Consider the following 144,179-nt stretch of genomic DNA (forward strand, 5'->3'; position numbering starts at 1 on the left):
AAAATGGTTAGTACACTGTTCTGTGTAGTCTCAGCTATCTGGGGGGTTAGTCTAACACTGTCGGAAGGCAGCTCAATCTGTCAAATGTAAATGCCACCATCAGTAACTTCTATTGGGCCCATTCCCCCCATAAGGCACATGCTGTTTTTAAAAAACAAACTAACAGTCACTCTTATCTGCAAGATCTTCTGTCAGTCATTGTCACCCACTCCTACCTTCAGCACTAAGCCTGCACACCATTAGGGCTGCCTAAATCACTCACATCCCCATCTGCAAAAGTGACAACTGTTTCACCTACTTTCATCTCCCTCAATATCTACTTCTCTCATTTTCCAGGAAGAACAACCCACAGTAGGGCAGAAAGTCTCCAGATGGGTGGTAGCTGTCAACATTCAGCTCTCCTCCCATTATGTGGGGAGCCTCTTAACTACCCCGAGTAGCTCTTTGTCAACTGTGCCCAACTCCTGGATTGGCATCAGAGACTACCTTTAACTTACTGTGCTGAGATATGCCAAACAAACACTTGGCTTGATAGAAGTGCACTGATGTTTTGACAAGTTCCCTTCCTTTGTATCTGGTTAAGTGTCAGGGCAAAACAGAAGTAATGCAAGTCTGGTTGGTATCTGTAAAAAAAGGGCAAAATGCAAAAAAAAACACACAAAAAGGATGCTATGAGCTCCCTGATAGGGTCAGAGTGAAATGACAGCAAATTAAGAACAAAAGTACAGCTTAGCTCACTCGAACTGGGAGCATGTCTGTATTAGGTTTGCACTGATTGCTGCACTTCAGGCAGCGACAGAAGCTAAGTGTACTGTAAGTGGATTGGAACGTGCCACAGATTCTTAGAAGGTGGCACGTTGGATGCCAACACCTGTAGATGGGCAGGGGTGGTGGTGGTGGTGAAACATGTGGCTAGTGGCCATGGAGCGTGCCTCGAAATGTTGGCGCTGGTGAATTGGCTACATACCTGACCTGGTTTCTGTCAAGATTTCTTGATCTACAGCTCATTTGGTGCACTTAGCAAGATAGGAAGCTGAATATTTATGACAGGAATCAAGCAAACCAAATGAGTCAAACAAGTAATAATACCCCTTAATTAGCAATTCAACACTGTTTAGCAAAAACTCATTGATGGTCAAAAACCACAAAGCGAGATGCTCCCAATGTAGAGATCAACCTTGGACTTGTTGAATTCTGCCACAAATCTTGCCAGAGCTCACAGTACTCAGATTCAGTCCAATGTATTTTGTTGGTTATGGTAAGATGATTTGGTCCAACACAAGTGCCTTTGGTGACTGATCACAAAATACACTCTGCTTATCCTTTCTTTAGTTCCTTGTATTGCTGTTATCCTTGGGGCTTCAAAAGCCCTCTTGGCAAGTTAGCTGCTGCCACATTTACTGCTGTGTGCGTGTGTGCATGTGCTCATGCAGCACTATTTCCTATTCCCTAGATAATTTAAGATGAATGCATGTTGACAAACAATACCTTGCCCCACTGCCCAGACAGCGGAACTTCAATAAAGCTGCACTCAAAAACAAGGGATATATTGCATTTACTCTGATTGGCATTGATCACTTTGTAGTGAGACACAACAGCAGCATACAACTAATTCTAATTACCTATAAATAAATAATATTGCCAATGTTGCTGCTTCACATCAACACTGAAAACAGAGACAGTGGGAAAGAAACTATAAAAAGGAAAGTGAAACAACAAAATGCAGAAAAACAGTGATTCCAAAAAAATGAAAATTTTACTAACAGATGTGGTCACACCAAGCTCTGCCATGTTCATAGTGTACATGTGTTTATTTAAAAATACAAACGAGCACAGTTCATTGCAGTATGTTAAATTTACAGAAATAATCTGTAAAAAAAAAAACCTGGTACACATCAGTCTGTGAATACTAGCCCATCAGTTAAAGCACATACTAAATAGTATTTTAGGCAAAAGGGGAAAAAAAAAGTAAAATTTCTCCATTACAATTCAGACTGAATAAGCATCTTTTAATATATATTTATATATATATATATATTGGCCAGTTTCACAAGTACATGATAAGTGTGCTACAACAGTTCAACAATGATTCATAGACATGGAACAGGAATACCTAACTGGATAGCTGAAGCACAGGAACGTGCTAGGATTGGCGCCCAAAATAGGTAGTCAACACAGTGGTACACTGTGTAAACACTAAAAAAAAAGGAACTCCAGTTGAAACTGTAAATTAAAAAGCCCGCATTCTTAAACCAAGCAGCTTAATTCACGATTGGCTCAATAACAACTACTGCTAAGACAGATCAGATCAAAACAGCAACCCATCTTTCCATCCCCTCCCTCAATTAGATCTATAAGCTGAGATTTTTAACACTTCATCTCCTATGAGAGGAATATTGTGTTATCACCACTATTTCCTTACCATAATTAGGATTTACATTTTGGGCTGGCACATGAGTGGGAATAAAGGAAAAAGGGCTGATAAAGAATATTGCATCAGTTTTCAGGAGCTTAAAATGGAAGCAGGCAGTCAATGAGATACAGCAGGATGCAGATTAACCCTCAGTTCCATACCTGCAGTCGAGCCATTAGGTAAGAGTCCTAGAGGTTGGTGAAAAGTAGCACAGGCAGAGATTGAAAAGCCGAGAGCAATTTCCTTGTAGGTGCATTCAATTTTGTAAACAATTTTCTAATAATTATGACATGCTCCAATACCTAGTTTGGTCCAACTAGTTCCTTGGCCTCTTGATAGGAGGTGATGTTGATTTAACACAAAGTTCTGCCTCCCATCTACATCAAGTAGACAGTGAAAGAAAAGTGACCAAACCTCCCATAAAGTGGACAATTCATACTTTAGGCTTAAACAATCACTGCTTTAGTTATTATTTAGAGTTCAGTATGGGCCATTGCTCCCAAATGAAAATATGTTAGTGAATAAACTAGATTCAATGCTCCCTGAGTCAAACATAACACAGGTTGCATATGTGGAGTTACAGGCAGTAGAATTTGTTCCCCATGACTGGATAGTAGGGAAAAGGGAAACAAAGGGCGCAAAGAAAAGGCCATCTATAGTTCAATTTAGTTTCAATTTCACTGCTTAGGCTTAGTAGTAATTCAGATTAGAAGATGTTCACGATCTCTCGATAGGTAAATGTATGGCTTTAAAGCACTGGTGCAGACAGTGGTGATGTATGTTAACAAAGCCCACACAATTCCTACTCCTGCATTACAGTTCAAAATGTTGTTGGATTATCTAGAGTCTTGGTCCTGAGCAATTAACACCTCCATCCAGTGTCAGCTTCAAGTATCATTAGTTCACATATAGCACAAACGAAGATGCAAACTACAGCTTTATCTACAGTACTCCAAAATAATTGTGCTTTACCTCAAAACCAAAACATCAGTATGCCCACCCGCATAAAATTATTTTCTCCACACAAGCTATTCTCATGGCCTTTCAGTGAGGTTAGCATTCAGTGCAGAACTAGGAGTCATTTGGTAGCCGAGACTGTATACCCAGCAGGGAGCTGATTCAACCCGTCCCAAGTTTACTTCACGAGGCTCTCAAGATTGAAAACAAACTTTTGTCCCATCAAAATCTGGGATATGTTTGAGCTCAGGTCCAGATAGCCATGATCTTATCCAATGTCAGAGCAGGTTTGAGGGGCTGAGCAGACTTCTCTTGCTCCTAATTCATGAGTTATGTAAAAAAAGCAGTCATCTTAATTGTATGCTTGACCCGTCTGCATCCCTTCTGCCCTAGCTAATTTCTCAGCTCAAAACCTCTTTAAAGCCATCGTGTGTAATTCTGTATAAAAAGCTGACAAACCTGCAGAAATAAAAAGGGCTCAATTAAAGCTTGGCTTGAGAAACAACCAGTATTTTTAAACTGGGCAGAGGAAACGTTTTAAAAAATGTTTTAAAAATTTTTGAAATATGAACATGCCAAAATCCAATACCTCAGGGATGTGTCACCACACCATGCTACTGCAGTCATCAGGAACCCACATTGGTAGAAAGCTCACAAAGTGACCGTGAACATTCGCCAGAGAAAAGGTGTGTGGAGTGAGCTGGATGACCAAATGGAAGAAGTCTACAGAACACGTGGTAGGTGTATAATCAGCTAGTTAGTTTTCTTTTGCATCTGTTGATCTCAAAATTGAACAAGCACCACCTTTTGCAGACATTTTTAAACTTTCTGGCTTTGGCCAATCCTCCCTGCCCAATTGAGGTTACACTGCCAAAATTTCAGTGGAATAAAAATAAATAAAGGACCTCAATTCTGTTTTGGTTACTGGGTCAGCTGTCCAGTTAAGCTACAAATGATGTAGAGTTTTTTAAAAATGGAAAAAGTCACAAATACTGGAATTGTAGGCAAGTTCATTCTGGTACCCTTTCTCTCTCTCTCTCTCGCGCACGCGCACTCTAACCTGAGTTGAAGCATTAAAAAGTTGCATGTCTCATAAAAACAAAAAAAAAAGAAGAAAACCATTCACAGTTAAAAAGAAAAAAAATTCAACTTAAACCAGCGGACACATTTAAATCAAGTCCCCTTACTCTTTGGTGACAGGGCCTCTAAATTCGAGTTAACTTGTCTACTCCTGTTTCCCCAAGTCAAGCTGAAATGTTTTTTTTAAAATTTTATAAATACAACAAAATACATATTCACAGCAATAAAAGGCCTCATAAGATGTCCTTCTCTCAAAATGGTTCCAAAGATCAGATATAATTTAGAGACAAATAGTTACTCAATGGAGTGCAAGGAGCCTTTAAAATGCACAACGAGGAAGAAAGTACTAATTTAACAGCACTTTTTAAATTAATTACAATTGTTAAGTAAATTAAAAACGAGCTGTAGATACTTCCTCATTGACAAAAGGTCTAAAAGAAAATTAAACCTACAGCTTACAACTACATGGGCCCCAATGGGCTCGAAGTTGCTGCTGGATGTTAGTTACTATCCAATAACTCTGTCTAAAAATGATTTCATCTCAGTCTCAGAAAAGGAAACCCAAAGGGTCAAGAAACAAGCACACACCAGACTGGAAAAGGAGTCACTGCTTATCAAATACTCTGGAAGCTAAAATCCAGTACCCCAGCCATTTTGTTTTGACTGCTAGCTACTCTAGCATGGGAGGTGCAGAAAATCACATGACACATCAGTACAGTTTCACAGTTTTCAAGTAGTGCTTTGGGGGAATTCTTGCTTCCCCTCCCTCCCGCAAGAAAGGAATGTTTTTTAAAAATCTTGATGGTCCATTTAAAAACTTCAAAATTTATAGACAGAAAAAAGTTAACATTTTAAAATTGCTTTTCACCAGTTAAATGCTCAAAGACCAAATGGAACCAAGCCAATAGTAGCCATGACATACATCTCTTGCATGCTACATCCCATTAAAATAAATCACATTCAAAAGCTTCCAGAGCAATAACTGGAGATTGAAAGACCATAACTATTCAAAACACATGGCTTGCAAGGCACTAAATCATACAGCAACTGGAGCATTCCCTCCCTCCCACCCTACAAAAGGTTAAAATTAAAAAGGGTCTTTGCATTTCAGCCAATCTTTTGGCTACTGATCCAAAATTTATTTGTGGGAATTCTTGCAGGCCCAGTGAGGAGGGGTTCCTTAATCCCCACCTAATAACATTTTATTTACCTGCAAGTTGTGGGTACCATTCGAAACAAACATTTAAAATTAATTTTAAAAACAATTTCAGCATAGGCATTTAAATAACAAAATCAATTTAAAACAAAATGCATAATCAATTTACAGTGGTGATGGAAAGAATGCAATACACATTCTCAGTGGCAGAGCAAGTTAGGTATGGAAAGGGGTCATCACCATGCTAGGTGTGGCTGAACGCAACCATGGAGGGCAAACTGGGTTCCTCGTCTGACTGACCTACAAATCTGTGCATCTGTTTTGCCTTCACATCAAGCCAAGGCAGCATTCACTAGTTCAAAAGTCATAAGTGCAATGCTTCCTACAGCCCTCAATTTCCTACTGTCTACCTCCAACCTCCACAATATTGTCCCAGGCCCCATAAAGAAGTTAGAGTGTATCACTTAACTAGGGGCAGAAGGGTACAGTTGCCAGCTGAGGGGTCTTCAGCTTCAACTGGTTGAATCAACCCAATTCTGGAATTTAACTCATTTTACCCCAACCCTCAAACGTTTGATGTCAGCTCTGCCACTGCTTCTTTCAAGTGAAAAATATGTATACAAACAATCCTTTAGTTAAAATTTAAAACCTCTCTCATGTTAAATCCATGTATACAATCATCTTGCACAGTTAAAAATCAAACCAAACCATTTGTTCGACCTGGATTCACATTCCAGTTTGGTGATTCAGACCAGAAGTCAGTGACAAATGTTAAAAGATAAAAGCAAAAAAAAACAAAAAAAAACCACCCCTCCAAGAGAAACACAGGGTAGTGAGTATTCAGTCTCGAGTTCAGGCCGAACAGTCACCAGATTCTTCCCCACGGTTCAGTGACCAGTTTTGAAGCAGGTGTACTCTGATTTTATTTTTAAAACAGGACTGCAGTTCTCAATTTAAAAAAAGTTATTGCAAGGTTCTAACAGTATAAATGCACCAATCTAATCAGTGCGAATATATATATATTTGTTTTGCTTTTCTTCCTCTTAAAACAGTAGCTATGGAACCACAGAGTTTTTCCTTTTTCCTCATTAGATAAAAATGTATCTTCTCCAGCTCAGAGTGGCTTAGGCCGGGTTTCACTCAGCTTCAGCCACATCAATAGTTAAAATTCAAAGTCTTCATCAGCCATATCAATGGCCCAGGCAAACTTCTCGCGTTGGGTTTTATTGTAGATCTTCTCAATCGGGATGCCCCATTTCTTACACCTATTTTTAAAACGAAAGGAAGAGGATGGAAAAGCAAAAGATGAATAAACAGAACAGTCAATAAACACCGGAGCAGACGCCCATCAGTTCTAAGTCAATCTATTTCTTTCCTCCCAACTCAAATCAGTCTCACCACCAAATTTTGTCTAATGGTTGGTTATCACTTAATATGATCTGAAGGAATGCTGGAGATCAAATGGAATGAGGGAACAGGTGATGGATATATTAAAGAGTTAATTGGGTTTGAATGGCTTGTATCAACATGGGGTATATATTAGTGGGCTGAGAATTTTAACAATGTGACTAACTGGAATAATGTTCTCACATCAAAGCATGGACTTGAATTCTGTTTAAATGCAGTTATCTTTTGGAATACAATGCACTTTGAACAAAAGCTTTCTAATCTGTGGGTTCTATCCAAGTGGAGTTTTTAAAAAAGTCAATTCCACAGAAGAAGGGTCACTAAGACCCAAAATGTTAACTCTGATTTCTCTCCATAGTTGCTGCCAGACCCAAGTTTTTCCTCAGCAAACCCTGCTTTTGTTCCTGATTTCCAGCACCCGCAGTTCTTTCAGCTTTTTAAAATTCAATTCCTTGTTCTTCTAAACCAAAAAAAGCAAACTAATGCCTTTCAATTTTTGCTTTCTTCAAATCATATGAAACTCAATGCAAAATATATTGCCCATCACCACTTCAGGAGTTCATTCTTGCTCACTAGCTTAAAATAGCTCCAGAAAAACTGTTGACGTTGGTCTGTTTGTCAATCTGGGACCAGCACCCGAACTACTAATCTTCGCTCAAAACTGTCAATTTCATTATTAAATCCCTTCATACACAGTACGAAACTCCAAATCCAAAATTGAGATAACACGGCGTGAAACTGGCTGAACACAGCAGGCCAAGCAGCAGAGGAGCAGGAAAGTTTGACGTTTCGGGTAACGACCCTTCTTCAGCATCGGTAGTTCCTACTATCTCTCCGAATCTAAACTCCTCTTTTTTTATCCATTAGGTTGGAGACCACATCCTCTAGCTGTTCATGACACATACGAACCACCCTTGTGAAAATGTCACCTCTCAGGTTCCTTTTAACTGTTCTCCTCTCACCTTAACCTTATGCCCTCTAGTTTTGGACTTCCCTACCTTAAAAGGTGAATAGCAAAGGCCCTTCCTCTAACAATTAACACTCAATTTCACAGATAAGACAAAGTTACTTGCAGTACAGCTAAAGCCAAGGGAAATAAACAGTTCTGTTTAAATTAGAGAACAGCCTTTTAGTCCTTTTCACCTTCAAAAAGGTCTTTTAGGCTCTTTACCAGCACTTTGTTTCTCAACAAGTTTAGGATTCCATTTACACGTTTCAATTTGGAGCCTATTCTTAAATCATTCAAATTTCCTCATGTGCCTTTGATATTCTGAGGACAGTTATATGGTGTTCTCTGCATATGCCAGCCAACATCTGTCCCTCTTTAAAATTGACGACCTCAAAAGCTTTGTTGCCATTAGCCTAATCAAGTTCCATTCCTTCCCTTCACACCTGTGCTTGTAATCAGTTCCTGACCTAGAACCCAAATTTAAATTCTCACATGGTATAAAAGTCAGGTAATTTAACATCATTGAGGTGGAAACAATTCTGAAGGAAAGCGCAACAGTAGGAATTTCAGGGTCTCAGTCTTAACATAATGACTGGTAGACAAAACGCATACAAGCCTTGGCTGTAAATTTCTGAAAAGAAAGGTTGCAGAAAATTTCACTTGTCTGGATTTTGAGTGCTGTATGACTAGAATCACATGACACCAGGTTATATAGTCCAACATGTTTATTTGCCTATGGGGTGTTGCTTCTTCCTCAGGTGGAGAGGGAGATGAGGTATCAAGACATAGAATGTATAAGTAAAAGATCAAAGGATCATACAACTGATGCAAATGTACTGAATAAACAGACTGCTGACATACTCACCCCTCCAAGCAGCAAATGGGCACTTGCAGATATGTTCTATTTTGTTCAAAAAGCACACAACTTGTAGACAGTCAAATGGGGCATTTTATAAATTCCTGCTTTCGAAATAAAACCAGTCTGACTCCAGGTTAAAACAAGAGACTCTAAACAAAGCCTCACACCTAAAATGCATTGTCTGATCTGAGATGTTACCTCTTGCCTACACTGATTGAAACCTCAGGGCAGTAACTTAAAATGCAAATCCCAGAATTTCTTTCAAGAATCAATTGAAACATGCCGTTTGTTTCTAAATGATTAAGGAAATAACAGGAGTCAGCCAGCTATTTTAGGTTTTTTCAATATATTTGCATCAGTAAAAGACTGAAGGATCATATCACTTATAAATTCTGTCTTGATACCTCCACACACTACACCTAAAGGACATAGCAGCGCTCTGAAAGCTGTTCGGATAAACCCATTGGACCACAACCAGGTGTCATGTGATGTTTAACCTTGTCCAACCCAGTTCAACGCCAGCAACTCCACATCACGCCTTTAGAAAGATTGGGAAATTCTCCTTGGTGGTGGTGGGTGAACAGAAGTTTCAAGAAAAGGCTATTTTGGATATTATACATTTTGTACCTCCAATAAAAGGAACTGCCAATTCCCATTGGGCAACAAGAGATTTCCTTTGGGACTTTTTCCCCCAAGATCACCAGCGAGCGGGAGCTGATTAATACAACTGAGCTTAAAAAGCTTTAGAAAGCCATTTACTCTTTGCTCCGAAAACTCTCCCACCCCCCAGTTGGTTTCACCCGGTACTTTTAACGAGTAGGATCTCGTGTTGCTGTTGTCAGGGAAACTTCAGTAGGGAGAGCCCAACTGAGTCAAATACAAAACAGAGTCTTACTTACCAGGCGATGCTGATCCTAGGATCCAGGTAATTGAGTTTGGAAGTCCCAAGGGCTATCTGCTTATTTTCTTCCCGGTCAGTAGCCTGAACTTCCAATTTCATCAACTGGTCTTCAAGCCGCTGGAGAGCTTTCTTCTTACTTTCTACAGATCTGTGTGGAGAAATAAAACCATATTAGAGTTCTCCAACAAAAAAACTTCACCAGCAATAGTCAACAGAATTTGGTTATTGCTGTTATAACAAGGACCAGAAAGTAACTCATTTTAGGATTCAGCAGTACAGCCTGATGGAACAGATACATCCACCAGTAAATTACAGGCTGCTGTTTTTTCTAAAAAAAAGGTGGGCGTCTCAAAACTGTCAAGCACAGGACAAGAAAGAGTTTGTATTCTCACATTTCATAACTCACCTGATGATTAGTGGACCGTATGGAGTTCAATTTGAAAAAAAAAGATGAAAACAATCTAAACCCATCTGTGGTTTAGTGAAAAGGGTACCCAGAATTTAGTTGCACAAAATTAATTGGGTGTTTAGCAAAATAAAGTTAAAATATCCAAAGATCATGAAAAGCTACTTATAAATACAAGCTTTTTCCTAATCGATTCTGAGCAAACTTGCAAGAAATTATGGATTAAAATTACAGGACAAAAACAGAAGTTTCGATACTTTAAATTGATTATACTTGTCGTAATAGCAGTAAGGCAATAAATGCTTAGATAGCTTATGCTGTAACAAAGTACATTACAGACAACAGATTTCAATGTCAGATATTAGATATTTATACATTTTATTTTTTATTAGCCTTGACGTGTCAAGACAAAATCGAGTGTGTTTGGCAAAGCACATGGAACCTTGGGCCTCACAGGAGTTACTAAATATGGAGGATAAGCTAAAATTATCTAAACTTCAATTAGGCCACCACTACAGTACTGTATTCAGTTCTAGTCAAAGAGGATGAGAGCCCTTGAGTGTGCACGCACAGGAAATTCACCACAGTTGTTCCTGGATCGAGGGATTTGCTACATAAATAGGGTTGGATCAGTTTATATTTGTTGCCCTCACAGCAAAAGGAGGTGAGAGATGTACAAGATTAGGACATATTTAGATAAAATGCATAAAGAAAGTCTCTTCCATTAGCTTGTGGTAGAATGGTCTACGTGACATGGATTTAAGGTTATGGCAGTGATGAAAGAAAGAGCCTTGATACAGTAAGTGGTAATGAAGTGGAATTTTGTGAAAACAGTGGTGGAGGAAAGGACAAAAGAGAAATCGGAGGGACATGCACGAGAAATAAATTTATACTGGGAACGCAATGGGATGGATTAAATTGTTTGAGTGGTGGCATGGGCTCAGTGGGACAAATGGCCTCCTTCTACAGGATTACAACCCTGGCATCAAATGAGCTTCAACCGAGTAACCAGAGTTGCTACTTGACAATGGCAGCTAATTCAACTTCACCGCTTTTGAAAGAAAACAATTAAATAGACTTCTTACTTTCTACATTTTTCATCTTTTCTAACTTTGTAGTCAGCTTTGGCACCTTTCAGCTCTCTCCTGGCTAGTCCAATTTGTTCTTTCTTTGCATCAATCTAAAAAACAGGAAAAAAAAGGAGAAAATATGAACTTGAAAACCAAAAACTGATTTCCAACATAAAATCAAGATCTGACAACAAAAAGGTACTGTTGGAAAAAAAAAGGCGCCACGGTCAAAGTTTTGCATTCTGCACTTATCAGGACAGAAACACAAGAATATCAAGTTTCAAAGGGAATAATAATTCATACTGTATGAGAAGAGGACACAGACTGGTTGGAAAACAGCTTGTACTTGGTAAAGGTATTGCCAGAGAATTAGGTTAATTTCATGAATGGCTTAAAAGCCACTATTTTCAGTCCTGAAAAATGTACACAAATCTAATTCAGATTACCCTGGATACAGCAAGTGAGCCAAGCCCTTTTCAAACAGAGACAACACAGCAGCAACATGAGTAATTTCTCCACTGTTGTGATGCTGCCATCAAGCCAAAAAATCATTCAGCTAATCAGACTAAGTAGTTACAATACAAGTGAATTTTAGCACTGGTGAGATGTCAGGTACATAGGCTACACATCAAGGATCAGTGGATTGTATAAAAAAAAACTCACCACCTGGTCTGTTTGCAAGAAAGAGTACTGAATATACTCCGACTGCTTGAAAAATTCTGAACAGTGTCAAAGAATTGATTGGTAGCTGCAATTGTACATATGTTAAACAATTCCAACTGCAATCAGAATTAGACCAGCAATGACTGTATCAACTGGATGTGTTGTATGGCTCAGCAAAACATACTAGAATCTGTCCAGCTTCTCATGCAGGCCTGATCTTTGCAAAACAGAAAGATGTGCATGCATTGTGCCATTGTCAACGAGAAAAGGGTTCAGTGGACAGATATTCCATGATGGGTTCTCCATGGCAAATTCTTCTACCACAGGCACTTGTCAACCAATCTTTCTCTCATACTACTGTTCTTGCAATTCTGTCCCAAAGAGTACAAGATTAGAAGCTTTGCTAGTATGTTTATTTTCAAGCAACACTCATGTTCTGAGCCAAATGATTTTGTCCAAATTTATCCATGGAGACGGCGTCAGAAGAACAGTTAATAGGCAACCCACCACATTATCTTGGTCTCAAACTTAAATTTGTAGTTTATTTTCTGTCATTTTGATTTCTAAGTAATGAAGTGAAATCTATTTTTTAGTAAGTGTATTCTTTACCGGTTCTCTACAGTATTTTAAACAAGTCAAACATAAATAACTCACAGGAGAAAAGCAAATGCAAGAGTGTGAGCGAGAGAAGTACAGAAAGCAAAGCAACCAGTGCCCCAGGAAAGGCCAAACTTGCAGCCAAGGCAGATAGTCTCTGGTTTATGGTAGCAACATTCACAAAAGTACAGGGAGCCATGTGCAGAACCAGTTTCTGGCATGCCTAAAAACCAAGTATCCCTTTCATGGAGACAGCTGGTGACATTTCATTTCCTTAGTAAGTTAACAAATAAGACTATAAACGCAGTGAAATGATGATCAATGTTTAAATATATTTTTAGGCTTGGAAACCAGGCAGTCACAAGTAACTTTTTTTTTTAAAAAATGTGCCCACACAACTTTCCATCAATATGGCTGAAATTCAAACCTCATTTTGTGGAGATCTGTAGGTGCATATCCATTTCTTCATGCTTTGTATATCTTGTACAATGCCAATTAGAATATGGATAACTGGTAATGTAAAAGATTATATCCTGCAGCACTACAAATAAATCCCAAGATGCACTATGGCAACATTGTCAATACATTAAAAATATGCTACTATGGCAGTGATCAAAATCCCACCACATGGATTGAGTTTGAGTTTAAGAAAAATCTTAAAAAGTAACAAGGCAGATAGGTACTGATGTTTAGAGAGAACTGTAGAGCTTTGATCTAGTAAACCAACAGCATGGCTGCCACAGTGAAATCAATAAAATTGGGATGCACAAGGTGGCCCAAATTGGAACAGTAGGCACTCCAGGAGGTAAGAGAGATAGAAAGGAATGAAATCAAGGCAGGGCTGAAAACTGGGAAGGAATCTAAGTCAATGAGCTCAGGGGTTGAATAAGTCTTAGGAAAATTAAGAGTTTAGTTCTGGAAAGTTCAAATTTGCAAAGGTGGCAAGGTTGGCTTGGATAGTATTGAAGAAATCAAGATTAGAGTTAACAAAATTTTGAATGACAGGTGGATTAATCTTCCAGCCTACATTTCCTTTACAAATTTTCTCCCTTTTGTTGAAATTGCCGAATTTGCCAGGGTACTCATTGCAACCGTGAGTGGGGCACAGACAGGAGCCTTAACCTTTCCAACTGTCCAACAAGTCGGAGGTTCTTTCAGCTTGTATTGGTGAAAGAGCATCTGCATGGTACATAACCTAAAATGGCTGACGCAAGCAAGTAAATGAAACGTAGCAGTAGCAGCAATCAGGGGGTCTGACCCCTTACAAAAGTTAGGGAGATCTGTTCTGAAGATCAATCTCTGCATTATTACCCGAAACACAAGAAGTGGCAAGGGGCAAAAATCAGATTAGTGAAATGAATACACGGTTCAAAGACAGATGAATATAATACTGAGCAAAATGGCAGCTGTTCCACTGACACCACAGCTGAACCACAATGGGACTAGTGTTCTAGTGAGCCACATAACTGGGAAGTAGAGGGGCTTTCACACCAATTACTAGAAACAAAGGGTCAAGTTTGAAAAGATACAGTAAAACAAAGAATACAGAACAATTAAGAAAGGTATTCATATGGGAAAGAAGAACAGACTGACAGGAAGGGAGAGAATATACTCGTAATATTAGAGTGCAAAATAATCTTAATGGGGAAATTGTAGATTCTGAGTGCATGTAGTGTTTTAAAGGAAAACTCATGAAATGAGAATACAAACAGGAATAAACAAGTACAATCTAATAGTCAGAGGTGTAGTTGCAGGATGACATGGTTAGAATCTGAATAGTGAAGGGCACAGGACATTTTGGAAGACAGGAAGCTATGAAAACAAAGTTACAGTTGTTAGTTAAAGATCCTATTTGAATAACTTGAGGGAAATTGACTCAAGTTCAGAAAAAAATCAGCATATAGAAGCAATTTGGTAGAGATGAGAAATTATAGCGGGAATAAAAGCCACTCATGAGTGTGTGGTGGATAAGCCCATTAACTGTATGTTGAAGGAGAAATAGGTACTTTTTAGAAATGTACAGCAATCAGAGATTTTAATATACACAGGAAAGGAATAAAGAAGTCAGATGGACAAAGGTAGCCTAGATAAGAGTTCTCTCAGTTTAGTACTCAATGATTGAATTTTACATTCATTTTGCAGGAGAAAAAGGCAGAACCTTAACTAGTATTTTAAACTTAAATCACCGCGTATATGAAAATGTTAAAGCAAAGCTAGCCAAAATCAACTGAAGTAGATCAAAAAGAGGTCAATAGAACAGCAATGGCACAATTAAAGAGGGATATCTCAGAATATAAATCAGTTAAATTTCAACAGAAAAGGAAAATCCCAAATAAAAAGGAAAAGGATCTATCTTCCATGGTTAACTGAAAATGTTATAATTATGCAAGACTGTGGTAGGTCAGAAGAATTGGCAGGATCTAAAAACAAAGAATAAAAAAGATTAATAAAGGAGAGAAAAAATTAAAATGAGCCATGTCTAGCTACAATAAGAACAGTAACAGTTTCTGTGAACATATTACAAAGTCAGATTAAATATTTGCTTAGTAGGAAGGAAAGAAATTAACAACAGAAATTCAAAGATATGAATTAGACAAGCATTTTTCAATGGTCTTCACCATACAGGATGGAAATAGAATGCAGAGGATTTCAAAAGTACAACTCAACAAACTGTCAGACTGAGGGTATATAGGTAGCGTGAGTGACCGGAGGAAAAGTTGATTCATTAGTTTTCATTTTCCAAAATTCTTTGATTTAAATGCAATTCCACTACAGTTGAATACAGATGTAACACCTTTCTTCAAGAAAAGGAAGACAAAAAGCAGCTACAAGCCAGTTAGCTTAAATATGTTGTAGGGGCAAGTGTTAGAAACTTTGAGACTGTAGCAGGGCACTTTGAAGTAAAAGCAAGGTAAACAGGCAGAGTCCAATATGGTTTTGAAAGTGAAATCATAGTTAACCAACTTATTGCAGTATTGAAAAGTAACATATGGTTGAGATAAAAGGGGAAGAAAAAAAAAAGATGTACCGTACTGGATTGCAAAAAAACATAAAATACTGTGCTACAAAGGCTATTGCAGAAAGTGAACGCTTACAGCGTGCAAGTTACGAAGCAGAATGCCATTGGACAACAATTTGGCAAATATAGTACAATGTGGTAAAATGTGAATGTGTCCATTTTGACAAGAGAATTAAAAATAAGCATAATATGGGTATGTTTGTACATGATGCGCACAAGGTTAGCATACACGTACAGCAACACAAGGAACGTTAATGTGATTATTTACTATGAGTGGCATGGAATACAAAAGTAAGGAGGTTATCTTCTAATCACACAGGGCATTGATGAGACCACATGAGGATTCTGTGTGCAGTACTGGCTTCCTTACTTTAAAAAGGAGGGTAACTGTACTGGAAGCAATTCAAAAAGATATATTATTAGAATAATACCTATCAACAGAAGTTTGGACTGGGCAGGCTTATACCCACTGCAATACATAAGAATAGGTGCGACTTAATTACAACATAATATCCTAAAGATTCACATTGCAAGATGTATCTGCTTGGAGAATCTGCCACACAAGTTTTTCTCTCCCCGAAGGTTAAAGATTTTTGGAACGTTCTTCCTATAAAATGCAGTAGAAATAGAGCCTTTGAATCTGTCGAAAAGGTACAGGCAGATTCTTGACAAGCGAGGGGATGAAAGGTCATCTTGTAGACAGGAATATGGAGTTAATTAATTCAGCCATGAGCTTATTGAATGGCTGAGCAAGACCGAGAACTGAGTGGCCTATTGAGTCTTGGTTTGTGTGTCACTGTTGTTTGGCCACCAACTAACAAGAATCAATTTTCACCAGACACAGACTTGTAATAAGTTACTGGGACACTGGTAAGAGCAAGAACTGTTATCCTCTTTTTGCTCAGCTGGAGAGTCTATTGTGGTATGAAGGGAGATCAGTTAACAGTGCAGCGTGAAACCAAACCTTATGGCATAACAGAATTCCAGGTGGAAAATAAGTTCTTTAAATAGACATTTCATTTTTTGCATGGGGGAAATAAAAGCTCATACTCACTTTGGTTTGCAGGTTTTGCATTGACTTTTCAAATGTTTTGGGTGGTGCCCGCTGATGGTTACAAAGGATAGCGACTGCTCTGTTGGCACGATTATAAGAAAGTATTTTTGCTGCAACATTTTCATCCGCTGTAAACAGATAAGTTGGATATTAGTTGGTGTGCAATCACTACCATGTAGAAGGAAGAATGTTGCTACTACAGTGCAGTATGCTTTCACCTCAGTACAATGCAGTCTAGGTTCCTTTCAACTTCGATTATTATTGTTATAGAAACACATGACAACAACAGAATACTTAACAGAAATACTATGGCAATAGCTCTGACTTGTTTAATTGACTTATGGATAATTTAGGCTGAGGTGCAAAACAAAAAAAATCTGAGAAGTGAGACTTTAAATTATGTAATTTTAACGATATTTATGATCTCTCATGAGATGAAAATGCTTTGGGTCACTTTAACTAGGTGAAATTACTTGATTTCAAGTGGAAGAAGTTAGTTTTCATCTGTGCACAAAACTACTCAATTTCAGCAATTAATGCAGTTAATGTGAACTTAATTTTTTTTACTGCTTGCAAAACAGGACTTCAGTTATGCACATGCAAAGAAAAGCGACAGATTATTACAATGCTTCACAAGACATTATTCAATGCAACACTTAATTCACTGCTACCCGCAATGCCAATTAGGCAATGCTGACTGAGCCAGTGATGCTCACATCCCATGAACTAGTGGATCTGGAGACAGAATCTCCCTTATTCGCCTCCAGGACCCGTTGAAGAGACTGCAAAGGCTGTGGGTGCCGACAATATTCTGCCAAGGATAATGAAAATGCCAAGCTAGTCTGGAGCAGCTGTACCACTGGCATCTACTTGACAATGTGGAAAATTGCCCAGGTGTCCTGTACTCAAAAAGGCAAATTTAACCTGGCCAATTACCACCTGGATCTATTCTGGACCATCAGTAAAGTAATGAAAACATCATTAAGGGATCTTTGCTTAGCAATAGTCCGCTCCCTGACATATAGTCAGGGTTCCACCAGGGCCACATAGCTCTTCAGCTTTGGTTGAAATAGGGACAGAACAGCTTAAATCAAAAGAAAGAGAGGAGAGACTAATTGCCCTCAACATCAAGGCTGCATTTCACAGAATGTGGCATCAAGGAACTCTAGCAAAACTGGAGTCAAGGTGAATCAGGGAGAAAACTCTTCACTGGCTGGAATAAGACCTAGCACAAAAAAGGGAAATGGTTGTGGCTGTGTGGTGTCGGTTTTCTCAGCACCAGGACATGTCTTCACAAGTTTCTCAGGATAAATACTCTTCTGTTCTCTCCTTCCCATTGTAAGGGAGATATTTTCCTTATTAATCTGTTCGAAAATATTTATGCACACTGCTGGAACAGGTGCAAGTTGAAACCAAAATGTCTTGGCTCACAAGTAGGGATCAGAAGAAATTTCCACAATTTGTTCAGATTTTATGACACACTTCTAGAGCAGGTGGGATTGGGATTTGAACCTAGGCCTCCTAGTGCAGAGGCAGGGATGCTATCATTGTCACAAGACTCCCTAGGTCTAACCATTTTCGGCCGTTTCAATGACCTTCCCTTGATGATCGGGCAACGATCAGCACCACTTGCAACTCCTCACATACTGGAACAGTAGAATAGGGCCTCGACAACAGGCTTGGCTGATATGCGATCATAATATCAGCACCACAGAAAAACTCTAGGCCATGGCATTCCCTCATGAGAGAGAATCTAACCAGTTTCTCATGATATCCAACAGCATTACCATTAACCAGAAACTGAAGTGGACCAACCATATCAATAGAAGAGCAGCTCAGCTACCAGGAATCCTATAATGGGTAACTGACCTCCCAACTCCCTGAAGCCTGTCCACAATTTAAAGAGGTACAAGTCAGGTGTGTGATGAAATGTTCCCCACTTGTCTGGATGCGTGCAACTCCTAGACTCAAGTAGTTGGATACCACTGAGGATGAAACAGCCACTTGATTGGCTGCAGCCCTAAACAAAAACACTAAAATCTACTGTTTTTGAAGTACTTTTCAAATATCATTTTGTAGACTCTTTTTACGTGACAACCCAATTCCCTGTATTCCCTGGTGACAGAAGCCTCACTGAAACACACTCCCAGTCACTTGCAGAGCTCTTCTCACCAGCTTCACAACCACTCCTCACAAATCACATCCACCCCACATACTCTGCAGCTCTCGCCATCAACTACACCCACATCGTCATTTGGCATTTTCCCTTCCCTAACCCTCACCTCTCATACTCATGAGATTTTCTACTCAACCACCTCCCCAACACCAAACTCAAACAGCAGACCCTCCTCAACGCCTAGCAAAACCAAACCATGCCAAGACTTGTGCTCCAACCCCCTGTACTGCCCCAGGCTCACTAAACTTCCCCAAGGATTAGGCTCCACTGGTCATTCACCATCCTTCCCTCAATTCCTTTGGTTCCTCCTGTAGTAGAGCCTGCCTTCCTGGTGGAATAGATTACAGTTATATCACAATTGCCACAAAGCTGAGTGACAGATCCCTTGGGAGCACTTTAACAAAGCAGATTGTCCAGGTGGACATCTTACCTCACTCTTCTCAGTGCACTGGAGGCACAGACAGCAAAAGGTCAGGGGTGGGACAGGGGAGCAGCAGAGAAAGGGAGTAAATACCAATATTTGAAATCAGGTGTTCTGTCAAATGGCAGAAATCTCTCATTCATAGAACATAGAACATTACACCACAGTACAGGCCCTTCGGCCCTCGATGTTGTGCCGACCTGTCATACCGATCTCAAGCCCATCTAACCTACACTATTCCGTGTACGTCCATATGCTTATCCAATGACAGCTTAAAATGGACCTAAAGTTGGCGAATCTACTACCATTGCAGGCAAAGCATTCCATTCCCTTACTACTCTGAGTAAAGAAACTACCTCTGACATCTGTCCTATATCTTTCCTCCCTCAATTTAAAGCTATGCCCCCTCATGCTCGCTGTCACCATCCTAGGAAAAAGGCTCTCCCTATCCACCCTATCTAACCCTCTGATTATTTTATATGTTTCAATTAAGTCTCCTCTCAACCTTCTTCTCTCTAATGAAAACAGCCTCAAGTCCCTCAGCCTTTCCTCGTAAGACCTTCCCTCCATACCAGGCAACATACTAGTAAATCTCCTCTGCACCCTTTCCAAAGTTTCCACATCCTTCTTATAATGCAGTGACCAGAACTGTACACAATACTCCAAGTGCGGCCGCACCAGAGTTTTGTACAGCTTCACCATAACCTCTTGGTTCCGGAACTCGATCCCTCTATTAATAAAAGCTAAAACACTGTACGCCTTCTTAACAGCCCTGTCAACCTGGGTGGCAACTTTCAAGGATCTGTGTACACGGTCACTGAGATCTCTCTGCTCATCTACACTACTAAGAATCTTACCATTAGCCCTGTACTTTGCCTTCTGGTTACTCCTACCAAAGTGCATCATCTCACACTTGTCTGCATTAAACTCCATTTGCCACCTCTCAGCCCAGCTCTGCAGCTTATCCATGTCTCTCTGCAAACTACAGTATCCCTCATCACTATCCACAACTCCACCGACCTTCGTGTCGTCTGCAAATTTACTAACCCATCCTTCTACACCCTCATCCAGGTCATTTATAAAAATGACAAACAGCAGTGGACCCAACACCAACCCTTGCAGTACACCACTAGTAACTGGTCTCCAGGATGAACATTTCCCATCAACTACCACCCTCTGTCTTCTTTCAGCAAGCCAATTTCCAATCCAATTCTTGGGTTAAATAGCTAAGCTTTGCTTTTGCAGTTTAGGTAAGCCATTTGATTCCTCTCCAAGATCACTGATCTAGCATCATTATTCTATATTTTAATTCACCACCCACACTTGACAAGACAACATTTGAACCTCGTTTAGTCACTTCAAGATAAAACTAACAGTAAACCTTTTTAAAAAAAAGCCTTCCCTATTCCAACAGCAACATTACTAAAACTGGGTGGAATGGATCAGGAGGTAGTGAGCATCTCTGACCTCTGGCATGGTGTCAGCAGATATGGCAAAGCAATTTGTACTTACGGTTGGTCAATTCCTTCAATTGTTGCTGCAGGGTGACAGAAGCATTGTAGGTACGGAATACTTTAGCTGTAAGTCCATCCATTAGTTCCTGGAGATGCTTATTGAGGATTGAAGTCTATATAAAAAGACAGACAAAGTCAGTACACATAAATAATGGCACATTACTCAGAACTATTTACACAACCCTTAAATGGACTCCAGATTTTGACACTTCCTGCTTCCAAATGCGATTTAAGATTATTTCTAGACTTTTGAGAAACAACAGCTTGGAAACCACATCAACCTGGAAGATATTTAAATCTGTACACTTTGATGAGGAAGATATAGAAAATTGAGCATTTTCATAACATAAAAAGACAAAAACACCTGGATGCATATGCTCAACTTTACCCTAACAAAGACAGCACAAAGCCATCACTGATTGCTGAAAGACCCAAGTGGATCCCACGAGTTTTTGTTTTAAAAAGGGAGATAAGGAAACTGGATATATTTCAAACCACTGCCAGCTGCACCACAAATTTAATTGGACATCACAGAAAGGGAATAAACAACAAATGGATCCCTCTCTCGGCAATGTTTCGATTGTGTTCTTGTGTTATTAAAATGGCTACACCTCAAAAGTAACTCCTTAGCTGTAAAGTGATTTGGAACAGCTTTAAGTGTGAAAAGATGGATTACAAATAGTATTTCGCGTAAACTAGAGCCCACCGACTGCCCCAAAGCTCAGTTTTCTTGACTAGTGCCAATTACTGTTTACACATTCAAATTCCTTCAAATAGATCCAAAGACATTAGATACTTCTTCCTTCATTAAGGTCGACATTACAAAACCTCCGTTCCCAGCAGCTAAATGCAGTACTTCTGCAATTAGAATCTTACAGCACAGAAGAGGCCCTTCAGTCATTGAGCCTGATTGCCAAAGCTACAAAAAAAAATCCTATAGTCTTCAGTGTTCTGACATTTTAAAGTGCTCATTTAAAAAGCTTACAAGGTTACATGCCTGAACTACCTTCCAGGCAGTGTGCTGCAGACCCCCACTGCCTTTGATGAAAATATGTTCCTCAAAATTTCCTCTAAACCTCCTGCCCTTCAACTTAAAGTGCACCCACCTCTTTTTATCCTTCAACCAAGGGCAACAACTGCAAATCGGCCTTGTCCATGCCTTTAAATCAGGACCCACTCAGCCTTCTCTACTCTAAAGAAACAACCCAAACTTATCCAGTCAGGCAACATCCTGGCAAATCTCCTCTGCATCCCTCCCATACAATCATAGCCTTCTTATAGTATGATAACCAGAACAGAACACAGTACCCCTGCAGCAGCCTGACTAAAGTCAGGTACAGCTCCAGTGCAACCGCCCTGTTCTTAATCTGCAAATTGACTGATAAGACAAGCATCCTGGACACCTTAACTATCCTGTTAGCCTCAAGGAGCAAGTCCCTTCTCTGCAGAAAGTGCTCGATTTCTGTCAAGCATCTTCCTAAAAATGCACACCGTAAGAAATTGCACAAGCTAGTAGGATGAAGGAGAAAAGCAAAAACATGAATCCACCAATTTATGACAGTGCTCCTCTTGCAAACCCCACCCATTTCAACAGTATGACTTACATTGAGTCGGTCAAAAAGGTCATCTTCAGGTTGCTTGTTCTCCATAAATAATTGAAGATTCTTGAACACCTAAGGGACATGAAGAATGAGGCATTGCACTTTTCTGCTGAAATTACTTCACTTCAAAAAAAAAAATCTAAAAACCAATTTGGCTCCAAAACCACCCTTTGTTGGCACACTTCCCTTGCAATGTTTTTCTATTTAAACACTTACTTTATAGAATTACGTAAACTTTACTACAGATTCAATAAACTGATATTCTGAGACATGAGCTTGGGATATGGTAGGGTCTTTTTTTTAGGTAATGCAGTTTATAATTCCACACAGTAACAGTAGCCACACAACATGCATCCCAAAAAGTCAACCCCTTAGTTCAAAATTTCAGGAGAAATTCTCACAGAAGTTCATTTCAAGTTATGCAATACCAGCCAAGTGCCACAGCAGAAATTAAGTACAGACTGTACTGTGCACTGCAGCACTGGGTGTACTATCGGGCGCTGGTAAACAGACATGAAAGCCAAACATTCAGAGCTGCAACTTTGCTTAAAAACAGATTGACGCTATTGCAAAGAACAAGCATACATGGTCAGATCAACAACCCTTTTAACTGTCTTTAAAGCTTATATATACACACTTACAAGTATTGTGTGAGAAACATATACACCATATGATGGAACATACAAAACTAAGCCCAAATGTGTTAACGACAAGTATCCGCCAGCCTAAAAAACCAAAGAAAGAAGACTTTGATTTCTCTCTACTGATGCTGCCAGACTGGTTGAACTTTTCCAGCAATTTTTGCCTTTGCTCTGATTTCCAACAGCTACAGTTCTTTTAAAAAAGGAATTTCAGTTTCTGTAAAGAACAGTCTAAAGATCCACTTTGGTTCATATTTACATTTTCAGTGCCAAATTAGTGGCATGAACCATTGTCAGTGATATGATATGGCTAAAGGACAGTTAGAAAATTACTCCATACCAACCTAGCTGATGGAAATATTCCATCCACATGCATATCAGAATGTTTCCCCCCTCAAAACACACTGCAACATTAAAGTCTGAATACCTGCAGATATCAATCATTTTCAAAAATCACAAATTAATTCCTAGGTTGTCTCACCTTGAAACTACTGATGGTGTACAAATCCTTAAATGACAAAGGATGCTTTTTAAAATGGCCCATCTCCTCATCCCCCATGCTGGGGTACACGTGTCATCCCGATGAAAGTGATCAAATAAGATGGTTATGAGTGGCAGTGGGCTGCTTAATTGTAAAAGGCCTCACAACATGTAACCTTATTTCTCACGCAGTATTCCCAAGTTCCAAATAGGGAATGCTGGACAACCATTCGGGGTGGGAGCCTAGCTTTGGCCACCCATACAGCCACCTCACTACAAGTCAGCTAACATTATACAGACTTAGACATAGTGGCTGGATGAACCCTTGACCTGAGTGAATCTGCCTCAGATACAACACAACATCACTGACAATGAACAAATAGTGGAAGCAGACTGGGAAGGATAAATATAACAGCCCTGAATATCTTACCCTTTTTTCCACTGGCACTTTGTTGTAATATCGGATGGAGTCTTTACCCAGGAAGTCAAATTCAACCACGTATTCCTGACCATCAACTTCAGCGTGCAGGTTTATGTGCTCTACTCGAAGTGAACAACAACCCACCGTGTCTGCAGTCTCACCTTCTTCTTTCTCATTTCCAGCTCTCAGAGCTAGCTATGAAGTGAGGGGAAAAAAATAGGGCAAAGCAACAGAATCACAGCTAATTAGTGATGCACACAAAAAAATTCCTACAAAAGAACCCAAACCTCACTTCATCCAGAAAGACCTTGCAATGAGGCATTATGATCAGAAAACATCCAAGGCATTTCATTATGTCAGACAACACTTTGAAAAGGGGGTGTACCATAGCTTTGAAGTTGTGAAACAAATATGGAAATACAACTTTTTACTTTCACCTTCCCAAAAATAGTGAATATAAGCTAATTCTGAGACAGCTTATCACTTCACATATGGAGGCTTTTAAAGGGGAGAAAAGGGCTTAGTATTAGAGACAGTGGAGATGGACAAGATCAGTAAGCTATTGTTGACCATTGAGCAGAGGTGGACTGAACGATGATTACAATGGCAGCCCAAATAAACTTTGCCCCTTCTTCCACTATTTGTAGTAACATCAGATGGAATCTTTAGCCATAAAGTCAAAAACAATGTTTTTCTGACCATGAAACTCAGATGTGCAGGATGATACTGGGTCATTGCTACATGAAAAAGAAATATATGTCTGTTTCAGGGTCTGAGGTTAAGGCACTGGTTTGTGTCTCTCACGTGCCCTTTACCCCTACCACCCAACTCTATCTCCATCAGGGTTGGTCCCATGCACAACAAGAATCTTACTGTTAATTTAATTTAATTATATGCTGTTGGTCAATAACCAAGGGTATATTGTGCTTTTATTAAAAACTGAATAGCAAGGGCATGGTTTAGAGGTCTAGGCTGCTGATGCATAAACTCTTATTTACAGGATACACATGGATCTCTCTCAACTACAACAAAATCCTTAACTCACCTTGTCAATAAAGTAAAGTGCGACAGCACGCTGCCGGATCTTCATCTCTTTTGACTTCCAGTCCTCCCTGTACTGTGCACGTATCTTGTCAACGTGTTTCTTTAACGTCCGAGCAGTCTCATATTTTTGCCAATCCTTCTCACCCTATTTACGCAGAACAGTCAGTTTTTCAAAACTATGGTAACAAATCATGGTTCATTAGCTGGTGACTGATGTCCAACGGCCTAGTGCCAAACTGCTCAAATAATAATTAAATCACATGCTAACTAAACACTAGCAACAGCATGGCTTCAAAACAGTCAATTATTTTTAGTGGAAAAAGTCTTCGACCCAGATTACATACTACCGTTACATGTAACACAAGACAGGAAGCGATTTGGATTAACATTTCGAAATTCAAATAGAACAGATTTATTTTTGAATCCCAGTGTTTTGTTTGCTGGGAATAAATCTTCACACTAAGAAGACAATGTGTTACAAGGAGATATTAAGAGGAGTGTGCCAAAAGTAAAGGCCAACATAAGGCAAAACAAGGTCTCTGCGTTTGCTGTTCATATTTCTACAGGTGTTGTTTGCCCCTCAAATTGCCAACATGCCCACCACCTATCACTGCCGAACTATGAAGTTCGCAAATCTTATTTGCCAGCTATTGGAGATGAAAAAGGTTCAGCTTTATATTATCTCTCTTCCTCTTTATAAGGTGAAGAAATTCTTCCTTTCAGCACTCATGATTTCAGCCTGGTGGAGTGGATAAGCTCTGCAAAAGTATAACTTGAATTCAACACAGTTGGTTATTTCACCCACTTTTGTGCCTGTGGTACCTTTATTCTGGAGCTGGGATTCAACATAATGTATTTGATGGAACCCTGGATGTTCTCAGTCCATGACACTAGCCAAGTCACTTTGTTGTCATGTCGTACCTCCTTCCACTTCTGGCCTGCAGGAGGTGATGGAATCTTGGAGTCCCTGAATATAATAAAAAAGTTGGAAGAGGGGGTTTAAACCACTCAGTTATTTGTCAACAAACAACTGTCATATTTACCCTACCGTATATTAAAAATTATGATCAATGCATGCATTGGAGTGTTTAGTAAAAAATACTGTTAATAAAAACATAAGCAAGGAACTGATACTTTTAGGCTTTTAACTCCTCAATTTAGCCATCAACTTCACCCCATTTAATACTGCAGCAGGGTTGCCTACCTCCTGAAAAGACTTTACTCGCGTATTTCTACGGATTTAAATTCTGGTTCTCCACTTTCAGAGCAGTCTTTCCAAAAATAGTACAAAAAACCTCAAAATTTCATCCAGGATTCAGAACCTTATGTTACTTTCCACTGTATTATCTGTTCTACACCACTGGAGGGAAGCATCAACATTTATATGACAAAGGCTAACGCAAGCAGCAAAAGCTAGTCAGTCAGTCAGTGTCTTACTATAAAGGGAGAATTATGATTGGCATCATATCATAGTCAGGACTACCAACTGAGCTGCTTACTAACAGTCCTCTAAGCAGAATCAGTTCAACAGTCAGTACAAGGGCTGATCAAAAATACCAGGACTAGTCTTTGAAAATACACTACATAACATGCAACATTCAGAAATGAATAGACCATTTCATTAACACAGTCCTCCCTATTCTATAAAAAGGTGATATTTACTTGCAAGTCCTTGAGTGGACAATGTTGGATTTCTGCCCATTAAGCAACCGACTATGCCTTAAAAATGGCTTAATCCTGGATTTATACAGCAAATTCTTGGTGATCATTTCCATAAAAAAAGTACACCAATGTTACCATTAAATAAAGGGCTTGCTTTCTAACAGAAGTGAATTTAGTTTGATTCACATCAAAAAACTCTTAGAGAAATGACTCCTCACAGTTCCATCCTGGACATGTTAAAATTCTTTCACAGTATGAGAGCATCACTGGCATGGCCAGCATTTGTTGTGCATTCCTAGCTGCCCTCAAGACAGTGAATCGCCTTGTTAAAGTCCACCTGATGCAAATACTCCCAAATACTTGCTATTCGGAGGGGAGTTCCAGGATTTTGATCTAGTAATAGTGCCATTCCTTCAATGTAGGTTTGACATGTTTAGAGAAACCCAGCTGTTTAGTTCTACTTTAAAAGAATGACTAAATGTCAGGCGGGAACTACACAAGGCTTTGGACCTCCTCTACCGGCACACTTCCTCTGTAGTCATTTGACATATACAAATTAGAAAGTGGCTGCTGGGGGCGCAACAGACCTTTGTGTTCTCATCCAACATCGATGTTTCACAGCAGCGAGAGGGAAGTTGAATTCATGAATGAAAACACTGGTAGATTCAACCAGTTCCTTAGTCCAGGTAAATGTTGCATCAGTCAAGGATAGCTAACTCAGCACAGAATGGGATATATTAATAAACTCTGTTGATCTGTACAGCGCAGTGTGAACTGGGGTTGAACTTCACCTTTTGGATGAGCAGGCCTGTCAGAATGCTTTTTTTAAAAAAACAAACACAGCACATCTCACTAACATTACCCGCAGAAGGCACGGGCTTCCACTCAGATACTCACTTACTACAGTTGATGATTATGTCCTGTGGTCTAATCCTTCTTTTCAACATGCCCATCTTTGGGTGGTTACCACGGCCACGGAAGAGTCCTGGTGGTTCAATCTTGAAGTTTGCAATCCGCTCTTTGTGGTTGTCCATTATACAAAACCCGTACTCTTGTAGAAGCTTTTCATTTTCTTCTTTTAATTTCTAGAAAAAAAAAGTTAAAAAATGAATTCCAATGCTACATTTCTTTGCTCCAGTCTTATCCTGGCTGGGCAATTCTTTACATTTGAAGATCAAGAGCAATTATCAAGATAGACCCCTTGACAGTACCAGGGTGAAGCCTGAAGTCATTGACACATAAAAGTGCAAGTAGTATACAATTGTAAGTAGGAAGGGAAATCCATGGCATGCATCTCTCCTCCTTACACCAAAGCTGAAAAGAATTACGGCTTTCCTACTAGCATTCCAAGAGATTGAATTCCTTTTGGTGTTAGGCAATCTAGTAGCAAAACACTCAGCAGAACTTATCTCCCCTTACAAACCTGTTTCTCTTCTTTGGACATCTGCTTTCGAGCCTCAGACTGGGCCTTAAAATATTGGTTTATTTCCTCAAAGTTACACTTGTTGAGATCTGTTATGATTGCCTTTTCTTCAGGTTTCATTTCCTAGATCAAAGCAGAAACCTTAAAATGAAAAGCAGCTTGTGGTACAAGCTAAATACAAAGCTTACAAAAAATCAAAATCCATGAAGGAAAATTGATCATGGATTCCAGGTTTACTAAACTGCAGATCTGGAGAGTGCCACAGTGGTAGAAACCAAACAATCTTGCAGCACAAAGTTCAAGCAGGGTCACTGACTAGGTTCCAGTCAAAGCATTTATCGCTACATGTCTTGCCAAACTGTCCCAAACAGGATGTCAATTGGTACACCTTAGGTCATTTCTCCCAACCTTACATGCTCCTCTGATCTTGACCAAAATATTGGTGGGTACCATAGTCATTTAGTGTAGAGCGTCATGTCAGAAGATGATTTCTAAAGTATAATTTTTTTTTAAAATCAGAAAAATAATTCAAACCTCCTCCGCTAAAACTCCTTGCCCAAGCTGGGTGTCAGCTGTAACTGCTGGTAGCAATCAACTGAAATCAGAAGGTTTATCTGTTCAAGCCCCATGCCAGAAACTTGAGCACAAAAAACAAAAGACCAAACTCCAGTGCAGCACTGAGGGGGCTAATGTACTATTTTCAGTTAGCACTGTTAACCTAAAGCCACACCTACAGCTTAGATAAAAGCACAGCCGGACATTAAAATCCAGGATTTAGATACTGAAAGACTGTTTTTAAAATAAACTCCCGTCCAAAATCCAAAGCTAGACTTTTTGACTATACCTTCCGCCAGTCTTTGAAGAAATTCTTCCTAAAGATGTCTTTTGTAGTGTACTCATGATCAAGCATTTTACCAAAAAATGTTGCAACTTCTTCACACTGAGGGCTCAGCTTCATAGGTTTCCCTGAAAAGAAGGTTGAAATTATACACCAAAAAGACAGGAAGGATGCATCCAAACTGACAACATATTTAAACATTCAATCATGCTCAAGCTTGCTATCTTGGAATATATGGTTATGACCACAAAATCAAAATCTCATTCCACAAGAACATTACATTCAGTCTGCACTGAAGCAAAGGATAGCTTTGCAGAGGTGCCCAAAATCAGTTTCATGGACAGTGGTTACAATGAGAACGACCAGGTGCCAATCAAGGATGGTCAGGGCTGTGCCAACATACCCATCCCTCATGCACGAGAGACAGTGCAGTTACTGGACCAACATTTCCCTTTCAATACCAACTGCTGCAGGTCTGTGTAAGCAATGCTCCCAATTAAAATTTTAAAAAGAATTTAGAGCAATCTTTCACATCTCTGCACGGTCTCGACACTGCCGTTATCTTCCTGCCCCTTCATCTCCAAAATGTTTAATCTCTTCTAGTTTACAACCCCAAAAATTAGTTCAGCCCTCTTCCAATGATGGTCCCTCAAGGTCTCTCGAATTTTAGCCACTCTCCCTTCGGCCACTGCCCACAGCTTCCAATTGCTTAAGACCAATTTTAGAACTACCTTCTTAAAACTGTCTGTTTTCACCTTTAACACAGACCTTCAAGCTCACCATTTTGACCAAGCCTCACCGTATCTCCTTGCATCATATGCTGTAAAGATTTAATTTGGTCACATTCACACCATGCATCCAATCAATGCAAGTTGTTGTCAAGATCATGCTCATCCGATCCCAGAAAGAGCTTCATAACCACTGTAATGCTACTGGTTGCTGCTTTGATAGAGGTGAGCAATTGGATGAAGCTTTATTATAAAGACTCTTGCCTGATATGAACAGGATTGTTTACGTCCAAAGCTTGTTTGCTATAGAACTGGACATTCAGCAAAATAACAGGCTCGTACCCCAGCTTGGATTGATAGTTTGAGAGGTTACAAACCCATTATGACACGGAATTTCTCACACATTTGATACACTAAGCCTTCAGATGAGTCAGGGCACAGAATGCCGAAGTTGAACATTTGTAAAATGTACTCTAAAATCAGTACAACCCCTACACAGCACTCACCTTATTCTTCCTGTCAGAGCACAAACACACACGCGCAATGTAAAAAAAAGGGAGGTGAGGAATTACAACAGCATGTCCAGGAATAGACGGGAGAAGAGAAAACAAAAACAAAGGAAAAATGGCCAGCTGCCTTAGAAGCTGCTTTAACATGGCTCACATTGCAGAGCACAGAGCAGCAACGGGGCAATAAAGGACCAGTGTTGAAAGAACTTAGTTTTAAAAAGTAAGAGTCTTTCCTCTGTATTCACCCTATGCTGTCCCTGGAGTGTTTAATGGGGACAGTGTTGAGGGAACTTTCTTTTGAAGTGAAACTAAGGAGTTGAGCCAATAAGGGCAGAGTTTCATGAAATTAAGTTTGTGTTCAAGTGAGAGTGTGAGTGTATCAACTTACATGAACTCAAAAACAAATGGAGGATGCTAATTTTGTCTTAAGCTGTATAAAACCTTTATACCTAGTTGACTCCACTTGTGCACTTTTAGTGCACAGCAGTCACTGGCTTAAATTCACCAAGAGAATATTTATTACAATGTATTACAGCATTTTGAGTTAATGGTATCCAAGTGCATCTGCATATTAAAAGAAAATTTCCCAAAAGCAGAATTGCACTATTTAGCAGAGACAGTAACTGATACATTAGCCCCAGGTCATCAGTATCCCTTGTCCCTCTCAACAGGATCCAAAGCACAGGAGGAGCTACTGCCCTGGGTTTGAAAGAGAATTTTTCTACCCCTCAGTCATGGCCACTCAATGAACTAGGTTTACATGAGTGGGCAAAGCCAAGAGGGGAGCACTGATAATTGTTTCACTATAGTTTAGTAGTTTATTTCTAATCCTATTGGCAATATTTTGCAAATCTGCAGGTCAGACTTTGAGATGCAAGTTGCATGGTGTAGATTTAACATCAGGAATGGAAACATACATAACAGGCAACTAAAGGGTTCCAATTTATGGCACTATACCACCAAAATCAGACAGGTCATGGATTCAAAAATCAGCATGGCAATTGTGCCTGATGAGACTATTAAAGAAAAAAAACAAGCACAAAGATGCAGGTGTTTTAAAAGGCCAAGGAATTCAGAAGGAACCTGCTAACCTGCAGGTTACAAGGAAAGTAACAATCATTCTTTTATTCCACTCCACGATGACGATCCCCTTTTCAGTCTTGGCTCCCAAATGGCCACCTGCGCCTTACCTCTGACCCATGGCGGCACAATGAACAACTCCTGATATGTTCTGTACGTATGTTTTCAGCAAATTGTCATGATACCGTCGCCTACCTCTAGAACACAGGTTTACGTCACAGAGCACAAATTTCTCTAAAGCTTTCATCAGCTCGCCATGTACCCATCTCTACTGGCCCCAGTGAATTCAGTCAGTATTCAAATATGTCCATCAGTAGGCTACCTCAAACTACCCTTAAGTATACACTCCCTTTCTCCCACTGCTCACTAACTCAGTCTATTGTAGGAGGAATTTCAGGTATTCAGCTTATCCACTATAATTCCCTTCATAGAATCCCTGCAATGAGGGGACAGGCCATTGAGCCCAGCCAAGTCCACAGTAACCCTCTGAAGAGCATCCTTCGCTGACCCATCCCTCTACCGTTTCCTTGTAACCTTGCATTTCCCATGACCAACACACCTGATCTATACATACCCAGGCACTATTGGGCAATTTAGCATGGTCAATGCACCTAGCCTGCACATCTTTGGACAGTGGGAGGAAACCACAGCACCTGGCAATAACCTACGCAGACACAGAAGAATGTGTAAACTTGACAGACCATCCCCCAAGGGTGGAATCGAACTGGGTCCCTGGTGCGATGAGGCAGCAGTGCTAACTACTAAGCTGTGCCACCCTTCTTGTGCCAGAGTGAAAGAAACAGGCCATTCAACTGAGAACCCACCGTTCAATTGGGCTACGGATGATTTGAACTTCAACAACATTTATCCACCTTAGTTTCATATCCTTGGATACTCTACTCCATTTTAATTTATTGCTGGAGAAATGTGGACGTCTCCAATAGATCCACCCTTCCAGGACAGATAATTCTATTTTCCAAATTGAATTGTTGTTTCATTGCTATCCCAACCCCTCCTTCTCTTGTCCATTTTAAATCTCACAGGAGTTTTGTTCTTAAGGGCAGCTACTTAAATGAAATTTGTCACATGGATAAAAGCAGACCAACACTATTCAGCAGGTCGGAGTTAAATGTCAGGCAGCTCAGGCCAAGAAGCGGGAACGCACACAAGCAACATATGAAGGAAGGTCGAGTGGTAAGCATTCCCACAAGCAAAACATCAAAATGCACCATCCAACTCCTTCATTTCCCAACTACAGCAGGAAGGCACAAACTGCTATGAATTCACCACATTTTATAGAGATGTTTGAGAATTATGCAGGGTAGTCACTGGAAGAGGGGAGAAAGGGATAAAAGAAATGGAAGAAGGCTTCCTGTTGAATGGTCATGAAATGGTTTAAAATACTGAAAAGTGGGAAAAGCAGACTTCAATATTAGCTCACCAGTTGAAAGTGACACCTTTCAACAAATGAAGGCTGATTCAGACACACTACATTAACTGTCATAGTTCATGTTCATTGAGGGAGTGAATTACTAAATCAGGCCTTACCACCGACATGAAACAATTCAAACAAATTTGTGCGTTCGGAACAAGACAGCCTGACGTAGCGAGGAGTGAATAGGCACAGATGCTGGTGCAATTTCTGACCTCTATTAAATCCGAGCAGTTAGCATTCTGATAACACCAGTCCTCTGCAGAGTTGTCTAACTAATAATATTCTTTCAGGTGACTTGAGGCCAAATCATTTCAAAGTGTCCAGCTGCTACTCAGACTCTTGCCTTTTTGATCAAGATTAGATGAGCGCAACTGGAGGGTTCTATTTAAAATTAGCCAAGATCTTAGGCTAGTTGTTTCCTATTAGAAAGATTAGTACCTGCTCAGGAAGCTATTTTTGCTAACTAAAATAAAAAATCCCTGAACATGAAGCTTCTTCCCCACTCAAGACTATTGACTTCGTTTTTAAAACGTAGATGTGGCTTCTTCATAAAAGACAACAACTTTTAACACCTCTTTCACCCTCCACAGGGATTAGGAGGGAAATGTCAACAGAACCCAGATAATTCACAATATACTTGCCAATCAAGAATAAATATTTCAGCCCAACAGCAGCGTTCCATGTGGTCAGACAGTCAAGCTCATTGCAGCTGTACAGTGACTATCAGGGCTGCAACAGCAGGTAATGAGACAAGAATATGCCTGCAATGTACCAATGTGCCCCATTTTGCTGTTTCTAACTGACCTCAAGTCGCTAGCAACATAAACAAGATGCTGGGAACCAAGTAGCACAAAGAAAATCAGCTAGTGCAGTGACAACTGACCTTAGAACACAAGCATCTTTAAGAATGATTTGTGATGCTGCTAGAACCATACATTGAGCAAGGCATTAAACTAGCCACCTACTGAAAGCAACACTGCTGTCCATTCAAATATTGAGACACTCAAGTTTCTTAGTTCCCTTTGAGCTCAGCCCAACATTTTCATGTAGTTCCACAAGCCAAAACTGTTCATAATGTTTATTAATTCCATTGTAAAAAAATTCTCAATTAGGATCTATGTTATGAGCGGCTAAGGCAAGCCACACGCACAGATCATGAATTCTGAACTGTAAGTAATTGCCATGGTCCACAATACAACGCGTCTGTACTGTCTGACATTAAATAAAACAGGCGGCCTCAACACATACCCTGCTGTCAATCTTAGCAATGCATCTGATGTGCTTCAAGGCTCAGTACATCTACTGAACTAGTTCACTGACAGCAACGGAATAATCAGAAGTGATTGCCTGGTCTTGCAAAAGTGAAACCAAATTACACCTTCAACTAGGTTCTGGCACTAACTTGGTATCCTCATTTGGAATGTGCATCATAATTAAGGGCTAGGAATAATGACGATGCTTAGAACAAAAACAAAAAAAAAATAAGCACCATCATTTCAAAATTGACAAAAAGAAAAGAACTTTGTTTTATACAACTTAAAAAGGTGGCGTTCGTGATGAACACTATCGATAGGAGAGATAACTAACAGACTATGTCACAAGAGGAGGCAAAAATCAACTGTTACCTGCAACGAAACAATGCTCTTTGAAGCTTCAATTACTATCCAGTCATTATTCTAGAAAGAAAGGGCATGGGCATTATTTAGAACTAAAACATAGGGGCGGTTACAACCAAACATTCTGTGAATCGTAGTTTTATTAGTTGATATAGTAGCATGGTTGTAACTTTATCACCAACTGACTCAGTGACACTTCTGCTCAATAAGCTCATTTTATGGTTTCTCAGCCACTCCTTCACCCTCAGACAGAGGTTCCAACATGTACAAAATCGCAAGCTTACCATCGTAATAGAAATGAATATTATCTGGGAGTGGCTCATAGGGTGGAGCAAATACTGGTCCTTTGTGTTCTAGAAATTTCCATTTCACGCCATCTGTATAACGTTCTTCCTCCCACCTGCAAAAGGGAAAGAAAAAAAATAATTGCGCAAGAGATTTCTCCAGAATAGTGGACCCCATTTAGCAGCCTTACATCACACTGCTGGTTAACTGTTGCTATCCAATTCCATTTCAACCACTGAAAAGGTCTATTTAAATATTGTTGTTGGTAAAGAAATTATGGATAACTACCTTTCACAGTCCTACACAATATTCTTCAGCTTTGTGATAAAACACTTAATACAACTTAAATGAGGTCAAAAATGAGACACACAATTCCCCCTTGACCAACAACTGGGATGAATTTTTTCCTCCAATCTTAAGAACCACACAGGGGTGACAATTTAAACAGAAAAGACCTAAAATGCACTGACCGAAATGGTGGTGAAATTCAATAATTTTCAAGGGAAAGGATAAAAGCTACCCATCATTCCGATAGAGGGGCCATCAGATCAACATGTTAGTTGGCTTTCCATAAAAATTGAAACATGTATAAAAATAGCCACACAGATGACAAAAGAAGAATTTTATGCAACTGCATCCATTAAGGTGACAACAGGGCTACTGAGAAAGGCCGGATGGAGGGCTAAATTGGATAGCTCTTCTAAGAGGCCAGTACAGGCATAAGTCAAATAGTCTCTTTCTGGGCTGCATAATTATAGGATTCTAATGTGGTGACTGCTTGTTGCGCTGTCAAGATGTTGTATGTGCAGCCTCCAAAAAAAATAATAATACTAATGACCTTAAGACTGCTTGGAGGAGAAAAACTCTAATGCATCTGTTGAGCATATCTCTGTGCCTGCTTGATGAGAGTCTGTCAAGCGGGGTACTGGCAGAAAACCAACTCAAACCACTGTACAGCAATTAAAAATTCAAAGTTCAAAAGAATCACTTCGATTTCACTTGTATAAAAGTGTAATTTCAAGAAATATTGATGTAATAGCAGTGGTTACATAAGACCACCATAATCTGATGCCACACAGATGGAATTAAGACAGGCTATGAGAAATAGCAACAGGAACAGGCCATTCAACACTGCGAACCCACTCTGCCATTCAATAAGATCGTAACTGATCACTCTTCCCATCCACTTTCTAGCCCTTTCCCCATAAACCAGCTTTAATTATACAAAAAGGACTGTCAGCATAGCTCTCTGCGGCAAGGATTCCTAAGACCCTCAACCTTCAGAAGAAAATCCTCTTAGTCTCAGTTTTACCTTGGTACCCCTTTATTCCGAAATTATTGCTTCTGGTCCTAGACTCTTCCACAAGCAGAAACATCCTGTCAAAAATCCTGTGTTTCAATGAGAACACCTCTTGTTCTTCTAAACTCTAGTCAGTACAGTCACAGCCTGTTACCCTTCAAGATGATCCCTCCATATTGGGGACCATCTAGGGAGTCTTCTTTGAACTACACCCAATGAAATAATATCTTTCCTTAAATATGGGGATCTAAACTGCAAGTAAGACAAGCAAGCCTATATCAATGTGGAGCTGGAGGAACACAGCAGAGCAGGCAGCAGAGGAGCAAGAAAATTGACGTTTCAGTTCAGGATGTTTCTTCAGAAATGGCAGGGGGCGGGGGGAGAAAGAGAAGGAAACTTGTAAATAAAGAGAGAGGGAGGGGCTGGGGAAGTTAGATGGGATGGTGATAAAGGTGAGAGCAGGGATGGAGTGGAAGGGGCTGACAGGTGGGAGAAAAGATATACAGGTTGTGTTAAGTCATGGAGGCAGGATGAGAGGGATGGTTGGTTATGGGATGAGGGTGGGGGTTGGGGAGATTTTGAAACTGGTAAAATCCATACTTAGGTCATTGGGCTGCAGGCTCCCAAGGTGGAATATATGGAGGTGCTGCTCCTGCAGTTTGCAGGTGGCGTCATTGTGACACTGAAGGGTGTCCAGGATGGACACGTCAATCAGGGAGCGATCAAGGGAAAGATAGGAGAAGTGGTTGTGGTGGTGGAGGAATGCATTGTCCTTGAAATAAGACACCATCTGGGATGTTCAGGAGTGGAACGTCCCATCGTAGGAGCGGATGCGAGATCACATTCTTGTGTGAAGGTGGGAGAGAGGTGGTGTAGCCTAGGTAGTTTGAAACAGATGTCAGTTTCGACACCTAATTCCTCTAGAAGGACTGCAAGACACCCCTTCAGTGGTCAAAAACACAACTGCATCTCTCGTGTTTCTCGCATCTGTGCTCTCACATCTCTTCTCCCCAACAAAAAACAAAGACAGAATCCTCCTTGTCCTCACATATCACGCCAATAACCTCTGGATTCAAATATATTGCCACTTCTGCCACCTACAATCAGACTGCACAACCAAAAGAAATATTTCCCTCCCCACCCCTATCTGCCTTCTGTAGGCACCGCGCTCTCCATGACTCCCTCATCCGCTGACACGGACACTGTTTATTGTCTATTCCCAATTTCCCTGGACACAATGGTTTTGAGTCACCTTCAAGACATCCACTGAGCAACTTCTTCTGCTGTTCATAAAGGAGATGAGAACCAACCAAACTGAGGGTCATTCATACAGCACAGACGCAGATCCTTCAGTCAAACAAGTCCATGCAAAACATAAACCCAAACTAAATAGTGCCACCTGCATGCGCATGGCTTATATCCCCGGAACGAAAACACAACCCTTTATTTCTAGGAAAGTGTTTGTTTTTTTTTCCTCCAAAACAACCTTTGTAATGTAAAAAACCTAAGACAGACTTTAATTTCAGAATTAAGAATTAAAAAACCTCAGCAGTTCATTGCAGACCTTTTAAAAGAGAGTGCGTTTGGTTTTTCTTGAATGTCAAATAAAACAAAAAAAAGGAAAAAAATCTTAGTGAATTATAACGACTATAATAATTTAAAAGACTACAATAAATCTTCAAGCCTGCAAACCCAGGAGCAGCTGCAAGATCTACACTCCTCCTCCTCCTCCTCCTCCGGGGCTTTAGGGCATTGGTTCCAAAGTTTCAGACGGAAGAGCAAAAAAAAAAAAATAAGCACAGCCATGAACTGCAGGTGAGGAATGTATGAATTCAGAACTCGGAGATATGTCGAACTATTGAAAGACAATTAGGCAAGGTGATTGCCTAGTGGTATTGTTGCAAGACCATTGTTATTTCAGAGACCCAAGTAATGTCATAGTTGACCCAGGTTTGAATCGTGCCATGAAATGTGGAAATAAGAGTTGAATTCTACCATGACCACATAGGTCCATTATTATGAAGTAAAAACTCATCTGCTTCAGTAATGTCCTTGCCTCGTTTCCCTATAAAAGATCTGCCTACATGTAATTCCAGACCCACAGTGTGGCTGACTCTAAACTACCTTCTGTGCAATAAATGCTGCCAGGCCAGTGACACCCACATCCAATGAATTTAAAGAATGACTAAAATAGAGAGGGATCAGTTAGCAGTTCTTGGTACAATTTAAGACGTACTTTCAAGTTTACAGAATAAATAAAACACTGCAGCAGGGCTGATAGGTGGTGAAACTGCATGGAAGACAAGTGAAAAATTCTCACCACCAACCCAGAAACTAAAGAAGCCCTGATCACTATCGCATCATAGGAAACTTCACTATTTGGGAACTGGTTCCTATTACTCTAGAATTTGAAGGATAACATACTGATCCCAATTATGAGAATAAATTGGACACACCAGACCTTTATTGCAATTTGTTCAATGGGCAATAATTCTTTTGAAGAACAGAATTTCAAGAAGAATCAAAAGTAAGAAAATAACAGAAACAAACTTGAACAAAACACAGGCCCAATCAGTCCCCCTCCACCAAACTCATCCCTGCCCTTCACATCTCCTTCAAATCCTACCACTTTCTACAAACTAAGGGGCAGGGCGATGGGAACCCACATGAGCCCAAGCTAGGCCTGCCTCTTTGCGGGATACATGGAACAATCCCTCTTCCACAGCTAGACTGGCACTGTTCCCCATCACATTGATGACTGTATCAGTGCTGCCTCATGCTCCCACAAGGAGCTTGAACAGTGCATCAACTTCACTAACATCTTTCACGCCAATCTCAAATTCATCTGGGATAATGGGAACTGCAGATGCTGGAGAATCCAAGGTAACAAAGTGTGGAGCTGGATGAACACAGCAAGGTCAATCAGCATCAGAGGAGCAGGAAAGTTGACGTTTTGGGCCGAGACCAGTCATCAGAAATGGGGGGAGGGAAGAGGGTTCTGAAATAAACAGGGAGAGAGGGGGAGGTGGATCAAAGATGGATAGAGAGGAGGCAGACAAGTTAAAGGGGCAGGGATGGAGCCAGTAGAGGTGAATGTAGGTGGTGGGGGTAGGAAGGGGATAGGTCAGTCCAGGGGAGGAATAACAGGTCAAGGGGGTGGGATGATGTTAGTAGGTAGGAAGTGGGGGTGTGGCTTGAGGTGGGAGGAGGGGACAGGTGAAAAGAAGAACAGGCTAGGGAGGCGGGGAGACACGGTCGAGGGCGTCCTCAACCACTGTGGGGGAGGGGGGGGGGGGGTTGCGGTCCTTGAAAAACGAGGATCTGAGATGTACAGAAGCAGATGTGGTGGAGGCGAAGGAAATGGGACTAGGGGATGGAATTATTGTAGGAAGGTGGGGCGGAGGAGGTGTATTCTACAATGATGCTACCCGAAGGTTGCAGGAACAGCAACTCACATTCTGCTTGGGAACCCTGGAGCCCAAATGGTATCAATGTTAATTTCACATGCTTCAAAATCTCCCCTCCCCCTACTGCATCCCAAAACCAGCACAGCTCGTCCCCGCCTCTGACTTGTTCTTCCTCTCTTATCCCCTCGTCTCACCTCAAGGCCCACCACCATTTCCTACCTACTAACCTCATCCCGTCCCCATGACCTGCTCGTCCTCTCCAGACTGACCTATCCCCTCCTTAAACGCTCCCCCCCCCCACCTACACTCACTTCTACTGGATCCATCCCCACCCCTTTAACTTGTCTGTCTCCTCTCCACCTATTTTCTCCTCTATTCATCTTCGAACCGCCTCCCTCGCTCCCTATTTGTTTCAGAACCCTCTCCCCTTCCCCCATTTCTGAAGGGTCGAGGCCCAAAAGGTCAGCTTTTGTGCTCCTAAGATGCTGCTTGACCTGCTATGTTCATCCAGCTCCACACTTTGTTATCTCAAATTCACCTGGACCTTTTCTGATGGCTCTTTCCTTCCTGGACCTGTCTCCATCTCTGGTGACTGCATCAAAACCGACATTAACTTCAAGCCCCACCAACTCCCAAGCTACCTAGACGACACCTCCTCTCAACTACCTTCTATCGAGGTGATTCCTTGCTCCCAATTCCTCCACCACACCTGTGCCCAATATGGGGTGTTCCGCTCAAACATTGCAGGTGTCCTTCTATTTCAAGGACCGCAAGTTGCCCCCCTTTCAGTGGTCGAAAATGCTCTCCAAATCATCACTTGCACTTCCCACCCCTCTGCCCCAACATCCCCTCCCTGCAGTTAAAGAAAAGACAGAATCCCCCTTGTCCTCACACATCACCTCACCAACCTCTGTATTCAACGTATTATTTTCCACCACTTCTGCCAGCTGCAATCCAACTGCACAATTCAAGATATATTTCCCTACCCACCCCCTGTAGGCACCGCTCTCTGCAACACCATCATCCGCGCCACACTCCCCGCTAATCCCACCACCTCCGGCACCTTTCCCTGCAATCACAGGAAGTGCGACACTTGCCCCTACATCTCCTCCCACCCCTCCATCTAAGGCACCAAACAAACCTACCACATTAGATAGAAGTTCACCTGCACATCCATCAACGTGGTCTATTGCATCTGCTGGTCCTGATGTGGTCTCCTCTACATCAATGAGACCAAGTGGAGGCTCAGAGATCGCTTTGTAGAACACCTGCACTGTTCACGACAAATGAAAACACCTTCCAATTGCAAACCATTTCAATCCCCACCCCCACACTCCACCTCCATTCCCACTGGAACACGTCCAGCCTTGGCCTCCTCCAGTGTCACAAAGACACCACCCAGAAACTGGAGGCGCAGCACCCCATGTTCCAGCTTGGGAGCCTACAACCCAATGGCTTAAATGTGGACTTTACCAGTTTCAAAAATCTCTCCACTCCCTGGCCTCATCTCACGACCAACCCTCCCTCATCCCCACCTCCTTGACCTGACACAACTTATGCCATCTTCTCTCCCACCTGTCTGCCCCTCCCATCTCACCAACCAATCCCCATCACTCCCTACCTGCCCTCATCTGTCACTGCCCCACCTACGTTTCCCAGACCGACCCCTCCCCCCTCTCTTTCCGACTCCCTCCCCCATTTCTGAAGGGTGCCGACATGAAACGTCAAACTTTCCTGCTCCTCTGATGCTGTCTGACCTGCTGTGTTCCTCCAGCTCCACACTTCTGACTCCAACACCAGCAGCTCCTACTATCTGAGCTTTTTATGATTCTTACCTCCTTGTAAACAAACATGGCAAGTTATAGGATTCTAGAGCATTTACATAAAACATACATTAGAACTTGGGCACCAACGTTCAGGAATAAAGTAAACATACAAGTTAACTGAAACAGTGGTCATGCGTCACTCCCAAAAACTGCAGTTTCAGATGGACGATGCAGTCTGAACTGATCCCAACCAGACATCAGTGGCAGTGGAGGTAACCAAATCTAATTAAAATGCTCTCCTTTGCAAAGGATTCCAATTCCTCTCAGAATATCCAACCTTGGAAACTCAAAACCACTCTAATTCAGACTGCCTCATCCACTGCTCACATTTTGATAGTTCTATCTTCTCCGAAGCCAGGGCTCCAGAGGCAGCATCTGGCATCCAGTTAGTGTTATAATTTCAGTTTTCAAACAGCTTGCTGCACCAAGCTTTCACTGAATTTTTTCTAAGCTCCAATCTTTCTCATTTGCATCATGCAAACACTGCGGACTACCTTCATCCCATTTCCAGCTGCACTCAATAATCTAATGTGTCCCACATCTCCTTAGCCAAAATATTATTCACATAGCACAGTGCCACCAGTCCCCAGGGCATCTTCTGAGCTTTACTGGCCTGAAGATTGCAACCAGCGGCATTGCACTGCCCAGAGAAAACAAATTGAAGCCACAGTACCCTTTTAACCTCAACCCATCTCCAAATGACAACATAGTGAGCCATCATTAAACCAAAGTTTGGGTTTAGTATCCCTCATTTGCAATAAACTGGTTTGAATCTTTCAGTATTCGCTGAATGCTTTTTAACTGATTTAACTTTTGCTTCGAAAACAAAAACCACTCTCCAGACTGTCTTTGTTGCAAATAGTGTAGATACCACATATCCAACTCTCCAATGCAACTGTTGTGGACTCTACTTTTCTAATTGTTACCTTCTTAAAAGCAAGATGATTGCAACTTAATGTAAACAATTAATTTATGCTATTTAATTCCCAAAGCTAAAAAAGTTTATTCTAATTGAAATAAATGAACTTTACACAACATGAATAACAACAAGTTTCAATACGGAGTTGATGGCTAGCTTTGGATTCCTTTCTTCTCATACTACAGATTTTTAAAAACGAGGCAAAATGAAAACATGCTTCCAATAACTACACACACCACAACAGCTACAAATGTTTGGCTGAAGCAGAGATGATTTCTAGCAATAAAGGAAGGAAAATAGGTTTGGCACCGAATCACTGAAAAGATTAAATTATTATTAATGAAACAGCAATGTAATTTTTCTCCCAAGACGTTCTAGAATTTCCCAGGAAAGCATCCAGTTATAGAAAATACCGGAGTTAGTAGTCATTCATCTGTGTTTGAGTAAGCAGCGATGAGACTAAAAAAGGGATACAACGAGGAAACAAAGTATTCTGGGTAACCTCACCATTTCCATTTGTCCTCCTCCTCTTTCTTCTTCTTCTTCCCCTGTCCAGAACTTTCCACTTTATCTTTAGACTTTTTGTTCTTCATGTCCTACCAGGAAAAATAGAAGCAATTCTGTTGTTGCATAAGACTCCCAGAAACCTACTGTTAATATATCTGCAGAATCATAAAGTTCCAACATATACAACTGTGTCATATGATAAGCAGCCCACCCCACACCAGCACAGTGGAAACTTCAGTACCTGAGGTGGGGGAGCCACAGCCACTTATTACATGACATACTAAAGTTCAAAAGTTCATTGAGATTCTGACAATGACAACCTTTTAACTTACAATGGATTATTTGAATTACAGAAGCTGTTGCTAGGGATAACGCTATTTGCTTCTTCATTGCATTGAACATTATTTCAGTTTTGTAGGATCAGAGGGGGATAAACTTGTAAAAAAGGTGTTTGACAGTGAATGTGCATACACAAATTAGTAATAAGTGTCAGTGAGCTGCAGGCACAAAACAGACACTTCGAATGACGGTACTATGACAAAAGATGTTATCAAAACAAAAATTCCACATTCCTAGTTACAAAAAGTATCAGGAAAATAAGGAAACAGTAAGGCGGGGTGGGGGTGGAAAGAGTTAAGAGTTGCTCATATACTGTCTGGGCATAGGAGAAGAATGATGTACTCAAGTAAAGACAAAATCAATTTGGTTCAATTAATGAACAACACAGGAGGAGCTATTGCAGTGTTAGAAGAATACTATAGATCACCAATAGAAGGAAAAAAGGGATGCAGATTTGCTGGCAAATTTCAGAAAGAAATTTAGGTAGCAATAATTGGGTCCTTCAATTATTTCCAAATACACACTCAAAAACTGTATTAAGGGAAAGTAGAAGGAATTGCTGAAAATGCATTCAGAAGACCTCTTTGAGCAATCAATTTCTAATGAAATAAGGAGGAAGGAAGCATGCACCAAAAAGGACATGGCTCTAAGGAATGATGTGCAACGTATCACCAGCACCAATTATGAAGAGTCATTTCACACTAGAAATGACTAATTGGTCTCAGCACCTGTGGACAGAGTTAATGCTGAATCTGATCTGGCTCTTTTGTGGTTGTTTTCATTGAATCCCTACAGCGTGGAACAGGTCCTATGGTCAAACAAGTCCACACCAACCCAGACCCAACCCCCTATAACCCACCTAATCTACACATCCCTGAACACTTTAGTATGGCCAATCCACTTAGTCTGCACATCTTTGGACTGTGGGAGGAAACGAGAGCACCCGGAAGAAACCCTCAAACATAGTCGCCCAAGGGTGGAATCAAACAGGTCCCTGGGATTGAGGCAGCAGTATGAATCACTGTTTCTCCAGCACTTATTTTTATTTTAGATTTCAAGCACCTGTAGTACTTTGCATTTATTGGAGTCTCAACAGTTTTTTTTGGGGGGGGGGGGGGTAGTGGTGAGAAGACAGGCTTAGATTAGTAGGTGACAGAGAATTAGTCACGACCCTGTTCGATATCAAAAGAATGCCCTCTGGTGGTGGAAGGTGATATGGAGGAAGTTACTAATCAATCCCTTGCACCAGTCTGCCCCACCATTCACTTGAGACTGCACGCACACAGCTGCCTCAAGGTTCCGTGTACTGATGCTGGTCACAGTATTTACTTTCGCGAGGTCCGTGCAGAAAGAATAAAATGTTAAGTAGAGGCCATTCTGGTCTTCACCAGGAAAAGGATTCTGCCAACATCACAGCAAAAGCAAAAATGGAGACTGTAGAGCAAGTTGACAAATCTACAGCAGTACTTAGCACTAATCAGTTGCGAACAACAGTCCTGTGAAGGGATGCAATGCGGTGGTGCAAGGAGGCGGCAGGGATGGAGGAAGAAGAACGGATTTATGGGCATGGTATTAGTGGTGAGAAAATGGAATTGTTTGCTCTTGAGCAGAATTAAGTAGTTTTGCCAGGTGATACTTGGAAAAAATAAGCCACACTTGAAAGATAGGAAGCAAAGAGTCATACCCTTCGGTCCAACTAGTCGGCACTGACCAGATATCCCAATTAGGCCTAGTCCTATTTGCCAGGATTTGGCCCTCATCCCTTTGAATCCTTCCTATTCATATTAAAAGCAGGTATGTATAAAAAGGGAAGTAATAAGGAAGATAAAGTGTGGAGCTGGATGAACACAGCAGGCCAAGCAGCATCTTAGGAGCACAAAAGCTAACGTTTCGGGCCCAGACCCTTCATCAGATGAAGGGTCTGGGCCCAAAACATCAGCTTTTGTGGTCCTAAGATGCTTCTTGGCCTGCTGTGTTCATCCAACTCCACACTTTATCTCGGATTCTCCAACATCTGCAGTTCCCATTATCTCGGATCTCAAGTAATAAAGAAGAACCAGATGACAGAGGAAAAGCTAGCCCAAAAACACATGTGGAATACACTGGAAGAAATGGAGGCGAAGAAATTCAAAAACTAAAAAAAAACTTGGATAATAGAATTGGATAAATACAGGAATTCTGAAGGATTCCAGAAAAAGCACAGGAAGAGGAGACAAAAAGGTTGTACATGCATGAAGGGCCAAATGGGTTTCCTCTGTGTTACACCATTCTGTGCAGAGGTCTCCACAAAGAGTAATGACTTTGGTGAATACTCAAGAGTAGTTGAATGAAACACCTAACAATCAGGTATTCTGATCAATGCCACCGAACATGAATAGTGAAGTCAATAGATAATTCCCTAGAATGTAGGAATTCTTGTGCAATACGGAGAACATTGAGAATCAAACTCAAGTTCGTGCTCAAGTCACGGAACTTGAGTTCAGCATCTCTCAGCCAGTAACCAAACCAAGCGGATTGCATGGCAATATGCTGATTTTCTTTATCCATTCAAAAAAAAATTAAATTTCCAACCAAAGGTATGGAGGACGATGGGCAACATATTCTATTACTTCAAAAAAAAATTGAAGGAAAACATGGATTTGTGTGAGCAAAGAGATCTGCAACAACTGTTTCCTTCAATAAGGCTGCTTGTTTCACTGTGTAGACCATAACACTGGAAATAATTTCTTTCAATTCAAAAGTAATCAAAAAAGAATCCTCCCTTAATACATCCAATTTTATTAAACTTAGCAAAGTATATTAATTTTTAAATTCTCACTTCATTCATTCCTAGAGCTAAATCAAGATTAAGTGAATTTCTCACACACATGCTTATTCCCAATAACTATAACTAATATTACTTCCAAAGATCAGATCCCCAAACTGCTCCTGTTGTCTGAATGATCACTGTAGTAAATTCCTTAAAAATCAATGGGAATCTTCTCCTGCATGAAGTGCCATTAAGGGTGCTGCTTTGTCTGCAGTACAGGCCCAGGTTCAAATCCCAACTGCTCCAGACATGTGAAATAATACTTTTGAACAGGTTGATTGGAAAAGAAAATTATCAAACTTATTTCAGTATTTTTTTCCCCTCACTTCCTTAACCCGAAAACAGGCAAACCAGTAACTTCATATCATTTGGTTTCTCTGTCTCACGTGCAAAAGTTCACCAGAACCTGCAGAAGCTTTCCCAAGCTTTAAAGAAGGAAATGTTATTGCTTCCACCTCCTCTATCTACCTGCCCCTATGCACCCCCATCAAATAAACAAGTTACCTTACCATTTCAGATTTTCTTTTTTTGGCTTTCTTTACGTCTTCTGATTTGATCTTCTTCGGTTTGAAATCAACACTAGGGCAGGCAGACAGACAGATTAAATTTGAGAAACTTTCTTTGCGTTTGCTATTAGTGCCTATAGGTTAGGTTTAAAGAAACTCCAGGTGACAATGCAACAAACTGAAATCTCTATCCTATAATTTATATAAAGTGTTCTATTTTTAGGTAAGGTAAAGCTACCATTCTTGTCCTACTGTGCAGCTTGCATTGTGCTATCGTTGTCCAAAATACTGAGGCAACTTATACACAGCACAACTATTTTAAATACTATCAAAGTTCAGGGTGGACAAAATTCATCTTCAGATGTTTTGCAGTGCATACATGCTGTTTCCTCACACAAATGGAAAACGTAGTTATTCCTCTTTTTTAATGCTATGTACAAAGTGTTCTTCAAGTTTGCATCTATATTCCAGTCATAGCAATCTGCCTGTTACTTGTATTTTTCCAAAACTAGCACCACAGAGGAAATGAGCATCATACCAACTACTTCATTCTATTCCCTCTCTCTCATGACTCCCTTTCCTGACTACCCCCAAGGTAGAATAACCCTTCTAAATTTCCTGAGCAGTACGCAACTCCAATTTCATTGCTGCATCATTGCACATAGTATCAGGAAAGGGAAAGCCCACAAACAATCTATTTAATAACTTGTACAATTGTAAGCTTACTCATCATCTTCACGGGGCCTCTTCATTGGCTTGTTTTCCACCTTAATGGATGGGATATAATCATCATCTGGCTCTTGCTTTATACGAGGAGGGCTAAAGGGAAGGGGGGGGGGGGGGGGGAAGAAAAAACTAAAAACTTTCAGTTCTTGTATAACTGAGTGGTGGATTTTACAGAATATACTGCCTTAACAGCCCACCCTTGAGAAACACAATTGGTGGTTCCTAAAAAAAAGGTCAGATTACTAACTTAGCACAGTGTAATTCAACAACTCCTAAAAGAAGGTTCCAGTACAGGACATTCATTGAGAGCCATATGCACCGTTAAATGGGATAAGGCATTCTTCAACTACACAAAAATCTTTAGGTGAGTGAAATTCAAAAAGTAAAAATTAAATAATGTTGAATGCAATCTCTGATCCTTCACTGATCATCTGCAAATAGTTCCTCTTTTCAATTCACTATTTCAAGAAAGAGTTTCCTAAGAATTCTGCTTTCTTTAAGCAAAGCACATTTAGCTGTGAACATGCATTCCAAAAGGTTCAAGCCAAACATTTTTCACGTGATTAATACCTGACAGATAAGAAGCATCATCATTACCTTGTGAAACCATTCTCCTTCTTTATTCTATCTCCAGAACCACTACTTGAGGAATGGACCTTATCCTTTTAAAAAGAAAGAAAAGCATTACAAGGCGTACAGGTTACTGCTAATTCCTAAAACCAACGCTCTTTCAGAGGTAAATTAAACACGTAATCACCTTTATTTAAAAGGACACAGCTGTGTTGTATTATTGTGAATTAAGCATTACAAGGTGTACAGGTTACTGAAATTTTTAAGAACATATTACTGACAGAATTTAGCCACCGGTAAAGTCATCACTTTACGTCATCCCTTGACGCTAACCAGGAACCTTAGTTCAGCAGTATACACATTGTGTGACGCACGTGTGATGGGGACAGTTTAACGGTGCTGGGATTTAGCTGGTACAAATCACAGAATGGGAGGTCACAAAATAGGAGGAGGTGTTAAACTGCCTTGGCGATAAATCCTGTAGATGATACATACTGCCGCCACTGTATGTTAGTGGTTGAGGGAGTGTAAAAGTAAAATTAGAGGTGGAAGGAGTGTCAAAATCAGGCACACTGCTTTGTCTGTGATTGGGTCAAGCACTGGTGGTGTGGGCACTGCTTGCCATTTGCCTAAATGTTTGCAAGGAAAGCACTGACCCATAGAGATACCCAGCCTCTAATAATCTCAATATTTGCAGCCGGCTCTATCCCGTTTGCATCAATGGCAATCCAAAAGAATTTTGATGGGTGAAATTCAACAATGGCAAATGCCAGGATCGTTGAAGGTTGGCAGAATCTGATTGGAAATGATCAGCTGCTGGTATGTGTTGTGAATGTACTTTGTCATCCTGATTTTGTCCTAAACTTGCTGCATACAGTGCAGACTGCTTTGCTGTTAACATTGTTAATGGTAGTGAACACTTCCTGTTTTTGATTTTTCCACAGAAAGGTGCACCAAGGCGGCAGTTTGGGTCTAGGACACCACCCTGAAGAAGAACTCAAGTAATGGCAACATCTTGGAGGTGGTCACTGGCCTCGAACAAGGACAGCCTTCAATACTTCATGACAGATATCAATTCCTCCAGTTGCAAAGTTCTCTACGCTGATGTGACAAAATTAAACACGGGGTGATAAAAGGTAGGTAACATGCAACTAACCAGAGGTGATGCTTTCCAAAGCAAGGTATCTACCGGTCACCCCTTAAAAATCAAATAGCATTGCCATCATTAATTTCACTTGTTAACTTTGTAACCACTGACTAAAAACTGAACTGGACTGGGCCAGGCCAATCAAACAAACAAAACCATATTACAGATTGCTGAGTCAGTCACCTCTATTTTCCACTTGACTAAGTGACTGGACGGGAACAACAACACTCGATGCTGGATACTAATCATCGACACAGCAGCATCTTTAATTGCCCAAGGGGTAGTTCAGAGTCAACCACCTTGCTGTGGTCTGGAATCACATGCAAGTCAGATCAGGCTATGGGACATGTCCTTCCCAAAAAAGGGGCATTAGCAAACAGCACGGACTTTTACAACAATCAATAGCGCTACGGTCAAAGGGCTAGAATTCAATTTAAAGAAAAAAATCAAGAAAATGTATCATTTTTCACGGTGGGATGTGAACCAGTGTTTCTAGAATGTTAGCTTGAGATTGCAAAGTAAGAACCACTTAAGACTACTGATGACTGCCTTCCAGCACTTGTTTAATAACTGACAGTTGATTGAGCAGTGATTTTCCAGTTGAGGCTTGTTCTTCTTTTTGTGGACTAGAACAAAGGCAAGAGATATGGCTCAGTTGCAGCACAAACCTTTAACGCGCAGCCACAACACTGTCTGCACCCTCCATGCTGACTTGACATCACATGCTCAGAACTGAACTTGAAAGCTAGCTTCTGTGGACAGCTCTGGAGACAGGTCATCCACTCCTTGGGCAATTAAAGACAGACAATAAATGCTAGCCTAGCCAGTGACACCCACATCGCATGAAAAAATAAATTCCAACCAGCATTTTTTTTCTTTGCTTCGTCAAGATGGCCAGCCGCATTACAGCCTTGAGCCATGTGGATGAAAATCCTTTTTAACCAGGCAGCATTTAACAGCATATGATGTCAAGGTGTCCTAGAAAAGCTTTTAAAATCTATTAAATTGGTAAGAAAACTTCACTGGAGGGAATTAATAACTATACATGGCGGATGGAGTGCCAAACCAGTGGACTGGTGCCGAACTTCGCCAAAGGTGGAGGATGTTCACAGGCCCCCACTTTGTTGTTGGTTTTAATTGTTGACTCTTCATGACTACATATGGCAGTACAGCAGAACTCTGATCTGACCCCTCCGCTGTGGGATTGCTGCTTAAAGTAGCTTATAGGAAGTCAGTCTGCATCTATGTACTGTAGCTTCACTAGATTGGCATGTCATTTTTAATGTGGCTGGTGCCATCTTGAAAAGCTCAGACACGCCTCATTAACCTCTGTGATCCTCTAGTTTAAAGTGTGAGGGGGGGTTGTATCAGGTATTTGCCATGTCCTGAGGCTGAAGATTGTTGGAACACAGCAACTGATGACCCACCGCTTCTTACGAATACCCAGATTTAAGCTGCTGGTCTGTTCTCACTATGTGAAAGTATCACATATCCTAACATGAGACTTCACCCAATGAAGGGGCAGACCCTGTAAGCTCCGATTTCAAATAAACCTGATGTGTCTGACTTCTGATTTCGCCCATCCCAGCCAAAACCAGCACCAGGACCTTCCTGCGTTTAATGGTTGAGGGCAGCAAGTGTCAGGCTGTCTCTCCACAATGACACTGCTCCCATTATAATCATGGGCAGATGAATGACAGGAAAACTGAGGAGTTTAGCTCAAAGTTAAAATGGTCCCCAAAAAAAAAGCCATGCAGCTTGAAACAAATGCAATTTCAATACCTTCTCCTCCTTCCTTTTCTCCTTGTCCTTATGTTTGTGTTTGTCAGAGCTCCCATCTTTATGCTTCACTTTGTCTTTTTCCCTTTCCTTATCTTTGTGTTTCTTTTCTGAAGAATCTTTGTGCTCACTGCAAGAGAGAGAAGCCTGTGACAAATAAAAACCTCACGAAATTTTGCATTTGTACAAGGTGCAGTGTTTCAACAAACTTCTCCCCTTTCTCTTCCACTACAGAGTGGATGCACATAGATCAAAAAAGAAGCTATTAGGAACCCGGTGTGTGTCCGAGTTGCACCTGCCTGCTCTGGTGGATGCAAGAAAACCCCTGCCACTATTGAGAGTAAGTGCGAGGGTATTATCCCAAGTTCACCACTCAGATGAGCATCACAAGAGAAACAGCCTCGGGTTCGCAATGGTAAGCAGGTCTCGGCATTGCATTAAGTAATATACTGGCCTTGCACCAGTGAGTCACACAGCTGTACCACCAGGGTTAAAATAATGAGGACTTAAATAAATCATTGCTGTAATTCTTGAAGTTTTAAAAGGATCAGGGCAGTATTAATTGGGGCATTCAAGTAGAACAAATGGAGTGGACAGAGAAATGATTTTTGCTGGTTGGCCTGTCTAGGTTCAAGGGCAGAGTCCAAAGATGAAAGTACAGCTTTCTGGGGTGAAGTTAGGAAAAATCTTCACAGACAGAATGGTAAGTTTGGAATACTATTCTACAACAGCAACTTATGCAATATCAATTTTGTTTTAAAACAGATTAATAGCTTTTCAGTGATCTATCAGAGGGACAAGAGACAAAAGATATGGACTTTGATTGGTGGAAGTGGTGTAACAGGCTAAATAGCCTGTTTCCATCTCTGGCAACCACCTGGAAATCAACATCCATTCAAGCCCACCGACTCCAATAGCCACCTAGAATATGCCTCCTCACACCTACCTTTCTGCATAAATTTCCAAGAGGTGACTTACAGACATACAAGATGATCAGAGGATTAGTTAGGGTGGACAATGAGAGCCTTTTTCCTCAGATGGTGATGGCTAGCACAAGGGGACTAGCTTTAAATTGAGGGGTGATAGATATAGGATGAAGTCAGAGGCAGGTTCTTTACTCAGAGTAGTAAGGGAATGGAACGCTTTGCCTGCAACGGTAGTAGATTCGCCAACTTTAGGTACATTTAAGTTGTCATTGGACAAGCATATGGACGTACACGGAATAGCATAGGGTAGATGGGCTTGAGATCGGTATGACAGGTCGGCACAACATCGAGGGCCGAAGGGCCTGTACTGAACTGTTATGTTCTATGTTCTAGGGGTGTGGAAATACCATCCTTTTGTAAGATGGGAGAGCATTAGGCCATTCGAGCCATCACGGCTGATGTTTCTCTACTCCTTTCTTCTGCGTTCTCCCTGTAACCCTTGATCCCTTCACTAATCAAGAACCTCTTTTCATCTTCAAGACATTCAATGCCTTGGCCTCGCCAGGCTGCTGTAATGATTTTCACAAATTCATGGCCCACTGGCTGATGAAATACATCTCCATCTCAGTTCTAAAAGGATTTTCCCTTCACACTGAGGCTGTGGCCTCGGGTGCTAGTTTCCTCAACAGTGCAAACAGCTTCTCCACATCCACTAGCTAGGCCGCTCAAGGTTGTACAAGTTTCAATGAGACCCACTGAGTACAGACCCAGAGTCTGCAACTATTCCTAATTAGGTTATTCCAAATTTGGTCAAAAATCAAAAGTTCTTCAAATCAGAAATCTGTCATTACGCTACTCAGGACCACGTGATCTGCAGTAATTCAAGCTGAAATATACCTGCTCCAGTAACAAGTACGTAGATGCTGGCTTACTCATGATGTCTACCTCCAAAAAAGAAGAATTAGAATAGAATTAAAAGGTAGCTGCTACACTGGTTAGACAAAAGAGCTAACAACTGTGTAACAGCCCACCCCTTATTAAGAAGTGGATTAGATTGGAGCTCTGGGTTTAGCAGCGAGCAGTGGTCCATAAGGTTCTGTTGGAATCATTGGTGCTAATTTTCATTCAATACAAGAGGTGATTTAATAGATTAGTCGACAGAAATGACAGATCTGACGTATTTAGCAGAGCTTGCTTAGCACTGTTCATGAATGTCTAAAATTGGACACTCATGAACACAGTCGGGGAAAATAAAAACATTAAAATCTCTCTTCAAAATGGACTTTCCACAATTAAAGAGAAAAGGGGAGAGAACTGTTCTGGATGGTGATTTACAGTCTTATAATTATCCAAATATGCGATTCTGCAGCAATTGTAGAATAATACTTAATCTCTTTCGTGAATGATTCAAGTACTGTCCACGCAGCCTACGTGCCTGGGTAGCACTTCACTGTTGAAGTGAAAATCCCATTGTTGAAATGAACATGCAACCAAGTTCATAAGATCAGGGATAACTAAACTATTGGCAGTGGGGTAGAAAAACATGAAAGGGAAGAAAAATAAAACAAAAACATTTTCTCCAGCATTCAATACTCCTTGAACCTTTGTTCTCATCACAATTAAAAAATGGCCTAATTGAAAGTGGCGTGCCTGTCCATCAGCATCATAAAAGACTCTTAGTCAAAATTTGTTGACGTTTAAAAGTTCAAACACTAAATCAAACTTTCAAAAAGGTATGTACATTAACTGATCAAAAGTTATTTTTTTCAAATATTTCGTCAGGAAAATAAGCATACAAAAGAGATGCTGGTTGCATAAAACTTGACTGCAAGATCAAAAAGTGGCTGCAGCATTCAATTTTAAGATGAACTCTGAATGGGTTAAAGTACACAAGACCTAGCAAGAAAAAAAAAGGTGGTATAGGCAAACTGTCTTGCTAACTTTGCACCAAGAAAAGGCAGCCTCAGACTGAGTGCCATTATTCCCATTTCACAAATAGAGCTAAGATTTTGGCCTCTTTGGCAGACTATTTTCTGTTGCCAACTCAGTCAGCTTGTTGCCAAGAGTGCAAACTATTAAAACAGTGTCTCATTGACGTTCTACTACCCTCCCAGAAACCACACTACTGTTCTCGAAGGCTGCCCATCAAACTTACATCCAGAAAAATAAAACTGGTTAAGTCCTGAAATCTTAAAGTCACTTTTAAAATGTCGCAATGCTAACACTTCTCAGCAGATTAAAAACTAGCATTCCTGCAACTTCAATTATCTTATCAGCTGTGCACATTTCAGTACAATCGTTATGTTCTTACCTTTAGTATTCGGTTCATTAAAGTTATTCCAAACATTTGTTCATATGATTAGACCATACTTTTCAAGTTTACATTTTACTAGCCAACATCCATAATTTGATTCTGCTGTCTAGTAGCAACCACATTTCCTTCACTGACACCATTTGATATTTTGATATGATTTGGCCTAAATATTTTTATTACTTTGTATTTCTAGGGTCTACTTGGAGGTTGTGTAGCAATACCAATTGCTTGCACTTTCATTACAACAATTTCAAAAATTCCAAGTTCAATTAACAGTTCTCAATAAAAGCCAACATTCACTGTGCAATACGAAGGCAACATTGCACTAATTGTATGTAACATTCCATCTGAAAGTAAGAGCCCATCAGCCTGCTCAATGCATACAAAAAGATCCAATGGCACCAAAAAGAGCTCTTATTATTTTGAATGATAGGGTGTTTGTCGCAAGCTAGTTTAACTGCTTATATTATAATGGCCGTAAAAAAAAAAGAGACAGTGCTATATAAAATGAAAGGGCTTTTGTTGCATAGCCAAGAGACAGGAGAAACAGTTAATTTTCAAAAGGACAGCAAGCAGGACAACAGTGCAGTTTTTTCCCCCTCCCTTGACAAACGGGTAATCAGATTAGGAAAAAAAACAGTATTCATTGCTCCCCACTGAACCTTTGGCACCTGCAGCATATCACGTGCACTGCTGCACTTGAAAGACATCTAAAAAAATTAAGCAAAAATTTACATGTTTTTAAGAAACAAAAATACACTTCAAAAAGTGTGGAATTAGTACTACCAGTAAACTCAAACAGAATGAGAAATTACAGAAAAATTTAAAGTCCTTGGTTATCAGAACTCTTGAAAATGCTCAACAGGTCTGGCTGCATGTACTTCAAATCGCTACCTTTCAGAGTTGAAATTTTCTTTGTGAATACAGCTAAGTTGAAGGAGAATGACATAATAGGGCACATGAAAAATCCAGCAGTGGGGTGGGGGGGTGGTGAGTGAGGGAAGGAGGAAGAGAGAAGAAAACAAGAGGGAGTAAGTGAGTGAGACAGTGAATAAATTATTGATTAGGAGCTCTAATAGTAGCAGAGGTACGTTCAAGGTTTGAACATTGAGTGACCAAATGATTTATCCAGAGTCTAGACAGCTGTACAGCGCTGGTCCATGCTGACCAGATATCTTAGAAAATTAATCTAGTCCCAATTGCCAGCATTTGGCCAATTCAGACTTAAACCCTTCCTACCTCATCTATCCATCCAGATGCCTTTTAAATGTTTAATTATAACCAGCCTCCATCACCTCTTCTGGAAGCTCATTTCATATATGCAGCACCCTCTGCAAGAAGTTGCTCCTTTTATCTCTGAAATCTTTCCCCTCTCACCGTAAACCCTATGCCCAGTAGTTTTGACTGCCGTACCCTGGAAAAAGAACTTAGATATTTGCCCTATCCATACCCCTCATGAACTTGTACACCTCTGTAAAAAAGGTCACGTCTCAGCCTCCAACCCTCCGGAGAAAGTAATCCCAAGTTATTCAGTCTCTCTATAGCTCAAACCCTCCAACTTTGATAACACTCGCATAAATCTTTTCTGAACCCTTTCAAGTTTCACAACATCCTTCCTATAGCAGGGAGACCAGAATTGAATACTTCCAAAAAGTAGCCTAACCAATGTCATGTACTGCCACAACATGAACCCCCAACTCCTATACTCAATGCACTGACCAATAAAAAGGTAAGCATACCAAATACCTTCTTCACAGTCCTGTCTTCCCGCAACTCCACTTTCAAGGAACTATGAAACAGCACCCCAAGGTCTCCATTCAGCGACATGGAAAGACAGCAGAACTGAATAATAGCAAGGCTATTAGTTTAATATTAGTCTAATGTTAGTCATAGGAGTTTTTTTGACAAGATGAGATTAATTATCTAAATACAGAAATAATGAAAGAGGCAAAGCACTAGATATGATATATGATAAAGCCACAATACAGGGAAGTAGAAGATCAAGAATGAAGATGGAATAAGCTGAACACAGTTGCAAAATGGATTTAAAAATTGGTGAGAACAGTACACCCAATACAGGAGTCAGGGTCAGTTTCTACTAATTATTCAAAGTTGGTAGCAATATCTTACAGGGGTCTAAATCTTGAATCTATTCACATATTCAAATTATATATGGCAAAATATTAAATATCCAGTACAAATTTAGACAAGTGATCTGCTGTTCACTGACATAAGTAGTGAATTACTGATATGAAAATTCATCCTTATTCAGTGTGAACAACTGAATTTGACAATAGATACTTGAAACCACATTTTCATAAACCTGTGAAGCAGTGGCATCTGTGTAGGCCACCGAAACTAGCAGATGCAGCCAAGGAAGAATCACAAATCCATTCACAACTGCATACAATAGGGTGACATAAGCGAGAACTTTAGATACAAGATAATCAGTACATACTTAGCATAGCAAGACAAACAACAAAAATATTCATTGACTGGATATCAAGGACTGTGTAGAAGAAAAAAGTACTCGGTGGGGTTCACCAATATTTCATTTTATACCCGTTGGTGCCTCCTTCCTTCACCTGGGGTGGTACAGTAGTATGTCACAAGGCCTTTCCCAGAAGTAGTATGCTAAATAGCAAGCAGAGGAATACTGCAGTGTGGGCTATATGATGCAATGATGGATACACAGTCATGAATCATCACTGATGAAATCACATCATCTTACCATAGCATAATGTGCCAATGTAGAGCTAAAAATCAGCACATGCCTGCATCAGCATACATGCCTACACTCTTGGCTAGGAGCTGCAGGGTGGAGAAGGATATAACAGTAGGAAAAAAAATGAGCTTTCATAAAGCTGTTTTTTTTTTTAAAAAATAAAGATTGTTATTGGAGGAGATGCAATATCAGCACAGCACCTTTCACTTAATTCTTCTGACATATCCAGGTTTCAGTTATTACCAAACAATAAATTAGTCCACAGCTCACTGGCGTAGCTCTTTAGTGTATTCATGGTTATTTGAAGTCTAGGAGAAGAAAAGCTCAAATGCCATTCTGGCATATCAATTTTTGAAAAGCCTAAAAGAATTGTCACTTGTATAATTTTTTCACTCAGCCAAAGGAAGTACCACTCAATTGAGTCAAAGCAATCAACCTACCCCAATAGTAACCCTTAAATTTCACCCTTCCCCATTCACCCAATTTTTATTACAGTTGACTTTACATCAATTTAATTCAAAGAACATTCTGAAGACATACAACTTTACCAAACAAAATCTGGATGTTTGGTTTTTAGCACTTGGTGCCAAACAGTTATTGGGGAGGATTTGTAGTGGCTTTGACAAAAACTGAAAATTCAAATAGCTTAGTTTCTGCATGACGGCAGACAATTTGGCCTTGTGCACTATTTGCACTTCTGAGCTAACTTCCTTCTCGAGAATAATGTTTCATTCAACATTACCCTGTGAAAGTGAGATGAGCTGCATGGGAAAGAATATTCATGGACTGCTGTTGCTAATCAAATAAAGTCACACAGAGGACTATGGAAATTTTAGGAAACTTTCCTTATACATTGGATATATTTAGAGAATATAGAATATTTCCATCCACGGTATCAGGGGTACCTTGCTTCCAAAGTAAATCAAGGACTCTTGCACACCATATGGCATGTTATGTTTAAACAGTATTCAACAACATGCATTATTTTTAATCCAAATAGCACTACATAATCATTTAAGGTCATCATTGTGACGAACATCATTTCTTCCTCTACTTAAAAAAGGTATGGATTTTCAAATACTTATCACCTTATAAATACATTATCCTTCTATGTTCCGAGGAAGGGTCACTAGACCTGAAACATTAACTTTAATTTCTCTTTAGAGACACTGTCAGACCTGGAGGAGCTTCTCCAGCAAATTCTGCTTTTGGTCCTTCTAGGTTTGTGGTGTTAATCCAATAAAATTGTTAAAAGAACTTCTGATTACCCAGTCAATTGTTGGCCTGTTTCTTAGGTGCTACCATCCTTTCATACCTCACCCAAGTGGCCTCTTTTATGAGATTGAGGGTAGATAATACATTGGCAGCAAGCTATTCAAGCGTAGGAGACAGAGGCAAGTTAGTCCATAGCAGAACTCAGGACTATCCGGCTAACGGTGGAGAGCCAGAGCTAAGTACTTCCCTTACTTAGTAGCAAAGTAGTTGCCAGTTCCTGCCCTGGAAGAAGTTAGATTAAAATAAATTTAAAAGGACTATATTGTGTACAAATGGGAAATTCGGATTGCGAGCCAACTACAGGATAAAGCACTAGAATCTCACTCTCCCCCAACCAGTACAGACTTGATTATGGTATCATACTACGATCAAGTGTGTACAGTACATTCTTAGGGGGCTGAGGGAGAGAACAAAGTTGAATTTGAACAATGTTGTGACCCTGCTACCCTTATCCTTTCAAACTGCATTTAGACACTACCTAGCAAACTAATCCACTATCAGTGCAACTCCACCTGATGCCTTCCTATCATAAATGATGAGAAAATAAGTTCAATGAAAAGTCCTTACAAATCACAAACCTTAGCGAAATGAGGAAGTCAGTTCTTAAGAATTCTCAGACATACTTCCTTGAGAAAGTATTCCCCAAACTACCCAAGACCTTAAATCAGATATCCAAATTATAAAATTTAATATCTCTGAGCCTTTATAGAAAGATGAATAGAATATTCTATCCCTGGCATGTTCCAAACATTTAGACTGATGGGCTGATTTGTAGCAAATATCTACACAGCTTGTTAACCTTAACACCCAACCCTAACAAACAAATTCATTTGTGATTTATAAATACAAAATTCTGTGGATGCTAGAAATCTGAAGTTAAAACAAAGGAGCAAGGAAGTCTGAATGCTCAATGTAGTCTGCTCTTTATTGACAACTGTCTGACCTCCAGCATTGTGCAACACTTCCTCTCCTAAGACTACAAGCACCACCCAAAGTGTGGGTCACATGTTATTTTAGTACTCCATCTTATTCACACGCTAACTTTTCAATTCAGCATTTGCTATTCTATTTAGGGATCTTACTGATTATTAATCTACTTATGGTGTATAACAACTTCAGATTATAAGCCCTGCCTCCATCTTGTTCCATGTGCTCTTTCTTCCTTTTGTTGGATTTAAATGTTGTATTTCGGTTTTAAAAGTAACAATTTATTGCCTTATTCAGACATAAATCTTTTGTTTCTTCATTATGGTAGTTGCATCAAAATCTTTCATCCCTGGTCTCCACCGTACCAGAGGCTGGTTTTGTTTTTCATGCATTCCTTCCACTGGCTCAAAACAACTCTTACATCTTTATTCAGTTGTGATGAAGGTAATCAGCTTGAAAATGTTAACTCCACTTCTTTCCACACGATGCCTGACCTGCTTTTTCTAGCATTTTTCTCTAATATTAACAATTTGTTGATTTACAAAATATCTAGCCTCTACAGCTTTTAGATGCAAGACATTCCAGATTTTCACTGGAGTTATTTCTGACAGATGATCAGTCATTATCTAATTGACTGGTCGAACAGACTTGAGGGGGCAAATGGCCCATTCCAGCTGCTATGTTCTCATGTTCCTTATGACAGCACACCTGAACAGTTAAGTACTACTCATATTTTGAGGTTTGCCCAGAGAAAATTGACCTACCTCAATTTCTTTCAACCATCTCAAATATCATAATTAGATTAACCTGTAACCATATTCTTTCATGGAATTACAAACTCAATCTATGCACAATTTAACCCCTCAACTATGACAAAGTGGTTTATCCACCCATAAAGCTATACTATAAAATTTCCCAGTACAGCACATCCTCTTCCTAGATGGAATTTAAGAACTGTGGTTTCTCCATCAAACTGCAATCCCATTACCATAGTCTAAAGAATCAGTGTTAACAAGTGCATTTCTACATAGCGCATTGTACAGGGAGGCTCAACTGGAATTCCACACTTAAAAAATGTGCAATCCAAGTCTCATTGTCTATTTTGCAACCACTGTTTTGCTTTTCTGTCAGGACAGCTGATACTTCAAAGCCTTGTTTGCCTATCACCAAACTGCTTCAACAATGATGCAAACTACAGTAAATATTAGTTTTATTAACTTAATTGTACTGTGAAGTTAACTGTCTGAGCTCTTACACATTTCACTCTTAATTAGCCAGTTTGGAAAGAAGTGAACAGGCAGCTCTTCATACAACTCAAGCAGTGGAATAAATGGAGTTTCCTTTGCTTTCAAGAGGATGTTGGTACTACTAGGATCATTATAAATCTGCATCTGAAGGTGAAATGTTTTGTGACTTTCCAAGGCCCTTAGGAATGCTTGAAAAGGAGCAAGAGCATTACCAAAAGAAATGATCATCACACAGGGTTAAGTCAGAAGACCACATGTTTCATCAAGAGTTAGATTTCAAAAAGAGTACCCTAAAAAAAAGGAGGAAAGTGTAGAGATTCCAAGAAGGCAACTAAAGAAAAGACGACTGACAGTGAAGCAATTATAGAAGAAAAAAATCAGGGATGTTCAACTGGCCAGGATCAGAGAAGCACAGATATCAGAGGGCTATGGGGCAGAAGATTACAGAGATATTAAAAGGGCATAGCCATCAAGGGATTTGACGGTATTAAGTATTCTATAATGGAGGTATAAGTTTGATTAGGAATGAAAGATCACCATGCATCAAGATGGCAGGCAAAAGGGACTTGGTGCACCTTAGGCCACAGGCAGAGTTGTGAAACCTCAAATTTAGAGGTTAGAATGTAATAGACCAGCCAATACCACCTTAAATATTCCATATATGAAAAAGGCATGTTCAGCAGATTGCCTGTCTTTGAACCTGCATCAGTCTATGTTACAGAGGCGAATAGGCACACAAACATGGATTAGGAGGAAGTAGCCATTGGTTCAGACCCTACATGGCCATTTAATAAGATAACAGTTGATCAGATTAAGGGATAACAGTGTATCGAGCTGGATGAACACAGCAGGACAGACAGCAGAGGAGCAGGAATGTTGACGTTTCCAGCCTAGACCCTTCTTCAGAAGATTGATCAGATTGTAAGCTCAAACCAACATTTCTGCCTAGTTCTGATACCACTACTGCACTCCCTCCTCCACCTTGCTCATTTAGAATCTATCCTCCACAGGCTTAAAAATATTCTAAGACCAAATCCAAGAAGAAAAAACAGGTTTTAAAAATGGGCAATTTTGGGATTTTTGAAAGAAGAAAGAGAGAGTGATCCTTGGGCAAGATTCACCCATATGAAATATCTCCTCCATATCTAGCCTGTCAAGACCTCTCAGCATCTTCTGTACTTCAATCAAGTCTTAATAATGGAACAAATGCGTGGTTGTAACCTTCAAGTTTATTTGATGAACTTCCAAGTAGTCTAGTTTAGCATCAGACAGTTGCCAAGGAGCCAACAGCTAGAGAATCTGGTATGGATTTTTTCTGATCCCAAGTCTTTCCAATAGATAACAGAAGACAACTTCTTTTTATCCAGTATTGGATGTTGGATAAAGGCTGATAATTTAGCACAAGTGGATGGGCCAAGGACAGGAGCAATACTGAGACAGAGCTAGAAGGTGTCAGTATGTATGTGAAAACTACTACAGTTCGTCAAAAAGGTGTCACTAAGTGGCATCACTTGCTTGAGAAACATAAGTGGGCTAAAGAATGCCAGAGGAATAGACACTGTTGCAAATACTACTCTGGGTGACAATATAGAAAACTGTAGCATCACCCAACTGCAATGATCAGCCACAGGTTGAGATGGACTTGGAGGGCATGTTTCTCTTGTAACAGCATTGAAACGTCATTCATTGCCCCCAATTGTCATTTGGAAACAAACAAACAAACCAAATCAGATTCCATTTTGAACCTGCCTCCAAGCACCTAAGCAGTCACTCCAAATCCTAACCATGCAAATGCTTTTCTTCATGTCCTCATTTCTTCTAAAAGAAACGAAATCTACACTCTCTCATTTTCAATCCTGGATTCAGAACGCTGATGATTCTGAACACTTCAATCAGATCCCCTAAGCCTTCTCTTCCCCTAGAAGACAGTTCCATCTTCTCCAAACTATTTTCAAAACTAATAACCTTCATACCTAGAACTACTATTCTCACAAACTTAATATCTCCAAATGCTTTACATCTTTCCTGAAGAGTGCCACCCGAAAACAGAAAGCAATAATTCAGCTAAGACTTAACTAGTGCCTTACAAGAGTTTAACATTAACCTTCTTGCTCTTGCTCCCTATGCCTTATTACTAAAGCCCAGGTTATCGTATACTTAATTAACCGCTCTCAACCTGTCCTGTCACCTTTAATGGCATGCACATATACAGCTAGAACCCTTGGATCCTGCAGCCCCCTTCAAGTTGTACACTATTTTAAGTTGTTGTTCTACATTCTGCCTGCCAAAATGATCAACTTGCTCTTTTTTTGCACAGAATGTCACCTGCCACTTTTGAGCCCACTCCAGTAACTTGTCTTATGCCCTTTTTAAGTTCTACACTACCCTCCTCGCAATTTACATAGAATGACATGAGTTTGAGAAGACCAGACTTAGTGCTCTAACAGGGTAATTAGAAGGATTTCAAACAAGAGTTCCAGGAAAGACTGGGGCAGACGATTGGAGAAGCATAATTTTTTAAAAAATTAAGAGATGATAAAATAATTCCAAGGATGCTGGGGTCAAGAAACTGAGGAGATGCAAAGACAACAGGTCTAAAAGATGAGAACAGGACAATACCTGGGGAGAAACCGAACCAAAAACATTGTCAACATGGAGATCAGAGGTAAAAGTTAGGTTGTCAGCGGTTTAGAGAAACTAGGCTCAAGTGATCAGAGGATGGATCTCATGGATAGGCTCGGGAAGTGTATGGAGGGGAGATAAAGAAAAACTGGAGAAAGACAAGAGCTCCGGTAGAGCAAGAAAAACCATTTAAAAATAAGTTTCTTTGACCAGTTGGTCGAGGAGAAGGGATAATACAAATGCAGTTAAATCTGAACATCTTAGTGTCAAAGAATTCCATTAGCTTCTACAAACATACTTCCTCCACCCTCACCTCCTAATAAGACGAGCTTAAGACAACTGTTTCGTCTACGGAAAGATTTTTTTTTCAAAAAAACAAGTCACCTTTTTCCATATCCCTGACTAGGGCACAGCTTGCAATTGATTTCACTCTAATCCATCATCCCTAAACGAGTGATATTAAGCACTTTCGAAAAACAAAAAAGTGCGCATTTCATGTAGAGATTCTAGGTTCAGAGCATTCCAGAAACTTTCCACACAAACTAAAGGATAGAACTTACACTGGCGCACACTGACAAATTTCAAAAATGCACTTCCATTACACAGGTTGTTTCAAACCATAAACTACACTAATCTCTGCCAGTCGAAAAGTACAAACCTGAAAGCATGTAAAATAGTAAATTAATAAGCATGTTATATAAATACCTTCCAAGTTACAAAAGAAAAAAAAAGTGTGACTGAGTGTAAATGTGAAAGACATTTCAAATTTTCATACTCCTCTCAACCCCAAACGACAGGTTGTTCCTCAGCACCTTACCAGTTCTTTGTAAGCTCAACTGCTTATTCAACTGGAGAGGGCAACAAAACCAAGACCTATTTGGCTGCCAATTCACAAAATGTACTAATTGCTTTCAAAACTACCAAAAAAGGTTGCAAACAAAACAATATTCTGTTGTAACTGTCATTCATGGACCCTTAAAAGCTAATGGATATTAGTTGACGGAAGACCGAAAACTGGATGAAATCTCAAAATCTTATTCCAACATTCACTGCACACAGAATATATGGAAACAGAATACATGCAATGCTTAGAAATGAGTTTTCTTCCCATCTTTTCAAACAACAAAGAACAAGCAAACTTCTGCCCTTCAAAAATCGTCATTTCCTCTTTCCTCAGTCCTACATCTTTTCCCTCAACTCTGCCTCTCACAAACATTAAGAGCATACCACTCAGTCACTCAAGCCTGCTCCATCATTCAAGTAGGATTGTGGCTGACATAACTGTCTTTAACACTAATTTCTTGTCTATCCCTTATACCCTTTGCTTCTTCCTTGTCAATCGGCCAAATGAAAATATTTAAAATGCCCTATAACCACAGTACTCTGGGGATGAGTTCCAAAGATCATCAACCCTCAAAACAAATTCCTTAATCGTTTACACCTTAATATGGAAGACACTACTTGTAAACATATTGCTGGCATTGACTGTTGCTTGAACAATAGAAAAGCTTGAGGAGTCCTGTTCTATGCCATGTGCCAAATTGACACTAGAAACATCACTCCCAGCTGCCCTTAAAGCAGGAAGGAAACTTATAAAAAACACACAAGACAACACAAATCAGACAGCAATGTCGCTACTGTTGAGCAAAGACAAATATCAGACTGGCAGCAATTCTTGCATTTTATACTTTGCAGATATTTGCCGTGGCCATACAAAATTAACACCAGTCATTTAGTAGGCCAAATGGCCTCTTCTATACTATATGATTCCATGAGTTGGTCAGGCATTGACTTGACAGACAGGATTAGAAGAAGGGGAAAAATAACATTCAAGTGTCACTTGCCAATGACAATAGGTGGTTAGCCACCAAAACTGCCAATTTATGCTCATTAAAAAAAAAGCTATGACTCAGGAAGCAATGGGGTCTTGAAGATACATGGAAGTGTGGCTGTGCATCAATATGGAGTATACCATGCAATGTGACAAGCAAGTCAAATACTCCATTTTGCGAAGAAAACTGTACCCATGACCCAGTTATCCTCTCAGTCAACTTGTCATCATTTCCAATTCTTTCACTAGATTACCAAAAAGTGAGGCAAGTGTTGGCTCAAATGCATCACACTAGAATGTCAATTCAGGTCCACACACACGTACCACTTCACAACAGTGTGAAAAGAAAAATGCACAAACAAACAAACAACACTACCTGTTGCTATGATTCTTGGAACTGGAGGAGCTGTGCTTGGATTTCTCACGATCCTTGTCCCGATCTTTTGATTTGTGCTCCTTATGTTTGTGCTCTTTATGCTTGTGTTTCTCTTCACTTTTGCTGGACTTGTGAGAATCTGCAAGTGTACACAGAAGAAACAATCATCTGGCATCATTTCTTTCTGTCCCTTCTATATCAATAATGTTATCAATCTTTGGGCTTCACCATAAAAAAGTAACGATCACACAAATAGCAATTCTCATCTTAAAAATATATCATGCTAAAAGTTGGCAAAGTATTTTTCATATTATATATTCCAGCATTGCTTGTCTAAATAGCTGTCATACTAATGTGCTTCCTTCTCCTGCAAGGAAAAGTGTCAGCTTTTGCACAGGCTGGCATATTTTCAGCCGGATTCACTAGCCATCACTTCGCTTCTGTGGCCAATAGGTTCAGCCTCCACTGTAGCCCCTCTATACAAAGCTGTTAAAAATCAATGCAATTAGTGACCTTAGCCATCGCAAGAACCAAATATAAACTTGTTTCTATAGAATAGATCTCATTTAGGGTTGCCAATTTTAGGGTGATGGAAGCGGTAGGAAAGCAACATGGCTGATGGAATGACAGAGATGGAAAATTACCGACCTTTTCAAGCATAAGAGGCAATCACATGCAAGACAAAATTAACACAGAAAAAAGTCAGACCCAGAAGAGCCCATTAAAAAAAAATAAATGGAACTAATCAAAAATAGAAGCTACAAACAAATAAACAAACATTCAAACTAGTAAAATGGCAAATTTAGGCCTGAAATAGGCAAGTTCTTCTTAGATAGGGAGATTAAGAGTTCTTGGAACCCATGGTGCTGAAGGGATTTGGGGAAATTTCAAAATAGACAAACTTAAGTAGGTGAAAGTGGTCTTCTTTGTACGCAGTTACTGGTTTTGAGGCAGTCACGAACTAATGCAATAGGTTCCTTGCTAGGCCGCGCTTGGAGTTGTGGAGGAAAGGATGCCTGCGAGATGAATCCAGAGTTAAGTAAGGCCACACAGTCTAGACACTATGCAGTCAAATTAAAAATGCTGGACTCAGAAAGCCTTCTCACCCAAATGACTCTACCTTGGGGAGGTAATGGCTGAGCAGTATTATTGTTGGACCGTTAATCCAGAGACCAAGATAACATTCTGGGTTCAGATCCCACCAGAGCAGATTGCGGCATTTGAATTCAATGAAAAATATCTGGAATTAGGAGGAGTCTAGTGATGACCATGAATCTGTTGCCAATTTTCAGAAAAACCCATCTGGTTCACTAATGCCCTTAAAGGAATGGAAATTGCCATCCTTACCTGGTCTGGCCTACACGTGACTCCAGAACCACAGCAATGTATCTGACTCTCAAGTGCCCTCTGTGCAATTGGGGACAGGCAATAAATGCTGCCTAAAAGCCACAACCTCACAGAGTGAATGAGTAAATAAAAAGAAAAAATCCTGTAGCCAATGTCTTGCACAACTAAAAAATTATCCCATTCCAACAATGGAAACATGAATTATTCCTACAGCTTATTGCACTATGGAGAAAAAAAAAGGGAGATTGAAACTGGCAAGTATTGGAAAAAAAAAGTGAAAGCACAAACCCTTTTAACATAAAAAGGCACTACAGATGAGGAGGGTAAACAAATGTAAAATATTTCACACACTAGATACAGACCAACATATTTTCCTGAAATCAGAAACCTTTCCTGATTAGGCTGATTGATTTAATCTTTGCATCGCAAGAGCTATATCAGGTCATATCAAGGTCAGCACCATTTTGTTGCAAACATTCAAAAAGGTTTTATTCGTATAAAGCAGGAATTATGGTCACAAAATAATCTTAGCATATGCGTTGTGTCCTTCATTCACAATTTAAAATTCTACTGTGACCAGTCTTTGCAATCTGGCACTCTAACAGTGTGAAGTGAAACTAGTTCACCTGCTTCCATTACATCCCTTTTTATACTTAGAGAAGCATGATCTGCTGGTCAAAGCTTGTACACTTTCAGGAGCATTCTAGTCATTTATAAAATCAGCCCAAATCAAAGTTCCAAATATCCAAAGGATGTAACCGCCACTATAACTACCAGCCTCAATAGAAAAACTTGCACCGATCTGTGGGAAACTAAGATGTGTGCATAGGCCCAGCTAACTTTTGGGGCTTTCTGGACTGGGCCAAGAAATGGGAGGATGTGGGGGCTAACAAGAAGAACACAACAACTTATACAATTAAATCAGTCATTGCAAGTCTGAAGTCAGTTTGGGGGTGAGGGGGGGGGGGGGTGGAAAAACAACCCAGAAAAGGACAAACTAAACAGAATCCACAACAAAAGACTCTCAAAACTTTAGATTGTTGAATGTTTTGCATTTGGTTATCACCTTAAAATACACAACTGGATAAACTGTCAAAACAGGATTATGTTCAGGTATTGCTGGTTTCCACTTACAGAACTGGAAGAAATGTAGATGGAAATTTTAAAGAAATAATCAAGGAGGAACAGACAGAAATGCAACAGCAGAGAAAAAAGGGACAGGGCCAGAAATGAAGCATATTAAATAAATTTATTATGTCTTGCACAACTTTTCACCCAAAGATCAAATAACAAAAAAGGTAGTGAACATGTTCCCAAACCAGCTCATTGCAATGAAGAGGAAAGATGGGGTTTCACAGCTCTCACTTCCACAAACTCCTTTCCACATCCTTGTTTGTTAAAAAGGCCAATTGATTTCTCGCTCTCAGTTCTGAAGTTAACTCATTGTTGGCAGTCAACAAGCTAAATGGCTGCCTTCTGTGCTAAAATAGTTCTATAATTCTGTAACCTACATATGGGCTGCTGACAAGGAGAACCACACTGGTTTGATAATCCTCAGGTTCTATTCAAAACCCTACACAAAAGACAAGTGAACTCAGCCTGGCTAGCTAACATTGACTTCAAGTGACAGAGTTTTCCCACCTGGTTCAGGGTACTCCATCAGAAGGTGTGCCCATCTGTAATTCGGGCAAGGAATACACTGGATTTGACATAGGTATAGTTCTGTCCATAAAAGTAGCAGGCAGTTCATAGAACACAGAACAGTACAGCTCAGGCCCTTCGGCCCACGATGTCGTGCCGACCTATTATTCTACTAAGATCAAAAGTGTCTTGCATACCCTACATTTTATTACCCTCCATGTGCCTATCCAAGAGTTGCTTAGAAGTCTCTAAAGTATTTAGTCCACTATCACTGCTGGCAGCGCATTCCACACGCCCACCACTCCTGGTGTGAAGAACCCACCTCTGACATCTCCCCTATACCTTCCTCCAATTACCTTAAAATTATGCCTCCTTGTAATAGTCATTTCCACCCTGGTAGATTGCCTAGTTTAAATAAGTGTAGCACTGACATGTAATATTTCTAACCAAATCACTATGTACTGGTCTTAACAAAGGGCAGCAGTGGGAGAACTGCCTCAGGTCATCAGTACCTCTTGTACTTCCTCTCTCCTCAATCTAAATCATCAGGCTTCCCATTACAAGTCATTTTTTATTTTATGAGCAGAATTTCAAATATTATGCCAACCCTCAATATCCTCTATTATTCAATCATAACCTGATTAAGTGCAAATAATTCAGATCCAAGCATAGAAGAACTTCATCGTCTAACCAGCAACTGGATTCCATGCAAAGACACAACTCATTCCACCTTCCCAAAAGGCTTGTGCCTATGACAGCCCCATATCTTCAGTTGTGATAATGATGACAAAGCCTCTAACTCAAGGAGGCCAGGTAACCAGTTACAAAACGTTGCATCATATCTAGCCAGTATGCTACAGGAAGGGAAAATGCAATAAATGTCTTATCTAGCCTGTCAAAATTTCTCCAGTAGTTGTTCTTCCTTGACACTTGTGTAACTGGGCCTTTACATTTGATGAATAAAGAGTCAGAATTTCTCCTCTCAGAGGAGAGTGAATCTTTGTGATTCCACTTAAGTATATTCAAGGCCAAGACAGAGACTTTTAAATCAATGGAATGGGGATAAGGGTAGAAAAGTAAAGCTAAAGGTTCATCAGATCACACATTTCTCACCGAGTGGCAAAGCAGACTGCTAGAGAGGCCTTCTTCTGCTCCTAGGTTTTAGGATCTTAAAATGCCCAGAACACAAAGCAAAGCTACAGCACAAACACTTTTTGGAAACTCACGGAGGGAATGCATCAGATGGCAACTAATCAGGACAAAAAGACAGTGTAGAGGATCACAAAATAATTATAGATCAAAATTTGCCCAGATCATTGATACTTTAAAAAAAATACATACAGCAGACAAACTACACAACCAAACTCCTGAAACTAGAATAGAAAATTCTGGAAATAGTCAACAGCTCTTGCAACATTTGTGCTGAGTGTAACAGCTAACATAAGCCCCTGCGTAATGGCTATCTATCCTGCTGATCATTTCCACCACTTTCTTTTTATTTCAGATATCAGAAATCTGCTTTCTAATCAATGGCCAATCTTTCACTGACATTTAAAAAAAAGTGTTCACAAAAGTCAATCAAATCTACAAGTTTACTAAGAAACACAAAACGTGACAGAGTCTGCAATGAGCACTCAACATAAGAAAACTTGTCCAACTCCCAATATTTGAAATAAACCAATGTAATTACATACTTCAAGCTTTAAAGAGCTAACTGCTCCTTCATTACCACATAAGTCTCAACCTTACTGACACTCAGAACAATTTAAATCCTCAGATTTCATTTATTTCAGTTCCTTGTCATACAAGAGTTCCAAAAAAAGTATAAGCTACGCAAAAAAAAATACCAATTTACACAGAAGATCCTGCAAAAAACCTATATTGGTCTCATTTCAATACCCACAACCACAGCAATTCATTTTTGGTAGTACAGAACTTGAGTGTTGTCAAAAAAAAGGACATTGTGCACTCTTCAGGACATTTAACAATGGATATCAGAGGGAAAACAACAAAATGGGGTAAGTGATGGCCTATTAGTATTATCACTATACTATTAATCAAGAGACCCAGGTAATGTTCTGGAGACCTAGGTGTGAATTCTGCCACATCAGATAGTAGCATTTTAACTAACTAACAATCCGGAAACAAGATTCTAATACTGGCCATGAAATTATTGCTGATGGACAAGAAAACACATCTGACTCACTAATGCCAGGTAACAGTGTGGAACTGGATGAACATGGCAGGCTAAGCAGCATCTTAGGAGCACAAAAGCTGACGTTTCGGGCCCAGATCCTTCTGCCCTTTAGGGAAGGAAATCCAGACCTGATCTGGCATTCACATGACTTGTAGTTGACTCTTAGTTGTCCGGTGTTTGGGGGGGGGGGGGGGGGGGGGGGCAGTTAAAGATGAACAACAAATCCTGGGTGGCCTATGTAGTTATGCCCACATCCCATGAATAATGGAAAGAATTACACAGTGTAAGAAGAGAGTACTAACTGGTTGGCAAATGCAGTCTGATTGGTAGAGGTTTGGCTGTTAACTGCTAAATTCCCCATGGTAACACTTCTACCAATCTTAGCAATGTGGGGATAACAACTATGCCGTGAAATCAGTCCAGACGAGCGAATGTGATAATACTCCAGCTGGCCCGTTCATCTCTTACACACTTCCCCCAAACTTAAACTTTGCCTTGAGACTAATCATCTACTTCCTATGTCATTAGCTGGAAAAGAACCAGATCACATTAGAAGGAAAGGAGGGTACTACAATGCATCATGCAAAAACTTGATATCAATGCAGGTGTTAGACAACATTATTCCCCTTGCAGCACCACACCCAGGCAATAATATGTAGGTACATTAACATCCACACAATTGTTTATTGAACTAGTGTCACTAAAGCTTAGCTATATGGCCTTAAATACTCAAATCTAACTAGATCAAACTTGCTACCAATCCAAACCATCAATGAAATTGAACACAAACCTGAAGGACAATTCCCAAATGACAAATATCTTCAGTAGAGATAAGAATCCTAAAATCTCTGAACATCCAGTGGAACACCCTCAAGCCATGTCAACAGAGCTGCTTGCCATCAAGGCACCAGCAAACAGGAGACCAATAACCTGGTTCTCCAAACTCAGTGGGGTATGAATGGCACTGACCTACACTATTCTGAATTAGAGAGTTTGATGTACCTTCAGCAAGGCCACAAAAAGAAAAATGGGCCTTCCTTATTGTAAGGACCAATAGGCATGAATCAGTGAATGTAAAGGAATCATTCTACATATATTCAAGTCATCCTTTTCTGAAGAGGACTGTCACAGACTGAACATATTCACCAAATCAACAGGGAAAACCAAAATTCACAAAAACATAGGAACATAAACAAGCCATGTAGTCCCTTGAGGATGTCCCACCATTGAAAGAGAACATTATGATTTTGTGACCTAAATCCCTTCAATGTTTGGTTAACAATTTTTCTTCAATATAGTTTGAAAGTGACCAGCTATTCTGGAATGAAATTGCCATTACAGAGTAGAATTCCAAATACATACTACCACTGCTAATTTTAACTTTTGAACAGGCTGGCTCGAATGTTTTGAACTCTGCAACCAATGCTCACCTCCAAATGCCTGATCTACCAGCTGGCAGAACAGCTTAACTACCCTGAGATAATAAAATGTGAGGCTGGATGAACACAGCAGGCCAAGCAGCATCTCAGGAGCACAAAAGCTGACGTTTCGGGCCTAGACCCTTCATCAGAGAGGGGGATGGGGGGAGGGAACTGGAATAAATAGGGAGAGAGGGGGAGGCGGACCGAAGATGGAGAGTAAAGAAGATAGGTGGAGAGGGTGTAGGTGGGGAGGTAGGGAGGGGATAGGTCAGTCCAGGGAAGACGGACAGGTCAAGGAGGTGGGATGAGGTTAGTAGGTAGCTGGGGGTGCGGCTTGGGGTGGGAGGAAGGGATGGGTGAGAGGAAGAGCCGGTTAGGGAGGCAGAGACAGGTTGGACTGGTTTTGGGATGCAGTGGGTGGGGGGGGAAGAGCTGTGCTGGTTGTGTGGTGCAGTGGGGGGAGGGGATGAACTGGGCTGGTTTAGGGATGCAGTAGGGGAAGGGGAGATTTTGAAACTGGTGAAGTCCACATTGATACCATATGGCTGCAGGGTTCCCAGGCGGAATATGAGTTGCTGTTCCTGCAACCTTCGGGTGGCATCATTGTGGCAGTGCAGGAGGCCCATGATGGACATGTCATCTAGAGAATGGGAGGGGGAGTGGAAATGGTTTGCGACTGGGAGGTGCAGTTGTTTGTTGCGAACTGAGCGGAGGTGTTCTGCAAAGCGGTCCCCAAGCCTCCGCTTGGTTTCCCCAATGTAGAGGAAGCCGCACCGGGTACAGTGGATGCAGTATACCACATTGGCAGGCAGATGTGCAGGTGAACCTCTGCTTAATGTGGAATGTCATCTTGGGGCCTGGGATGGGGGTGAGGGAGGAGGTGTGGGGACAAGTGTAGCATTTCCTGCGGTTGCAGGGGAAGGTGCCGGGTGTGGTGGGGTTGGAGGGCAGTGTGGAGCGAACAAGGGAGTCACGGAGAGAGTGGTCTCTCTGGAAAGCAGACAGGGGAGGGGATGGAAAAATGTCTTGGGTGGTGGGGTCGGATTGTAAATGGCGGAAGTGTCGGAGGATAATGCGTTGTATCCGGAGGTTGGCGGGGTGGTGTGTGAGAACGAGGGGGATCCTCTTGGGGCGGTTGTGGCGGGGGCGGGGTGTGAGGGATGTGTCGCGGGAAATGCGGGAGACGCGGTCAAGGGCGTTCTCAATCACCGTGGGGGGAAAGTTGCGGTCCTTAAAGAACTTTAAGGTTCTTTAAGGACCGCAACTTTCCCCCCACGGTGATTGAGAACGCCCTTGACCGCGTCTCCCGCATTTCCCGCGACACATCCCTCACACCCCGCCCCAACCGCCCCAAGAGGATCCCCCTCGTTCTCACACACCACCCCGCCAACCTCCGGATACAACGCATTATCCTCCGACACTTCCGCCATTTACAATCCGACCCCACCACCCAAGACATTTTTCCATCCCCTCCCCTGTCTGCTTTCCGGAGAGACCACTCTCTCCGTGACTCCCTTGTTCGCTCCACACTGCCCTCCAACCCCACCACACCCGGCACCTTCCCCTGCAACCGCAGGAAATGCTACACTTGTCCCCACACCTCCTCCCTCACCCCCATCCCAGGCCCCAAGATGACATTCCACATTAAGCAGAGGTTCACCTGCACATCTGCCTGCCAATGTGGTATACTGCATCCACTGTACCCGGCGCGGCTTCCTCTACATTGGGGAAACCAAGCGGAGGCTTGGGGACCGCTTTGCAGAACACCTCCGCTCAGTTCGCAACAAACAACTGCACCTCCCAGTCGCAAACCATTTCCACTCCCCCTCCCATTCTCTTAATGACATGTCCATCATGGGCCTCCTGCACTGCCACAATGATGCCACCCGAAGGTTGCAGGAACAGCAACTCATATTCCGCCTGGGAACCCTGCAGCCATATGGTATCAATGTGGACTTCACCAGTTTCAAAATCTCCCCTTCCCCTACTGCATCCCTAAACCAGCCCAGTTCATCCCCTCCCCCCACTGCACCACACAACCAGCACAGCTCTTCCCCCCCACCCACTGCATCCCAAAACCAGTCCAACCTGTCTCTGCCTCCCTAACCGGCTCTTCCTCTCACCCATCCCTTCCTCCCACCCCAAGCCACCTACTAACCTCATCCCACCTCCTTGACCTGTCCGTCTTCCCTGGACTGACCTATCCCCTCCCTACCTCCCCACCTACACCCTCTCCACCTATCTTCTTTACTCTCCATCTTCGGTCCGCCTCTCCCCCTCTCCCTATTTATTCCAGTTCCCTCCCCCCATCCCCCTCTCTGATGAAGGGTCTAGGCCCGAAACGTCAGCTTTTGTGCTCCTGAGATGCTGCTTGGCCTGCTGTGTTCATCCAGCCTCACATTTTATTATCTTGGAGTCTCCAGCATCTGCAGTTCCCATTATCTCTGATACCAGCTTAATTACCCTATTTTCTTTCAGAACTTGCCTTTTTCAGGCAATCAAAATTATCCTTGAAACTTAAATTCCAGGGAGAAAAAAACCTAGTTTGCGTAACTTCTCCTTGCAATCTAACATTTGGAAATCCTAAGATTTTTGGTTCAACCACATTTCACACCCTCTAAAGACTATAAATCCTACCATGTGAGATGCCCAAGATATCTCAATACTCCCAAGTGCTGGCTAACCAAGGCTTTGTTTCGTTGTAATTTCTGTTCTCCAGATCTAAAAAAAGGAGAACGTGTTACCTTTGCACTTTTGATTATTTTATGTACTTTGTAAAATTTTAATGAAGTTTGTTCTTTTTGCTTGGTTACAAAATCTGTTTGGACCACTACTTTTGTGACATTTGCCTGTACCCCATTCCATCAGTGGATGACTGCACACTGAAGATCAATTTACCAGAGGAGTTTTACCCATTCACTTTACCAATCTTTAATTTTACATTTCCACCTACACTGCTTATAAATGTGGCCTATCATGAGTCACTACAAAATTTAATAATGGCTTTGCATCCCATCTTTGAAGTTGCTATGGATATGGCAAATACTACAGGCCCTAATACAGATCCACGAAGGTCACATCCTGTCAAGAGTGGAGGCCACTATCTATGCTTCATTTCTTTCTGCTCAGCTAATATTCTAATTATGCCAATACACCGTACTCAGTTTCATGGGCTTCAACTTTAGCTAATGTCTGTTATGGGGGACTTTATAAAATCAAACATCTTGTTGAGGTCTGTAGTAAATAACATGCGCAGACATTACTTTCGATGAAGTAATGAAAACCATTCACAGGGTAATCAGTTATATCAGACATGCCCTTGTCTTTACAGGCGTAAACCAGTTCTTTGATCAACTGAAAACTTAAAAAGATGCTCATTCACACTCTGCTTAATTGTAGATAAGTAATTTCCTAACAATAAATGTTAGGCCAGCAATTCGATCATTCCCCAAGTTTCCTCTGTGGAATTTTCTATAAGTGCTTAAAGCACTCTTAGGTAAATGACCAAATTCACCAGTGCAAATGCAGTGACTTAATATCAAATTAATTTTTTTGAGAAAAGAAAACCCCCCCCCCAGATGTGATTTCTGGCCTTACATTGGATTCATTTTATCTGAGCAAAGTAGATTCATCCTATTTCTCAACACAGAATAATGGACAGTGACCCCCAGCCATTTGGAAATTGTACATGTGCAGTGACTGCGTTATGATGATGATTTAGCAGCCCAGGCTTGTGAAGCAAGAACAAACATTTAGGGATGGTAGCAGAAGAATCACAGAATCCCTACAGTGTTATCTCACACCACCCTTCCTAGTAGGGTCACTGGTATCATGTTACAGCAAGACTCACTGATTTAAAGACAACTGAAAAAACCCTTATGATATGTTACTTCACTCTTTAGTACAGTTTCCAAGTTGACAGCCTGGTAGGAGCTGTAAAAAGCCAACAAGGTAGAATCTCACTGATCTTTGGCCTTTGCTCCATTAAGTGAGCCAAACCAGTACAATTCCAAATATTATAGCCAATATTATTTCCCCTAGATAACAAGGTGGAGAGCTGGATGAACACAGCGGGCCAAGCAGCACAGGAGCAGGAAGGCTGCCGTTTCGGGCCTAGACCCTTCTTCAGAAATGGGGGAGCAGGTTCTGAAATAAACAGGGAGAGAGGCAGAGGCGGATAGAAGATGATAGAGGAGGAGATAGGTGGAGAGGAGACAAACAGGTCAAAGAGGTGGGGATGGAGTCAAAGGTGAGTGTCGATGGGGAGGAGATAGGTCAGACCAGGGAGGACGGACAGGTCAAGGGGGCAGGATGAGATTAGTAGGTAAGAGATGGGGGTGGGGCTTGAGGTGGGACGAGGGGATAGGTGGGACGAAGGACAGGTTAGGGAGGCGGGGACGAGGGTGAGCTGGGCTGGTTTTGGGATGTGGTAGGGGGAGGGGGAGATTTAAGTTTGTGAAGTCCACATTGACACCATTGGGCTGCAGGGTTCCCAAGCAGAATAGGAGTTGCTGTTCCTGCAACCTTCGGGTAGCATCATTGTGGCACTGCACGAGGCCCAGGATGGACATGTCGTCTGAGGAATGGGAGGGAGGAGTTCAAGTGGTTCGCAACTGGAAGGTTTATTGCGAACTGAGCATAGGTGTTCTGCAAAGTGGTCCCCAAGCCTCCGCTTGGTTTCCCCGATGTAGAGGAGGCAACAACGGGAACAGCCCCTAAGCTGAATTTGAATAGATTTCACAGATTATCTAGTGATTCCAATTGGGATGATATTCTAGTCAGATCAGTTTTTGCTGTGCACTACCCATGAATCCAGGCTCATTTACAAAGAGTGGCCACTGGAGTGTAAATCCCCAATACCCATGAAATCACAACTTAACATGAGACTGTAACTCAAAGGAAGGAGAGTTGTACTTTAAGGGCTTTCAAGTCCGAGAAAAGTTAGTTGCAATAGACTATGCAGAATTCTGTGCTTTCCACCTGTTGACCATGAATACTACCAGTGACGTGGGCTCTAGGAAAAAAGAAATCAAGAATGCAGAAGAATGATTGGAAGGTTACCAGATAAAGGAACCACATGGCCTCAGCTTTTGCAATGATTTTGTCACTGCAGATCACTGGTCAGTGAAGAAAACATGAGAGGAATTTCAGCTGAAAGCCAGAAATATTAGTCTACCACATTAGTTATGGTAAAGACAGAATGGATACAGAACAGACAAAATTCATCCCACAGCAGGTGCTCAGCTTGGAAGAGAGTTCAGAGTTCCTGCTTCTGATCTCCCTAATGTGCCCAAATTTGCCTTCAAGGAAGGAATGAACATGCCTTGCTCAACGTACCTGGCTGAATAGTTGTATAAAATACCAAAAAGCATCAGAAATATGGAGCCATATTATGAGTTACTGCTTTGACAAAAGAAAAATTGCAAACAATCTTAACCGGTACCCTATGTAACAGCCATTCAAATTCAGTGATATTTGCATTCAGACAAGCAGCTTCTCAAATCACACCTTGTTCTTCAAATGAAATCTGGAGTAAAATCCAATTCATCACCAAGACACAGCACCTCAATGAGCAGAATCAAACTTTAAATGTTTCTTTCTGAAAGAGTTCTAGTTTTATTCTTTATCAATATCCTACAGCAGTATAACTTGCCAAGGAAAAATCCAACAGCATTCCACTGTCCATTCATTTTAAATACTCAGTTTCTTCAACTAAACTCAATTCTCTATTACTGCACCTCCCCAAAACCTCACTTCCTTCTTCAAGCATTCAATCATGTGTGCTAGCACAGCAGCTTGTCATTTAACAGAATGGCTTCAACATGCTGAAAAATTAAAACACAGTTGCTATTGGGCAATTTGAATCTTAAAAGGGAAGATGTCATACTTCAATGCACATTTCATAGATCCTTTTATGCTTCAAAATGATAATGCAAAGTCCAACTGACTTTGTAAATCATTCTGAATGCCAAAGAATAGTATATTGAAAAAGGGTATTTCAACAAATGTTAAGATCCTTCAAATTACATATATGTTTCCATTTTTTTGCATCCTGCATCATCCTTGATCTCATTAGAACTGCAATCTTTCAAAACTGAAAACTTTTAACTGGATCAATATCTTAAATCATCACACATTAGTACAATAATTTTAAGCCTCACACAGAAAGGATCTCGATTGCATATCTGTAGATGAGCTGCAAGATGGAATATAATTGATCACAAAGCTATTTAAAAATACCCTCTCCCCATGAACCAACCCAGCAATGCCCTGTAAGTCTGAGTAGACTTTGGGAAAGACTAGTGCTTTTTTTGGGGAAAGGAAACAACTTAAAAGGGTATGGAAAATTTTCTGAAACAATGTCACCACTGCACAGAACAATCATGACAATGCTTACAATCTCTTATTTGAAGACATGACAATCATTATCCCAGCACCGATTCTTTTTCAAAAGGTTAAGCAGATAACCCCTATTTTCCTTAGTAAAAAAAAGCTTCCAGAAGTATCGAAAACCTCAAACTAGATAAAAAAATTCAACGCAAATCGAGAAAGTCTTTTTTTAAAAAACCTAGGGGCAGGCAAGAGAGGGGGGAAAAAAACCATGCAATGCAAACTTAAAAAAAGGGAATCTTACAAAATACTGCTTTTAAAAAATATATAAAAATACATCATAACCTTCACGGTGCTGCCACCATGTGAGTAGAGGCATTGCTGCTCCATCACCCCCCCCCCATATAAAAAAGGCATAAAATGCAAACTGCATTGAAAAAAACAAGTTGCAATTTCTGCCGCCATCCCTTTTGTGTGTCTTCTAGACCCCCCACCTCTCAGAATTCTAAACCTTTCTTCCTCGTTCCTCCTGCCTTCTTATTTAAATGCCCGGCACATTGCTGTCGGTGTGTTTTATATATTTAAAAAAAAAGAGAAGGGAGCCTCGCTCTTAACAACATGCACGAAGCAACTGACACACACACAGTCAGAAAAAATAAAATGGCGCAGAGACTAAGTCCTAACGGCCGAAAAGCCGGCTTTTCGCTCGCGATGCCGGCCCGGCCGAAACCCCCAACAGCCCTCGGGCAGCCTCACGCCAGACTCTGGGTGTAGTGGAGGCGGTCGGCGGGGGAAAGGGCTCGCTGGGGAGCCGGCAAGGCGGTTATTTTGGAGGCTGATTTGAACAATAGGGCTTGTGGGCACGTAGACGGGACTTAGTCTCTGGACGCCATGTCTGATCCTCTTGTTCTTCCCTCAGAGAGAAAACAGGAGGAGAGGGAAAGGTCGAGGGAGGTGGTGGTCGAGGGAGGGGGGGGGTAATGAGGGGGTAACGAACAAATTAAATAAAAGCAATTTTCACCTCAAATACTCACCGTTCAAGCGGGAATCCGTATTGAGCTGTGAACACAAGAAAAAAAGGGGAAAAATCCACGTTAGTACTTTGCTTCCTTACAATCAAAAGGGCCACGAACCATCAAAGTGAGAGACAGATGAATTTTTTTCACAAGTTTCAAGTCATCAAATATATGTTTTTTTGGGGGGGGGGAAATAAAAGACACGGGGTTTTATAAAACGCACGGTCTGGAAGGTCGTTCCACCTACCTGGGAGAGGTGATCAACGCTCATTGTTGGAGGATGTTTCTTTTCTGATTATTCTATAGGGTTTTTTTGTGGAGTTAGTGAGGAGTTGAGTTCTATACACACCAAAGACCTGCTCAGATTGAACTGCTCCAACCCCCTGTACAACGTCTAAGTCCCAGTTTCGACGTACTGCGCATGCACTTGGATTTAACTTAGAGGCGAATTTACATTTCAATTGCCTTGCCCTCACAATTGGTGGCTTCAGCTGCACCAAAGAGCTGATTTAAATAGCACAGACACGCCTCCCTCTTTGCCCAAACTCTCCCCAACCCATCCAACCAGCCCCCTGAGCACCCTCCCTGGGGGCATCAGACTCCTTCCTCCCAGGAAGAGAGGGGATAAACTTTACTCTTGCTTTGTAGTTGTTGGAAAGTTAAGGCAATTCCTCTCAACAGAAGCTGAACAGACATACGCACACACCCTTCCTGTTCCACATCCAACCCCAGACTTCACCCAAAGGACACACCTTCCCCCCACCCCTTTCAAAAACTCAGTGGACCATCAACTATAGAAAAGTTAGCACAGCAACAACTCTCATCAAGCCAAATGATGTCACAGTGGTTTCTTCTGATGTCAGGGCTTCACGATCAGAGCAGCAGGTTAAGTTACTCCAAGCTTTTGCAACAACTTATTTCATGTGGCACCTTTGAATTAGTAAATAGTCCAAAGGCACTTTGCAGGGGTGTTATCATGCAGAAGGAATGGACACAAGCCAAACAACAGCGACTTGAGTTTCTGTGGCACCTTTGGAAAGCATTCCAGAGCCTTATACAACGATGTTTGCAAACCAAGTTTGACGCTATGCCCACTTAATGTGGACAGCTGATCAAAAGTTTAGCCACATCCCAAGGTTTTAAGGAATGTCTTGCAAGAGGAGAGGAAGAGACAGACACCATTTGCCAGAGAATTCTAGACCTTCAGCCCTAGACAGCCAAACAGACTGAATTAACTCCACAGAGGCCGGTATCTCATCACCAAGTTGCTCTTTATTTACACATGCATGGTATTTCAAACTGGTCCGGATTCCACAGAACCAGCTGTCAGAGTGAACAGAACCTCTGATGCTCCTGTTTGTAGCTGTCAGCCAGGGCTCCCTGACTGGAGCAGATTAAAAGCACCAGATAGGGAACTCATATTCTAGGAAGTCCGCCTGGCTGACCTAATTTCAATATAACATCCAACTCCTACATCAAATCTAAATCCGGGAAAGGAGGCAGGCTCTTTTTCTTGTACCCTGCACTGGGGTGTTTTCCTACAGAGTCCAGTTCCTCTGACTCAGCATCAGATACGGGCAGTGTGCTCCAGGTCATAGCTCGCCTATTGCACCCAGGGTGTCAGGTGGTAAAGGCATCGAGGCTGCAACGTCCACCATGTCCGTCTCAGACTCCAAGACTTCTTCAAGGCTAGATTTAGACGGAGAGCCCACAGGTCCAGACAGCCTTTCTGGCTACTCTGAGGTGCTGGTTATTTTTTGCTGACCTATTTGTGCGTTTGTAGCTTTATTGATGACCACATGCTTGTTCAGGACCACCTCACCTACTTGAACTTTGTGTGTCACGGGACCAGACCTTGCATTGGCCATGCCTCTTACCCATGCAGGGTCATTTCTGTGAATCTTACATCGAACTTTATCCCCTGAAGTAAGCTGTCTCTTACCGAGGGGAGTCTTGTGTCCAGCCATTTCTCCCCCACCCCTGCCATGCCCCAAGTCTTGGAATATCAGGTTTAACCCGGTGTGGAGTTTCCTCCCTGTTAGCAACTCTGCTGGACCTATCCCTGTAGTTGCATGAGGGACGTGGTCTGATAATCAAGTAGGAACCAGAACATTTTGGTATCGAGTGAAGATGTAAGCTGTTCCTTGAAGTCTTCCATTAGAGTTTAGACTGCTCTTTCTGCCAGACTATTGGATGATGGCTGGCATGGAGCTACTCTTATATGCCGAATGCCATTCAACTTTAGGAAGTACTTATATAGTCATAGGGTCATACAACACGGAAACAGATCCTTCAATCTGACCAGTCTATGCCAACCATGATCCCAAACTAAACTAGTTCCACCTCCTTGCACTTGTCCCATATTCCTCCAAACATTTCCTAATTACATACTTACCAAAATGTGTTTTAAACCTTGTAACTGTACTCGCGTCCACCACTTCCTCTGGAAGCCCATTGGACATATGAAGTACTTCCTGTAAAAAAAAAATGCCCCCATGTCTTTTTTTAAGTTTTTCTTCCCTCAATTTAAAATTATGGCCCCTGGTCTTGAGATCCCACGTCCTAGTGAAAAGACACCTGCCATTCGACTTATCTATACCCCTCATAATTTTATGAACCTCAATAAGGTTGCACTTCAACCTCATAAATCCCAGTGAAAAAAGCCCCAGCTTATCCAACTTCCCCTCATAACTCAAACTTTCCATTCCCGGTAACATTCTGGTAAATCTCTTCTTAACCCCCCCCTATTTAATAATATCCTTCCTGTAACAGGGTGACCAGAACTGGATACAATACTCAAGAAGAAGCCTCACCAACATTCTGTACAACCTCAACATAACATCCAACTATGTAATAATTTATGGATCTAAGCAAGGACCTAAGCTCCAGTACAGATGTGCAAGCCGGACCGCCTTTGATTACCCTCGTAGTATCTACCAAGGGTGTAACCCGGTTTTGTCAGTAGCCCAAATAGGTCACTTAGAGTGTCTAGAATACAAATTTTTTCCTTCTAAGGCATTTGGGCACCTGGGAGAAATTTGTAGCAATATGTCCAAATTCTTTTTAAGTACTCTTTATTGGTCTTCCCAGTTATTAGCACATCATCCAGATAATTGGCGACTTGGAGTAGACTTTGTAAAATGTTCTCCATTCTCTACTGAAAAATAGTGCAGGCTGAAGGTACGCCAAATCTTGTATATCAGTACAAACCCTTATGGGTATTAATTGTAGCATATGTCTGGGAATTCTCATCTAACCGCAATTGTAAGTTTGCACAGTTCTTGCCCAGCTTTGTTAAGGACAGCTTCCAGCCAGTTTGGAATATAAGTCCTCTATGTGACGGATTGGGTATTAATTCAGTGCAAGAAGCAGTTTACTGTTTGTTTAAAATCTCCACAAGGTGCACTGATCCATTGGGCTTCATAATCGGTACTACCGGTGCTGCCCATTCTGCAAACTGTACTGGTTTGATGATTCCTTCACTTTCCAGCCTCATGATTTCTGCCTCTACTTTTGCCCGTAAGACAATTAGCATTGGGTGTGCCTGCAGAATCATGGAATTGTTTCCTGGTCAAAATATAAGGTGGCCTTGACTCCTTTGATAGTCTCTGGACGTCCCTGAAAAACTTCCAAGTATTTAATTAGGGCTTCAATCAGGCAGCCATTTTCCAATCCAAAAATGTTGAGCCAACCAAGGTGAATCTTCCTCAACCAATTTCTCCCCATCAGGCTTCGGACTGAGCCTTTTACTATAATCATTGTTAACTGAGCTAGTTGCTTCCCATATGGGACTGGAACTGAAATTGTACCTTAATATGTAAAGATTCCCTGGTGTAGGTTCTCAGTCCAGTCGAGATCTTATGCAAATTTAAGGGTCCAGAGCAAATTTTGTCAAAGACTAGTTCTGCAATCACTGATACAGCTGCACCGATATGAACCTCCATTAAAACCGGTTGACTTCTTAACCAGACGTTTATTTTGATTGGTTCTGATTTGGATGTTGCTAAGCAATTTAACTGTTCCAAATCCGATGAAGGTGGACTTTCCAGGGTGTGCACATTCTTGGCTATTGGCCGATGAGTTCTTTTACTCAATTCAGGCCTCATGACACTTCTTTCTGTGCTACTGTTCATATATAATCCTGTGTAAGGTTCTTGGGAAATAGAACCTTGTAAACGTACTGCATTGGGCAACGTGCATCAAAATAGCAAAAGCAACATGCTATTGGTTGGGCTAAATGATTCCCCAATCAATGGGCCAAATCAAAACATTTCAATTCTGCCAAATCGAATTAAGATTGGTGGTAGGAAATTAAACAACTACTTGGAGAAGAAGTCTCCATAAATATCTCTGTCCTTAATAATTGGGGAGCACAGATTCAAAGAGAAGGCTGAGGATTTTGCAACCATTTTCAGTGAGAAGAGCTAATGGGTTGACTATGTTGGATTCCTTTTGAGGTTTCCAAGATCATAAAAGTCAACCTTCAGCCAATTTGTATCATGTCACATGGTATCAAGAAATAGCTGAACAGACTGGACACAGCAAGGTTGTGAATTTTTTAAAAAATCCTGCCTTTAGAGCTGAAGACCTGTGCCCCAAAACTAGTTACAATCCTAACCAAGCTGTTCCAATACAACTACAACATCAGCACTTAGTCAGCAATGTGGAATATTGTCCAATACATCCAGTTATGTAAGATGATTCTGAAGCAGTTAATGTTAAAGCTGCAGCAAGCAGCATCCAATCCAATGATGTCAAGCAGTCTTTAGGTGGAGACAAAAAGCCTGAAATGAGGTCCCGATGGAGATAGGTGTGTCAACTCTGGCTCCTGATACTTTTTGTAATTATGCCTAACAGCGTAATATAACTTGGAACCTATTGCTCTCATGCAATAAACTACACCTTGACTTGTAAGACGAATTTCTTATTAAGATTAAATAGTGGCTTGTTGTCTGCCACTCAGATAGCCCTTGTGGCATAGTGGTAATGTTCTGATGTCTGAGCTAGGAAAATTAGGTTCAAGTCCCAACCTAGTCCAGAGATGTGAAATAATATCTTTGAGCAGATTGATATTTGAAGCAAAGTATAGGAGGAAATAAAGAGACTCATTCTGCAGTGCATCACCACCCCATAACACTATTTTGATATTCTGATTCTATCAACAAGTTTCTGTCAACAACTTGATTTTGCTCCTGTTACAATGCCCCAGCATGGGCTGCTTAACCTGTTATAACCTTTTTTTCAGAAAGGAACAGAAAGAGAGATTGGTGGTTACTAGCTAGTAACTAGTGGTCAGTACCACAACTTGTAACTTCATAATCAGAAGTGGGATCATTGCATAACTACCTCAAGGTGACAATGGGGAAATAAGTCTTTTTGACCAAGGAGAAAAGATTTTCAGAAGATAAGTCTGCTTATCACTTTGAGAATATGTTGCTTCAAGAGCAGTTAGGCAGTCAGTTATCATACCTCACTGAAGTAGTGAAGTGGAATTTAAGCTATTCCTGGGGTTTTACCAAAGTTTAAAATTTTATTAAAAAATGTAAAATTCCCTAAATTACCTGTCTCTTTAGACATGGGTTAACAATTGACCAGATTTCTATATTTAAGAATTACAATTTATTGCAAATAAAAAGGTTCGAGCTATAGGTAAACAACTATGAACTCTTAATATGTCACTTTACTGGTCAAAACTCTTATTCTCTTATAAACACCCCATACACGTACTTGCAGACTGACAAAATAAAATTGGTGTTACAGAAACATAGAAACTAGGAGTAGGAATAGACCATTTGGCCTCTTGAGCCTATTCTACAATTGAAATATGATCATTGTTGATCCCTTAACTCGAAGAAATATTTCCATTTTCTTTCCAAATCCTTTGATGCCTCTAATATCTAAAAATCTGTTTTTTTGGATATGTTCAGTGACCTGGCCTCCACAGCCTTCTCTGGAAGTGAATTCCACAGATTTACCACCCTTGGGGGAAGAAGAGTCTCCTCATCTCAAACCTATATGTGCCATTGAAGCAAAGTATAGGAGGAAATAAAGAGAGTCATTCTGCAGTGCATCACCACCCCATAACACTATTTTGATATTCTGATTCTATCAACATACTTCCCCTGGTTTCTGGCTCCCCAGTTAAGGGAAACACACTCCCTGCATCTAGTTTGTCTAGCCTTGTTAGAATTTTATACTTTTCAATCAGCTCCCCTCATATCCTTCTAAACTCTACTGAATAAAGGCTTCATCAATCCAATCTGTCCTCCTATGGCAGTCCAAAAACAACCACAGTTTTCAGTCTAGTGAACATTTGCAGCCTTCCTTCTTTGGCATATATATCCTTGCTTAGGTAGGGAGTCCGAAAACTGCACCCAATACTCCAAATGTGGTCTTACTAAGATCCTGTTTAACTGCAGGAAGACATCCCTATTTCTGAACTCAAATCCTCTTGCAATAAAGGTTGATATACTATTTACCATGATAATTGCTTGCTGATCCTGCTTGCTTACTTTCATTGGTTAATGTACAAGGACTCCCGGATCCTTTTATAATCCATATTTCCCAATATATCATGATTTACATAATACTTTGCCCTTCTATTTTTCACACTGAAGTGCATAATCTCACATTTAACCATATAGTACTGCATTTGATTTGTGTTTGCTCATTCATTCAATCTGTCCAGATTAACCAGATCCTCCTCATCTCTCAACCCTGCATAGTTTTGTCTCAACAGCAAACTTAGAAATATTGCATTTGGTTCTGTCATCCAAGTTGCTCGTATATATTGTGTACAGCTGGGGCCCAACCACAGATTCTTGCAGTATACCACTTGTCAGCACATGTTGCCCAGAAAAAGACCCATTTGCTCCCACTGTTGTGTTTCCCGTCTGTCAATCTCTTCATTCTCCAATCTTTCCCAGTGGACTCCACACAACAATATTATTGATTCATTCATCCACATTGCACAATATCCAGTCTAGGTTAACCTGCTCTCTAGTTGGCTCCTCAACATGTTGGTCGAAAAGAACATCATGCATACACTCCAGGAATATTACTATTAATTTGGTTTGTCCAATCTTTATGTCAATTAAAGTGACACGTAATTAAAATGTACATTGATCACATGAAATCAGCATTGCTGCTTTCATCTCCAATTCTGCTTGAAGGCTGATAGACAAACATTTTCTTCCCTGAGGTGATTCTTAAGAAGGACCTGACAGGCAACATTTTCATACAGAGGACGGTGCATGTACGGATTGAACTGCCATAGGAGTGGTAGTTGCAGGTTCAGTTGCAACATTTAAAAGACATTTGAACAGGTACATGAAAAGAAAAATTTTAGAGGCACTAGTTTAGTTTTGGAGTATGGTTGGCATGGACTAGTTGGACCGATTTGTGCTGTATGTCTCTGACTCCATGTCTGGGGAACTGGTTGATAATTTTGTTAATGAGCACTGCAGCTTAATGAATAAACAAAACTATGGAGCTTTGAAATCAGAATTCATAAGGGTCAGAATCGTTGTTGGCATTAATTGAGGAGTCTTTGTTAAATTTATTGTAGTTCAAAGAAGATTTGACTTTGGAGAAAGCTATTTAAATCATGCTGTACCAGAAACCAAGCAATCTTACAGATAAATCCTGAGAGGAAAAGGATGACCTCAGTTCATGCGATCAACAGAACATAGCCACTTTCTAAGGCAGTTGTATTAAGTCAATGCCAAGAGGAGGCCAAACAGCAGATAATCACATCAGCTTCAGTGCTGTGGAGGAACAAAGCTTCACAGACAAAATCCTTAAAAATACTACATCTGTAAATCTATAGGCCACAATAGGAAAACATGCAGAAATAAGAAAGCTGTTTCAGAACAGTTAGAGCTAATTCATATAAACAGTTTGAAGTGGTAGGATCTTCTTGTTGAGAAAAGATGGACGTCCAATAGAAATGATGCCCTGGGGGAAATTGTAATCCAATGTTTCGAGTTTGCCCGATCTTGTCTTCCATGGGTCTTAAATTTGAGATAGCTGTAAGCACCACTGTCCTATCTGGTCAAATAACCTGGCTGAAGAATCTAAATTTACAGCCTACAGAGATGAAACTACAGGATACAGGTAGAATAACTCTCAAGAGCAAGGGAATTGATAAGCAACAATGCAACACAATGAGCGTAAGAGCTTTGAAATTGTGCTTGCAATTGGAAGCAATACCTCTCACATTTGAGCCTGTATTCAACATTTTGTGTTTGATAGGATCAAGGAAAACGCCAAGGCTTTTTACACGTATGTGAAGAATAAGAAAATGACTAGAGAAAGGGTAGGGCAGATCAAGGATTGTAAAGGGAATTTGTGCACGGAGCCTGAAGAGATAGGAGAGGTCCTTAATGAATACTTTTCTTCGGTATTCACAACTGAGAGGGACCTAGTTGGAGAGGAGGACGGTGTGAAACAGGCTGGTAGGCTAGAGGAGGTTGATGTTAGTAAGGAAGATATGCTAGGAATTTTGAGCAAGTTGAAGATAGATAAGTCCCCCGGGCCTGATGGGATTTATCCAAGGATTCCATGGGAAGCGAGGGAAGAGATTGCAGGGTCTTTGGAAATGATATTTATGTTCTCAATGTTCTCACTGTTCATGGGCATAGCACCGGAAGACTGGAGAGAGGCAAACTTATTCAATAACGGGAATAGGGATAACCCTGGAAATTACAGGCCAGTTATTCTTACATCAGTGGTGGGAAAATTATTGGAAAGGGCTCTGGGAGATAGGATTTACGATCACTTGGAAAGGCACAGTTTGATTCGTGACAGGTCAGCATGGATCTGTGAGGGGTAGATCATGCCTCACAAGCTTTATTGAATTCTTTGAAGAGGTGACCAAACACATGGGTGAAGGTAGAGCAGTGGATGTGGTATACATGGATTTAAGTAAAGTGTTTGATAAGGTTTCCCATGATAGGCTCATGCAGAAAGTAAGGAGGCATAGAATGGGGGAAATGTGGCAGATTGGATTCAGAATTGGCTGAGCCTTAGAAGACAAAGGGTGGTAATGGATGGAAAATATTCAACATAGTACTCTGTTATGAGTGGTGTACGACAAGGATCTGTCCTGGGTCCTCTTCTATTTGTGATTGTTGTAAATGATTTGGATGAAGGAGTGGAAGGGTGGATTAGTATGTTTGCATATGATATGAAGCTGGGTCGTGTTGTGGACAGTGTGGAGGGCTGTTCTAGGTTACAAAGGGACATTGATAGGATACAGAGCTGGTCTGAAAAGTGGCAGATGGAGTTTAACCCTGAAAAGTATGAGGTGATTCACTTTGGAAGGACAAATTTGAAAGCAGAAAACAGGGTTAACAGAAAGATTCTTGGCAGTGTGGAGTAGCAGAGGGATCTTGGGGTTCTTGCCCACAGTTCCCTGCCAGCTGTCGCCCAGGTGGATAGAGTTGTTAAGAAGGCGGAAGGCATGTTAGCTTTCGTTAACAGAGGGATCGAATTCAAGAGCCGTGAAGTTGTGCTCCAGCTATACAAATGCCTGGTTCAGCCACATCTGGAGTATTGTGTTCAGTTTCGGTCGGCTCATTACAGGAAAGATGTGGAAGCATTGGAAAAGGTGAAGAGCAGATTTACCGGGAAGATGTCGGAATGGAGGAAAGGTCTTACAAGGAAAGGTTGAGAGAGTTAGGGCTTTTCTCTTTAGAACAATGAAGGATGACAGATAATAGGAACTGCAGATGCTGGAGAATCCGAGATAACAAGGTGTAGAGCTGGATGAACACAGCAGGCTACGCAGCATCATAGGAGCAGGAAAGCTGACATTTCAGGCCCAGACCCTTCATCAGAAAGAGGTGACTTGATAATGGTGTACAGAATGATCAGAGGTATATATAGAGTAGTCAGCCAGAGACTTTTTCCTAGGTTGGTGATAGCTATTATGAGGGGGCTTAATTTTATCTAGAGGTAGATATAGAGGAGACATCAGTGGTAGGTTCTTTACTCAGAGAGTGGTATGGGCGTAGAATGCATTGCCGGAGAGGGTGGTGGAGTTGGCCTCATTAGGGTCATTTAAGGGGCTATTAGATAGGCATATCGATGATAGTATAATGTCAGGTTGGAATTAAATAAACCTTAGGTTTTGGGTAAAAGTTTGGCACAACGTCGTGGGCAAAGGGCCTGTACTGTGCTGAAATGTTCTGTGTTCTCTGTTCTAAAAGGAGTTCGTGTAACTCCATCTGTCATCCAACTGGGCAATGTGCACCCGGTAGAAGATTTTATTGGGCCTCTTAAATGCATTGCAGAATTTAAAAAGAAGAAAGAGCGTATTGAGATTACCCGTGTTGGCATGAGAAAATTGTTTCATAACATCAGCAGGAAAGAAATTACAGACTTTACAGTACAGTGTAAATATTTTCTATTCCTCTCATCACTGAAGAAAATGAAGAAGGCAAAAATCAACAAGGTTTGCTAATAGAATCAAATATGGAGAACAAGAATGAGCAGTTCAATGCACTTGAGCTTGACAAATCTTTAACTAGGATTGTTCAGCCTGCATATCTGCCTGCTGAACAAATTGATACAGCAAATTTGACTTTGAACCTGGATGATAAGCTCACAAAATCTCAAGAGCAACTTTGCAATTCTTTTTCTTTCAAAGAAGAATTATCAGTGATAAAGATAATGCTACAAAAGTAGCAACCCTGCAATAACATGATTGAAGAGGCTAAAATGCCTAGTTCATGAGGAATATCCCACAGAAGCCAATTTAAGCAATCCAACCTTCAGTACAGGGCCTGCACTGTGCTGTACTGTTCTATGATCAAAAATAGGAAACTGCCCCATCTAAAATACAAGGATACTGCAATAGGAAAGCATTTGTTTCAATAGAGTAGCTATCTTCTAAGACGGACATACATGAGATTAAAGTTACCCCAGCTTATCCTATGGAGCAGCTACCTGAGTTAGCAAGGATGAGTGCCTCTGCAAATAATTTAGGAGAACTCACTTAACCTCCAGATAAGGTTTTGGGCCAATACTATATTTAGCAGAAACAGCATCTTCAATAAAGGACATTTGAGAAATGAAAGATCCTCCACCAGAGGAATGATTTGAAAACCAATCAGAGCTAAGATCAAAATCAAGAGCAATATTCCTTAAACTAAATCTTCCAAGTCCGATGAGAATGCATTTGGGAAGAAGAGTAAAATCTCTAAACTATCTAAATTTGTGAAGCCAGGGATTTGGGAGAAGATGGGAGTAATGGTACATGTAAAAGGACTAATATAACTAAATGTAAAAATGTTAATTATAGGGATAAATCTTAGGGGAGATGTTATATAAATTATGGTTCCAAAATATTTGATATTAAAGATGTATTAAGTTCCACCCAATCTGACCAGGTTATGTGGTCCTCCGGTAGTGAAGTAACATTCGAGTATGAGGTCCCTGTGGAGAAAAATGTGTGATCTCTGGCTTCTCTTACTCTTCACAATTAAGCTTAACAAGTCAATGTAACTTTTAGCAATTGCTATTATGCAATAAACTACATTTCGCTGTGTAGGACAAATACCTCTTCTAATTAGAGGGAGTGGATGGCCTAGCAGCATTATTGGCGTACTGTTAATCCAGAGATCCAGTTAATGATTGAGGACCCGGGTTCAAATCCCACCACAGCAAATTGCAGGGGTGGTGGATCTGATGTATGGGGGGAGATTCACAAGGTTGGGATTGTTTTTGCTGGAATTCAGATGAATGGGGGGAATCTCATGGAGACATATAAAATTCTGACAGAACTGGACAGGATAGATGCAGGGAGGATGTTCCCAATGGTGGGTGTGTCCAGAACCAGTGGTCACAGTATGAGGATTTAGGGTAGACCATTTAGGACTGGGATGAGGACATTTTCTTCACCCAAAGAGTGGTGAGCCTGTGGAATTCATTACCACAAGAAGTAATTGATGCCAAAACATTGATTGTATTTAAGAGGCAACTAGATATAGCAATTGGGGCGAATGGGATCAAAGGTTATGGAGACAAAGCAGGATTAGGCTAACGATTGGATGATCAGCCCTGATCATGAAGAATGGCAAAGCAGGCTGGAAGGGCTGAATGGCCTCCTCCTTCTCTTATCTTCTAAGTTCCTATGTTTCTATGTGGTGAGTTCAGTTGAGTTTCTGTTCAATAATTACTCCCAGAATGTTGATAGTGGGGGATTCAGTGATAGCAACACCGTTGAATATCAAGGAACAGTGGTTAGAATGTCTCTTATTAGAGTTGGTAATTGTGTGGCATTGTGTGGCATTGATGTTACTTGTCACTTGTCACCCCAAGCCTGGATATTGTCCAGATCTTGTTGCATTTACACACGGACTGCTTCTGTGTTTGAGGAGTGGCAATTGGTGCCGAATATTGTACAATCATCGGCGAGCAACCCAACCACTGACCTTCTGATGGTGGGCAGGACATTGATGAAGCAGCTGAATGGTTGGGCTGAGGACGTTACCCCGAGGAACTCCTGCGGAGATGTCCTGGAGCCGAAATGACTGACCTCCGACAACCACCACCATCTTCCTATGTGTTAGGTATGACTCCAATCACTGGAGAGTTTTCACCCTGATATCCATTGATTCCAGTTTTGCTAGGGCTCCATGATGCCACACTTGGTTGGATGCAGCCTTGATGTCAAGGGATGTCACTCTCACTCTCGGCTCCTTTGCCCAGCATTGGTCCAAGGCTGTAATGAGGTCAGGAGCTGAGAGGCCCTAGTGGAACCTAAACTGGGGGTCACTGAGCAGGTTATTGCTGAGCAGGTGCTGCTTGGTAGTGCTGTTGATGATACCTTCCATCACTTTACTGATGATCAAGAATAGGCCGATGGGGCAGAAATTGGTGAAATTGGATCTGTCCTGCTTTTATGTACAGGACATACTTGGGCAATTTTCCACATTATCAGGTAGATGCCACTGTTGTAACTGCACTGGAACAGACAGACTAGAGAAGTGGCAAGTTCTGGAACATAAGCCTTTAGTATTGATGTCAGAATGTCATCAGAGTCTGTAGCCTTTGCAGTATCCAGTGTCTCCAACTGTTTCTTGATGTCACGAGGAGTGAATTGAATTGCCTGAGGACTGGTATCTGCAGTGCTGGGGCCTACTGGAGGAAGCTGAGATGGATCATCCACTCGGCACTTCTGGCTGAAGATTGGTGCGAATGCTTCAGTCTTATCTTTTGCACTGAATTGCTGGGCTCTTCAATCATTGAGGATGGTGACATGTTTGGAAACTCGTCCGCCAGTGAGTTTAATTGTCCATCACCATTCACGACTTGATGTATCAGGACTCCAGAGCTAAGATCTGATCCTTTGTTTGTGTGATCACTTAACTCTGTTTATCACTTACTGCTTTCGCTGTTTGGCGTGCAACTAATCCTGTTTGTTGGCTTCACCAGGTTTATACCTCATCTTCAGATATGCTTGGTGCTGCTCCTGGCATGCCCTCCTGCACTCTCCATTAAGCTAGGGTTGACCCCCTGGCTTGATGGGATATGCCGGGCCATAAAGTTACAGATTTGCTGGAGTGCAATTCTGCTGCTGTTGATGACCCACAACACCTCATGGATGCCCAGTCTTGAACTGCTTGATCAGTTCGAAGTCTGTCCCATTTAGCACGGTGATAGTGCCACACACATGACAGAAGTTATTCCCAATGTGAAAGTTGAATTTAGTCTCCACAAGGACTGTGCTGTGATCACTCTTTCTAATGCTGTCATGTGCAGATGGTTCTACAGCTGGCAGATTGGGAAAGATGGAGCCAAGTATGTTTTTCCCTCATGATAGTTCCTTCGTTAACTGCTGCAGATCCAGTCTAGCTTGTCTTTTAGAGTCCAATCAGCTCGATCTGTTGTATTGTTGCCGAGCTACTCTTGGTGGTGGACATTGAAATCCCCCAACCAGAGTACATTTTGTGCCCTTGCCGTGCTTAGTGCTTCCTCCAAGTGTTGTTCAACATGGAGGAGTACCGATTCATCACCTGAGAGAAGACTACATGTGATAACCAGCGGGAGGTTTCTCCACCCATGTTTAACTTGAAGCTCCTCGAGACCTCATGGGATCCGGAGTCAATGCTGAGGACTCCCAGAGCAACTCCATCCTGACTGTATGCCACTGTGCCACCACCTCTATTGGGTCTGTTGTGTTGGTGGGACAGGACATATCCAGGGATGGTGATGGTGGCGGTGGTGTCTACAGCATTGTCTGTAAGGTATGATTCTGTAAGAATGACTACATCAGTCTGTTGCTAGACTAATTTGAGTCAGCTCTCCCAATTTTGGGACTAGCCCCCTAGCCCCCAGACGTTAGTGAGTAGGACTTTGCAGGGTTGACAGGGTTGTTTCTGCTGTTGTCTTTTCTGTTGCCTAGGGTGATGCCTGGTGATCTCTCCAATTTCATTTTTTTGAGACTTTGTAATGATTTGGTACAACTGAATGGCTTGCTAGGCCATTTCAGAGGGCAGTTGCGAGTTAATCACATTGATGTGAGTCTAGAGTCACATTTAAGCCAGACCAGGTGAGGATGACAGACTTCCTTCCCTGAAGGACATCAATGAACCAGATTGGTAGTTCCCCAACAAATGGCAATGGTTTCATGGTCATCAGCAGATTCCTAATTCCAAAAATTTTTAAATTGCATTCAAATTCTACCATCTGCCAGGATTTGAACCTGGGTCCCCAGAACATTGCCTGGATCTCTGGATTAGTAGTCTAGAGATACAACCAGTTGGCCATTGCCTTCCCTTGTTATTGAGATGCTACTCTTTGTTGCGTGAGGAATTGAAAATAGAAATAAAGATGTAACGTTTTGGTTACATGGGGCATTGGTGAGTCCAAGCCTCGAATGTTGTCTGTAATTTTCAGCTCCTTATTCAATTAAAGATATAAATGCACCACTGAATCTGGCTCAGAGGAGGTTTATTAGGTTGACACCTTGAATATGTGGGTTGTCTTCAGATCGCAGCTTGGACAGGCTGAACTAGTTTCAGCTGAAGTTTAGAAGATTGAGGAATGACTTGATTGAAATTTGGAAGATCCTGAATGGTTTTGACAGTGTGGACATCGAACTGGACTATCTCTAATACCTCCCTCACCTTCCTGGACCTGTCTGTTTCCATCTTGGGCAACCACCTAGAAACCGATATCCACTTCAAGCTCACCGACTCTCACAGCTACCTAGAATACACCTCCTCCCACCCACCTTCCTGCAAAAATGACATCCCCCATTCCCAATTCCTTCGCCTCCGCCGCATCTGGTCCCAGGATGAGGCATTCCCTCCCATACATCCCAGATGTCCTCATTTTTCAAGGCCCACAATTTCCCCACCACAGTGGTTGAGAATGCCCTCGACCGTGTCTCCCACATTTCCTGCAACTCATCCCTTACACCCCGTCCCCGCAATAACAACCAAAAAAGGATCCCCCTAGTCCTCACATACCACCCCACCAATCTCCGGATCCAATGCATCATCCTCTGACACTTCCGCCATCTGCAATCTGACCCCACCACTAAAGACATATTTCCCTCCCCAACGTTATCTGCCTTCCGGAGGGGCCACTTTCTCTGTGACTCCTTTGTCTGCTCCACACTCCCCTCCAGCCCCACCACTCCCGGCACTATTCTCTGCAACCGTAGAAAGTGCTACACCTGCCCCCACACCTCCTCCCTCACCCCCATCCCAGGCCCCAAGAATACTTTCCACATCAAACAGATGTTCACCTGCATATCTGATAATGTGGTATACTGCATCCGCTGTTCCCTCTTCTGCATCTGGGAAACCAAGCGGAGGCTTGGGGACCGCTTTGCAGAACACCTACACTTGGTTCGCAATAAACAACTGCACCTTCCAGTTGCAAACCATTTCAAATTCCCCTCCCATTCCTCAGACGACATGCCTATCCTGGACCTCCTGCAGTGCCACAATGATGCCACCTGAAGATTGAAGGAACAGCAACTCATATTCTGCTTGGGAACCCTGCAGCCCAATGGTATCAATGTGCATTTCACAAGCTTCAAAATCTCCCCTCCACCCACCGCATCCCAAAACCAGCCCAGTTCGTCCCTGCCTCTGTAACCTGTTCTTCCTCTCACCTACCACCTCCTCCCACCTCAAACCGCACACCCATTTCTTCATCCCGCCCCCTTGACCTGCCTGCCCTCCCTGAACTGACCTATCTCCTCCCTTCCTCCCCACCTACACTCACCTTTACTGGCTCCATCCCCACCTCTTTAACTTGTCTGTCTCCTCTCCACCTATCTTCTCCTCTATCCATCTTTGATCTGCCTTCCTGTCTCTCCCTATTTATTTCAGAACCCGCTTCCCCTCCCCCATCTCTGATGAAGGGTCTAGACCCGAAACGTCAGCTTTCCTGCTTGTAAGATGCTGCTTGGTCTGCTATAATTACCCAGTTCCACACCTTGTTATCTTGGATTCTCCAGCATCTGCAGATCCTATTATCTCAGGACATTGAAAGGTTGCTTCTTCCTATTGCTGAGACCAGAATTAGTAGGCATAAGTTTAAAATTAACACTTGCTGTTTTGGGGCAGAGATGAGTTTTTGTTTCCTCCCAGGGATTGTGCAACTTTAGAACTTTGCTCAGAAGGTATTGGAAGTGGGGTCATTGAATATTTTGAAGACAGAAGTCGATATATGTTCTTCAGGCAGGGGAATTAGAAGTTGTTGGGGATGGATAGGAATGTGGAATTTGATCAGTCGTGATCTTAGCAAATGGCTGAGCAGGTGCAAGGGACAACATATCTAAAATAAAACAAAGAACTGTGGATACTGGAGAACTGAAACGGACCAAAACAGAGTGCATTGGATAAACTCGATAGGTCTGGGAGCATCCGTGGGATAAAACAGTTAACATTTCAAATTCAGTAACTCTTACAGCTCTCCACAGGTGCTGCCAGATCTGCAAAGTTTCCCCAGCAATTTCTGTTTTTACCTGAGCCAAAAAACCTAGTTCTGCTTGAAATAGCTCCACAGAGGTCAGTATCCTATCAACAAGTCACCATTTATTTATACATGGAAAATCTTTGACACAGAGCCAGCTCTCAGAATGGCTGACACTCCTCTTTTTTGGATGTGAGTTTGCTCGCTGAGCTGGAACGTTCGTTTTCAGATGTTTCGTCACCATACTAGGTAACATCATCAGTGAGCTTCCGACGAAGCTTCCAGCTCAGCGAGCAAACTCACACCCAGATCCTCAAGCTGACCTACAAATCTTCTCAAAACTCGCTAACTCCTCTTTTTATCTGTCAGTCAGGGCAACCTGATTGGACTAAATGAACAGCTGTAATCAGGGAACTCATATTCTACAAGGCCCACCTGTCTGACCTCATTATTATCACTGCATCCCTTCCCCTCTCAGCCTGAGGACAATAGGTTGGTCTTTTTTTCTTGCAATTCCTCCTGGGATATTTTAGACCAGGTCAGGTTCCTTAATGTGGGCAGCAAGTAACATATAGGAGATTGCCTCTTGAGCTCGGAATGTCTCGGGAGAAATTCAGTCTCTTCCTCTGGTGGCAAAGGCATTGATGTGGCGGGACCTGCCACATCCATCTCAGATTCCAAGATATCTTCACCGCTTGATGTGACTTTTGCTTGGGACAATCACTTTTGCTCCCCTTAATAATATGCCATCCTCTTCTGTGATCTGATGTCTCTGGCTCTAAAAAGGCTCCAGTTCTGGTTGTGGGGGCCCTTTTGTTTCCCCTAATGCCACCAGCTGTTTCAGTTTTGCCAGGAGCAGATCTATCACTGAAGATGGCAGTGCAGTGTGCAGACTCCTGCTCAGAGCTCATCTACTCTGTCTGCTTTTAATTTATTTTTCTTTCCTTTCTCACTTTGTTTTATTCTTGCTTAAATCTACTTACCATCTTTGGAAAGCATGCTTGTGCGGTGCAGGGAAATCAGTGCGAAGGAGAGGGAGCCCAGTATGATGGAGCCAGGTCATCGCGGGGCAAGTGAGCTCAACTTGGCGAAGAATGAGATCCTCCAGCATCTGCAACGGTGGCAAGAACAAGCAGACTGAGGCAGTGGTGAGAACAGGTAGCCCCAGGTTAAGTTTGGCACGGACTGGAGGCAAGACCTGCCACCATCTGGAGGCAAGTCCCATCACGGTCAACTTGAAGGACTGTAATGCTGGAGTTTTTATTTTTCTGATATATTCCTAGGATCCTGTACCTAAGTACCTCATACATAATATGGCGCCATAAGTGGCAACTTTGTGAACTTTTGACTGCATTCATCTGGGCACATGTGACAATAAATCTAATTCAATCTTTCCACATCCAAAGTCTGATGTTGTCAGTTGTGACTAGAAGTGTGTCTCGAAAATTGAAAACTGTTACAGAGTCTTCTAGTGGTGGTACTACTGGTGGCCTATTGCATCTGCATTTGCTACTTGGAATCCCAGATGGTGTTCCAAATTATAATTAAAAGCATTTAGAATTAGAGCCCATCTCTGAATTTGGCCTGAAGACATGGGCGGCACTGACTTTCCCTCTTTAAGTGAAATTAGCAGGAGTTTGTCGTCCGTTATTTCTACAGATTTACATCCTTAAAAGTGCCAGGGGAACTTTTTGATTCCAATATGAACACTAAACCTTCCTTCTCCATCTGGGCATATTTACGTTCTGCACTAACCAAAGTCCTGGACGCGTACACTGTTGGGTGTTCCTCACCTTTGGGCCACCAATGAGCTAATATTACTCTGCTGCCATATGGGGAGGCAATGTAAGTCAATATCAGATCTCGCTTGAGATCATAGTGTGCCAACACCAGAGAATGATAGCTGTTTCTTCACTTCCCTGAAAGCTATGGCTTGCCTACACAGCCATTTCCAAGGCTGACCCTTTTTAAGAGTTGATGCAAAAGTGCCAGGATGGAGGCCAGATTATGTGCAAACTTCCTGTAAGAATTCAACAACCCAAGGAAAGACTACGCTCAGGTACAAATGTGAGAGCTGGGGCACTTTTGATCGACCTCACTTTATCATCCGCCAGGTGTAACCAGATCTTGTCGATTCTGTAGCCCCACGTATGTCACTTGGGGTGCCTGCAACACACATTTTTCCCTTCTTAGGCATAAGCCCACGTGGGAGAAACATCTAAGGACTATGTCCAAGTTCTCTAAGTGCTGCTTATTGGTCTTCACTGTTTTAACATGTCATCTAGATAAATGGTGACCTGGGACAGACCTTGCAAAAATGTTCTGTGTCATCTGCTGAAAAATTGCACAGGCTGATGATACCCCAAATGGCAGTTCCGTATGTTGGTACAAACCCTTATGGATATTAATTATTGCAGACTTCTGGAAATCCACATCTAACCGCAATTACAAGTACACATGGCTCATGTCCAATTTTGTGAAGGACAGCCCCCCGCCTTTGCGTATAAATCCTTTATGCAAGGGACTGTGCATTTGTCCAGCTGCGAAAAGTTTTGTTTTAGCATTTGTTTAAAATCCTAACAAAGGCGAACCAACCTTTTACGCTTCACAATTGGTACAACTGGTGCTGTCCACTCCATAAACAGGACTGGTTTGTAACTCTTTCGTTTTCCAGCCTGCTGATTCCTGCCTCTACCCTAGCCTGTAAGGCAAATGGCACTGGGGTGGGCCTTGCAGAGTCATGGAATTGCTTCCTGGTCAACATGCAAGGTGGTCATGACTCCTTCGATAGCCCCTAGACATTCCTGACAAAGTTCTGGGTATTTAATTAGGACCTCAGTCAGGCAACCATTTTCTAATTGAAAAATGTTGAGGCAACCTAGGTGAATCTCTCTCAAACAATTTGACCCCATCACACTTGGGTCTGAGCTTTTTACAACAATCACTTGTACTGTACCAGCTGCTTTTCATTAGAGGCTGAAGTCGTACCCTTAATCTGTTGGGGTTCCCCACTATAGGTTATCACTCTAGACAAAGTGTTGCACAAACCTGAGGGCTGGTGTTCATGGCAAACTTTGCTAAAGACTGGTTCTGCTATCATTGAAATGCTGAGCCAGTAGCGACCTCCAATAGAGCAGGGTGACCATTTAACCAGATGTTTATTTTGATTTGTATGTTGTTAAGCAATTTAACTGTTCCAAACCAGATGCAGGTGCACCTTCCTGGGCATTCACTCTCCTGGACACTGGCTTATGCTTTCTCTTGTTCAATTTCGTTCAAGTAAGACTCCTTTGCTCTCTTGAGTGCCCATACTGGCAACAACTATAATGGCTTGCTGGCCTGGGTCCTGAAGAAAATTTTAATCATTTGGCAGAGGCTTGGCTTTGTTTTGGAGTATTGCCAGGGGTTGACCTAGAATTTCCTCTGTTCAGAATACGTCCAGAGTGTGGGGCTATGTAATTGCCTTCACTCAAGTGGTATTCCTCAAGCTTGGTCAGACTGGCAAGGGTGTTCACTTCCATTGGAATACCCAGTAATGTATATGCCCCAGTTGCTGCATTTTCTAATGACAAAGCCTGTTTGAAGTCTGATTGGACTTCAGCTATTAGGCGCTTTTGCATGGATACATCATTAATTCCACATACCAACTGGTCTTTCAGAATCTCATTAAGGGTTAAACTAAAGTCATGTGCCTCTAGTAGTTGCCATAATCTCATCAAAGATCTCAATACAGATTCCCCTGGTTCTCGAGCTGCTGAGTAAAACCAATAGTATCTCAGAATTAGAGGAGACTTGGGATCTTAATATTCCTTAATTAATCTGTCGACTGTTGAAAGATTTTAGTATCTAGAGCCTCGGGGTCCTAATAACTGAAAAAGCTGCAGGTCTCCAAGCTGTCAGATAATTACTTGTTGCTTTCTTTCTGCACCAATGTCATTTGCCCGGAAAAATAATGCATTCTTTCGACATCCTGGGCACTGTCTTTGAGGGAGGGTCAATTTTCCCAAATAATGACATGTTGCCAGGAATGGTTTCCCCCAACACAAAGACGACTGTTGTGAGTGGGTTTCTTCAGGAATATGCTTTATTCTTGTTGCCACTCAAATAACTGCACAGAGATGGTATCCCATCACCAAGTTGCTTTTTATTTATGTGTGAAAAGTCCTTGATGCTGATCCAGCTCCTCCAGAGGCAGCTCTCAGAGTGTCAGAATGTCCTGATTCGATCAGATTAACAGCCCCAATCAGGGAACTCATATTCTATGGGTCCACCTGGCTGACCTCTTTACAATCACTGCAATCCTTCCATTTCATACGTTTGTATGATTTAAAGCACCATTAAAACGCAATGGATTAGATTTCACATTCTGTCTTTGTCAAATCTGTGAAAATGAGTGCAATACGGGGGGAAAGCAACCAAGGCCTCAGGCAATGCTTCTTCTACAGAATTCATGGTGAATTTTTCCTTCATGTGTAAAACATGCCTGAACTTAGTTGGTATTAATTAAGGAGAGATAATTGTATCATACTTACTATACAACATTTTCATTGCAGATCCAAAAAGATGGAAAATTTTGAGGAGTCTGTGAGAGATTTTGAGAATGCGTTTCCCTTACTTTATTTTAGATAATTGATATGCATGAATTAGTTGAATTGAACTTGATGTGTAGATAATTAGTAGTAACACAAATCTATTCAGTCCAGACTCAAATACATTTCACACACACCGACTTGGCTAAAAATTCTAATCTCCATCAAGGAATGGAAGCTATATTGAAGGCTGTATTACTGAACTGTACCCATTGAGAAAACTGGAATTAAGTTATTGAGAAAGTGAGCTAGTTGCAGCAATCCTTGGCATCCATTCTGCAGCAACACCAGTTCTAGTGCATCATTCACAACCGTCATTTAGATATGGAGGAGGTGATGATGCAACCACAGATGATCAAGGTCAGTCTCCTATCATGGTCTCTTCCATAAGTGATTTTTAAAAAAAATAACATTTCTATGCACTAGCTTGCATCTGCAAAAGATTTGGATGCGGACCTTTCTTGAAAGCAATAAACATTCATTTTAATAATTATCTTAATTTTTACTCCACTGAATTAAAAAAAAATCAAAGTTACTCAAACAACATTAGAAAAAACATTATATTGTGGGGGTTGCTTATTAAATAAGATGCATGAAGTCTCTTTCCATAACATTTTCCATAATCTGAATGTTGTTCTTTGCATATTTCACTGCGTGCCACTTGTTGTAGTCTGCACTGAAAGATTGTTTGGTGTAAATGAAGTATCATTACAGAATTTTGGGGATAGTCAAGATTTAATAGCTTAGTATCTCTCACAATAGAAGTTGACCTGGCAAGGCCAATTGATTTCATTAGCATCAATGATTCATTTGCTGAGCAAAGACAAGGCCAGAAACTTGGTAAATTAAATTTCTTGAAAATAAGTTTACAGAAACGTCTTTTCATTTACCTATTTTCTTTGCTGCACATTTTTTTTATAAGGGTCTAGGCCTGAAACATCAGATTATCTGCTCCTCTGATGCTGCTTGGCCTGCTGTGTTCATCCAGCTCTACACCTTGTTATGTTTGTTATTACTGATCAGTTTTATTCATAAATTGTTTGCCACTTCCTCCACCACCCTCACTGGTGCAATTACTCCCTGCATTCCAACATTCATCAGCAATGATCCTATTTATTCAGTTACAACATCTTCAAAGTGACACAGAGCATGGTGGGTGCGTGGAATGCATTGCTGGTGGTGGTAGTGGAGTCAGATACATGAGGGACATTTGAGCGACTCTTGGATAGGCACATGGATGATAGTAAAATGTAAGGGTATGCATGACAGTTTGATTCTGGAGTAGGATAATAGGTCAACACAACATTGTGGACTGAAGGGCCTGTGCTGTGTTGAACTGTTCCATGTTCTATGTTCTAAAATGATACAGAACTAAAGACAGAGACAATGAGGCAAGTGACAAAATGCCCGTCAATGGTGTACATTTTAAGAAGCCTGAAAGTAATGAGAGGGGTATACATCTTTAAGACCTTATTAGCATGTATCACTTTTTTGCTTCTCTTCCTGGGAAAGTGTCTTCTGGTATTTTACAACATTAGAGGTGCTGTATAATTGCCAGTCCTAGTTGTTTGAGGGGAAGTATTCTAGCAGACTCTTCTAAAAATAGCTTTAATAGACTCTCAGATTTATTCATAAGTCTGACAGAGAGTACAACAGAAACAAAATTGACATTTTGAGTGCGCAGCTACCAAGCATTGCCTGTCGTCCAATCATGTAGTTTAATTTCTTAGTTGCTTCGTTATCAAACTGCACTAAAAAAAAGTGTTCAATGAGGAAAGCCCACCTAACTCATAAAGATTCTTTCTTCTCACATTCCATGTAGGGTCTTTTCTATTCGTGCAACTGCTGTATAAAATGCTCCTGATAAATTAAGAAAATGCCCAAGAATTTTCATTCACCTTTTTTATCAAAAGCAACTTGCATTTATACGGTGGCCTTAGTTCTAAATAAAAACATAAAGCCATGTCACATTGTTGTACTCAACAAATTGGATACCAAAATAAATAAAGGTATGAGGAAAGGTGGATTGAAGAGGTAAGTTTTAAATGTGCTTTGAGGAGGGCAAAAGAGCATGGGAGGTGGGGATGGGGCTGGCTGCCAGGAGTTTAGACGGGAATTCTCGACAGTCTTCTTTACTCTTGATGAGATTTTTTAAATGCAGCATTTCCATGGTTACAATTTGCTTGGATAGAGGGGGAGAAAACCATCAGACTGTCAACAGATGCGAGAAAGAGGCAGTTGGCGCCCAAGGGCTCAATCTTGGGACGGCTACTGTGTGTAATTTATATCAGTGACTCAGATTCAAAAACACAATGCAAACTAATCATAAATGCAGACTCCAAACTGGAGGGGAGCACCGAAAAAGAAGATGAAATGTTTGCATTTGTGGAGCACCTTTCACATCACAAAGCACTTTACAGTCTGTGAAGTATTTTTGGAGTGCAGTCAGCGCAGTAAAGTAGGAAAGTACTTTTTGTCTGACACCAGCAATTGCAGGCAGCTGTGCATGTGTTCTCATTGGAGAATGCTCAGTTCCACAGACCAAGGCCATCATGTAGACTTTATGTGTGATGTCATGTGCAAATGCATTACTACACTGGAAAGTGGATGTAGATGTAAGCGGGAAAGGACAGGACAAGGGGAGAACAAATCAGATTAAGGCAGGAAGAGATTACTTCTATGGGGCAGCAGCAGACAGAAACGATAGGTCTGCCTGGGCAGTCCTGTTTGCAGATTTTGGGAAGGAGTGGAAGCCAGCGGTGTGGGGTTGGGAGACTATGACCTTTGAGGCAGTGGGCAGGAGATTACAAGGTGAAAAGTGACCATTGAGGACTCAATAACCTGATGTTTGATGGTGTTGTCATGGTCCAGGGGAAAATAGGAGGAGTTAGCCATGAGCTGGCACTATGTCTCCACAATGTAGAAGTCAGTATACCAGGCAACAATAACACCACCCCTGCTGGCAGGCTTGATTACAAAATTAGAGAGAATTACAGAATCGCGGATGCTGGAAATCTGAAACAAAAATAGAACGTTTTACGATATTATAATTTACTCAATAGAAATTTTAGAAATCCTAGGATATTGATAGTGGAGGATTCAGTGAAACTGATCGTGGGGGATGCCATTGAATGTCAAGGGCAACAGTTAGATTGTCTCTTATTTGAGATGGTCATTCTGTATTCAATGCAATCTTGTTCAGTTCTGGTCACCAAAAAACATGAGAGACTTTAAATTTCCAAAAGAATTGATAAGAGGAGCCAATAGACTTGATTCCAGATTAAAAGGGAAAGAAACATGGGACTGTAAGTGAGAGATAATCTGAAAGCTTTTGTGGATAGTTAAGAGTATGGAAAATACAGATCTCAAAATTGACTTTCGACCAAAATGTAAACATAAGATGGGGTGGGGGGTTGGGGAGGCAAGGTTGAGTTAGTAAAAGACAAATTCTCTTCATTAAGTGAGTAACACATGACATAGACTTCCAGCTAAGACATATTGTAATGAATGGTGGAGTATCTAGAAAAGATTCTGAATAGATGAACTAAATGGCCCCTGTCATCATTTTGGGATAACTGAACGTACCCACTGGTGGACTGGCAGCGAGGACTGTCTGAAAGTGGTTGCCTATCCACTGTAATAAAATGTGAGGCTGGACGAACACAGCAGGCCAAGCAGCATCTCAGGGTCCAGCCTCACATTTTATTATCTTGGAATCTCCAGCATCTGCAGTTCCCATTATCTCTGCCTATCCACTGTGCAAGTTTTTTCCAACTGCCTGCACTTGCCAAACACTCTAGGTGGTAATATTCTTTCTACTACCCACCCCCCTTGGAGAAATGAAGGTTAAAAGACCGAGCAAAATCCATGAATCTTCTCTCCTCCAGCACTTTATGATCTATACAGGTTTTAAATAACTTGTTTCAACTTGTAGAGAAGACGTCCTTGAGATGTATTACTGTATACAATTAACCTAGTTGAGAACAGCACTTAAATCCTAGAAACTTTCAGAAACAATTCCTAGAAGTGTCAAGCTGTGCAACAAAATTTACAATTACGAGTACATAGTTAAATAAAACTAGCTTTCTGGGGAAACCTACTGATCATAGAGGCACATTATAACAGCCATTAACTCAAGTAATGCAGCAGAAAGCAGATCCAAGGAAAATAAGCCTTGAGATTATTCTCCAAACTGAAATATCAATTAGATCAGTGACTAAACACATTACATGTTGTTCAATTTATCTCACAGGATTCAGAACATCTCAGGTCTTCATAGTTGTTGCTAGTGTGGTAAGAGTTGGTAAAGTTGGTTTCAGATCTACTGGCTCAAGGAGGAACACATAAAATATCAGCCAGTGTCCATTCACAGTTGCCATACAGTGACTGCTGTTGGTCATGAATAGAAAGCAACAGGGTTTGTTACATTGATACCACTAATAATCCATTCTCATGTGTAGGAAATGGTGAATTTTTAAGAGGTGCTGTCATGGATGGAACCCTGTCTTAGTATTATAATACACCAGTCAAGGGGTCAATTGCCACTTCAGAGAGTTGAGTACATAATCTAAGCTGACACTCCAATGTAGTGCTGCACCCTGAGCTGCACTGTCTTTCAGTTACACCCTTTTCTCTCTCAGTTAAATGAACATTATTTTCAGTGCATGTTCAAATTCAGGCAAGACAATTCTCTCTGATATTCTAGCTCACACTGATCCTTCAAATAACATCACAAAAACACACTTTCTGATCGCTGTGGCATTACTGTTTGTTGGAGCTTACAGTGCATGGATTGGTTGTGACATTATAGTGCACTTCAAATACTCTTTATTGGCTGTAAAGTGCATTAGGACACCTTGAGGTTGTGAGAGGTGCTATGTAAAAGTAATTTAATTCTTTCTTTCTAAGGAGACAATAAGAAAATAAAAAGGAATTCATTTACGAAGAATTACACAAAGCTTACATTTTGAAATTGCAAAGAAACAAGGCTAAATACTTTAAAAAAATATATTTGACTAATCAACCTGTTCAGGGACATAAACATCCTGAGTAGATGAGACCTGAACACTGGTCAGAGGTAAAGATAGTGTCATTGTGCCACAAGATAACAGCATTAAATAATTTTATTTCCTTTCCCTCCATTATCAATTTTCACATAATAAAATCTCACCCACTAATGGTTCACAATGAGCCACTTAAAGCCATTTATATCTGTGCTCATGGGAATTTAGTGGTAGCTCAGTAATTTAAAGGGATTTTCACAGGTCTCTCCTGACTCCTGATTTCCATCCAACAAAGCCTGTCGAGTTGGTCTTCAGCCTCATAGGCTTTCCCCTCGATCAAGGGGCCTGGCCTCGGGGAGTACAGGATGTCCCTGAACATAATGGCTCTGCCCTGGCATCTGACACACCCTCTCCCCAATTCTTGGCGTTCATCCCATCCCACTTTTCAGTCTTCAGGAATCTAGCAAAGACCATGGGTATAGACCATCGGTCATTGTCAGCAGCAGCCATTGACCCGGGTGCCTCTGCTGGGAATGTCTTCTTTTGATTGGCTAGCTGACTTCCATACTCTGGGAGGTCTTAATCATGTGGAAGGGCCAATGTTGGCTAGTTAAGCACCTGAATGCTTTTAAGTAGCATTAGGTCTGCTGGACACAGGTTATGGGGGTTTCCACTGAGTCTCGAATGGATAGGGATGGAACCCACATTTGCTGGAACTTTGTGGGCAGCTTAGTGGTTACAACTCGCTGCGTCACAGCTCCAGGGACCCGGGTTTGATTCCACCGCCTTGCGGCTGTCTGTGTGGAGTTTGCACATTCTCCCCGTGTCTGTGTGGGTTTCCTCTGGGTGCTCTGGTTTCCTCCCACAGTCCAAAGATGTGCAGGCTAGGTGGATTGGCCATGCTAAATTGCCCGTAGTGTTCACAGATGTGGAGATGAGGTGGGTTATAGGGGGATGGGCTGGTGTAGACTCATTGGGTGTAAGGGCCTGTTTCCACACTGTAGTGATTCTATGATCTGATCTATAAATCCCACCAACTGGCTGATCCAGCAAAGCTCTGCGTTCAAGTCAGGTGCAGCCAGTTGCAAACAGAAACCAGACACCTATTATTTTTGACCTCTTAACTTTTGCTACTTGCTTCTCCCCAATCCTCTGAGCTGAGCAGGGCCAAGTGTTCGGAATACTTCCATTACCATCTTGGCACCCATTCAGTAAACACAGAGGAAAACAATGGGACAATATCTCCTTACATACATAGATGTTCCAAGGCAAGGATTTTCTCAATGAATATCAAGACACAAGGATACAGAAGAACAAAGGGATCTGGGCTTGTCCACAGATCAATGAAGGCAACAGAACAGGTTATTATGGCTGTTAAGAAGGTATATGGGATACGTACAAAAAAAACAAAAACAAAAACAAAACATAAGTTGCTGGAAAAGCTCAGCAGGTCTGGCAGCATCTGTTAAGAACAAATCTATTGTATTTTATGTATGATATGGGATACTTAACTTTATCAATCACAAACAGATTATAAGAGCAGAGAGGATGGGTTGGAGCTGTAAAAAAACTTTGGTTAGGCCAGAGTTAGAGTACTTTGTATAGTCCTAGTCACCACACTATAGGAGCGATGTGATTGCACTGGAGAAGGTACGGAGGAGAGTCACCAGGGTCTTCCCTGGGCTAGAGCATTTTAGCAATGGAGAGAGGCTGGATAAGCTTAGGTTGTTTTTTTTAGAACAGAGAAGGCTGAGGGGACCTGATTGATGTGGATAAGAATATGAAGTCCATGGACAGGGTGAATAAAAAGTGCCTGTTCCCCTCAGTTGAAGGGTCAATAACAAGGCAATGTTACTTTAAGGAGAAGGGAAAGACATTTAGGCTGGATTGGAAGAAAAACCTTTTCGCCCGAGGAATGTTGAAAGTCTGGAATGCACTACCTGGGAGGGTATTAGAGCAGGAAACCTCGTAACCTTTAAAAAAACTACTTGGGTGGGCACTTGAAATGTTATAACATTCAAGGCTATGGGCCAAATACTGGAAAGTGAGATTAGAGTAGATAGGTTAGTGCAGAGGTATAACTGAGCACTGCAAAAGAGGCAAGATTGCCATTGTCACAGATTTTTGTGGCTGAAAATTGATTGTTTTCTGAGCTCTCTGAGTACACCCACCTAGCAAATCTGTTTCAGAAGTTCCACAGCAGACCAATTATCATACCATGCAGTCTTGAGTCTCTTAAAGAGAGCATGGCACAGTTCTCAGCAGGTGGTTATTTAATGTAAAATGATCAGACAAGCAGCGCTTTCAAAAGAAAATCCTAACCCTCTGTATAGCTTTAAAAATAGAAAATGCTCAGAGCTTTGTAATTTGAACCAGGAGACATCTCAAGTTGTAACAAAGTCTATCTGCTTTTGGTAAAACTATTCTCGTGGTTTCAGTTTATATTTTATTTCAGGAATTTGAAAGTTTCCTCCCAAATTTAGACTCAAACAATTAACTTAATATTAATCAAGGAGAAAGAGAAAATGGTGGCAAACATGATGTGCTAACAGGAAGTAAAGGAAATCTGAGACAAATAAAACAACAGACTCATACGTCATGAACAAGAAAGCCATCCCACTTACGGTGACTCATTGCCTGCCGTAGTAATCACTAAACTGATGGCAGAGAGTACATGGAGATGATCTTGTGTTTGCAAGTATAAACTTGCTCCAGTCTGCCAGTATAATCTTAGTCAGGCAACCTCACTGGGGGCAATACACTATTCGTCACAATTAACCAAGTATAGACGGACACGCCTAACAAAATATTATTAAGTAACGCACAGAAACAGGAGCTTTGGCCCAACTGGTCTGTGCTGGCACTTCTGCTCCACGTTACCCTTTAATATATGACTGTTTGAAGGTGACAGTTGGGAAAGTGAAGGCTGAATGGAGCTATCTTTAGACAATTAATTCAGAGACCCAGGTCATGTTCTTGGGATTAGAATCAAATCCTGCTATGACAGATGATACAATTGAATTTGATAAGAATCTGCAATTAGGGGTGGTGCAGTGGCTCAGTGGTTACCATGGCTACCTCACAGCATCAGGGACCCAGGTTCAATTTCAGCCTCAGGTAACTGTCTCTGTAGGGTTTGCACATTCTCCATGTGTCTGTGCAAGTTTACGCTGGGTGCTCTGGTTTCCACCCACAGCCCAAAGATGTATAGGTTTGGTGGACTGATCATTCTAAATTGCCCATAACGTGCAGGGATGTGCAGGCTAGGTGGATTAGCCATAGGAAATGCAGTTACTGGGATGGGGTGGATCTGGGTGTGGTGGTCTTCAGAGGCTCAGTGTGAACTTGATGGGCTGAATGGCCTGCTTCCATACTGTAGGAATTCGAGATGACATAGCCATGAAACTGTTGGCATTTGTCGGAAAAACCCATCTGGTCCACTAAATTACAGAAGGAATTCTGCCATCCTTGGATGGTCTGGCCAATATATGACTTCAACCCACAGGAATGTGGTTGATTTTTAACTGCCCAGTGGAAAATTAGGGATGTGTATAAATGCCAGCCCAGTCAATGATGCCCATGTCCTGAGAACAAATAAAAAATGTATCTAAAATGGTTAACTGACATCATAAGAGAAGCCGCGGCTACCTTGGGCCAGGTGATTCAGGTTCAAGTCCCATCAGGTTGAACAGTGTGCAATAATGTCTCTGAACAGATTGGTTAGTGAACATCTATAGCCCACTTCTGAGACAAGGTAACCAGTACTAAGGAGAACTCCATTGAGAATTCTCCACGTGCTCAGCAGAATCTATGTGCTGTTCCCATGATTGTCCTCGGTGTTAGCAGCATATAGCTAAAGTGGTAAAGTGTATTTACTCCTAGGTTGACTCTGATGTATCACAAGGCACAACTGGGTAACTTAGATGCAATGTAATTAGCTACAAAGTGAAAAGACCTATTAGTTAAGAAAAAGTCTAACATCTTCCAAGTAACAACCCTGTTTACAAAGGGAGGGAGACAGAATACAGGAAGCTATAGGCCAGTTAGCCTTACCTTAGTCTTGGTAAAACCTTAGAGTCCATTATCAAGGTTGAGATTGTCGAATACTTGGAAGTATGTGGTAAAATAGGACTGACTCAGCGCAGCTTCATCGAGGGAAGGTTGTGCATGACAAAACTATTAGAATTCTTTGAGGAGGTAAGAAGCAAGTTTGACAAAGGAGAACCAGTGGACATGATCTATTTGGATTTCCAGTAGGGCTTTGACAAGGTGCCGCACAGGAGGCTGCTAAATAAGATTAGAGCCCATGGTGTTAGAGGCAAGGCACAGGCATGGAGAGAGGACTGGCTGAATGGCAAAGGTAGACAGTATGGATAAAGGGCTCTTTCTTGGGATAGCATGCAGTGACGAGTAGATTTCTGCAGGGGTCGGTATTGGGACCAAAACTATTCACGTTATACATTCACTATCTGGACAAAAGAATGAGGGCATTGTTGCTAAGTTTGCAGATGACACAAAGATAGGTGGAGGGACAGGTAGTATTAAGGAGCCAGGAAGGCTGTTAAAGGACTTGGGCAGGCTAGGAGTGTTGGCAAAGAAGTGGCAAATGGAATACAATGTGGGGAAAAATAGGTTATGCATTTTGGTAACAAGAATAGAGGCATAGACTATTAAAAGGGGAACAGCTATGGAAATCAGAAGCACAAAGGGATGTGGGAATCCTAGCTCACGACTCTCTTGAGGTTACCAAGCTGGTTCAGTTGACCATTAGGAAATAAATTCATTTCAAGAGGGTTAGAGTACGAGAACAGAGATGTACTTCCAAGGTTCCAGTCAGACTGCATTTGGAATATTCTGAGCAGTTTTGGGACTTCATAAACATGAAAGGAGATCTAATTGACATATTAACATTCTGACAAGTGAGTAGACTTGACACAGAGATGGTGATTCTTGGTTGGATGCTGGGGAATTCGGTGTTGTGGGGAATGGTTTGCAGTCTAGAGCATGGGAGCATCCAGACTGAGATGAGGACAAATTTCTCTACTCAGAGGGTAGTGAAACTATGGAATCCAAAACTACAGTACATTGTAGAGGTGAAGCCACTGCATATATTTCGTAGTATTTTATATTTAGGGAAGATGATTGCTGAGTATTAATCCAGAAACCCAGGTAATATTCTGGGGACCTGAGTTCGATGGAGGAATTTGAATTCAATTTGAAAAAAATCTACAACTAAGAATCTACTGATTACCATGAAACCATTGTCGATTGTTGGAAAAATCCATCTGATTGACTAATGCCCTTCAGGGAAGGAAATCTTCCACCCTCTGGTCTACATGTGACTCCAGACCACAGCAATGTGGTTGACTCTCAATTAACCTCTGAAATGGCCTAGCAAGCCACTCAGTTATACCAATCTCTACAGAGTCTTGAAGAAATGAAACCGGACAGATCACCTGACGTTGACTTAGGCACTGGAAAAAACAACGGCAGAAACAGTTCTGTCAACCCTGCAAAGTCCTCCTCACTGACATCTGGGGGCTAGTGCCAATATTGGAAGAGCTGTCTCACAGACTAGTCAAACAACAGCCTGGCATTGGCATACCTAGAGAATCCTACCGTGCGGACAATGTCCCAGGCAACACAACCACCATCCCTGGATATTTCCTGTACCACCAGCAGGACAGCTCCAGCAGAGGTGGTGGCACAGTGGTATGCAGTCAGGAGGGAGATGGACTGGGAGTCCTCAACATTGACTTTGGACCCCATGAAGTCACATAGCTTCAGGTTAAGCATCGGCAAGGAAATATCCTTTTGAGTACTCTGGCCAGAAGATTTCAAATGTTCACCACCAAGGGTGGCTTAGCAGCAGTGCTATTGATTGAGATGGGCAGTCCTAAAGGACATAGTCACCAGGCTGTGTCTGTGCCAAGTGGTGAGGGAATCAACAAGAGGGAAAAATGTACTTAACTTCATCTTTACCAAATGCCAGCTGCAGATATATCGGTACATGGCAGTATTGGTAAGAGTGACCACAGCACAGTCCTTGAGGAGTCAAGATCCCATCTTCACATTGGGAATAACTTCCATCGTGTTATGTGGCGCTATCAGTGCACTAGATTGGACAATCTTTGAACAGATCCAGCAGTACATCTGGGCATCCATGAGGTGCTACGGGTCATCAACAGCAGCAGAATTGTACTCCAGAACAATCTGTAACCTCATGGTCCAGCATATCCCCCAGTCAACCATTGCCATCAAGCCAGTGGATCAAGGCTGGTTCAAAGGAGATTGCATGAGGGCATGGCAGGAGCAGCACCCCGCATATCTGAAGATGAGCTATCAATCTGGTGAAGCCACTAATCAGGATTACTGACGTGCCAAACAGTAAAAGCAGCAAGTGATAGACAGAGCTAAGCAAGCTCACAGCCAATGGATCAGATCTAAGCTCTGCAGACCCGCCACATCCAGTTGTGAATGGTGATGGACGATCAAATAACTCACTGGAGGAGGAGGTTCCACAAATATCCCCATCCTCAATAATGGAAGAGCCCAGCACATCAGTGCAAAAGTTAAGCTGAAGCTTTTGCAGTAATCTTCAACCAGAAGTGATGAGTGAATAATCCATGTCAGCCTCTTCAGTGGCTCCCAGCATTAGAGATACCAGTCTTCAACCAATTCGATTTACTCCACTTGAAATCAAGAAATGGTTGGAGACACTGGATACTGCAAAGGCTACGGGCCCTGACAACATTCCGGCAATAGTACTGAAGACTTGTGCTCCAGAACTTGCTGCTCCCTTAGCCAAGCAGTTCCAGTATAGTTACGACACTGGCATCTACCTGGCAATGTGGAAAATTGCCCAAGTATGTCCTACACATAAAAGCAGGACAAATGCAACTTGTCCAATTACTGCCCTATCAGTCTGACACATCGGAAAATGTTTGTGTTGTTGGAAGTCAGCCATCTTAGCTCCAGGACATCCATGCAGGAGTTCCTCAGGGTTGTGTCCTAAGCCCAACCATCTTCAGCTGCTTCATCAATGACCTTCCCTCCATCACTTAAACTAGATTGGCAGGGATTGGGGGGTGGGGGGGAGGTGAGTTTGGTGTGATTCTCAATAGAAGGGAGACAGGTACAAGGCTGGAAGGAGATACAGTAATCAGAAAGAGCAAATTGAAGAGACAGGTCAGGCAGGAACATAACAGGGAGCAAGGAATGCCTCTTGGATTAAATTGCATCTGCTTCAAAGCTGACAGGTAAGGCTGATGAACTCAGGGAGTAGATAGGTACGTGAGGCTGGGATATTATAGCCATTACAGACACATGGCTGAGGGAGGGGCAGGACTGGCAGCTTAGTGTAGGTTCAGGTGCTTTAGGCGGGACAGACGTGGAGGAAAGATGGGAGGGAGAGTTGCATTTTTGATATAGGGGAGAATCACAGCAGTACTCTGAGATGAAATAACTAGGGATCCTCCAGTGAGGTTTTGTAGGTGGAGCTAAGAAATGACAAGGGGGTGGTAATGTTATTGGGGTTGTACTATAGGGCTCCCAAATAGTCAACGGGAACTAGATGAACAAATATGCAGGGAGACTTAAGACCCTTGCAGGAGCAATAGGGGGAGATTTTAATTTTCCTAACATGGACTGGGACTGCTATAGTTTTAAGAGCTTAGATGGGGTGGAATTTATTAAATGTGTACAGGAAAGTTTCCTCCAGCAGTATATAGAAAATTCTGCTTGGGAAGGGGCAAAACTCAACTTACTCTTAGGAAATAAGCAGGACAGGTGACTGAGGTGACAGCGGGGTGCACTTTGGAACCAGTGACCATAGCTCTATTAATTTTAAAATAGTTATGGAGAGGGACAAAACTGGTCCACAGGTTCAAGTTCTTATTTGGGGCAAGGTAAATTTGGATGGAATTAGACAGGAGTTTGCAGGGGTTGATCGGAGTAGCTTGCTTGCAGGCAAAGGGAAGTCTAGCAAGTGGGAGGACTTTAAAAGTGTGATAGCTAGAGTTCAAGGTCTATATGTTCCTGTGAGGGTGACGGGCAAGGTTGACAGGTGTAGGGGTCCCTAGATGACAAGAGATATTGAGGCTTTGACCAGAAAAAAGAAGGAGGCATGACTCAGGTATAGGCAGCTGGGATCAAGGAAATCCCTGGAGGTATATAGGGGATACAGGAGATAACTGAAGAAGGAAATCAGGAGGGCAAAAAGGGGGCATGAGATAGCTTTGACTGAGAAAATTAGGGTGAATCCAAAGAGATTCTTTAAGTATATTAAGGAAAAAGAATAATCAGAGAGAATGGAACCCCTCAAGAACCAAAGTAGACAAGTATGTGTGGATTTGCAGGAAACGGGTGAGATCCTCAATAACTATTTCTCCTCTGTGTTTACTGTGGAGAAACACACGAAGACTTGGGAACTTGGGGAAGTTAGTGACGATATCTTGGGGACAGTCCATATCACTGTAGAGGAGATGTTGGAAGTATTAAAACATATGAAGGTGGTTAAATCTCCTGGTCCTGACCAGATATATCCTGTAACTCTGCAGGCGGCTAGAGAAGAAATTGCGGGGCCTTGGCTGATATCTTTGCACCATCATTTGCTTTAGGTGAGGCTTTGGAAGACTGGAGGATAGCGAATGTTGCGCTCTTATTCAAGAAGGGCCACAAAGAAAAACCTGGAAACTATAAACCAAAAAGCTAGGCAAGTTACTTGAGAAGATTCTGTGGGATAAGATACACATTCATTTGGAAAGACAGGGTTTGAGTAGGAGTAGTCAGCATGGCTTCGAGCGTGGCGGATCATGTCTCATAAATTTGTTAGAATCATTTGATGAAGTGACCAGGAATGTTGATGAAGGCAGGGGGGTAGACATAGTCTGTATGGATTTCAGTAAGGCCTTTGATAAGTTTCCACATGGCAGGCTGCTCTGGAAGTTTAGAATGCGTGGAATCCAGGGACAGCTGGCAAATTGGCTCGAATGTAGGAAACAGATAGTAATAGTGGAAGGATGCTTGTTGGACTGGAGGCCTGTGGCTAGTGGTGTGCCTCAGGGGTCTGTGTTGGGCCCATTGCTGTTTGTTATCTATGTCAATGATTTGGATGAGAATGTACAAGGCATGATTAGTAAGTTTGCGGATGATACTAAAACAGGTGGTGTTATGGACAGTGAGGAAGGTTATCAGAAATTGCAATAGGGTCTTGATCAGCTGGGGAAGTGAACTAAGAAATGGAAAATAAGTTTAATATAGATAAGTGTGATGTGTTACAATTTGGAAGGTCAAATCAAAGCAGTAGTTTCATGTGAATGGCAGGGCCTTAAGGAGTGTAGCGGAACAGAGAGACCTTGGAGTTCAGGTGCACGATTGTCTGAAAGTGGAGTCACAGGTAGACAGGTCAGTGAAGAAAGCTTTTAGCACACTGGATCTCATCAGTCAGTGCATTGAGTACAGAAGTTGGGAAGTTATGTTACAGTCGTACAGGACGTTGGTGAGGCTGCAGTGGGAGTATTGTGGATAACAAATTGCGAGGCTGGATGAACACAGCAGGCCAAACGGCATCTCAAGAGCACAAAAGCTGATGTTTTAGGCCTAGACCCTTCATCAGAGATGGGGATGGGGAGACGATTCTGAAATAAATAGGGAGAGAGGGTTCTGAAATAAATAGGGAGAGAGGGGGAGGCGGACCAAAGATGGATAGAGGAGAAGATATGTGGAGAGAAGAGTATAGGTGGGGAGGTAGTGAGGGGATAGGTCAGTCCAGGGAGGACGGATAGGTCAAGGAGGCGGGATGAGTTTGGTAGGTGGGAAATGGAGGAGTGGCTTGAGGTGGGAGGAGAGGATGGGTGAGAGGAAGAACAGGTTAGGGAGGCGGGGATAAGCTGGGCTGGTTTTGGGATACAGTGGGGGAGGGGGAGATTTTGAAGCTTGTGGAGTCCACATTGATACCATTGGGCTGCAGGGTTCCCAAGCAGTTGTTTATTGAGAACCGAGCGGAGGTGTTCTGCAAAGTGGTCCCCAAGCCTCCCTGCACCTCCCAGTCGTGAACCATTTTAACTCCCCGTCCCATTCCTCCGATGACATGTCCATCATGGGCCTCCTGCAGTGTCACAATGATGCCACCCGAAGGTTGCAGGAACAGCAACACATATTCCGCTTGGGAAGCCTGCAGCCCAATGGTATCAATGTGGACTCCACAAGCTTCAAAATCTCCCCCTCCCCCACTGCATCCCAAAACCAGCCTAGCTCGTCCCCTCCCCCCACTGCATCACAAAACCAGCCCAGCTTATCCCCGCCTCCCAAACCTGTTCTTCCTCTCACCCATCCCTCCTCCCACCTCAAGCCGCTCCTCCATTTCCCACCTACCAACCTTATCTCGCCGCCTTGACCTATCTGTCCTCCCTGGATTGACCTATCCTCTCCCTACCTCCCCACCTATACTCTCCTCTCCACCTATCTTCTCCTCTATCCATCTTCAGTCCTCCTCCCCCTCTCTCCCTATTTATTCCAGAGCCCTCTCCTCATCCCCCTCTCTGATGAAGGGTCTCGGCCCGAAACGTCAGCTTTTGTGCTCCTGAGATGCTGCTTGGCCTGATGTGTTCATCCAGCTCCACACTTTGTTAACTTGGATTCTCCAGCATCTGCAGTTCCCATTATCACTGGGAGTATTGTGTTCAGTTTCGGTCACTTTGCTGTAGGAAGGATGTTATTCAATTGGAAATAGCGCAGAAGAAATTTACAAGAATGTTGCCAGGACTCAAAGGACTGTGTTACAGGGATAAGGTGGACAAGCTAGGACTTTTTTCTTTAGAGCGTTGAAGACTGAGGGGGGATCTTACCGAAGTGTATAAGATCATGATGGGCATGGATAGAGTGAATGCATTCAGTCTTTTTCCCAGGGTTATGGAATTGAGGACTAGAAGGCATTGGTTTAAGGTAAGAGGGGAAAGAATACATGGGAACCTGAGGGGCAACTTTGTTACATAGAGGGTGGTATGCATATGGAATGAGCTGCCAGTGGGAGTGATTGAGACAGACACATTTACAACATCTAAAAGGCATTTGGACATATACATGAAAAGAAAAGGTTTGGAAGTATATGGGCTAAGTGCAGGGAGTTGGGGTTAGAATGGATGGGCATTTTGGTCGGCATGGACCAGTTTAGGCCAAAGGCCCTGTCCGTATTGTAGGATTCTGTGACTCCATGGCATATGGTCAGAAGTGGGGATGTTTGTCAATGATTGTATAATGTTCAGTACCATTTGTAACTCCTCAGATACTGAAGCAGTCTATGTTCAAATGCAACATGATCTGGACAATATCCAGACTTGGGGTGACAAGTGGCAAGGGACATGTGCACTACACAAATGTCAGGCAATGGCCATCACCAATAAAAGACAATCTAACCACCACCTTTTGACATTTAATGGCATTATCTTCACTGAATCCCCCACTATTAACAGCCGGGGGATTACCAGCGACGAGAAATTCAACTGGACTCACCACATAAACACAATGGCTATAGGGTCAGAGGCTAGGAGTACTGCAGCAAGTAACTCATATCCTGTCTCCTCAAAGCCTGTCCACCATCTACAAGGCACAAGTCAGGAGTGTGATGGAATACTCCCCACTTGCCTGGATGGGTGCAGCTCTAACTACGCTCAAGAAGTTTGACACCATCCACGACAAAGTAGCCCACTTGATTGGCATTACATCCACAAACATTCACTCCCTCTGCCACTGACACTCAGTAGCAACAGTGTGTAATATTTACACGATGCACTACAGAAATTCACCAAAGATCTTCAGACAACACCTTGCAAACCCACGACCACTTCCATCTAGAAGGACTAGGGCAGCACATATCTGGGAAAACTATCAACTTCAAGTTCCCGTCAAAGTCACTCACCATCTTGACTTGGAAATATATGGCTATTCCTGCACTGTCGCTGGGTCAAAATCCTAAAATTTCCTCCTTAATGGATTGTGGGTCAACCCACAGAAGGAGTACTGCAGCGGTTTAAGAAGGCAGCTCACCACCACCTTCTCAAGGGCAACTAGTGATGGGCAAGAAATGCTGGCCAGCCAGCGACATCCACATCCCACAAATAAATAATTTTTTAAAAAATCTAGATTTCTAGCAGTTAAATGTGTCCAAGTTCATGGGGAGAGTGGGAGTATGGTGTTGAGATTGAGGGTCAATCATGATCATGGTGAGCGATGGAGTGGGCTCAGTGGGCTGAATGATCTATTCTTTATCCTTGTTTTCTATATTTATGTTTTCTACATTCAAAATAAAGCATAATCTTCTCCACCAGGATTTGGGAATTGGCCCTGAAGTTTGAGGGAATTGCGTTAGAAGGTATTTAAATCAAGCCATGTCATATAGACTTGGGCCACATGGATGGATAATAATAGTGGGGAAGTATTTCACACCTAGAGTATTGTACAGAGTTTTGTTCACTTCAATTCAAATCAGCATCCTTGCATTGGAAGCAGTTCAGAGAAAGTTCAGGGTGCTACTCAGATCGCTGGATACAAAGCCCAGAATGCTGAAGTGTCTCGGCCTGAAACATTAGCTTTCCTGCTCCTATGATGCTGCTTGGCCTGCTGTGTTCATCCAGCTCTTCACCTTGTCTTCTCGGATTCTCCAGCATCTGCAGCTCCTACTGTCTCAGAGAAAGTTCACTAGGCTGATTCTTGCAATGAAAGTATTTGCTTAATGAAGACATGTTAAGCAGATTGGGCCTACAGTCTGCATTTGGAAGAAAATGAGATAGTGGTATTGAAACACATAAGACTCTGAGGGAATTTGATGGCATAAATGCCGACAAAATCTAGAATGTGGGAAAATCTAGAACTTGGCCTTCTATTTAAGATGGAGATGAGGATGATTTTGTTCTTTCAGTAGGTCATTAATACTTAGAATTGTTCTTCCTGGTGAACAGTGGAGGCTGGGTAATTGAATATATTCACGGTTGAAGTCGACAGACTTTTCGATGAACAAGGATACCAAGGATTATGGGGGTAGCCAGGAAATTGGAGTTAAGATCATAATCAAATCAGCCATGATCTTATTGAATGGAGGTAGCACTATTTTACTCTAGGATGTGCAATAGATATTGTGTCCAAAAAAAATTTCATAAAAAAGTTATTTTCAATCTTCCCGTTTAATACAAAGCCACAGGAACCCACTTACCACAAATAATTCCTCCTAACCATCGATTTCTTTGGGTTCACATCTCAGTTGCCATGTCATTAGCATATTAACCCTTTCCAATGTATGCCCCTATCGACCCTATTGCCTCCAACAGCTCCAATGTTAACTCATTGTCAACTCAGCACTCCACCACCGTCCACTAGGCTTTGCCCTACACTATGCCAATTCACTCCATATACAGCAGGAAGATTGCAGGAGTCACGGTGATGTAAATGTCTGAGTATTGAGCAACACCTTCGCTCCCTTAAAAAGTTCCATTTATGAAATATACAAAATATTTAAATGCCTTCAAGTACTTAATGACTTATAAAAACAGGTTTGAATTCATAAGCACAGACCAAAGGCGGCTACTCTATTAATAACTTATTTGAGTTGACAATCAAGCTATGAATATAGGACTGCATGCTGAGATAAGCATATGCTATGCAAAGCAACCAAGCTTCAATAATAATATAGTAACAGCCCTTGGGGAAATATCGAGAAACAGCTATGATAATTGCTAGAAAATAATTTTTTTTACCTCTCATTTAGACAAGCAGGCTTTTATTACTTTAAAAGATTGGTAATTTACATACTATCACCACATTGAGATATTTCACTCTCTCACATAACCACAAACAGGTTTTTCTTAATTTCAAAGGGCTGGGGATTTAAATAGATCTACAGATTCATTGCTGCACTGACTTCCTCTACCCTTCCTGAGTGTTTCTGTTTCCCTATAAGCCAGTGACAATGTAGGTTAGAACTTTTGCCATGGTGAAAAGCGGTAAGGTTTTCATCTTGGTTTCAGTTTGGAGATGGTCAATTTTTTTTAAGAAGTGAGAATATCATTTGGATATATGACCTAGTAATTGCTTAGTTAGATAGCTGAGCTGCTAGTTGATGAAGTGTTTACGCCTCTGAGTATATGACTTATAACAAAAAAAAGACTGGGAACACTAGCAGCTTTGTTTGAATTAAGTTCAGAAGAATCCGGTTTCAGTTTCATGCCAGCAGAAGAGCTGTTCGTCTGAGTAACAGGGCAGTTTGTTAGCTCTGTAGAATCTCCAGGTTATAAGTTTGCAGATGTCTCCTGCCTGTCAGATGGAAAACTTAAGTGAGGCCCACAGACCTTAATGGAGGCTTGAGACATCTGACTTAGAAAGAAATCTTAAAATTGTTGTAGCAATCCAAGAACAAAAGCTATAAAGCACATATTAAGTAAAAAATTAGAAAGCTAAGAAAAAGATGATAGCTTTTTGGGACTGAATATCTGAAAAGATTATTGTTCGGATAAAGTTGAATTTATTTAATGTTAGGATCTTTTCAAATTGACTTGCATATGTATAGCTTTGTTTTTTTTTCGTTTCTTTGGTGTAATAAATATATTCTATTGTGTTGAAGAGTCATTGCCAGCCTGGTGTGCGTAAATGCAATGAATAAAGACCATGTAACCCTGAGCAGGAATTAACCTTATAATGTATCAACCCATGTTTCATTTTGATATCTGACTTATCTAATATTACCATCAGCTGGGATCGTAACATTAGATGTATTAAGATGCATTGTTCTTAGTGGCCATGCATTTCAATTAGAATTATACCACCCCACCTTTCTCATACTTTAAAGAACTCCAAAAAATGTTTCCCTTTGATCAATCTTTTGTCCTCATGTGTACTTTATTGGTTTGCTGTCAAATGTTGCTTTATGACACCCCTGAGAAGCTCCTTTGGGTGTTTTACCATAATTAAAAACACTTTATATATATCATTGTACACACACCAATTAAAACAGATTGCTCAGGAACCTCTCTGGACCCACACGCCCAAGTTGTATTCTCTCCTTGCATTTCAACCTTTAAGAAGCCTCATGTTTAGCATTTAAATACACACCTCGAGGCACAGGCACTAGATCCTGGAAGGGCTACTTCAAAAAATATTTTCATCTGTAAACGATCAAGTCACAAATAGATGCCACATGTGGTTATCATTATACGCATGGCAATACATTACAACTGACTCCTTTCTTTTTTCATTTCCCCCATGATTTCTTAGATAGCTTTACTTATATCCCTAGCATAATGATTCATTCTGGTCTGTAGCTGAACAGGTAAAAAATGTCTCCTCAATGTTTGTGACATGAAGAACATTAGAAATAATGGCCCTCACACCCATTCAGGTCTGTTCCGCCAATTAGGTTGTGGCTAGACTTCTGTACCAAGTGCAATCCATTCTTTGGTTGTGAATAAGAAACAAAGGACAAAAGAAACCCATAATTATAAATTTAAAAGATATTCATGTTTAAATAGCAGTGCATCACTAGAGAAATGTATTAAAGTGCTTCGTAGAAGTAACTATTTTTCAAATGACATTGTTCAGACTAATGTTGGCAGCAATGAGGCATAAACAAGCATGAGATGAACAGGCCATTCGTTTGCTGTTAGCTGCATGAGGTTGAAACCCTTCCCAGTTCATTGCAAGAAATGTTCTGTTCTCTGAATGGCCCTTCCAGATTTATAATGTCCTTTTAATCCACTGGAACAGGATTCATCTGAAGTTAAAATGATATCCAAAGGACAGTAGCTTCGACAATGCAAAGCTCCCTTAGTACTTCGCTGGAACATTAGCTCAGGAGCTCAAACTTTTCTGTGAGGTTCAAGCTGACATTCCTCAGACCTACAGTCACAAATGATCTTTATTGAAAAATGCTCCTTCCTTTCAACTTTTGTGAATATAGACATCGCTGGTAAGAGAAGTGTTTACTGCTTATCCCTAACTACCCTTGAACTGAGTGGCTTTCTGGGTCATTTCAAATGTTAGTAAAGAACCAACCACATGGTTGTGGCTGTGGAGACAAATGCAGGACAGACCAGGTAAGATGGCAGATTCCCCTCTCCAAGCACATTTGTGAACGAGATGGGTTTTTACAACAATCGATGATAGTTTCGTGGTCACCATCACTTCAGCGAACTGTAAGTCCCGGATTTATTAATTGAAGTTAAATTCCACCAGCTGTGTGTTAGGATTTGAACCTGTGTCGTTGGAACAGTAAAATAGAAGTAAAATTCTGCTGAAAATTTGAAATAACAACAGAAAGTGCGGGAGAAGCTCAGCGAGTCTGCGGAGAGAGAGAAAAACAGAGTTAATGTTTTGAGTCCGGTATGACTCTTCACCAAAACTCCCTGTTCAGCCAAAAGAGCCATACCAGATTTGAAGCATTAATCCTGTTTCTCTGCCCACAGAAGCTTAGACCTGCTGAGTTTCTCCAGCACCTTCTGTGTTAATTTGACTGGAACATTAGCCTGGTATTTGGCAGCATAATATGATAATAGGAATGTCATGACACTTTTACCAATTACCTTGTGTTGGCAGAAAGCGTTTCTTTGTAACTGCAATTTAAATTTTGAAAGTTTCATAAAGCTGGTCTTGTGTGACAAGAATGGCATTTGAAGGAATACACTTAACTGGTGCCAGAATAAACACCCAAGGACCTCCGTCAAGGAGAACGGCTGCTCAACATAATGTTCAATGTGGCGATAATTTCCCTTTCAGTGAGACAGAGCATTGAGCAGGATGCAACGTGCTTGGCTCACTGACTTCAGCTCTTCTGAACTTGGTACACAAGTTATATGTATCGCTGTTATACGCATAGACGTACAATCTCAAACGCTTAATAAAAACCAAAAGAACTGCGGATACTGTAAATCAGGAACAAAAACAGAAGTTGCTGGAAAAGCTCAGCAGGTCTGCAGCATCTGTGAAGAAAATGTAAGCTTTGAGGAAGGGTCACCAGACCCGAGACTTTAACTCTGACCTTTTCCTCACAGATGCTGCCAGACCTGCTGAGCTTTTCCAGCAACCTCTGTTTTTGTTCTTGAATCTCAAAGGTTTGTGTTCTGCATGTTTTTCAAATATTTTAATGCCCTAACACTTCCCAAAACGTTGCAGCTTCCTTGAATTTACAGTTGATAAATTGTAAGAATTATTCGTAATCAAGACGGATTTAATCCTTGGTAACACAGTGTGTCTAAACAAACTCTTATCTCTCAATCCTGAGAAAGCTGGCAGCTGGAATAGGACCTCAGTGCTGCTTATTTTAATGGTGGTTGAACTAGGTAATTCTGTGGCCCATTTGTGTCCTTTCCAGAAGGTGGTGACATTTTGTAGGGTGACAATAAATTTCTTCCACTGTATACATTGATCCCATTGCAGGATAATGAGTGAAAGTATGAAAGCGAGTTGGCTTCTCACCTTAATCCTAGTCTCTTGAGTCCAAATTAGATAGTGCTGAAGGGTGACTACATTTTTGAGGATCATCTTCTTGTTTATGATGCTGCCCCAAATTACAACATATCTGGTTTGAGAAGTGAAGATCTTCAGATCTTCAGGGTAACATGACTCTGATAGTAGATACTGCTCTAGGAGATATTTTGTTGTTTTCGGTGCCTCACCACAATCAAAGCTGCCAGAATAGATTTGGCTGTTTCCCCACATCTGCCTCAGGAATGTGCAGTAGTTGATATTGGTCCTGAGGAGAAGGCACGATCCACCAGTCGAGGAATTAAAGTGAGGTCCTGTCTAGTTGCTCAGATAGATGTAAGAGATCCCAAGTTACCTCAACTAACGTTTGCTCCTTAACTGACATCGCCAGAAAGTGATCTGTTCATTCTCTGATTGCACTTTATTGGAGCTTGCTGCTTGCAAATTGGCAGTCACGATTCCTACATTACATTAGTGACTACAGTTTAAAAGGTACTTTATTGGCTGTAATGTGCTTTGAGACCTCAGTTTCCTTCGTTACTTTCTTCCACCCCTCAGCTCCCTCCCTTCCTTTCTCCCTCATTGAGGTCAATCATTTCATCCTAAACTGGTACCATAAGCACAGACCAGACAGTGTGATATTAAACAGTACCTTCTATCTTGTATATTTTTGGGATAGTACTTTAAATTATAATGTTAACTCTACTTTGGTTAGACCCTCAGCAAGCGACTCATACCTATCATGTTATTCTAGCCATTTGGTTTGTCTCCATCTGTCTTGTTTTTAATTTTTTTGATTATCTCTCTGCCTTAATTAGTTGGATCATAGGTCATCCCTTCACTTGCTTTTCAGCTGTTGACACTTTAATAACACCATCTGACATTTTAGATCACCTGCAGAGACTTGTTTTTCAACCTGGGAATGCTCCACACCATTTGAACAATCTTTTGATCTCTCTGCCTATAAATTAATTGCCCATGTGCTTCTCTTCACTTCACCTGACGAAGGAGCAATGCTTCAAAAGCTTATGATTTCAGATAAACTTGTTGGACCATAACCCGGTGTTATGTGACTTCTAACTCTGCTGGTAGCAGTGTTGAAATTTGCTAAGAACTGGGAAAACATTGGTTTCTTACTTCATGCATTCTGCCCAGAAATATGAGTCTCTTGACATCAGGGAATGGCAGGAACAAAGTCAAACCCCCCACAATTGTTGAATACTCCCAGGCAATCTGTTGTCCTATCTCACAAATAAAGAAATTATAGATTTAGTGAATTATGGAGTTAATTGGCTGTTAATGAAGAGATGGAAAACTAAATAAAATAGAAAATTTCTTAGCTAGTCAATGATGTAATTTTAAAGCTCCTGAATATTCTAGACAATGAGTGAAGAAGTAAAGTTTTGCACTCTTGCTCTGAAGTAAAATATTTGCATAATATTCATAATAGTATTCATTTACAGCTCTGTTGCTTATTAACAACATAATAAAATAATATATCAATGACAACCCTCGATACAAAAATTTTCTCTTAAAATCATTTCACAGGATATTCCTCCTCTGACCAAAGTTGAAATGCTGACATTTTAGTATATAAATCTGTATAAATTTAGAGTAAAACAAGGAATAAAGAACCAACCTGCATTTATATACCACATTTCCCTAACCCGGGTATAGTCACTGTTCTACTGTAGGAAATGAAGTTTGTGCACAGCATGATCCCTAAGCAGCAATGAGGTAATAATCCACTTAAAAGATGTTCATTGATGGTTAGATATTGGAAAGCACATTGATGAGGCCAACAGAGCTCAAATGCATATTTAACTGAGCAGGTAGATTGTAATCTCAATGGCAAAGGGCTTCAAGGTAAAGAACTTTGCCTTTAAAAGTGCTCACCTTTAAGGATTCCATGTGGTGTGCATAAACGATATTGTGTTTTTACCTGACAATTCATCTGTTGTGGATTTGCTAACCACACATACTAATCAGTTATTTGCTGTAATGTTTGTTTCATAACTCCATAGTTTAACTTCACGTTAGAAAGTTGACAGATCTGATAATACAGTGCTCCTCCCGTGTAGATTATAGGCTCCACTCACAGCAGTGCAACTTAGGGTTCTGGGTTAAAGTTAGCTTTCTGAATCAGGTAAAGTTGCCCTGCCAAGGAGACCAAGGGTGGAACTTGAACAATATATGGTGGCTAGTCATTGTGGAGACCGTGCTAGCTAACATAACTTTTATTGAATGCCACCTTGCATTCTGGCCCAGTTCAGAATGCCTTGCTAATTCGCTACGTGATACTAACACAAATTTGACCATTTTTAAAATTAATATGCGGCAGCCTTTTTCTATTTTCATATAAGCAGACATGACTATCAGACCCAGCAAGGCCATTATGGGGAAATGATGGTCTAGTGGTATTACCGCTAGACTATTAATCCAGAGACCCAGCAGTGTTCTGGGGACTTGGGTTTAAATCCCGCCACTGTACATGGTTGAATTTGAATTCAATAAAAATATCTGGAATTAAGAATCTAATGATGACTATGAATCCATTGTCAATTGTTGGAAAAACCCATCTGGTTCACCAATGTCCTTTAGGGAAGGAAACTGCCATCCTTACCTGCTCCGGCCTACTCGTGAATCTAGACCCTCAGCAACATGGTTGACTCTTAACTGCTCCCTGGGCAATTAGGGATAGACAATAAATGCTGCCCAGCCAGCAACGTCCTCATTCTGTGAATGAATAAAGGGTAAAAAAATGTTGCATTGATTACAAACTCAATGGCCAAATTTTGCCCCCACCCCTTTTGACAAATTTGCTGACAATACTACCATTGCAGGCTGAATCTCAAACAACAATGAGGCAGACTACAGGCAAGAGTGCTTAGCATCATGGTATAGAGACAAACATCTCTCCATCAACACTGGCAAATTGAAAGAACTGGTCACTGACATCAGGAAGCAGAGCGAAGGGCATGTCCCTGTCTGCATCAATAGTGCTCAGCTGGAGATTGTCGAGAATATCAAGCTCCTGGGTGTGATGATCACCAACAATCTTTCTGAGGGAGAGGTGGGCAGAAGGTGATAAAATTGTGGTTTGGCATTCCTCTGCTGTCCATGTAAGAAGCACGGCTGCCAGCTCTTCCACATGCTTACATCTGCCATAAGAAGTATTCTGAAGCATCAACTTAACTGATACTTTCCATGCAGAGTTCTGATTACAACAAAACACATTGTTTCAAGACAATCATCAGAAACTGTTCAATGTCATGATATACTCAGAGAAGCTATGTAATTGGATGGAGTGAATTGGAGGTTATAATAGAGGTTTCAAAGAGGTTGGAGAGATATGGTAGACTAACATTCTTAGCACAGTGCCTTTAACGTAAAGAAACATTGGAAGAATATAAAATAAGTGATCAACAATCCTGGAAATGAGAGATTTGGATGCTAGGTGGGAGAGGGGTGTTATGGGTGCATCTGGACGGAGGTAGAGTACGATGATTAAATATTAAATTATGTACATGGTTTTTCAAAAAGGTTTTAAAGGTGAAATGACAGGAATGTCCCATGAGAGGGTTCCTGGTGGCTGAAGACTATGCTACCAATACTGTGGTAAAAGAGAAAAGGGAAAAAGAAGAAGTCTCAGAAACGAAGCACTCAGAAATGACAGATAATAAAATGTGAGGCTGGATGAACACATCAGGCCAAGCAGCATCTCAGGAGCACAAAAGCTGACGTTTTGGGCCTAGACCCTTCACCAGAGAGGGGATTGGGGAGAGGGTTCTGGAATAAATAGGGAGAGAGGGGGAGGCGGACCAAAGATGGAGAGAAAAGAAGATAGGTAGAGAGGAGAGTATAGGTGGGGAGGTAGGGAGGGGATAGGTCAGTCCAGGGAAGGCGTACAGGTCAAGGAGGTGGGATGAGGATAGTAGGTAGGAGATGGAGGTGCGGCTTGAAGTGGGAGGAAGGGATGGCTGAGAGGAAGAACAGGTTAAGGAAGGCAGAGGCAGGCTGGGCTGGTTTTGGGATGCAGTGGGGGGAGGGGACGAACTGGGCTGTTTTGGGATATGGTGGGGGAAGGGGAGATTTTGAAGCTGGTGAAGTCCACATTGATACCATTGGGCTGCAGGGTTCCCAAGCGGAATATGAGTTGCTGTTCCTGCAGCCTTCGGGTGGCATCATTGTGGCACTGCAGGAGGCCCATGATGGACATGTCATCTAAAGAATGGGAGGGGGAGTTAAAATGGTTTGCGACTGGGAGGTGCAGTTGTTTATAGCGAACCAAGCGGAGGTGTTCTGCAAAGCGGTCCCCAAGCCTCCGCTTGGTTTACCCAATGTAGAGGAAGCCACACCAGGTACAATGGATATAGTATGCCACATTGGCAGATGTGCAAGTGAACCTCTGCTTAATCTGGAAAGTCATCTTGGGGCCTGGGATGGGGGTGAGGGAGGAGGCGTGGGGGCAAGTGTAGCACTTCCTGCGGTTGCAGGGGAAGCTGCCGGGTATGGTGGGGTTGGAGGGCAGTGTGGAGCGAACAAGGGAGTCACGGAGAGAGTGGTCTCTCCAGAAGGCAGACGAGGGTGGGGATGGAAAAATGTCTTGGGTGGTGGCGTGGGATTGTAGATGGTGGAAGTGTCGGAGGATGATGCGTTGTATCCGGAAGTTGGTGGGGTGGTGTGTGAGAACAAGGGGGATCCTCTTGGAGCGGTTGTGGCGGGGGCGGGGTGTGAGGGATGTGTTGCGGGAAATGCGGGAGACGCGGTCAAGGGTGTTCTCGACCACTGCGGGGGGAAAATTGCAGTCCTTGAAGAACTTGGACATCTGGGATGTGCGGGAGTGGAATGCCTCATCCTGGGAGCAGATGTGGTGGAGGCGGAGGAATTGGGAATAGGGGATGGAATTTTTACAGGAGGGTGGGTGGGAGGAGGCGTATTCTAGGTAGCTGTGGGAGTCGGTGGGCTTGAAATGGACATCAGTTTCTAGCTGGTTACCTGAGATGGAGACTGAGAGGTCCAGGAAGGTGAGGGATGTGCTGGAGATGGCCCAGGTGAACTTGAGGTTGGGGTGGAATGTGTTGGTGAAGTGGATGAATTGTTCGAGCTCCTCTGGGGAGCAAGAGGCGGCGCCGATACAGTTATCAATGTAACGGAGGAAGAGTTTGGGTTTGCGGCCTGTGTAGGTGCAGAAGAGGGACTGTTCCATGTAACCTACAAAGAGGCAGGCATAACTTGGGCCCATGTGGGTACCCATGGCCACCCCCTTTGTCTGTAGGAAGTGGGAGGAATCGAAAGAGAAGTTGTTGAGGGTGAGGACGAGTTTGGCCAGGCGGATGAGAGTGTCGGTGGAGGGGGACTGGTTGGGCCTGCGGGACAGGTAGAAGCGGAGGGCCTTGAGGCCATCTGCGTGAGGAATGCAGGTGTATAGGGACTGGACATCCATGGTGAAAATGAGGTGTTGGGGGCCAGGGAATTGGAAGTCCTGGAGGAGGTGCAGGGCGTGGGTTCATCCCCTCCCCCCACTGCATCACACAACCAGCCCAGCCTGTCTCTGCCTTCCTAACCTGTTCTTCCTCTCACCCATCCCTTCCTCCCACCTCAAGCCGCACCTCCATTTCCTACCTACTAACCTCATCCCACCTCCTTGACCTGTCCGTCTTCCCTGGACTGACCTATCCCCTCCTTACCTCCCCACCTATACTCTCCTCTCCACCTATCTCCTTTTCTCTCCATCTTCGATCCGCCTCCCTCTCTCTCCCTATTTATTCCGGAACCCTTACCCCATCCCCCTCTCTGATGAAGGGTCTAGGCCCAAAACGTCAGCTTTTGTGCTCCCGTGATGCTGCTTGGCCTGCTGTGTTCATCCAGCTTCACACTTTATTATCTTGGATTCTCCAGCATCTGCAGTTCCCATTAACTCAGAAATGACACTTGGCTGGATGCGATAGATTGAAAAACATCACATTGATGTATTGTTATACACAATCATAGTGTATCCAAAGCTCGTTATAGCTGCTGAGTTATTGGAGTGACATCATTGTTGGAATGTGGCAGCCAATTGTACAGCAAGCTCCCACAAGTAGCAAAGAAGTAACAACCAGAGAATCAGTTTCATAAGTGTTAGGGGAGAGTCAAGTATTGGGCAGAATAATATAGATACTGTAGGACAAGCTCATGGAACTGTCTAAAAAGGAAAGGTTTTGAACTCAATGTATTGAGTCAGCCATAAGCACAGGGGTTGATGGATGAACAGGGGGTTGTTTTGGACATATTTGTGAGACAGTGCATTGGGCATTGTAGAGTTTATGGGTGAGGAAAGATGGAAGGTCAGTAGGAAAGTAAAAGGGTTTGAAAAGTAACTGGGAATGTGGAAGCATTGTAGAGATGGAATTAAATGACATTGAATAGAAAATGGGAGTTAAATTGTCGTGTTAGATTGAATATACTGGCCAGACTGAGGGCAGTGCTTGGGTAAGGGGGCTGTGGAATCAATGGCAATTGTCCAGAATTCAAAGTAGGAGCTGAACCCTATGACTTTTGCCAAATACATTTATCAGTATTTACCTCTCAATCAAAATTACAAGAACAGGTAATGTAGGCCATAAGATACAGGAGTAGGATTAAACCATTTGACCAATCCAGTCTGCTCTGCCATTTGGTCATGGCTGATAGTTTTCTCAAGCCCATTCTCCTGTTTTCTACCTGTAATTGCTGATTCTTTTATTAATCAAGAACCTATCTATTTCTGTCATAAATACACTCAATGACTTAGTCTCCTTAGCCTTCTGCAGTATGTGTTCCACAAATTAACTTCTCCCTAGTGAAGAAATTCCTCCTCATCTCAGCTCGAAATGGTTCTCACTTCACTCTGAGGCTGCGTCGTCAGGTTTTAGTCTCTCCTACTAGTGGAAACATCTCTCCCACACCGACACTTTCTAAGTCAATCAGTATTAAATCAGATCACCCCCTCAGCCTTCCAAGCTCCGTTGAGAGTCCTTAAACTGCTCCTCGTGCTGAAAGTGCTTCATCCCTGACATCTTGTAAACCACCTCCACTCCCCTTCCGATGTCAGCACATCCCTCCTTAGCTAGATGCCCAAAGCTGCTCACAATATTCCAAATGCTGTCTGGCTGGAACTTTCTACAGCCTCAGTAGTATATTTCTGCTCTTGTGTTCTAGCCATTTTGAAATGAATGCTGACATTATATTTGACTTCCTGACTGCCAACTGAGCCAACGTATTAACCTTAAAAGAATCATGGACTAGGACTCCCAAGTCTCTTTATGCTTCTCATTTCTGAAGCTTTTCCACATTTTGAATATAGAATGACTTCTATGCTTCCTGTTAAAGTGCATACCCTCATACTTTCCAACTTTTACTTCTTTGCCAACTCTCTTAACCTGTCCAAGCCCTTTTACAGCCTCCCTGCCTCTTCAATACTACCTGTACCTCTACCTTTCTTTGTGTAAGCTGCAAACCTAGCAATAATGTCCTCAGTTCCGTTGTCCAAATTGTGAATGTACAGCATGAGTCGTTTTGGTCACCAACACCGACCCCTGCAGAAATCTACTAGTCACTAGCTGCTATCCTGAGAAAGACCCTTTTATCCCTACTATCTGCCTTTGCCATTCAGCCAATCCTCTCTCTATGCCAGTGCCTTGCCCCTAACACCATGGGCTGTAATCTTATTTAGCAGCCTCCTGCGCGGCACCTTGTCAAAGCCCTACTGGAAATCTAAACAAATCAGGTCCATTGGCTGTCCTTGGTCAAACTTGCTTGTTGCGTTCTCAAAGAATTCTAATAGATTTGTCATGCATGGCTTTCCCTTGATGAAGCTGTGCTGACTCAGCCCGATATTTTACAACACACTTCCAAGTACTCCGCAATCTCATCCTTGATAGTGGACTCTAAAATCTTACCAAGACTAAGGTAAGGCTAACTGGCCTTTGGCATCCTAGTTTCTGTCTCCCTCCCTTCTTCAAAGGGGTGTTACATTAGCCATTTTGCAGTCGTTTGGGATTCTCCCTAACTCCAGTGATTTTTCAAAAATCACGATCAATTTGTCTACAATCTTCTCAGCTATCCACCTCAGATCCTGGGATGTAGTTCATCAGTCCAAGTGATTTATCCACCTTCAGGCCTTCTAGTTTCCCCAGTACCTGCCCCTTCGTGACGGCCACTTCACTCACCTCTGCCCCCTGACTTACTTGAAATTTGGGTATGCTATTGGTATCTTCCAATGTGAAGACTGATACAAAGTATCTATTCAGTTCCTCTGCCATTTCTTTGTTGCTCATTACTACTTCTCAAGCTTCATTTATCGGTGGTTCAATGTCCACTTTTGCATCTCTCTTGCCTTTTAAATATCTAAAAAAAACTCTTATAATCTTCTTTTATATTATTAGCTAGCTTGCTCTCATAATTCGTTTTCTATTCAATTATTGCTTTTTTAGTTATCCTTTGCTGGCTTTTAGAGGTTTCCCAGCTCTCTGGCTTCCCATTAATCTTCACCACATTGTATGCTTTCCCTTTGGCTTTTGTACTGTCGCTGGCTTCTCTTGTCAGCCATGATTGCCTTGTCCTCTTCTTCTTCTTCCTTGGGATGAATTTCTTTCATGTCTACTGAATTACCAACCCCCCCAACCCCTGCCATTGTGGCTCCTCTGTCTTCCCTGCTTGGCTCCCTTTCCAATCAACTCTTGCTAACTCCTTCCTCATGTCTTTGTGGTTACTTTTACTCAAGTGTAATACTATTACATCTGATTCCAGCTTCTCCCTCTCAAACTGCAGGGTGAATTTTATCCTATTATGGACATTGTCCTTCACCTTATGTTCCCTAATTGAGCCAGCCTCATATCGCACCAGCAAATCCAGAATTGCCTGTTCCCTAATGGACTCTACTGCAAGCTGCTCCAAAAAGAAAACCATCTCATGGACATCCCACCAAATCATTTTCTTGAGATCTGCTACCAACCTGATTTTCTCAATCAACCTGCATTTGAAGTTCCCCCTGATTATTGTAGGAGTGGTGTTCTTACATTCCTTTTCTATTTCCTGAGTTATTCTCTGCCCTACATCCTGACTATTCTCCGTCCTACATCCTGACTAATGCTAGGAGGCCTGCACACAACTCTCAGGGTCTTTCTTCCTTTATGGCTCCTCAAATCTACTCACACAGATTCTATGCCTGCTGACTCTATACCACTTCCTGTTATTGATGCAATTTCATTTCTTACTAGCAAAGCCATTGACACAACACCTCCCCACCCCCGACGCCTGCTCATCTGCTGTTCTTTTGACAGAGTGTGGATCCTTGGATATTTAGTTCCCTGCCCCGATCCACTTGCAGCCACGTACAATCTTAGAATCCCTACAGAATAGAAACGGGCCCTTCAGCCCAACAAGTCTACACTGAACGTCAGAGCATCCCACCCAGACCCACACCCCTATAATCTATCTAATCAACACACTACGGTCAATTTAGCATGGCCAGTCCACCTAACCTGCACATCTTTGGACTGTGGGAGGAAACCGGAGCACCCAGACGATGCCTATACCATTGCACCCACAAACTTCAATCTGTACTACAACCATATTTTCCGCATATCATATTTTGCATGCATTTCAGTACAACACCCTCAGTCTGCATTGACTGTTCACCTTCCTCATAGCTGTCCCCTAGTCTGCTAGGCCTGAAGTTAGATTCCTGACCATTTCCATGCTTTCTGTCCTATTACTTGTTCTGGAAACTTAAGTACGCTCTGATGAGCGCTTTGCCCACTTTAACTTGCTCCATAATTTTCCATGTAACTGAACCCATCCCCTCAAACCCTCCACTATTTTGTTTAAAGCCTTATCCACAGACGTAGTTATGTGACTTGAAAGGACTCTATGTTGCTCTATGATGACTTGGCGGTTTGGAAGAGTGCTATTTCTTTTCTTTCTCACTGAACCTGAGCCAAGTCAAATAGGCAATGTATTTTGCTGATTGGCTAAAATTTACACAACAAACTGCGTAAGATGATAAGTTTTAACTGGAATTTTGATTCAATCAGAAAGTGTCATTGACTGTTTTAGAGATACTGGGACGTTAAAAATTTGATGCACCAGGTGCAGGGCTTTAGATCTTGTTCAAACCAATTTCCTGCAACACAGCTCATGCCCAACTTGATGTTCCTTCCAATCACAAATCATGATTGCTTCAATCAGGGCACGCTGAGGTCAATAAGAAGCCACCTTCTGAAAGGTGAAATTGAAACTGCCTTCTTGTAACTGTGATTTTACATTTTGTTTGGATCAGTCACAGCTTTCTGAACTATGTGGGTTACAGCACCATCTCCTGGCAATTATGATGCTTAACAGATTTCACATCTCGTCTGTTGAAGCAAAGTGAGAGGTTTTGCAGTCTAATTTCACTCCCTCTCTGGCCTATTCAGCTGCTCACCAAGTTAATCCTACACAGTGGAAGACTTTTATGGATTTTTGAATGATATGCTGGGAAGGCACTGGAGGGGGAAATAGGGAAAAATCTGGAGGATGGAGAGAGTGCCATTTACAGGCAGTGGAGGAAAGTGCGATGCTGGATTTTGACCTAGAAACATCCTTTTATGAGAGATTGTCCATGGAGAGCAATGTGATGGATTATATTTTCTCTCATCGCATTCTGGGGGCGGCATTCCTCACTGAAGAGCTAATCACCAGCTTGATGGTTAAAGTAGGCGGTAATTCCACAAGTGACGATTGTGAATAGTCATTTTTGTGAGAGTGTGTCAGAAGTTATTTTTATTTTCAAGTGATAGCAGCCATGCTCCCACTCTTGTTACAGTCATATCTGAGTCAAATGACTCAATAGGCTACAGTGCTTTGCGCAGTTTAAAAACAGAATTGACTAAAAAATAAAATTCCCTTTTGAGGGAATCTAATCTAATCTAATCTAAATCTAAAATAGGGGGATGGGTCTGTGGATCTTAAGAAAATTGAGGAGATCAGAGAAGAGAATGGACAAACACATTGCAGATGGAATTATGTATGAAGAGATGTACGTTAGAAAGCAGAATTCAAAAAAGTGATATGTTTCCTTTGTCTAACCTGGTTGGATTGTATCTGGAGTATTGTGAGTAGTTTTGGCCTCCTTCAGGATATTATTGCCATAGAGCAAATGCAATGAAGGTTCACCAAAGTTGTTCCTGGGACTGTGGGAATATCTCATGAGGAGAGATTGGGCAAACTGGACCAGTACTCTGTAGAGTTTTGAAGAATGAAGGGGACAGACACTGTCAGTGCAAGTAAGATATTTCTCCTGGCTGGGGAGTCTAGAACCAGGGGACACAACTTAAAAATAAAGCCACTTAGGCCTGAGATGAGGAGGAATGGGTTGTGAACATTTTGGAATTCTCTATGACAAAGGACTGTGGAAGTTTAGTTTCTAAAGTTAGGGATTAATCATTTTCTGATTACCAATGGTGTACATTGTTATGGGAATGCCATGGGTAAACACATTGAAGCGTTCAATCTGCCATGTGATTGTGTTGACTAATGGGGCTTGCGTGATGGGCTGAGTGGCCTACCCCTGTCCCTATGTTCCTAAGCACTAAATGTCACAAGTTTAAAGGAGGTGCAGGAGCACAAGAGCAGGAGTAGGCCATACAGTAACTATCTAACCTGCTCCACCTCGCCACGTTACGGCTAATCTTACACTTCGATGCCATTCTCTCATGTTATTCCCATATCTATCTAGAGATCTATCAATATTCAGCATAATGACTGAGTCTCCACAGCCTCTGACATAGAAGATTCCAAGACTGGGGTGAGTGAGGAAGGGGGGGTTTATGAAACATTGAAGTGCGGCAGGACAAACTGATCAATATATGCAGTACATCATACAAGAATAGTACAAGGTGGAGCTGGAGGAACACAGCAGGTCAGGCAGCAACAGAGGAGCAGGAAAGTCAACGTTTCGGGTTTACACCCTTCATCAGGATTGGATCTTGCAGGATTCTTGGCTTTATATTGGATCTGATACATATTGAAACCGTGTAGTGATTGCTGGAAACAGCTAGAGAATTTGACAAGAATGTTGCATCTCACTATCAGCTCTGTTTCTCTCCCATCAAGTTGTGTCAGGGCACTGTAACCAGGAAGCCCTGGAGTGATGGCTCAACATGTCATGAATCATAGGAGCATACATAGGCCATTCGATCATCAAACCTGTTGTGTCATTCAATGAGTTCATGCCTGATATGATAACCCTCAACTCCACTTTCCAGTCTGTTCGCTACGATCTTTGATTCTGTCACTGATTAATGACCTGGATATCTCAGTCTTGAATATACTCATTGGCACAGCCTCAACAGCCCTGTGTAGCAAAGAATTCCATAGAATTACTACACTTGGAGAGAAAAAAACTGTCTTTCTCATCTCTATCTCAAATGGGTGACTCCTTATTCTGAGATTACGCCCTTTGGTCCTAGACTTACCCGCAAGGGGAAACAATCTTTCTGCCCTAAGAGGCTCCCTTAGAATCTTATATGTTTCATTAAGGCCTCCTGTTAGTCTCCTAAATTCCAAGTATAGTGCCCAACCTCCTAAACCTCTTCTCAGAAGAAAAGCCCTACATACCCAGAGCCAATCTACTGAGTCTTTCCCAATGCTGGGAGAAGGCACCAGTGACTGAACATTGGGAATGATGTTATTTGGGCTTTCCTGTGAGACCAGAAGGAGGTAATTAGGCAGGAACCCCAGTTGACTTTTCTTTATTGACCTGAGGGGTTTGAGATCAAGCATGGTGCCTCTGACCTGCTTCAACCTGGCACAGATTAGTCCTACATTTCCTTCAGGATTAGTGGCATCCAGCATTTGGCCTTGGGTCTGCAACCAGATTTCTTAACAGATAAAGCAAATTTTCAAGAACCATGAGGCTCTCTAAAGTCTTCCCTGGAAAGAAATCTGCCATCCTTACCTGGTCTGTCCTACAACTGACCCCAGACCCATAGCAATGTGGTTGGCTCTCAACTACTCTCTGAAATGGTTGAGGAAGCCTCTCAGTTCCATCAATCACTGCAAAGTCACAACAAGGAAATAAAACCTGATGGATCGCTCTAAGCATGGGAAGACAATGGCAGAAACAGTCCTCTCGGCCTTGAAAAGTCCTCTTTACTGGGGGCTCATGCCAAAAATGCAAGAGCCGTCTCACAAACTGGTCAAGCAATAGCCTGGCTTAGTCACACTTGCAGAATCATACCTGACAGACGATGTCCCAGAAACAACTACCACCATCCCTGGATATGCCCTATGTCACTAACCATGGCAGAACTGGCAGCATTGAGGCATACAGTTGGGAGGGATTTGCCTTAGGAGACCTCAGCATCGACTCCGGACCCCATGAGAGTCTGATGGCATCAGGTTAAACATGGGCAAGAAAACCTCCTTCTGATTACCACTTACCTTCCTCCCTCAGCTAATGAAACTGTACTCCTCCTTGTGGAACAGTACTTAGAGGAAGCACTAAGGGTGGCAAAAGTGTAGAATGTAGTAGTGGTTTTGTGGGCGGTGGCTTTGAATGTCCACACCAGGAGTGGCTTGGCATTAGCACTACTTATCGAGTGAAAATTGGTCTTCTAAGTCCTACCCATCCTATCTGAATAACACTAGTTGCTTATGTGTTGTCTTTGCTGCCTTATCTCTTTAAGTAGCAGTGCAGAGGATGCAAATGGTTGTTCTGGAATAGTTCCAGACATAACAGCAAGGTTGACTTTCAAGCAGCCTTTTCAGGACATGATCAGGGAATTGCAATTCTGAGCCCAAAGGCTTTTTTCCAAAATGTCCTCACCATATCAATCTAACAGAGTTAGCTGAGCAGATCAGAATAAAGCAATTGGTCAAAATAAATGGGTTTTTAGTATATAAGATGATAAACTGAAAAATTGCTTCAAAGAAACTAACCCAACAATCAACCTAGCTTTTAGAGTGTAAACTCAGTGCTGTTTATTTGGGTAAGGGACTGATTTGCCCAAATGAGCAATACATTTTAGCAATGGTGCCAGTGCTGGGTGCCTATGGTAGGACACGTAATTGTGAACAGATTGAGTTTAAAGGAGTTCAGTACTGTACAATCGAAAAGCTCCATTGTCTTTCTCGTGTAGAGCAGTACTCTAAGAGTGAATGCACGTAGATCTGTGTTGACTGTGAGTGCAGTAATGGTTAAACGTATATGACTCCCATGACTCAGGTGGCGAAGGCATCATTCTTTGAATAGAATAGAATCCCTACAGTGTGGAAACAGGCTCTTCGGCCCAACAAGTCCACACCAACCCATGGAGCATCCCAACCAGACCCATTCCCCTATAACCCACCTAAGCTACACATCCCTGAACACTACGGGCAATTTAGCATGGCCAAACCACCTAACCTGCACATCTTTGGACTGTGGGAGGAAACCCATGCAGACACGGAGAGAATGTGCATACTACACTCAGACAGTTGCTTGAGGGTGGAATTGAACCCAGGTCCCTGGTGCTGTGAGGCTGCAGTGCTAACCACTGAGCCACCCCAATTCTTCATAGAAGTGAAACAGACAAAACTGTGAAGTTAAATTCAATTCTTTTGGAATGATAAGTTAGCATATGGTTGTGGTTGGGAAGAAGCAACAGGGATCACAACTACTTAAGCTAGAGGGAGCCCCAATTACCATCACATAACTCCTGTATTCAAGTAGATTAGAACTGGGACGGCGCTTGTTGCACAGTGGTAGTGTCCCAACTTCTGAGCTAGGAGATCTGGGTTCAGGTTCCACTTGCTCCAGAAGTGTGTCATAGCATTTCTGAACAGTTTGATTGGGAAAATGCCTATAATTAAACTGGGATTGTTTGTTATGGTCCCTAATGGCCAGATAAGCTACAGGCACACATCTGGCATGGCTCACTGTTGTGTTGTAGTATCACAGGTGTGAGGTATATGGTGAAGCCAGTTTCCTCAAGTACACGATGAGTGAATGAATGTTAATTCCACTGGCCTCTCACCTTTTGACTGATGTGGAGTGGGTATCAGCTCCCTGGCCCTTTATATTGCAAGCTGGAGATGAGAATGCCCAGGTTATCCAGCCTTTTATTGAGGGCCTAGTGTAAAATTAACATGCTGCCTGGGACTCCCACATAGGAGGCATGCAAACTTTGCAGCCCTGCTAATTTTAATCCTGGCTCATGTTTCCTACACATCCTGTCCCCTCAGGTTCTAGACTATAATTCCTCTGGAACAAAAACAAAATTGCTGGAAAAGCTCAGCATCTCTGGCAGCATCTGTGAAGGAAAAAACAGTTAACATTTCGGGTCAGGTGACCCTTCCCCAGGTTTTTATAATTGCTCTGACTTCACTATGATGCATGGCAGATTATTCCAGCCATCTCAACTTTTATGATAAATTTTTCTTCCTATTTGTTCAAAATACTAGCTTATCTTATGGCCTTTGATTTGATTGCCTTACCTCTATTTAAATTACTATTTAAGAATGATCTGTTTTATTTACTTCACTGAGATACATGACTCATTTTCATCATGGAACCATCAATTATTTAGCTGGTAGTGAGATGGAGTTGTCTTAACCTTTTCATTATATTGCACCTCCTCTAACATTTGGAACCATTCTTGTTATTCTTCACTATTGCTTTCTTATGCTGTTTTTTAGAGAATGGCGACCAAAGCTGCACATAATACTCCAATTGTGGTCTAGCCAATGCATGGCACAGCCTCAGCATAACCTCATTCCACCACCCTGACTATGTACTCTAGCCTATTGTTAGCATTTTAATTCCTCACAACAGTGCATGGATGTTTCCAGGGACAAGCTCACCATCCTCCAAGGTCCTTTGTGCTTGTTCTGTGACCTAATTCGGTAAGATTGTACACATACAATCAAGGATGGAATAGCAGAATAGCTACAGCACAGGAGGCCATTCAACCCATTATGTCCATGTCGGCTTTGTGTGTCAGAAACTTAGCTAGTCCCACTCTCCTAACTGTTCTCCATAGCTTTCTAGGTCATATATTTTCAGGTAATTATAGTAACTCCCAGTTGAAAGCATAACTGAATCTCCACTGTACTCTAAGACAGCATATTCCAGATCGTAACTACTCACTAAGTAAATAAAGATTTTTCTTACATAATTTCTGATCTTTCTGCTATTTAATAGAATCCCTACATTGTGGAAACAGGCCTTTTGTCACAGCAAGCCCACAGTGACTCTCTAAGAACATCCCACTCGGACTCATCTCTCTACCTTATCCCTGTAAGCCTGCCTTTTTCATAGCCAACCCACTAACCTGCACATCTTTGTACTGCGTGAGGAAACCAGAGCACCCAGAGGAAACACATGCAGACATGGACAGACAGTCATCCGAGGCTAGAATTGAACCCAGGTCCCTGGTGCTGTGAGGTAGCAGTGCTGACCGCTGAGCCACTGTGCCACCCAATCGCCGCAATTCTCTGTCCTTTGATGTTGACCATTCTGCTAAAAGGTAAATTATTTTGCCTCTCAGCTTTATTCAGCTCCCACAGAATTTTGAACATCTCAATCAAATCACCTCTCAATTATCTTCTTCTATAAGGAGAACAAATCCAGTTTCACCATCCACATGCCTGGAATCCCTAATCCTAGAATTAGTTTCATAAATAGTTTCTGCACACAATTGAATGCCTTCACATCTTCCGAAAGAGGGATGATATGAATTCGACACATTGGATGTGGAACTTATAAGAGTCTGCAAAACATAAGCTGTGGCCAGATTCATGGTAAAATTGGATGAGAAGTCTGATGAGGCCTATCTTTCTGTCAGGAACAACTTGTTGCATCTGTTACAGAATCCCAACAGTGTGGAAAAAGGTTGTTTGGCCCATCAAGCTCATAATGACATCCCCTGCCCAAACAGCATCTCACCTAAGCAGAGGATCCTACCCTTTCCCTGTAGCCCCACATTTCCCACGGCCAATTCACCTAACCTGCACGTCTTTAGACAGCAGAAGGAAGCTGTAGCACCTGGCAGAAACCCATGCAGACATGAGGAGACTGTGCAAAGTCCATGCAGACAGTCACCCAAGGTTGGAATCTAACTTACATCCCTGGTGCTATGAGGCTAACAGCTCAGTCACTGTGCTGCCCAATTTTATACACTTGCCGAGCAGCGAACTTTGCAAAGGGTCAGACTAAGTAGGAGAAAAGATAGAAAAGGAATACTTACCATTCACAGCAGATGTTATGGATATCTTAAGTGGACACTGTGAGGATTAGATACAATAGTGATATCAAGGGGCACCAGATGAATTAATACAGAGGTTGCAGCACTGTCATGGATGGGATTAGCATGGCCTGGCACTAAGGATTGGCAGTATCTGTAGCTACATTCTTGTAGCTGCTGCTATGATATTAGTCAGTCAGAAAGATGATGATTTAAAGTGCCATTGTTTTCTATTTCTGATAAATCTCACCCTTGACCCCTATTTGCTGTAAGAATCTCCCTTCCACTATGTCTCCTATGATAGGCTATTCCTGGCTGGCAATGTTTAACCTGATGGACAACTGAGCTTTAAAAATGGAATAGTTGTGGGGTATCCAGAGGGTGCTGGCAGTCATATGCCCTTCTACTGCTGGTGACTGCAGGATAGTGTGAGAGTAGCACTGTAGAGATATGGTGCATCTTAAGTGAGGTGAGCCGCGGAGAGTTGTGCAAGTTAATAGAGATAATTGTATGAGTTAATAGAGAGAAACTATACATGAAACACCCCAAAATTGACACTTGCCTGATTTTTGTGAAAATTCAGCCCTGTTTTCCGCTCCTTCATTGGGATATCAATTCATCTTCATCGTCATCACCTCCCTAACAGCACTGCGGATGTACCAGACAGACCACAGTGCTTTGAGGATTAGGTTTGTCGTCATCTTTTTAAATGCAGTTAAAGATGGATCTAAAAGTGGCCTAGCAAGGAACGCCCACATTCAAAGAAGGAACTGAAAAAGAACTTTGAAAAGGAAAAGAAAATTACAGGGCTACTGAGCTGTAGAATGGTAAAGTCATATAGCATGGAAATGGACCCTTTGGACAGAGTCGTCCATGATGACCAGGCATCCCAATCTGAGCTAGTCCCATTTACCAGCATTTAGCTCATATCCCTCAAAACCCTTATTCATATACCCATCCATATGTCTCTAAAATTTTATAATTGTACCTCACTGCAAACATGCGCCACCCTCTGTGTGAAAAAGTTACTCCTTAGGTCCTTTTAAACATTTCCCCTCTCACCTTAAACCTATGCCCGTCTAGTTTTGGTCTCCCCCACCCGAGGAAAATGATTTTGGGTAGTCACCCTTTTCACACCCCACATCATTTTATAAGTCTCTATAAAGTCAACCCTCAGCTTTCAATGCTTCAGGGAAAAAAATCCCTACTTATTTAGCCTCTCCCTATAACTCAAATCCTCCAATCTTGGCCACAGCTTTGTAAATCTTTTCTGCACCCTCTTGAGTTCAATGACATCCTTCCTATAAAAGGGCGACTAGAATTATAAGCAGTGTTTGAAACGCTGCCTCACCAATGTCCTGTATAGCTGCAAAAGGACGTCCTAACTCCTTTACTCAGTGTTCTGACCAATGAAGACAAGCGTGCCGAATGCCTTCTTCACCAACCTGTCTAGCTGTGATGCCACTTTCAAGGAACTATGCACCTGCACCCCTAGGTCTCTTTGTTTGATAATTGAATTGGGTAGCTCTTTGAAAGAGCTTACACTTGCAAGATGGGCTAATGGTCTCATTCTGTAAATTCAGCAGATTCTTGCATGGTTCTAAATATTATCATTGAGCCTTGGTCTGATGTTTCATCTGGAAGTTGGCAGCTAATAGAATTCAGCACTCCGTCAGAACTGGACTCAAGAGTCAATGGGTTTATGTGATCAAGTCCAGTTGGGTTGGAATCCACAACCTTCTGATTCAGAGGTGAAAGGTCTGACCGTGCAATACTGCATTGTTCACATATCTTCTATTAATCAGAGCAGGAAATGATATCTAACTAAGTCAAATTTAGATCTACAGAACTCAGTCATGCCCAGCTTTTACTAATGCAGCCGTTCGGGTAGGGGTGTATGGATACACATGTGCATCGTATTTTTTTAAGGGAGGAGTTGCAGTGAAATTGGTGGTGTAGTTTCTTCAAAATGACATGATCAAAAGTTCTGGGTGAGGTCAGTGTACCAAAACCAGTATGCACAAAAAGAAAATAAATATGAATTTTGTAATTACATAGAATGAAACGAACAAAAAAGGACTGGCGTTTATCCAAGTGTCACTCTCGGGCTGCCCCAAAGAGCTTTATAGCGAATTTAATACTTTTTGAAGCGCAGTCACTGTTGCCCTGTAGGAAGTGTAGCAATTAATTCCTGTACAGTAAAATCACAAAAACTACAGCGAGCGGATGACCAGATTATCTATTTTAGTGCGTGAGGAATAAATAATGGCCTTGACAATTACACAGAATTTCACAGGACAGAAACTGGCCATGGCTATCATGTCTATGATAGTGTTCATCTTCGAGCACTTGTCTTAATCACAGCTGTAAAACATAAAAGAAAAACTAGAAAGGCCACGGTGATATCAGCCAGCTTCTGAAAGAACACAACAGGTTAATCCCTGCTATTTCAAAAAAAAACAAGCAAGGATGCTTAATCTTCCAAGTGGGATTCCTTTTAAAAGCTGCTCCGGTGATGCCCTCTTGTTGTGACCCTAGTGCTCAATTGTATTTTTATTCCCTGCTCATTGTACATCCGGATTGCATCGAACGTCCTGATTGCATCAAACAGTTTGAAATAAAAATCTCTCCCTTTTCAGCCTGGATAATGTATATCCCAGAACATGTTAGATAATGCTGAAGGAGTCCCACAGATTAGTGAGAGTGTAATCCCATAATTTTGGATTGTGCTGCGTGCTGTGTTTATTATCACATTTAATACATATTTAAAATGGCATTGCACTGTTTGTCTTCATGCCACTTAATTATCACAGCTTGTTCTCACAAAATACCCCAGGGAGCTGCTCTGAAGTGTTAATGAAGAAAACGGCGATTAATAATTCAGTTCTGTGGTTATTACTATATGCACAATCCTAATTATGAAAAACGTTTTCTGGGGATGACGACTATCAGGCCAAACCTTGAGGGCCAGGGAAAAAAAAATTATTCCAACCACTGGTCAAAATAAAGTTGTTTCCTGTCTTTTGCTGCATTTCTGGTGAGGCAGGGAGGTGGTGTTGCTGATGAGGGGACAGTGAAGTGAAAATTTGTTTCACTGACCTGCATCAGCTCCCAGTCAGTAGCACCTTAATTGTTGAAATGATCATTCTTGCTTTCAAGTTGCTTCATAGCTTCAACCCTTCCTTTCTCTGCTACCTCCATCAGCCTTATTAACTTCTAAAGTCCAGACTACTCCAATTTCTGCCACTTCAAAACCCTCACCTGCGTCACCCTCCTGTTCACAGGGTTTTAAAGTAACAAAATAAATCATATTATAATATTTAAGCTTAAAGATAATTTGTTTCTTTTTGTAACAAGGCTGGAGAAGGCCTAATATTTGATAAGTGTTTTATGTGATGTGTGCTTAATGGCTCCAACAAACTGCATATATGGGTACTTATGGCAAAAGTAGATGCCAAATGACTGTAGTAAGCTAGTCAGTACAATAAAGGTACAATTGTGTTCCTTCAAACATTCCCTTTGCATATTGATAAAAAAGCACTATCATTTGCAGACACAAATTATGCATATTGCCCATCATACGTGGTCATGAAGAAAATTATCATTCATAAGAAAACAGTGTGTTAACTCTAGACAGTTCGTTTGTTAGTGTCTGCAAGTGAATTGCATATGTAGTTGTTAAAGCATGACGGCCCCTTAATGGTAGGTTTGCACATTGTTGTTGGCTGTTCCTTTGATGCTGCTCATTCCTAGCATGATGTTCTTTCCCCTGAGTATGTTATTCCAGTGGTGAATGCTGTAACATTGGTAACTGTTGTTGCCAATCCAATTCTTTGTTGGGGACAGCGGACCTCTGGGAGTTAACGTTACTCTGTTCTCTGTGCACGTGATGAGATCACTTCTTCTTGGTCTGCTGCATGCAGTGAAGGGACAGCTTCTCTAGATGTAAGTAGGTATTTGCGATTGCTGTGATTATCTGGTTTTTAATGTTGTTGTGACCCCAGGTGAAGCTATCCCTGGACAAGTCAGTTCTTAGGCAGAAACCTGGCTTGGTAGATCATAGTTTGATTTATTTTGGTTTTAATAAAGTGGTCTCTCACTGAAAACATGCTGTGCATTTTGCTTTAACAATAAAAAATAAGCTTATTAATAAAAGAAACAAAGGTAAAATAGGATTAACTAAATCACCTACATGTATTTTAAATTCAAAGATTTGTAAGCACACAATAAAAGTACAATCCCATTAATCCCTAAACACTCCTCTACAAATTGAAAAGAAAAATAAGACGTGTATTTGCATATTACCTAAAATATAGTCAAGGTACAGTGCCCAAAAACACAAAATTACCATTCATACAACAGTCATACCAGAGTCCCTGTCTCTAACCTCTTGAAAACTGCAACTTCGACTTTAACTCCTTGGAGAGTTATTAAGCTGGAGAGGGTTCAGAAGAGATTTACCAGGATGCTGCTGGAGGTAGAAGGCTTGAGTTACAAAGAAAGGCTGAATAATCTGGGAC

The 144,179-nt window shown here is 41.7% G+C and overlaps 1 protein-coding gene and 1 non-coding gene across 2 annotated transcripts; both read right to left on the reverse strand.

The window, feature by feature from the left end:
• Positions 1 to 1,737: 1,737 nt before the first annotated feature.
• top1a (DNA topoisomerase Ia) lies at positions 1,738 to 78,832 on the reverse strand. The gene is made up of 21 exons (XM_048549847.2): positions 78,683 to 78,832; positions 78,454 to 78,478; positions 64,484 to 64,622; positions 50,244 to 50,370; positions 47,342 to 47,406; positions 46,745 to 46,837; positions 46,022 to 46,091; positions 42,365 to 42,453; positions 34,405 to 34,520; positions 28,759 to 28,880; positions 27,915 to 28,037; positions 27,389 to 27,576; positions 25,652 to 25,796; positions 24,831 to 24,974; positions 23,795 to 23,980; positions 22,247 to 22,315; positions 20,641 to 20,755; positions 16,532 to 16,659; positions 11,214 to 11,308; positions 9,721 to 9,870; positions 1,738 to 6,871 (listed from the first exon to the last, which is right to left on the reverse strand). The coding sequence occupies exons 1-21, from the start codon at positions 78,704 to 78,706 to the stop codon at positions 6,769 to 6,771; spliced, it is 2,316 nt and encodes a 771-aa protein (XP_048405804.1). The 5' UTR covers positions 78,707 to 78,832; the 3' UTR covers positions 1,738 to 6,768.
• Positions 30,643 to 30,761, reverse strand: LOC125461651 (small nucleolar RNA SNORA26). The gene has a single exon (XR_007249525.1). It is a non-coding gene; the product is annotated as a small nucleolar RNA SNORA26 (small nucleolar RNA).
• Positions 78,833 to 144,179: the final 65,347 nt, after the last annotated feature.

This window comes from Stegostoma tigrinum, chromosome 19, assembly GCF_030684315.1.
Source record: "Stegostoma tigrinum isolate sSteTig4 chromosome 19, sSteTig4.hap1, whole genome shotgun sequence".
NCBI classification, from domain to species: Eukaryota; Metazoa; Chordata; class Chondrichthyes; order Orectolobiformes; family Stegostomatidae; genus Stegostoma; species Stegostoma tigrinum.

What these genes read in the sequence shown, in the direction of transcription:
- top1a (XM_048549847.2), bottom strand. Translation starts at nt 78,706, where the DNA reads ATGAGCGTTGATCACCTCTCCCAG. An exon ending in TCCAAGAATCATAGCAACAG is followed by an intron (nt 50,371 to 64,483) that starts GTAGTGTTGTTT and finishes TCTCTCTTGCAG; the next exon opens with TGAGCACAAAGATTCTTCAG. An exon ending in AGAAAAGGAAGGAGGAGAAG is followed by an intron (nt 47,407 to 50,243) that starts GTATTGAAATTG and finishes TCTTTTTAAAAG; the next exon opens with GATAAGGTCCATTCCTCAAG.